Source organism: Callorhinchus milii, unplaced genomic scaffold (assembly GCF_018977255.1).
Source record: "Callorhinchus milii isolate IMCB2004 unplaced genomic scaffold, IMCB_Cmil_1.0 Scaffold2, whole genome shotgun sequence".
NCBI classification, from domain to species: domain Eukaryota; kingdom Metazoa; phylum Chordata; class Chondrichthyes; order Chimaeriformes; family Callorhinchidae; genus Callorhinchus; species Callorhinchus milii.
Genome location: NW_024704743.1, coordinates 8,437,764 through 8,581,942, shown reverse-complemented (window position 1 = coordinate 8,581,942; position 144,179 = coordinate 8,437,764). Strand labels below are relative to the sequence as shown.

The 144,179-nt window shown below is 40.0% G+C and overlaps 1 protein-coding gene across 4 annotated transcripts; it reads left to right on the top strand.

Annotated features, from left to right (window-relative positions):
- The first annotated feature begins 29,816 nt into the window (after positions 1-29,816).
- Positions 29,817-123,755, top strand: epc1a (enhancer of polycomb homolog 1 (Drosophila) a). 4 transcript variants are annotated; one of them, XM_042346565.1, is made up of 14 exons: positions 29,817-29,919; positions 84,993-85,152; positions 91,991-92,136; positions 92,501-92,707; positions 94,754-94,902; positions 95,909-96,068; positions 97,756-97,932; positions 98,255-98,344; positions 99,702-99,850; positions 102,214-102,569; positions 113,345-113,463; positions 115,670-115,805; positions 116,703-117,078; positions 122,400-123,755. In XM_042346565.1, the coding sequence occupies exons 1-14, from the start codon at positions 29,893-29,895 to the stop codon at positions 122,470-122,472; spliced, it is 2,325 nt and encodes a 774-aa protein (XP_042202499.1). In that variant the 5' UTR covers positions 29,817-29,892; the 3' UTR covers positions 122,473-123,755. The 4 variants fall into 4 exon arrangements, with proteins under 4 accessions (XP_042202499.1, XP_042202498.1, XP_007907126.2 ...); XM_042346564.1 differs by lacking the exon at positions 29,817-29,919 and adding an exon at positions 43,851-44,469 and having other exon boundaries at positions 95,909-95,948; XM_007908935.2 differs by lacking the exon at positions 29,817-29,919 and adding an exon at positions 43,851-44,469.
- The last annotated feature ends 20,424 nt before the right edge of the window (positions 123,756-144,179 follow it).

Here is a 144,179-nt window from a genome sequence, read left to right as displayed (position 1 = left end):
AACCTGTCCCTCTCCTCTGGCTCTGTTCCCATTCCCTAAAAACTGCCACCATCACTCCCACTTTGAAAAAACCCTCCCTTGATGCGTCGCAGCTATCAAGCTACCGGCCCATCTCCAACCTCCCCTTCCTGTCCAAGGTCCTTGAAAGAGTTGTCGCCTCCCAGCTGCGCTCTTTCCTCTCCACCCATTCATTATTTGAACCCCTTCAGTCGGGTTTCCGTGCTGCCCATAGCACAGAAACTGCCCTGGTCAAGGTCACCAATGACATCTTGACCATCTGCGACCAGGGCTCCCTCTGCCTCCTCGTCCTCCTCGACCTATCGGCCGCATTCGATACGGTCGACCACGCTATCCTCCTCCACCGCTTGTCCTCCCACCTCAACCTTCAAGGCCCTGTCCTTGAGTGGTTTAGGTCGTACCTCTCCCACCGTCTTCATTTTGTTTCCACAAACGGCTTTTCCTCCACCCCCGCACTGTCTCGTGTGGTGTCCCTCAGGGCTCTGTCCTCGGTCCCCTCCTCTTCACCCTCTATATGCTCCCCCTGGTGACATCATCCGCAGACATGGGGTTAACTTCCACATGTATGCGGATGACACCCAACTCTACCTTTCCTCTTCTACCCTCAACTCCACGACCACCGATGTCCTGACAGCTGCCTGTCCGACATCGAGTCCTGGACGAGAGACAACTTTCTTCAGCTCAACGTGCACAAAACTGAGGCCCTCCTGATTGGCTCACGTCAGCGCCTCCGCACCTCAGGCGCTGACAGCATCAGCATCCAAGGCTGCACTCTCCACCTCTCACAGCCAGTCCGGAACCTCGGCGTTCGACCCTGAGCTGTCCTTTCTCCCTCATATCCGCGCCACAACTGGCGCCGCCTTCCATCACCTCTGAAACATCGCCAGACTACGGCACTACCTCACCCCTCACGCTGCTGAAACTCTGGTCCACGCCTTTATCACCTCAAGGCTGGACTATGGGAACTCTCTCCTCGCCGGCCTTCCCGGCACCTCCCTCCACAATCTGCAGGTCATTCAGAACTCTGCAGCTCGTGTACTGTCCCGCACCAGGCTTCGCGACCACATCACTCCCACCCTCGCTCGCCTCCACTGGCTCCCCATCCCCCAGAGGATCGAATTCAAGATCCTCATCCTCACCTACAAGGCCATTCATGGCCTTGCTCCCTCCTACCTCTCCGACCTACTATCCCCCGACTTACCTGCCCGTACCCTCCGTTCCTCTGGCTCCGGTCTGCTCCACATCCCCCGCCCTACCATCGGTGGCCGGGCCTTCAGCCTCTCAGCCCCTAGGCTCTGAAACTCCATCCCCCAGTGCCTTCGCCTTGCTTCCTCTCCACCTTCACGGCTGATCTCAAGACCTTTCTCTTCGACCCCTCAACTCTCTACCCACTCCTCGCTCCCTCCCTTCCCTCACCCTGACCATTTCCCCCCTGCTCAGGTCCTGACCCAACTGTCCAGCGCCTTAGGACGTCCTCCCGACGTGAAAGGCGCTCTATAAATGAAATCTTGTTGTTGTTAAACTAACATGAAAGACCCCATGGCACTATTCAAAAAGATACAGGAGTTTCTCCCAGTGTCCTCACCAACAATCCCCAAATAAAATTGGTCACTCCCTTTGTGGTGTTTTCTAGGACAATGCTGCATGTAAATTGGCTGCCCCATGGACCTACAAAATACAGTCGTTAAAATCCAAAGTAAAAATCCTATGAAGCACTTTCAGACATTTTGAGTATAATATCCAGAAGATATTCTTGAATTGAAACTTTAATGGATTCTGTACAGTGAACTAATACAGTGCAGGTTTACATTGGATGATACCAGGTGAGAGGTGATGGTTTTGAGAGAGGCTTGGAAAAATTGGGTCTCTTCTCTCCAGTTTAGAGAAGGTTAAGGGATTGAATCTGATGGAGGTCTTCAAAAACTCTGAAAGGTTCTGAGAGGATAATTGGAAAAAGATTGCCATTGGTTGGTTAACATCATTGTCAAAGGAAGAGTTAAAGGAGAGGTGAGAAGAAACGTCTTTCACTGAGAGGGTTATTAGAACCTTGAATGCTTTGCTGTAAGTGTCTGTTAAGGTTGAAATGATAATATTAAGAGGGAACTGGATAAGCGTTTGAAGAAGAAAATAACTATGGTATGAGGAAAGATGGGATTCGAGTAGGCAGTTAGGTCCAGTGGATGAGCAAGCACCATTTTAGGCTCAATGCACCAAATGGCCTCCTCCTACAGTATTATTTACATGGTTCTATCACAGAACATCGAGTGGCACTGTAAGGAAATCTAGATATGAAAATGAAACAGCCAGTCCAGTACTGCTGGGTGCTGCTCTTTATAGAAAGTTGTGCATTTCCTTTTCATATAGGCCACCTACAAAATATATTTGAATTACTGCTGCAATGTTTCTTCTGTCTTAGTAAAGACTGATGGAGAGTCTTTAGTTTCTGGCTGCTATAATAAACCTTTCAGTCATCTGCTGCAGTGCGGTTTCTGAATGGGTTAGGAATTCATGATAATCATCATTGTAAGAGCTTGTGAAAAAGCTTGTGAATTTTTTTATTATTGTTAATCCTTACATTTGGCAAAGCACCTTTCACTTTGGGAGGACATACCAAAGGGCTACTTACAGGATATACTGTGAATTGCAGTGATGGTGGTTTGTTGGTGTTTTACCCAGGTAGAATAGTGTAATGGTGCCAGATTGATTTCTGCGGAATCGTATGTGCACACCTTCCGTCAAGTCCCTGGTGGCAGTATCTACAATCGTGATCCCACTGGAGCAGCTAATGGTTTCAAACAATTAATTTCAAAAATTTCAAACAATTTTCGGCCTCACAAAACCATTCTGCTTACCGTATTGTCATGTTGCATGATACCTGGATTAAGTTTTTGCACAACTGAATCCCCCTCCCCACCAAAGAACCCCCATCATAATCCTGCACGCTTCCCATATCAAATGCTTTGTGCGGTAAGTGAAGAGATCCACATATTGCTCTTTACCCGTCTCTTGAATCTGCCAACCAGCAAATATGTCGACTGTGCTTTTCTGTGAATAGAAACCACCCCCGAGTCTTGGAGAGGAGCTGATCAGTGGTATTGGTTTGAAAGCGATTTGGATATTGTGACAATTTCTACATTCACTCTGAGCACACAAACTTCTCTTGTTGTATTTCACAACATGTTACTAGCCTTACCTGGAAACAGGACAGTCAGCCCAAATGAACTTGTTCCACCATTTTATTGAATCATGGCAGATCTTTTAATCTTAGTTCCCTGCCTTTCCTCCATATCCTCAGTACCCTTACTTCGCCCACAAAATATAGGATCAATTCACTTTACAGTATATTCTGAGAAGCACTTTTAAGATGTTCAACGATGTGATAAGACGCTACATCAAATACAAGCATTGTTATTCTTATTACCTTCCAAGTTTCTGTTGCTCCCTTTTATATCACCCTTTACTATCTTCCTAGGGAGGGGGGAATTTAAGAGGGTTCTCCTTGAGCTGATTCCAGGGTGACGTGCTTAGCAATGGAATTTTGGATTTAATTGAGTTTTTTGTGACGGTGGTCCAGGAGGATATTTCAAAGTACTTCACCCAATATGCTATAAAATGTAGTGCTACTGTATTTTGTAGGTGAATGTAGCAGCCAATTTGTGTACGTCAGTGTCCTACAGAATCTATACAGTAAATGGTCCATTTTATGTAGGAGGGATAGTTGGGCATGACCCTTGGGCAAAACTCCCTTCTCTTTTCAAGATTGTTGACATCCATCTAAACAAACAGTCGTCAGTTTAACATCTCATCTGAAGGAAGGCACCTTCAACAAGGCACTGCAATGAATTATCAATGTGGTGTTTGAACCCTGCAGCATTCTGACTCACAGAGGTGAGTGTGCTTTCTGCTGAGCCAGACTGATACCTACTTTTCTAGCAGAAAGTTGTAGCTCCACCATTAATTGAGAAATCATGTGAATTGTTATTTCTATAACATGATCTTCGCTAAGATGTTTGATTTGTATTGCTATTTGTGTGGCTCCAAGAGGCTCTGCTCACCTTAATTGTAAATGGGATGAACCATTCATTGACAGTTGAATTCTTCATTTCAATCCAGGAAAAAGTAGTTAATGGACTTAGGAATTCAATCATTTCCTGTATTTTGTAATGGAAAGAAATGCTGTTCTATAGCTTATGTGAAGGCTAATGGTTTGTAGTTTGTTTGTTAATGGATAAAACAGAAACTAGTCCAGTACTTGATTAACATGTATAAATACCATCAAATCTGCAATGTAGTCCTTGCTATATGAGGTACGTATTTGTGACTGTTTAGTGGGATGAAGCTTTATGTTTGTGCTGAGTGCAGTAAGGGGCCTTGCTATGTATAATTGAACAGCACATTCGGTGCTTGAATTAGGAGCTTCACTGTTCTTCACTCTGACCTGAAATTGAAAAACAAAACACTCTTCACAAAATGAAAGGGGGAGTTTTCAGAGTAGCACCAAATTCTGATCAATTGCCATTAAATGGTTAATTTTCAATCCCCAGAGCTCCACATTCAGTTCTAGAACATGAAATCCTAATGGGTTGGGGAGGATTTATTGATTATTCCGTGAATGTTTTTTTATTCTAGAACAAGGACAATTGTTCTTGTATGAAGCAGCATTGTGTTAGGAACAAATGTTGAGAGAGCAAGAGAGAGGGATGTCTTTTCTTCCCGATTCCCTCCTTAAAGCCAGCAAGAACTATTGAGTTCTTCCTAAGTGAATAAAGCTACCGATTTTCCTTTTAACAAAAATATTGGACAAATAGAAGTGGTGTCTTAAAGCTCTTCATAGCATTTTTACCTTGATGTGTGGTGAATGTGAATTTTTATAAACAAATAATAATAATAAACCTTGCATTTGATCTAACGCCTTATCACGTTGTTGAGCCATCTCAAAGCGCTTGTTTACTAGCAGTAAGTAGGAACCTGATTGTTAGTTGATGGCAGATCGCTTTCCTGGGTAATAATCCCTCAAAAAATCCCCAATTCTTTGAGGGACATCGCTATGCACAATTGGCTGCTATGTTTCGCCCACAAAATACAGTCAATCCACTTTACAATATATTTTGTGAAGTGCTCTTATCACAATCTACAAGTATTATTATATAATGCTTAATGTCAATGGGCTGAATCTCAGAAGTGTTGAACGAATAGCTAAGATTGAATTGTTTTACATGTTGAATATGTGGAATAGACTTGCCAGGGAGACAGCAGAGGTACATTTTTTTGTATCGGCAATTTGAAGAGCTATTTAACAATAAGCTGAAGGAGTGAGAGATCTGAGTAGTGCAGGATTTTTAAAAAAAAAATATTTTGAGACAGGCCAGATGGACTTATTCCAGTACATTCTGATGTAAATTATTCTTCTGTAAAACCGTTAGAGGAGATACTTTGTGCAGAATAGGCAACATTGTATTTAGGCCGGCTTTGTTCAGTATTCCAACATTGCTGAGACTTCAATAACAACAGCAGCAGCAAATCACATTTGTATAGCGCCTTTTACGTCAGGAAGACATCCCAAGGTGCTGGACAGTCAAGAATTTGGACCTGAGCTGGTGGTTGGGATCAGGAGGGGTAAGAGGGTGACCAAAGGCGCAGTCGAAGAGCAGGGTCTTGAGACAGGCCTTGAAGGAGGCAAGGGTAGGGACAAGGCGAAGGGACTGTGGGAGGGAGATCCAAAGGGTGGGGACTGTCGGGCTGAAGGTGCACCTGTCATCCAGGACTTGATGTCTGACAGACAATCAGTCTGAAGGTTATGAGGTTCCTCTGTTCGGCTGCTGTGAGGAAGCAGTGTGCGCCTGGTGTTGGAAGGCCAATTCAGGCTCTCGATCACTTATTTCAATAATCATCTGCTGGATACATTAGTGAGTTGTATAGGTGATCAGTAATAAAATATAGCAAGAGTGGCTCAGATGAAGAAGGTCTATTTGCCCATTTGATCTTATCTTTCCAGATACTTCCCCACAGTCTGCCCTTGATAGTATCAAGCTGTTTCATTAAATGATTTTAGTGTTCTGGCTTCAGGCACCCATCCTGTTAGCCCATCCCAGCTGTTGTTTACACTTGCATTCTTTCTCCTGCATCTAACCTCACAGGTCTTATCGCCTCCACCCGGAACAATTCCCCATTGCTGCAAAGATAGAATGTGGAGAGCTCCTGGGTACAGCTCTTGGATGGCCAACAATACATGGGAAACTGTAGCTCAGTAGAGACACCCCCATTTGATTTATTTTCTCTTCCACTGACCCCTATCCCTGACCCCCATCCCTAACGCCATCCCTGGGGGATGCTTGGTCTTTCTTCTAAAAGGGAAACGATTGCAAGGCAAGTCACCAATGGCAAGCATTGCGGTTTTAGCTGGTTAGACTCCAACAATAACCCAACGCACACTCTGGGGTCCTCAAGCCTTAGCTCTTGCCAACCTGTGCCTAATACTTTCTGGAATTAGGTAAGCAGGATGCATCCTTCCAGGGAGAGAGGTGCACATTACATTCCAGTAATTTATCTCTGGGATTTCCATGTGTGGGTGGGATGCATAGAATTCTCAGTTTGGTTTGGATACTCTTAAACATGGTGATGGGTTTCTGCATATGTCAGACACCTGGCTGAGCAAAACAAAAATGGTGTCTCTTTGCCCAACTAAATTCGGAGGCTTAGTGTCCCTCCACTCTCCGGCTCTAGAAACTGTAGCTTTCACATCCTGTGGCATTGTCGTGCTCAACTAATGTGTTTTTTACATTGTTGACGTTGTAATTAAGCTGCTTTATGAATGTCATGCGGACGCCACTGTGACATCAGAAACGTTATTGTGACCCAAGATCCTGTGGGGCATGAAATATCTGCCTATTTACTCATGCAGAATTGGATCTCAAGTGGTGCTTTTTCTCTCTGAGATTCATTGCTGAAAACAGCAGTCAAGATCAATATTTACAGGAAGAGAGGCAAATGTAATGATCTCAGCTATAACCATCCGCTTTCATGCATGCGGTGCAAAAATGTGAGTTCTTTTTTTCCTTCCTCTCCTCCAGATTTTTCTGGCTTAAAGAAATCAGTGGAAGATCACCGTTGTGTTTCAGCATCTTAGGATGTCTTCCCAACAACAACAACTTGCATTTATATAGCGCCCCTCACTCAGGGTAGTGTGCCAGAGCGCTTTAACGTGAAAGACGCTATACAAATGTAATTTGTTGTTGTTTCTCTGAAAGCAATGTTGAACAAAATTCCTCTACTTGAAATCTTTTACATTTTAATTGGCTCAGGGACAGGGGTGAGTTAGAATCTCACAAGAGCGCGAGTTTGCTTATTACACAGGTCTCCTGTGGAAGCAGTTACTAGAGGTGCAGTACACTTTGGAATCGACTGGTTTCCCGTGCAAGTATGCAGGCAGCCAGCCAGGCTATAATAATAATTAATAATAAAATAGTAATAATAATTCTTACATTTGGTATTGTGCCTTTCATGTTGGGAGTACACCCAAAGCACGCCACAAGAATTACCATTTAGTGGAGTGACTGTGTATTTGTAGGCAAACGCTATCCAGCAGTGATGTTTGTGAAAGTGGGGCTGTTTTTTTTTATATATGCATCTGTTACAACTGGGTCTCCCTCANTTTTTAGATAGGAAGTAAAAGAAGAGACTAAATAGTACGAAGATGAGGCCAATTTAGCAGGAACTGCATTATCTTAAGAATGGTAAACAGGACCTTGTAATAACCACCCTTGCTACAGAATGGCTCCTGAACACATAACAAATTGTTATTGAGAGCTAATTTGACCCTATGTAATACGCATGTAATCTGTTATGTAATATGTAATCTGTTAGGCTGTTACATTGCAAGTCTCATTCTATTCCATCCTCTCTTGATTGACTTTACCTAAAACAGTATTCCAATGTACTTACCATTTCCACTCTTGCATAATTTTGTTTTTTCTGTTGCTTTACTTCCCTCATGCAAAATACCATTCCCTTGCTGACCAAATCAGGCAAGTGTCCTGCTTCCAGGTTCTTAAACCAGTTCGTAGGAGATGTGCACTGGCAACTCAGCATCATTCTCTTTCTTTTTCTTCTCTCCACCCTGACCCTTCCCTCCAGCTTCCAACATCAAGTCTAGAAATTACTAGTTTTGGGATTTGGGGAAATGCAAGGATTAGGTTATTATTTGGCCTCAAATGTTATAACTCTGCAACATGCTGTATGTGTCAGAACATCAACATGTGCTACCCTTTGCATTGCACTGCAGTTTCAACAAAAGCTGAAGTTCAAGTGTAACTTGTGCCTAGTTCAACAAATTTTGCATTGAGTGCTAGTTAGATTTTTCCATTAAAAAATCTCATGCATTGAACTTTGCTATCTTATACATGGCTGAAAGGTTACCCTGAGGCCAGTCGGTTGATTATAAATTCAGTGTTCCTTAGAGTTTCAGGGAAAGTGAGGCATCTGGTTGTGTGATCCGTTTTAGAAAAATAGTTACATTACATTTCAAGTTATAAACTTAACTTTACATTATACAATCAGCCATGATCTGATAGAACGGTGGAATAGGCTTGAGGGGCCGAATGGGCTATGCCTGTTCCTATGTGATCTTTTACTGATTTTTAATTTTTAATTTTAAATTTTCAACACGAAACATCGCTGGGCAGCCTATTCTAAATACAGTATTTTGCGCCCTCTGAGTAAAGTAATTAAATCTAAATTGTTCACCTTCTCCCTTTTGAATTTTAAGACCAGGTGTTACAGATTTCTTGACGAGAACCCAAGAACTGTATAATTGGAAAAAGGCCCTCTGCCCAATTCCAAAATCCTCCTTCAAGTGATTGGCTCAGAGATCACTCCTCGGCTCAGTGATTACTATGCTCACCTCTGGGTCAAAATGTCCGAAAGTTGTAGGCTCAAGCTCCACATGGGGACTTTTTGCTGGAAGTGTTAGCTGACTCCTGCTGACACTCAAGTGCAGTGCTGGGAAGTCTGCCCTTGTTAGAGGTGCCATCCTTCAATGTCCTCTGAGATTTTCCAGTGTTCTAGGCACAAATCAAACTGCAAGGTGTTATTATTATTTGATAATATTTTCCCCTACAAAAGGTTAAGTTAATTCACTTTTCAGTATATTCTGTGAAGCGCTTTGAGATGTCTTGAAGACGTGATAAGGCACTATGTCAAATGCAAGCATTATTATTAACACCCTATCAACACTACTGACTTCCTATTGCAGAATGGGAGCTTTCTCTTTTCAAAGTTGAAATCTCCTAGTTTTATCTAGTCGTTTCTCAAAGCTCCTCCATGTTAAAGATCAGCCTTGTTGCTCTCGTCTGCACTTCCTCTGTGGCTGGAATGACCCATTTACCTTGTGATGAATAGAACTGCATTCAGAACCCCAGTAGGGCAGCCTGATCAGAGCAATGTATAGCTTCAGTGCGGAGTTTTAAGCACCCAACAGATCCAATAGCTCACCATCCTATTTGCTTTGAATGTTGGTGATTCATACTGTTTGGACATGGTGAGGGAAGTGTCAATGGCCACTGAGAATTCTTCCCCTTTGGTAACTTTTGTCTAATCAGGGGAGTACAAATAATTTCAATTTGTACTTCAAATTATACAGTATCTTGCATTTGTCTGTAATGAACTTCATTTGTCAGTGATTCACCTCAGCTGAATACGAGTTGAGCTCTCTTTGAAAGATCAAGTCTCCTCTGATTTCAGTTTCCGCAGACCACGTAGCTTGGTGTCACCTGAAAATTAAATTATCTTGCATGGAGACTGCACAAATTATAGGCATCCCGTGTATCGACGTCTTCTTTCCTGCGTGTATGAACTCCCTAACCTCCCTGAGCACTCCCCCAGGCTCTCCCTCACCAAACCGTGTGCAATCTAGGCTTCAGTTTCGATCCATAGCGTTCCTTTCTCCCCCACATCTGTTCTCTGACTAGGACCGCTTTATTCCACCTCCACCACATTGCCCACCTCCATCCATATCTCACACTCACAGCAGCCGAAACCCTCGGACACACCTTTGTCATTTCCCAGCTAGACTTTTCAAGTGCCCTCCTCGCTGGTCTCCTCAGTTCCACCATATATAAAATACAATTAATTCAGAATTGCACAAAACTCTGAATCACACCAGTCCTTGCCAGGCTGCACTTGCTCCCAAGAGAGAGAACCTTGAAGTCTAACAGATCGACTTCAAGGTCTCGCTCTCTCGTTTTCAAATCACTTCATTCCCTCGCACCTCCCTACCTTTCCGACTTACTCACCCACCTCTCATTCCTACACCCGCTGCCTCCCCTCAGCTGGCTCCGGCCTTCTATTCGTCCCTTGCCCCCTCCGTGCATTCAATCACTATGCCACAAGCTCTGGAACTCTCTACCCCCAATCCCTCTACCTTGCCCTCTCCTTCCCCACTTTCAGATCCCACCTAAAGATTTCTTTTTGATCATACTTATAGTCACCTCCCCGCTCCCTCTCCCCCTGGCTCGGGGTCAGACTCTGTCACTGTTAAAAGCTCTGGAACGCTAGTCGGGGTGAAGGGCACTATATAAATTCAAGTTGTTGTTGTATTGGTTCCTTTAGCTTGTACAGAGGAACCTCATTATAGTGTCCTCCTCTGGATGCCATTACTGACATGGGACCATATTCCTTTCTACCCTTCTGGTTGTTCCTGGCTGTAGATTTATGCTGCTCTGTATCTAATAGGTCGGAGGTCACATTATAAATGAAGTGAAGCGTGTCAAAATGGTCAACTTCCAAGTCGTCAGGTCGCTGCTGATTCACTTCTCGTGCAAAGTTGTGTCAGCGGCGCTTCTTGGGCATAGTGCACTTGTGCAGTGCCCAGGACTTGAAAGGAGCTCTATAAATGTAATTTTGTTATTGTTGTTATGTGAGTGGTAATCTGATGATCTGGAAGTCAAAACAGGTTTTGGCATGGACAGTCAGCTGCATAAAGCTGCGTGTACTATGCTCCCAATTATCGTGGGGCTACAGAAAAACCTGCACTACAAGCAAAACTGGGAGGGGGGAGAGAGAGGTACCGTAATGGAGGTCTCCTGTATATCAAACACTTGGCTGCTTTGGGATACTCTGTTGTTATGTGCTTTTAGATGTCCCCTCAATGTGAAAGATGCTATATAAATTGTTATATTGTTACGTGTATTCTGACTGAAAATATGTAAACATACTTCCTGCCACAAATTTATTGGCCTTGGGAAGTAAGTGGACAGCAATACTCCAGTATTTTTGCTAGACCAAATATGATGCAAAAAGTTCTATTGTAGATAAGACATTTTGTGAATTAGTTTGTTAACCTGGCTTAGTGTTAGCACTCTTGCCTCTGAGTCAGAAGGTTGTGGGTTCAAGCCTCGTATTGGGACTTGGAATCGCATCGTCTTAAGCTGACACTCCAATACAGTGCTGGGTGGGTGGGGTAGGGGGTGTTGCTTTGTCAGAGGTGCCGCATTTTGGATGAAATGTTAAACCGAGGTCCTGTCTACCTGTCCAAGTGGATGTTAAAGATCCCATGGCACTATTCAAAAAGTGAAGGAAGTTTCTCCTGGTGTCCTGGCCAATAATTCCTCAAATAAAATTGGTCACGCACTCCATGGCTGTTTGTGGGACATTGCTGTGCACAAGTGGCTACTGCTTTTTACCCATAAAATACAGTCAATCCAGTATATCCTCTGAAGCCCTTTGAGATATCTCAACAATGTGATAAGGCGCTGTATCAAATGCAAAGATTATTATTACTTGGAACTATTAGACAAATTAGTATCTGGCTTGTCAACTGGGTATTCCCACTAAAATGCTTCTACTGTAAGTATGATTGAGCAGTAGAATTTCAGTTTTTTACTAGGTGGTAGCATCACTATTTCATCGATCATAACATATGGTCAATTCCACTTAGTACAGTGGTTTCTTGTTTTATTGTAGCAGCTGTTTCTTCTGAACATACTGGGAAGTGTTGACTTATTAGGATTAACTATTATTGTGAGTGGCAAATACAGTACTTGCACTTGATTTCACGTTGGGTGGACATCTCAATGTGATTCACTGGGTTTACTGTAAAGTCAGGAAGTGAGTGAGCAATTTTATTTGGGGAATTGTTGAGCAAGACAGCCGGAAAAACTTCTCTTTTCACATAGTGCCATTGGTTTTTTAACATCGATCTGAACCGAGCTTGGGAAAGCCAAGTTGTTAGTGTGCGCTGACCATACTCTGCATTGGGAAATCTGCCTATTCTGCTGGTAGAATTGGATTTGCGGATAACAGTTGCTTCAATTATTCCATTATTACTTAGTTTGAATCGTGGGGAGAACGTACTCCGTCCGTCTCCCTGAATTCCCCCAACTTGCACCCTACCTCAGTGCTTTCTAAAAAAAATCCACCTCTTTGACCACACCATCAGTAAGTTTCCTTTCTTCACCCATCCCATCTTCCACACTGCTCAAGGCCCCTACTCCATTTCTGAAGCCTTTTGAGCAGAGTTCCTATGTTGAAGGGAACTAAAGTACAAGGTGGGATGAATGGGAGAGTCTGTTAGTCATAAAGAATGTTGTTCCCAAGATGGATGTTTAATAATGTTGTGTTATTCAATTGCAATGCATTACTCATTATCCTAGACTGTCAATCTGAGGGAGGATTATTCCAGTTATAAGCTTTATGTACCCACTTTAATATCTCCCAAAGGCTAAGGCGATCTGACCAAACTATCTAGCACTTGGACCACACCATCAGTAAAATTTCTTCTTTCTCACCCCATCTTCCACTCTACCATTTTGGAGTGAAATCAGGAAGCATTTTTTCACACAAAACGTAGTGGAAATCTAGAACTCTCCCCCCCCCCCAAAAGGCTGTGGATGCTCAATCAATTAAAATTTCCAAAACTGAGGTGGATAGATTTTTGATGGTAAGCATATCAAGGGATACGGAGCAAAGGGTAAATGGAGTTGAGGTATAGATCAGCCATTATCTAATAGAATGGCGGAACAGGCTCAAGGGGCTGAATGGCCTCCTCCTGTTCCTGTACTATGGATCTCCTTATCTGCTAAGAATGAGGTAATGTAACAACTGGAAGTGGCTGCTGGTGGCTGGGACAATGGAGCAAATGCCATGACTGACATGGCACCGTAACCCGTTTATCCCTTTTCAGTTGGCTGAAAGTTGTTCACATTCCCAAATGCTTTATGTTCTTATTTGTTGCCTGATAATGTTACTGCCACGTCAAGCTCCTTAGAAAGTTCACTTGATAATCCAGCATTTAGGGATGTCCTCCCGATGTGAAAGGTGCTATACAAATGTAAGTTGGTATTGTTTGTTGATGTTAGAAAGGTATTAAACCGAAATGGCCATCAATCCATGAATACTCAAGTACAATTCATATCAAGGAAGAAATCCAAACTGCATTGGAATAGCTTCAAATTCAAGTGATGGATTCAGAGATGAATGTTTGTTTTATTACACACTTTCTTTTTAACTTAATTCCTGTAAGTCAGGAAATAGGATTGTATTCTCTGTTTTGCCATCCTCAAAAATTTGGTTATTTTTCTCATTAAAACTAAAGCTATTCCTCAAAAAACGCTTGATAGAATATAGATTATACAAAATGGTCCTGCACACTACACCTTCAAAAAGATTCAACTGTGCAACCCTAGTTCTCCACACAAGGCTATTCACACCCATAACATCAAATGAGATGTTGATCCCGTCTTCTTGTTCAGGTGGACGTTAAAGATTCCGTGACACTACTCAAAGGGAAGGGAGTTTATCCTGGTGCCCTGGCCAACAGCCCACCCACCCCGCACTTTTTTTGTATTTTTAAAAAAAGGTCATTCACTTGTGGGGCATTCACTTGTATGGCAAATTGGCTGTCATATTTGCCTATAAATACAGTCACTACATTTTACAGGAGGCCTATGAAATACTTTGAGAGGTTTTGATGCGATAAGCTGCTATATTAAATGCTAGGATTCTTATATTTATATATTATTAAGCATATCACTAACTTTTGTGGTTGTCCTCATGATGATCTTGTGGTCCCTAATAGCCCAGAACCCAGGCAGTGTTTCTGATGGCTTTTGAAAGGTCTCCTAGGATTATTAGTTCTCCTTTTTTTAAAAAAATGTACTGATACCCAGCATCACATGATTATAGAGTCACACTAAGCGAAGTCTCCAGATGAGGACAGGAAGTTTGGACAGTGAGACCTTTTTTAAACCTCCTGCCTCTGTTTTACTTGGTTAACATCATGGCAGTAAGAGGTTCCAAGCACAAAGAAAAGAATTACATTCAGAGAGAGAATATTTTGAAAACACATCCATTATGGCTGAGCATTAGCCTTAAAGAGAAGACCACAAACATTAAAAATGCATGCAGATTGCTTTTGGCACTGCAGTAATTGTTAAAGAAGACCTTTTCTTCAATAAATCACTAATGCGGCCTGAAATTTACTTTGGTTCAGGTGGTTCATTTGCAAACCAGAAAGCCTGACATTAAAATCCTAGGGAGTTTCCAGAAGAGCTGCTGAAAAGAGAACCATGAGTGAGATATTTAAATCCCTGCACTATTTGAGTCAGTCTTTCTGCTTTCTGAGCAATGTTGTTGGTTTGTCATGTAAAACTCCCTGAAACCAGGCCATTCTGGTGGCTCAGATAGAGGCAAGCACATGGAAGCAAGTGGCTTATGTTTTGTGCAACTTCTTTATTTTCCGCACAATGGGCAGAAAGAATGGTCTGACCCGCGCCGTCAGAATAGGTCAGAGAAGACTGCGTTGGACAAACAATGGTTTTGTGTAACATCAATTTTAATGCCCTTGCTTTTCCTGCATCTTATTAGACATAATGTAGGTTTAGACAAATTGGACCACGACACCCTTAATTGGTTGCACTTCAAAATGTTGCGCAACAATCTTATAGTAAAACATTAGGGTACTGAATGCATAGCAGTTCATATGAAAACCCCTGCAGGCATTTGGAAATAAATTGGCCACGCCAAGTACTGTACTACAACTGATTGCATGCTCATCATCCAAGAGTTTATTGGTACGTGACCCGTAACTTTGGATTAATCACATGGAAACAGTAATCGCTGCCCATAATTTAAATGATTATTTCGAAGTGTTTGTTGCTGCCAGACATTAGCCCCCAAATCCCAATGAAATTTTTTTAAACTAAGTGAACTGAGCAAAAACATTATTAAAAAATCATTTGCAGTTGATTTCTGTATTTAGATATTAAAAAGAATGCACTTTACTCAAATCACCTCAATGTACACTTTGGCGCCCATAATCCTAGCTACCTTATTTTATCTTTTGTAGTGTTTGGTGCAGGCAGCCTTGGGCTATCGACAGGTTCAGGCATTTCCACTTCCCTGGGGACAACTATTTGGTTGTACATTTTCATCTCACACAGTGTGGAGTTGAAACAAACACAGCATAGTGATAAAGGTATTCATATGTTAGGAACAGTTTTATTGCTGTAATAAAGTGCTTTGCCCCTCAGAAATGCCCTCCGTTAACCATTTGTCTCATCCCCTCTCTAACTTTAAATCTTGCCTAAAACATACCTTTTTGGTCACGGTTGTGTACTCTCTTGTTCTGGCTCAGTGGTAGCACTCTCGCCTCTGAGTCAGAAGGCTGTGGGTTCAAGCCCCACATCAGGACTTGGATTCACATAGTCTAAGTTGACACTCCAATGCAGTGCTTGGGTGGATGATGCATTGACAGAGGTGTCATTGTTCAGATGAGACGTTAAAACCGAGGTCTGTCTGCCTGTTCAGGTGGAAGTTGAAGATCTCACGATAATTTTTGAAAAGAGAAGAGAGATTCCACTGGTGTCCTGGCCACTCACAAAATACACAATCAATCCACTTTACAGTAAATCCTGTGAAGTGCTTTGAGATGTCTCGATGACATGAAAGGCACTAGATCAAATGTAACTATTATTATTTTGTTTGACTTTATCTTTTCGAAGAACTCTGAGACAATATCCTACGTGAAGGGCACTTATATAAATGCAAGTTGTTGTTTTTGTGATGACCCTAGAGAAAATTGTAAATGAAATCTTTTAAATGTGTTTGCTTCGCCTTCCCTTCTCTCCAATTCTGTTTTGGGTACAATTCACTTTTTTCTGTTCATGATTTTTCTGGCACAAATATTTGTGCAGTTTATAACCGTTCAGTGCAGGCTCGATTGGTTAAAATATCATTAGTGAGCTGGGCAGGCGTGGATTTTCCAGATAATAGCTGGATAATAAGCCTTGCATTGATATAGCTCCTTATCATGTCTTCGAGACGTCTCAAAGTGCTTCACAGAATATACTGTAAAGTGAATGGACTGTATATTTTATGGGTAAAATGTGGCAGCCAATTGCGCATGGTAGTGTCCCAGAAACAATCATGGGTTGAAGTGATCAATTTATTATCATTTTTTTAAAAAAAGGAATTAATACCCCAGGAATTATTACCCCAAAAGCAATCCGCTAATCGACTAACAACTGCTAGGTGGGTGGGAATGAGTAGTAAACAAACAACCTTTTCATTAAAAGCAGTTTCTCATGCGAATGTCCTTGGCTAAGGTATTGATTAGGCCCAGAGAATGTACCCCCCAGTATCAAACATGTTAAAGAAAAAAACTCATACTGGCAATCAGCATGCCATCTCACTCAGATCCTGGGCATTGTGTCCTTAGGAGAAAACATATTAGTGAGTTAAACTCCAGCAGTACCCTGACTCTGGGGTCCCCTTAGCTCTTCTCCCGATCTGTGCCTAACAATCTCCAGAATTAGGTAAGCAGGATGCGCTCTCTGGCGCCATCAGCATGCCATCATGCCTCCTGTCCATGATGTGTTTTTACCATGTTCAAGAAAACATATTTGCAGTCAAGCTGCCTCTGACTAGCAATTCTGTATAGTCTCTAAATGAGCAGCATTTAAGGGTAGGAGGCAATTTATTGGAATGTACTTCCCTTTACATTGCCTGTTTTCCTATTTACACAAAAACCGTACTACATTTAGTGGAATAAAGACCAACACTTATTTTACCCAGATTACAAATTTCATTGTGCTTTAATTGTATCATATTTTAATTGCATAATGATTTACTGCTGCTGTATAATAGTTCTTCTTAAACAGGAACATTATTGCAGAGAGTAAGTACTGTACCTCCATGGAAAGTCTGTCCCAGAATGTTGGGCCTCTAAATCAGATAGATCTGCCTGTTTTGTGCAATATCGCTTTCTGAAACTACTTTGAGGAGATTATGAATCAACAACAACTTGCATTTATATAGCGCCCTTCACGCAGTGTAAGGTCTCAAAGTGATGGTTAAGGCTCAGTTACCATTAGCGGCACAGAGAGTGTTAGCCAAGTGGTAGGGGCTAGCAGAGGAATGGGATTGGATAAGGTCAGAGATGGGCAGGACCAAGGGCATGAGGGGCTTTATAGATGAGGATGTGGAATTCAAAGTATTCATTGCAGTTTAAAGTAGAGCACAGTTTGTGACAAATTTAAAGAACTGTCCAATTTAATCCTGAAGAAAACGACTAAACTTGGCAATGTGATCAAATTCAAGAGGAAATTAGATTGTTATGTGCCGAAGAAATCTATTGAGGATTATGAGAAAAGGAACAGTGTGTTAACTTTTTTAACTTTGGAACTGGTCAGAAGGATCCTGATAGATAGCCTTTTGCAGTCCTGAACATTAAATAATGTTGCTCCCCCCATAATAATTTTTGCATTTGATACTTTGATACTTGCATTTGATTATGTAATTGAGATGTCTTCAAGAACTTCACAAGGTTTTTTTAACAATGAACTGCAATGGTGATTCAAGAATCCAAGTGAACCTGGCAGCCAATTTGCCTGCAGCAATGTCCCGTAAACATGAAGTGAATGAACATTTTTGTATCTGGTGGGCCAGGGCACGCGGAAAAACTGCCTTCTCTTTTTGAATAGTACTGTGGGATCTTTAACGCCCATCTGAACAGGCAGGCAGGATCTTGGTTCAATGTCTCATTTGAAAGATAGCAATGTTGCTTCCACCCCCCAGAACTGAATTGAAGTGCCAACATAGACCGTGAATTCAAAGTCCCAATGTGGGACTTGAACCCAAACCTTGTGACTCAGAGGCAAGAGTGCTACTGACTGATCCAGACTGACTGACTCTCCCACCTTTCTGTGCAAAGTAGAAAAACTTTCCTCATGAATATCATTTGTGACTACATTCTTTCGTATTCCACTTTGCTCAGTAAAATTATGTCTGCTTGTTTCCTTGCCACCCTTTACTGCACTGCATAAAAAGTAAGAATTTTATTTGTTCAGTCGCATTTGAAATGCCATTTGCCTTTTAGTATTTTGAATGGTAGAGGCTAGTCGTCAATCCTAATAGCCGAGTTTGATGCTCTTCTATGAAAGGTATAATGCTTTTGTAGAACTCCTTATACTACGAATGATGCATTTCCAAGCACTGACTTGACCTATGCAGGAATTTCATGACTGCTCACAGAACTGAAAAACTGTGCTTGGGAAGCCACATCATGTCTTCTGCTCTACCGTGAGCTGGTACAAAGCATATTGATAAAATGTATATTATAGTTATGTTTGTGTATGTGTACCGACATGTATAGATAGGCTGAATATTGATAGGCTGTTTCTACTTGTTCGTGAGTCCAAAACAAGGGGGCATAAATACAAGTTGGTCAGTATCAGATTTAATAAGGCGAGTAGAAGGAACTTCTTCACAAAAAGGGTATTGGTGAGTATGTGGAACTCACTCCTGGTTTGAAGCAAGAACATCAAATCATTAAACTCTTGATGTGTACATGAGGGAGAAAGGAATAGGAAGGGTTGAGGCTTCTATAGAGTATAAACATCGATTATGGGTGAGTCCTGTAGCATATTGGTTAGAGCACTTGCCTGGCAAGCGAGAGGACCTGGGTTCGATGCCTGGACAGGACAAAACGTTGGGCATGTTTCCTCACTCCACATGTCTCTGTTTACCTGCAGTAAGTAGGAATCCGGTTGTTAGTCGATTGGCAGATTGCTTTCTGGGGGTAATAATCCCTTCAATAAATAAATAATAGTTTGGTCACTCAGTCCAAGACTATCTGTGGGATGCCTCAAGTGGATGCTGCGTTATTATTATTATGGACTACTTGGGCTGAAAGACCCGTTTCCATGCACTATATTTTCTATGTGAAACAAACCTGCTGATGCTTTACCCTGCAGATTTGCTGATGTGTTATCTTCTGCTCCATGAGTGCTTTGATGCCTTGGTAGAAGGGCAGCTTCAGATTTATAACTCTGGGCAAGAGATACTTCACCCAGCATCAATTCATTTATTATTCAATGAAGTTTGTGACTCGTACTCATTAACAATGGATTTATTTCAGAAGCAGGCTGCTATCAAAGCCCACCCTTCTTGTAAAATTTGCAATTCTTCAATCCCTTCCCTCCCTCAACTTGTTTTATTTCTCTTTTGTAAACAGTTCTTTGGGATTGGGTACTATATATTTGACATTAATGTCCAGTATCCCAATTTTTTTGTTCTACCTCATAATTAAATGCAGTTGGCCACCCCACATCATAGTTTACTTTAAGATCTCAAGAGTAAGGAACAAACATTCTGTCCAGCACATTATCAGTTGTGATTGTTCAGATCAGCACTACTTGCTAAGCCCTTCATTGGAAGGGTATTCGGGGATATGGTTTCTGCCAGTGCGGTCAGCAAGTGGTCTGGTCTTCTCGGATACTCTTCAACACCAGGTCACGCTGCTTGCCTAAGAGTGTGGTTGCTGTGCAGGCAGCAGCTTCTACACTGTACACAAATTCACACATTCAGATGTTCACATTGTTTGAACGGCCATCTTCAGATATGAAAGGCAACCATTATTATTTCAGGGATATGAAGAAAAATTGGGAAAATAGGATTAAAAGTTGTGGCAAGTGCACAAATTTTGTGAAGTATATGGGATGTTTCAAATGCAAATATATTATGATTTATTTTCTTGGTACCACACGCAAATAAGATGTACTGTAATTTGATGTCTTTCTGCTATAGTCTAAGAAATATAGCATAAAGGGAATGCTTTGGCCCATTAAGGTTATACTTGTTCTGGCTTCTCAAATGGAGTTCTCTGCACTAATTCCAATTTCCTCCTTGTTCTCCATACCTTTTTGGATTGTTCCTCTTCAAATCCTTATCCAATTCCCTTTAGAACGGTCTTGCGGATTCAGGTTTAACAGCCGCTTGTTGCAAAGCATTTCACGTTCTAATAACCTTCAGCGTGTGCAATTTTTTAAAAAAAAATCTTGTAACCTCCCCCTAAATTCTTCTTCTAATAATAATAATCCTTGCATTTGATATAGCGCCTTATCACGTCTTTGAGACGTCTCAAAGCACTTCACAGAATATATTGTAAAGTCAATTGACTATATTTTGTGGGTGAAATGCAGCAGCCAATTGCACACAGCAGTGTCCCACAAACAGTCGTGGATTGAAGTGACCAATTTAATATATTTTTTTAAGGAATTATTACCCCCGGAAGAGTAATTAGCCAATCGACTAACAAACAAGTTCTTACTTACTGCTAGGTACTGCAGAGGTGTTTGGAGTAAGGAAACTTGCTCAGAGTTTTGCCCTGCCAGGAATTAGACCCAGGTCTCTCGCTTGCGAAGCGAGCGCTCTAACCGCTGAGCTACAGGACTGCACAAGTAATCTGAGGTTATGCCCCCTTGTTACTCATTTACCAATCAGCGGGACTAGTCTTTCACTTTTTAGCCTCTCAAAGCTTTTCAGAATTTTGAAAGCCTCAAATAAGATCCCGTCTTAACCTTCTATGTCCCAGTGAAAATACTGATGCATTGAGTGAGGAACCTGTCACTCAGATGTTCACTGAAGTGAATCAGGCAAACTATCACTTGTTCTAACTCAACAGCCACAGTGTGCTAATGTTTCCAAGTTTCTCTTTCAACTTATGAACTAACGTCTCAGTAGGTGAGTAAGTTTCCACTTATATGCAAAAGTAGCCAATGACTACTTTTGAATGTAAGTTGAAGCCTTTGGTCAATAATACTAATTCTTGCATTTGATTTCACATTAGAAGACGTCTCAAAGAGCTTCACAGGATTTACTGTTAATTATATTATTATTTTGTATGTGAAATGCAGCCGCCAGTATGTGCACAACAGTGTCCTACAGAGCACCCTGAATGACTGATTTTATCTGGGGTCTTGTTGGGCAGGACACTGGGAGAAACTTCCTTCTCTTTTCAAATAGTGCCACAGGATCTTTAACATCCACTTGAAAGAGAGATGGGGCCTTGGTTTCTCATCTAATCCGAAGGACGGGACCTCTAACTAACAATGCCACTGTCAGCCTAGACAATGTGCATTCAAGACCTGATATGGGACTGGAACCCACAATCTTCTGGCTTAGAGGTGAGAGTGCTACCAACTGAGCCAGGGTGACACCTGTTGTTGAAGAGGAAGAATATAAAAGGGAACAACCACAATTTGCATTTTTATCGCAGCCTTCATGTGAGGCAGTATTTCGGAGTCCAGGAAAAGAGCAGGAAGTTGATTCTGTGCATTTCACTCAAAGCAGTTCAGATTACATAATGAAGTCCAAGAGTGAGTTGGAACTCCATAATCTCCTGGAAATGTAGTTGTTTGTTTTGCATGAATGTCACGCCCCCACCAACAAAAAAGGGAGAATAGCCATAAAATCAGAATTAAAATCAGACTGAGAACTGAGGTCCAGAAGCATTTCTTGACACACAAAAGATGTGGAATGCTCTGCCCAGGAAAGCTGTAGAGGCGGAATCAATTTGTATGTTTAAAGAAGAAAATAGACAGAGGCTTGCATAGTAGAGATACTGCGGGTTATGGCAAAATGGCAGGACATTGAGATTAATAGATTTGCCAAGATCTATTAAACCAGTGGAACCAGTGTCAGCCTGACTCAGGTGGAAAGGCATCACACCAGGAATTTGAACTCTTGTTGACACTCCCAATATAGTATTGGTGGAGTGCTACATTATCGGGAGGTGCCATCGTTTGGAAGACTTGTTGAACCGAGCTCCCCACATAAAATTAGTCATCAGTTCATGATGTTTGTCCATGTTTGATGTGTAAAGGACCTCCAACCAGACTGAAGGCAGATGTCTGCCAAATAGCTGATGAGGTAACTTTAAGGCTTAGGTTGACAGGTGCTGGAAGGCGTTACCTGGAGTCTGAGTTGGTGAACACAAGTTTGTACATCCAGGGCTTGGAATCCAACTTGATTGGTATGCAGAGAGGTAAGCAGCTGCTGCTTTAAGCTTCACATTTCCAACTGATGGAACCATCGCTCAATGGGAAGGGACATATGACTGAGCTGTGAGTAGGAAGATAGTGGCAATGTTCTCACGCTTTTCATGCTGAGCTGTGTAGTCAACCAGGAAGCTCGCACGGAGTTCCTGGTACCTGCCATGCACCTGGTGAGGTCTCAAATCCCTGTTTGTCAGATTCTAAAGGACCAACTAATAACGATTCTTCTTGGGTGGAGGGAAGTCAGCTCCTTGGAGCTGAACAGTTCCAAGGTGACATATTTGGTAACGGAATGTCAGAATCGAGGCCACCATCTGTGGCGGTCTTGGTTATCCAGTTCATGAGCCAGGTGGGTACTCCAGGGCAGTGCTGATGACAGCACACCTAGCCTGGCTCATCAGCAGGATTTAGAAGAGCAGACCAGTCACTGGAGGCAGAGAGTCTTCCTACTCAGCAACCCTGCAAGCCAAAGCCATTAGGGTAAGGTGGTTCCAGTTGGAAAAGCAGCAGGATAGCTTGCTGCTATGTAGTTTTAGCTGGTGAGATATCCTAAGAACATATGAATTTGTTAGGCAAAAGAAGACCATCCAGTTTGCCTTCCACTATCCTGGGTCCAGCAGTGCCCCAATGCACACTCCAGAGGCCCTAAGCCTTGGCTCATGCCAACCTGTGCCTAATACTTTCCGGAATTCGGTAAGCAGGATGCATTCCTCCAGGGAGAGAATACGCATCCCATTCCAACAATCTATCTCTGGAATCTCCATGTGTAGATGGGATGCATGGAACTCTGTTTGGTTTGGATGCTCTTAAGCACGGTGATCAGTCAGACACCCAGCTGACCAAAAAAATTTGGAAGGCAGTCCAGACTGGATATCTCGGCCCTGTTATAAGGTGGGTTGAGATTTTATGGACTCTCAATACCATCATATAATGGAGCGCCACTGTATTTCATTTCCTTTTGTTGGCTGTTGATGTTTTTTTAATGAATTTTCATTGCAATCAAAAAAATCAAAATTCAAATCAAATTTTAAAAAGGTGACCAGAAATCCTCCATCTTGATTTCATCAAATTATGCAGAAATGTGGTCCATTTTGTTTTATTTCTGTGCAATCAGGTGATGGAATAAGACAGAACACAGGGAATCTGTGGAGAATTGTGGCTAACTGCAGAGGATTTGGGATGAAAGTGCAGTGTATACCTAATGTAGTATGGAACAATATTCCACAACTGATAACCCATTCTCATCCATAAATCAATGTACCGTAAGGGGTTGCCAGCATAAGAGAAGCACTGAAGTGTTCGGCTTTAATTTTAACTAAGTGGTGCTTATCAATCATTTAGGCAATAGAAAGGTGTTTGTGAACCACTTATTGACAAATGGTAAACAAATACTGTACCTGAATACGTAATAGCGGTGCATGTGCATGGAGAGACAGCTGCTTCTTACCATGTTTTTAAAAGATTTTTTATAACTGTTTCCTTCCCTTGAACGCAATGACTCACATTAAGGTAAATTATTTATATATATATATATATATATATATAAAGCCCATTTTCACCCACAAAAATACACAGTCAAATCACTTTACAGTATATCCTTTGAAGAGGTTGGTGAGATGTCTCAACAAAGTGAGAAGGCACTATATCAATTGCAAGGATTATTATTAATAATAGCTGAGACTGCCAACATATTTGAGGGAAAGAAAAGCTATCAGTACTAAGCCCAACCCTGACCTCACTTTGAATCCATACTTAAATCCACGACTGTTTGTGGGACAATGCTGTGAGCAATTGGCTGCTGCGTTTTGCCCAAACAATACAGTCAATTCACTTTACAGTATATTCTGTGAAGCTCTTTGAGACGTCTAGAAGACGTGAAAAACCGCTATACCAAATGCAAGGATTATTATTATTAGATTATTATTAGATTATTATTTATTGTCATTAAAGCTGGGGTCAATGGTTATCACGAGCAGGAACTTTGGCTGTTGTTTATTGTTTTCTTCCTCCACTTTCGTCTTTAGCTTGTAACTCGCTCTTGCTGCTTAGGGTTTTTGTGAATAAACCAGGAATTCAAAGAGAAGGCCTACGAGAAATATCTGTCCAAATCCAGGTAGTCGCTTATTTAAACTGATGTTTAAAGTGATTATCCACCACGAAATCAAACTATGTCCACCTTATAGCCCATACTGTAACGGGAAATCTTATGGAGTGCAGTGGATTCATTATTTGAATCCCTGGTTGGGAAAACTACAATACTAGTTTAAAGCAACTGAATGGAAAAACCAAGTGGTGCCTTATGCAGGAAAAGCATCTCAGGACTCATAATGTGTTTTGTGCAGGGAATCCGATGTATGCCAGCCACGCTGACCTGGAACAACTTGTCTAACCCAAGTGCTGGAAAAGCTCCGTAGTGCATAAAGTGCTCACTCCAATGCAGTACATTTTCAGGCCTGTTTTTAACACCCACTGACAGTCCATTAGCTCTCTTGCCCTTAGGCATCAGTCCTCTCTGGCTCTTATACCTGTCACGCTGCTTTCTCCAATGCAGTGAGCAGTGTGAAACTGACCTTATCCCCAGATATCAGATGGGGAAGTTGTCTTCTGCCCATTGTTGCATGTTTCCTTTCAAGAGGATGGGCTGCAGAGTCCGCAGAGTCTTGCCTCACGTCCAGTTTCCTGGCCACGAGCAACTGTGGTTTATGTCCTCCCTAGCAATGGAGAGAGGGGATTGGTGTGGGCGTGTGTGTGTGAGGCAGGGTGGGGGTGCTGTATGTTCGAGGAAGGCAGTACTCGAGACTGAATTCTCCAGTCTCCAATGCTCCTTGCTAGGATCAAGCACTGAAAGTGGTTAGGAAGGTGATGCAGCTGCTGGAAAGCCTGCAGTGGCAAGTTTTATGTTGGTGTTTTCTTTTTGTCAGCACATATGGTACTGTTAAAAATAAGCCTGCGGAGGTACTTTATGGTGAATGTGTGTAGGCAGTTGTGGACCTTTTAGCCAAAGATTTGTGATCAGCCCTGGGTTAGAGGTTAGGAGCCTGGGAGCAGACATTTTGTATGGAGCTCCTCTGATAAGCCATCCTGAAAGAAAATGGTGAGCTGTAGGCAACTGTCCCTACTGCTGGTGTCACTGGAGAGTTGCATAGTGCTGCGTCATGAGTTCTGCCCCAAATCTCTAGCCACAGACTGTTTGCCACACGCTGACAGTTTTCAAAGGAAGAAACAACAGTAAAAGGCATACTAAACAATTGTCATACATTGCTATGATTTAGTTCCCTTTTAAAAACTCACCAGTTTGCAAGGAGTGGAAGAAACAATGTTAAATTGGGAACACTAAGTTCATTTTATTGCATTATGTGATGTGTTAATCTGTATTTTTCTGCTTTTCTTTGGCCACGAGGGATTTATTCCATTTGAATTGCTGCTGTTTTATATTGGGTTATTTAAAGATTTCAGCCACCCCACCCCCCCCCCCCCCCCCACCTCCACCATTCTTTTTGTTGTTAAAGAAATCTGTTGCTCAGTTCCAAGCTTCAATCTATATAATAATAATCCTTGCATTTGATATAGTGCTTTTCACGTCTTCTAGACATCTCAAAATGCTTCACAGAGTATACTGTAAAGTGAATTGACTGTATATTTGTGGGCGAAATGCCGCAGCCAATTGCTCATAGCAGTGTCCCACAAACAGTCGTGGATTGAAGTGACCAATTTATTATTAGTTTTTTTTTCTTGAGGGATTATTATCAGGCGTGTGGAGTAGGGAAACTTGCCCATGGTTTCACTCTGTCGGGAATCAAACCCAGGTCTCTCGCTTGCAAAGCGAGTGCTCTAACCACTGAGCTATAGGACTCCGCAAATTATATATCCAACAAACTAATGCTGCTTGCAGGCTGTGTCTCAATTGTATTGCTCTTGTCTGTGAGCAGATCACAACGCTGAGAAGAATCTCTGGCCGTTAGAAAAACAAATCCTATAAAATACAAGGACATTCTTGGTACTGTTTGAGACTGTAGCTTATATTCAGATGTGCTATCAAGCTCCCCCTGGCTGCCACATACAGAGCAGTCCTAATATGCTGTATCTGTATTTCATTGTAATACGTTACATGATGCCATGCTACCAAAAAAGACTTACTCCAGTGAAGGATGACATAACAATAAATTACATTTGTATAGCGCCTTTCACGTCGGTAGGACGTCCCAAGGCGCTGAATGGTTAGTAAGCTAAATAAAATTATTTTCAAGGAGAGAAAAGAGATTTGTGTTGTAATGGACTTGTGAACAGTTAATTTATCAATCATTTGGATTTTCCGTAAAATGGAATATATAACAGAAATTGTGTGTCCTGATTACTCACTTACCAACTTGGAACTGCTTTTGGATGTACACAAACTTGAATTTAAATTTTAAGAAACCTTAAGTTTTAAAATGGAGTTTTAAAATATACACATTTTCTGCTGTCTGTCTAATTCAAAGTATAATTCAGAATTTATCTTGGGACAAATGTATGTTTATTATCAGGAAGATAGCAGACTACCTGGATACAGTCCATTCACTTCACATATATTCTGTGAAACACTTTGAGACGTTCTAGTAGATGTGATAAGGTGCTATGTTAAATGCAAGGATTATTATTTATTTATATTACCTTTAACAGAGTGTACTTCCGAATAAGTTTTTTTGATCATTATATTGATAATATCATAATATTGCCAATGATCAGACTCTTAAACCAAGTGTATTATAATCAGTTTCCTCCTGTTGAGCTTGGTTTATTATTCATATAGTCTAGGATGACACTCAAGTGCAGTACTGGGGAAGCACTGAATTGTTGGAGGTGCTGCCCTTCCTATGAGATGTTAAACTGAGATCAACATGTCAATCTGCCTGTTAAGTGGACATTAAAGATCCCATGCCACTACTCAAAAAGAGAAAGGAGTTTCCCGGTGTCCTGGTCTACAATCCACTAAATAAAATCTTTACTTCACGGCTGTTTGTTGGACATTGCTGTATGCAAATTGGCTGCCACTTCTCACCTATGAGATAGTCACGCCCATGAAACAGTTTACTGCACATTCTGTGGTGCTCTTTGAGACATCTTCCAACTTGAAAGATGCTGCACCCAATGCAGGGATTATATTTTACTGTTAATTTTGTTCCATTGTATACTATATACACTTTATGAAATTGTGTGTGTGAACTCGCACACACTCGCAAGCTATTCTCAAGCTGTCTCACCTTGGTTCAGCTGGTCAGAAGTTGGAAACTGAGCTCACAGTTTAGTCTGACAATCCAATCAATGCAGTACTATCCTCCCTGCCTCTGTGATCTGTTAACTCCATATAGACCTGTCCACTCCCTCCGCTCAGCGGGCTTTGGCCTGCTCCACATTCCTGCCCGACCCACCCCACCATCGGCAGTCGGGCCTTAATCTCTCTCCCTGGTACCACCCTTTGGCACTCCACCCCACAGTCCCTTCGCCTCGCCCCTCTCCCTTGCTTCCTTCAAGGTCCATTTCAAGACCCTACTCTTCGACATCACCTTTGGTTCACCCTCTTAGCCCAAGCCCCTGCTCAGGTCCAAATCCCTGACTTTGGGACTGAAAGGCGCTGTATGTATGTGATTTGTTGTTGTTTTCTGGTTTCACCCTTGATTATTGCATCGTTTTCACTTCATCTTATTCTCCCATCCTGCACAGTGACATGCAGTTTTTCCCAGGCTCCACAATTGCCTACACACCCCATTCTCCATCAAAAGACTCCTACTTGATGACCACCACGTGTCATGTGTCAGCCCGGCTCAGTTGGTAGTGTTCTTGACTCTGAGTCAGAAGTTTGTGGGTTCAAGCCCCACGTCGAGTTTGAACTCGTATATTCTAAGATAACACTCTTAATTGTTCCAGCGCCTTGGGACGTCCTCCCGACGTGAAAGGCGATCTACAAATGTAATTTTGTATTGTAATGCATTGCTAGGGGTGTGCGGCATTGTTCGAGGTGCCGTACTTCAGAAGAGACATTAAACCGAGGTCCCATGTGCCTGTTCAGGTGGACGTTAAAGATCCCTTGGAACTATTAGAAAAGAGAAGGGATTTTCTCCAGGTCTCCTGGCCAACAATCCCCCATCCACTTCATGTGTGAATGTAGCAGACACTTCATGGGTGAATGTAGTAATCTACAATTTGCACACAGCATTGTCTTTGTGGGAAATTGCTGTTTGCAAATTGACCGCTACATTCACCCACAAAAGATGTGAGATGTGAAGCAGTCTGGGGTGCTACCATGCGTGAAGGGCGCTTTTTTAAATGGAAGTTGTTGTTGTCTTAAAAAATTTAAGTTAGCGCAGAGTTATGGAAGATTTAGTCAGAATTTGGAAGCCTTGTTCATTTTAAGAACTGAGGGAAACCGGCTTCCATATTAAGGTGAAATGTTAAAAATTTGTCGATGCAGAGTAAATTTAAATGTTAGGACTAAAATTGGACCTATTAGGGTGAGGAGGAATTTTAAGTCTCTAGTATTTGGGTCTTTCATGGTGGAGTACATGTATATGCTTTGATATTGTTGCTCCTTCTGGTATTTTAAGTTGCTTGTGGTTACTAGTTTGACAGTTAGATACTGAGCGAAGACTTGACACTTTCCTCAGCATTTCAGGGAGTACACATTTTAAATTCAGTCGTAATTTTTAAGCTGTTTTTCATAGATTTACATAGACTGTATAGCATGGAAACAGGCAATTCGGTCCAACTAATCAATGTGGTGTTTTAAAGTCCATGGGTCTCCACTCACTACGTACTCTGACCAATACCCAACATTGTGTGGAGTCCTGAAGGGTATTGGTTAGAACACTCGCCTCGCAAGCGAGAGGACCTGGGTTCAATTCCCAGGAGGGAGAAACCTTAGGCAACTTTCCTTTCTCCACACGACTCTGTTTACCTAGCAGTAAGTGGGAACCCGGTTGTTAGTTTATTGTCTGATTACTTTCTGGGGGTAATAATCCCTCAAAAAATAAAAATAATTTTGTCACCCAATCCACGACTGTTTGTGGGACACTGCTGTGAGCAATTGGCTGCCGAGTTTCTACCACAAAATATACAGTCAATTCACATTACAGTATATTCTGTGAAGTGCTTTGAGATGTCTCAGCCACTAGTTTGGGCAGCAAATTCCACAATCTTGCTGCCCTCTGTGTCTGTGTGAAGTAGTTCCTACTAAATTCTCTTGTAAATCCTAGTTTTTGTATGGTTTTCTATAGTCCTTAATTTAACAAACACAAAAATCTACAAAAAACTTATTTGAAAGCTAGAACTGAATTCAAGAATTGAACAGAATTTGCAAATGTTTAAAAATGCTGTGAATTTCTCTAAACCTGCTGAAATTAGCATTTCTTTCACTGGCTAATCTGATATGACGCTGAAATGTAGCTTCTGATTTTTACAGGTCTTCCCTTTCACATGAACCCACAATCTCCGATCGGGAAGGAAACTATAGCAATTTCTTCTTTTGTAAACATGAATTGGATATTGGATATCAGTTTTAACCAAAGCTTCAATGGCCTCACGGAACGATATTTACTTGGTAAGTCTTGGCAAATGTTTTATGCAAGCTGATGGGCAATGTGAAAATAAGTTAATGGATGGAGCTCCAATCTGATGAGTCCTCTACCTTTTATGGAACTCATGAATACTACAGTGGCCCATTCTTGAAGTTGTAATGATTTTAAAAATATATCTAAATCTTAGAAAAGTGAATATTTATTGTGTACGAACTTTGGCTTCTATTCTTTGTGTGTCTGTTGATCACACTTCTAATGCTTTCTGGAGACCCATTCTAATACTCTGATTTCAACTAAATTTATTGAATACAATGGACAGGCCACTGCAGCATGAGTAAGAATGCTGTTATTTTCGGTCTTAGATATAGCTTGACAGCTACTCCAGGATTTTGGTGATGATTTAAGTACTCTCTCTCTGCTTTGTGAGTGAAATTAAAATTCCTTAAATGCGCTCTTTAATCTTGAAGAAGGGGCATTTATACTCACACATTCTATATGAAGCATTTTTTTTGTGAACAAAACATGAGACTAGTTACAGTGTCATTTTTTTTTGGTACCTGTAAAATGATATCATTTGTGCTGGAGGCAGTCACCTTTAAATGTGGGATCGGTTGATCAAAACTGAAATGAGAAGTACAATCGCAAAACTCTAAACAAAAGGCAAAATACTGCAGACCCTGGAAATCTGAGATAAAAATAGAAGTTGCTGGGAACACTCAGCAGGTCAGGCAGCATCTATGGAGAGAGGAAAGTGGGTTAACGTTTCAGGTTGATGACCTTTTGTCAGAACTGGGGGATGGAGAAAGCGAGCAACATCCACCGGTTCTAACGATAGGTCGACCTGAAACGCTAACCCACTTTCCTCTCTCCATAGTTGGCGCCTGACTTGCTGAGTGTTCCCAGTGACTTCTGATTTTATTTCACAAAACTGTAACTCCCGAATACTGACAGCAGCTTGGGTTTCTTAGTGGACGGCGCAAGTTATAGAATGTAACCTGAAAAAGTGAATTAAGAGAGAAACTCTCTGTGGGTTGATTGTATTGTGGCCGAGCACAATATAAGGAGAGAAATAGCACACGTCAAGAGAAGGTGCAGACAATATTTCTGATTTGTGTTTACACTGGAACTGAGCGTCTTAACGTATACCAAGGACAAATTATGAATTTTAAAAGATGTTATGTTAAGTTTACCTTTTGGGGAGGGGAAATGTTGCTGTTTGCAAACGCCTGCTTTCTTTTAAGAGTTTCTCTCTTAATTCACTTTTGAGTCAAAGATATTTGCTCCACGCACACAAAGGTGTGACTCATGGGATGTATTGTGGTTTCTTCCCAGTGCAGTGGATTATGTGGTTCTTGCTCATTGTGATCTTTGACAATCACTTCTGAATACCAAATGCAATTTGAAATTCCATTATGCGCTGCGGAATTTTGAAGTAGGGGCACTTATTTTTATTTTAAGCTCAGTTGGTATCACTCTCACCTCTAAGTCTAAAGGTTGTGGGTTCAAGTCCCATGTCTCCCACACAAAACACAGTCACTACACTTTACAATATATCCCATGAAGTCCTTTGAGATGTCCTCCTGGTGTGAATGGCACTATACCAAATGTAAGGATTATTATGATGATGTCAGGACTTTGAACCAGGCTGACACTCCAAAGCAGTGCTGATGAGGTGTTAAACTGAAGTCCTGTTTGCCTGTTCAGGTGGACATTAATGATCCCATGACACCATTCAAAAATAGAAGGGAATTTCTCTGTGGCTATCAATCCCCTGAAATAAAATTGATTCATTCGCTTCATGATTGTTTGTAGGACATTGCTGTGTGCAAATAAGCTGCTGTATTTGCCTACAAAAATCAGTCTCCAGGTACTGCACTCACAGTTAAGCGCTTTGAGACAGACTTTCCCAAAGTGAAAGGTGTATCAATTGCAAGGATTATTTTTTCATATTGCTTTTAACATTTTCTTCATGGCATGAAAGATTACTCTGAGCATAATTGAGATCATTTGTTAAATGTAAAATCAAACAAAATGATTAATAATCCATGTTTTTTGACATTGGAATACAGTGCATCTCTGCTTTAACTTGCTTTCCTCCAGGTGAATTTGCTTATTATGTGGTTGCACTGTGAAGCCCATAAATTGTGCATGCGTGCAGCTGAATACATGTCACCGATGTACTTTACAAAGTGGACTAGAGACCTCTACATTTCGTGAAGGTGTATTGCATCCTCTAGATTCAAATATGCCAGTAGCCATCCCTGCAACTTCATTTTAATGATATTATAATTATATCAAAGTTTTATTACCCTCAAGCATTGATTATCTGATAACTTATTTTTGATCAATTTAATCTGGGAAATTGTGGTTAAATGTTCTCCCTAACCCCTGCTCCTCCACACTTAAGAGTCTTTGACACTAACTGGCTGTGATTATCACTGGCCATTTGTGGGACATTGCTGCTCCAAATTGGTTGCTGCAATCGCCTACAAAATATAGTAATTACACTTCACAGCATATCCTGTGGATAACTCTTTTTAAATGGATATGCAGTGAAGTGTCGCCCTGACGTGACAACAGGAGATGTCATTCTGACGTGAATGACACTATATTAAAATGCAATGATTATTTGAGGATTATGGTGGAGATGACTGTGGTGCTTTGGGATTCAAGGAATGATTAGGGTCAATTGGATTATGAAATCACCTACCTAATCTATTGTGAATCGGCTATTAAAAATCCTTTACTTGTTTTTTATTCTCTGGTGAATCAAGTCATTTCCATAACTTGATTTATTTAACATAACCACTGCATTTCGTATCAAAACACCTGGATCTGCGGTTAACGAGTTTGTTTATTAAGTAATTTATTATGTTTGCATAAATTTAATCTAGTTTTATTTGATTATATATTTTTGTTTGGGGTATTCGGTGTCACTATTGGATCAATTTCATAGGTGGGTTCAGTGTATATTATAGACTGGATGGAGTTTAACACTTCCTCTACTTGGTTTCAATGTTTCCAAAGCTGCCAACATTGGGCAAACTTCAGGTGTGAGATTTTCACAGCCAGTTAATATGGTGCAGCCTCTTCAGATCTCCCAATAATCTAATCTTATAATTTTGCTATCTTGAGGCTTGAAATTTCAAAGTCTTATTCTGTAAGGCCAATTTTGTCTTTAACATTTTAAGAACATACAGAATTCTAGGAAGCTCATAAATTCAGTCTTGGTTTGGAAGCCAGCTTTCAGCAGGTCCTAAAAAGTGTCCAAATTAAGATTGAATTTAAGAATTGTGAATAATTTAGCAAATTTTTAATTTCTCCTAACAAAGTGTCCAATCCCAGTGCTGTAAGTATAGTTTTGCAGACTAGGTTGAATGACTGGAATATTAGATGCTCATGCCTTCTCACACTGAGTCTAGGTCTTCTTAAACTCTTGAGAAAAAGTTTATAAGTTTAAAAAGTTTCTTCCTGACTGGGCTCGGCAGAGTGGAACCTGTGGGGTGGGGGGGGGAGGGGAGGGGGCAGGCATGAAATATTGGTCTTGACTGCCTGGAAATAGAAAGTCAAGTAAAGTTAATCCAATTAAGGCTACCACGAGCTGGAATTTCAAGCCTTGAAGTCCCATTCCAATACGTACCTGCAATGATATCCTACCTGGAGACAGTACAGGTAGTTGCTTCACTTAGTGCAAATCTACATTGAAAACTGACATCTTCAATATAATTGGCTTCACACTGGGGCACAATGCATACAGCACATAAGACTTCCTGTACTCAGCAAAACATGCACAGACATTACTGAATGTTTTCATTGAATAGTGCAGCAGGCACGTGTGGGAAAGTTGAGAAGCTTTTAAAGATAGATAACAGTACAGGCACTTGGTAACCTCCACATTCCCAGGCAACTGCCAGGTCTCAAGCTTCATAATCTCAATTAGAACAAAGAAGAAAGTCGAGCTGCAAAGGTGGCAGACGACTGAGGTGGCAGATGAGTGAGAAGCTGCTGGAGTTCAGTTGCTAGAACTGTTCTACTTATTTGTATAAGCATTTACCTGCTATAGTAACATGCACAGAACATTTCCAGCAACTTGTGTTTCCTTATCTGCTTCTGACCACTCAAAGCAGTTTGGACAGGAATTCAGATTTCCATGTTTCAACAGCAAATGATTTTTAGAAATACTGGACTGGAATCTCCATGCATCTCAATCATTATCCGGAAAGTGACTGTTCTGGATATGGTTTTGTTTCACCCACAGAATATCTGGACAATACACTTTATGGTAAATTCTGTGAAGCTCTTTGAGATCTCAATGACGTGATAAGGCACTATATCAAATCAAGGATTACTATTACTAATATTATCGATCTCTCCCTCCATCTCTCTTGTCTCCTTGTTGCTCTTGCTCACACTCTAGAATGCTGCTGACATTTGGGTGCCAGTATTTATGTTCTTTGTATCTTCTTTGGATCCTGTGTTAACCTTTAAGCTGTCTGGACGTCCCTCCCTCCCAAGATTTGCAGCTGTGCCAGTATCAACTTTTGGGTGCGAGCCACCTGACCGACAACCAGCCTATTGCGGCACAACACGAGAAATGCTGACATCTGCATCGTGGTAGAATGACATTGCCGAATGTGCAGCCCAGGTTGTAAAGGAATTATCTGTACTATAGGAAATCGGCCCATTCATTGCTGTGTGCAGGCAGGAAAGTGGGAGATTGTTATGCAGAATACTAGCCAGACTGTCATCACTGAGAGTGGATTAAGCTAAGAAGCACCTTCTACTGCAACAATGTGAATGGCTTAGTTTCATGCTCCAATCATCCTTGTAGCGTAAGGCAGATTGGCCATTTGTGCCAAATAATGGATGGTTTATGATGAGAGCTAGTTTCAAAGTGATTCATTTTCTTTAAGACTTTAGCTGCAAGTGAGAGAGATTTTTAACCCTATCAATTTGAGAAAGATTCAAAACAGCTCCAAGAGAGAGACTGTGCCAAGCATTTGAAAAAGAACAGGAGATATTCTGCTGAGAAGAAATACAACTAATGTGTCACACATAATAGCATAAAGCTTAAATAGATTCAAGTTCTGTTGTGTGGCTTGCTAGTACTGATGTGTTTTGCAGTCAGACGGTGAAAATGTTCATTATATAATCTTGCGTGGTGGGATCCAGTTCTATTCATATCTCATTTGATTAGAAATGACAACTAAATTTATATGATTAGCTGCTGAATATACAACAATGGAGTACTGCATTCTCCTCCTAATCCGTTCATTCCATGTATAAATTTGTTTTCACAGTAAAGTACAGGTACATTTGTCATTGAAAGTGGCATTATAAGTAGCAAAGACTATAAAGAAAGCTAATAGAATGCTCGGTTTTATACACAGGAGCATAGAGTACAAAAGTAAAGCTATAATGCTAAGTTTATACAAACTATTGATCAGACTGCAACTGGAGTACTGCAGGCAGATTTGGGCACCTCACTTCAGAAAAGATGATAAGGCCTTAAGAAGGGGTAAAAAGGAGTTTTATGAGAATGATTCCAGCCATGAAGGGCTGCAGTTAGGAGAAGAACTTGGAGAAGTTGGGTCATTTTTTTTATTGGAGCAGAGAAGGTTGAGGGGGGACCTGATAGTGGTGCACAAAATTATAAGGGGCTTTGACAGCGTAAATAGGGAGAAGTTACTTCCATTGATAAGGGAGTCGGTGACTTGGGGACAAAGTTATGAGTCACAATAATAATAATAATCCTTGCATTTGATGTAGCGCTTTTCATGTCTTCTAGACCTCTCAAAGCGCTTCACAGAATATGCTGTAAAGTTAATTGTCCGTATATTTGTGGGCGAAACGCAGCAGCCAATTGCACACAGCAGTGTCCCACAAACAGTTGTGGATTGAAAATGACCAATTTATTATTGTTTTTGGAGGGATTATTATTAGTTGTGTGGAGTAAGGAAACTTGCCCAAGGTTTTGTCTGCCGGAATCGAACCCAGGTATCTCGCTTGCAAGGCGAGCAAAAGGAGAATTTAGGAGGAATTATTTCACTAGAGTTGTGGGGATGTGGAATGTCCTGCCAAGTAGGGTGGTTGAGACAGTCCATTGTAGCTTTCAAGAGATAAATAGACAGGCATGTGAAAGACTGGATGCTTGAAGGGGTATCAGGATACGGTGAGGCAGGGGATTGAATTCTTTCTAAGAAAGTGCGGGCCAAATGGTCTCCTTCTGTGCTGTAGATTTCTGTGTTTCTTTGTTGCCTATAAAATTCATCAGGGATCAGCAAGAAATTAAACCTTGATTGGGTTAATGTGTGTTTTATGATAATCCCGTAATCCTTACGCTTAGCACCTTTAACTTGAAAATGTATTAAAGCGTTTCCCAGCTTTACTGTAAAGTGTAATGTCTATTTTGTAAGCAAATACAGCCACTTTACAGACAGCAGTGTTGCATAAACAGCAATGAAATGAATGACCAATTTTATTTGAAATATTGTTGGCCAACACACTGGGAGAAACTTCCTCCTCTTTTTGAATTAGTGCTATTGTAACAGGCAGGTGGGACCTCGGTTTCACATTTAATCCAAAGGATGGCATCTCCGACAATGAAACACTCCCCCAGTAATGTATTGTGCATCAGTCTTACTGTGAATTCAAAGACTGGATGTGGGTCTTGAGCATACAATCTTCCGACTCAGAGACAAGAGTGCTATTAACTGAGCCAGGCTGACAAAATAAACTGTTACTGAGCATCTATCCTATACATTTGCATCTCTGTGCTGAAAATAAATATCTACTGATAGCTTAATAAGGTGAGAAATGTGAGAACATGTTTTAAAAATTCACTGCAAGCATTTTAAAGATATACAACTTCAAAACTGCCAGCAGCAATGAGTCTAGCCAACGATTAAATGCAATCCGCCTACTTCCTTTCTGTCGCCCTACACAAAAAGTTCTTGATTGCTTCATAGTATTTGAGTTAAGCATCAAAGATTTGAGTCCTTTATAATTGCATGCAAAAAATAAAATTATTCATTGCAAAACTTCACCAGATTAAAAGATCTTCCATGATCTAATAAACTGGCAGCCCAAGCTCGATGGCCTCTTGGCCTTCTCCAATTCCAATTGGAATTCCACATTGATCGAATGGAAAATCCGTTCGTTTGAAGTGGTATTCTGGGCAACAGTGTCAGTTTGGCAACACTCTTGTCTCTAGATCAGGTGGCTCACGTTTGAGGCCAAACCTGGACTTGAGCTTATCATCCAGTCTGATACCTAGTGTGATAATAATAATAATCCTTGCATTTGATATAGTGCCTTATCACTTTGTTGAGATGTCTCAAAGTGCTTCACAGGATATACTGTAAAGTGGGTTTACTGTATTTTGTGGGAGAGACGCGGTGGCCAATTGCGCATGGCAATGTCGCACAAACAGCTATGGAATGAATGAACAATTTTATTATATCTGCTGAGAGGATGTGCATTATTGAAGATGCTTTCCTACAGAAGAGCCATAACCTTGATTCTAAGAAAATATAAGCACTCCATTCGAATTACCCTGTTGTTGACTGCTTGGTTATTGACCAAGAAAAGTTAGTTTATCCTGGTATCTCTCAGCAAGTGGTTTAGATTGACTTATTTATTAATGAAACCAACCATCCATGGTCCTTGCACTAATAATTTTGATAGTTTTGAGTATACTGTAGTTTTACCAGCATGTGCACAACAAATCCTGCCCATGATCTTAACGTTTCTTGCCCTCAGCTACTTTATTTTAATAGAAGCCAAGCTGCTTACACAGATATCAGTCGAGTAGTGGATGAGGAAAGTCTGAAGCTTGTGACGACAGTTGCTGAAAGGCATTACGTGGAGTCAGGTTTGTGAGCACATGCTCAAATGTCTAGAGCTTAGCAATTTACCTTAATTGGTATAAAGATGAGCAGCTTCTGCTGAAGCTCTGCATTTCCAATTGGTGGAACTGTCACTCAGTAGGTAGGGTTGTGTGTTCCAGCTTGTGGGCAGGACTCTTGCACATTTCATGCTGAGTTGTGTTGCTCATCAAGAAGTTCACCAGGAATGTGTGATATCTGCTATCCACCTAGCGAGTGCTTAAATCTGTACTTGTCGGATGTCAAATGACTAATTAGTGACTATCCTCCCAGGAGCAGGAAGGAAATAACAAGGTCTTCTTGGGGTTGAGTTAACTTGAAGATCAAGTGCTTGGCAATATCTGAATTGTGTTGACCCTCTGTTGTTGTCTTGGGAGTCTGGTTCCAGAGCCAGGCTGGTTTGCAATACTCCAAAGGACTGCTGCTGACCAACCAACCAGTCTATCTCATTGGCAGAATTTGGAGGGGCAGACCAGTCACTGGGTACAAAGATTCTTTCCACTCAGCTCCTGTTCACTCTGCAAGCCAAAACCCTATTGGGTAGCTATGCGATTTTAGCTGGTTAAACCCTTGCAGTATTCCAACATACATCTGAGTTTCCCAATCTTAACTCTTGCCAACTTGCACCTACATTTCTGGAATTAGGTAACCAGATATATCCTCCAGGGAGAAAGTACACACTCCATTCCAGGTGCAAGAAACTTTCCATGGTGACATGCAATTGAATTCTAATAAAGTGGGATACTCCCGAGTATAGTGTAGAGTATAGTATAGACAATTGAGAGATCTGAAAAAATTAGAAACTGCAAATTTAGTGTTGTTCTCAGTTAATTGCAGAAATTCTAACAGTAAAGTATCTGTGTCTGTTCCATGAACTAACTTTGGCATTGTGTCTTGGGATTTGCAAGCTGTCACATAATGTAATGCTCGAATAACCCTTCACACTACTATTTAGGAATGTTCAATAAACATTTATGTACTTAGTTGAAGTAAAATCCAGTTTAGAAATCCAGTTTACTTGGCTTCAGTAGCCACATCCTCATAAACTTTGTATACAAATAAAATTCTAACCTCTAGCCTCTCACAGCACCAACAACAAATGACATTTGTATAGTGCCTTTCATGTCGGGAGGTCCCAAAGTGCTGAAGTAATACAGTTTTTTAAAAAAAATGCTTAGGTTCTCTCCTCTTCTTGCCAATTCACCAACCAGCAATTTAATTTTGAAAACTTCTATTAGATCTCCTCTTCTTATGCTTCAGTGAAAATATTCTTAAGTTTTTTTTTAAAAGACTCGGCATAACAATATTCGCCCAACCCTTGTATTTCCCTAAAAGATCTACCCATAACTAACCATAAGAGCTCAAATTTGGGTTGATGTACTGGGATGTGTGATCAGAATTAGAAAAGTAATTCCCACTCATAGTAATAGTGGTAGATTGGCAATCGACCAGTCGGATTGTTTCATGTCTAACATACTGAGATTATCTCTCTTCTTTGGGACATGTTTTTGCTTTAATAGTAAAAAAAATTTTTTAAATTTGATTTAGCAACTTTCATGTTGGGAGGATTGATTTACTGTAAAGTGTAGTGACTACTTTGTAGGTGAACGTGAGAGACAGTTTACCTACACCACTTCACTTGTGGAGTTATGCACTTCTGTACTGTGACTTGAATCGAGCATATCATGCTGTATTGCAGGCAGTTTGTATTTCCAACTTGGCCTAGCCAATTGAAATTATTGTAGCTTGTTAACCTTCAGTGAACATAGTATGATTTACCTAATTTTAACAGCATTGAGGAATGCAGATTCCTAATAATAGTTTGCTTTGCGGAGTACAGTAAAACGATGATCAAACTCTTGTGGTTTTATTTATTTTTTTAAGCATTACACTTGGGGCTTTAGTCAAAAATAATCAGTATCTTCATCATTGTGCTTTCTAAATGTAATAATTATAAACAAACAACACTTTGCACGGATATAGTGCCTTTTACAGAGAAAAGTCTGAAAGCCTCTAGAGAGTACATGTCCCAGAGAAGAGAGTAATCCCAAAGTGGGAGGAAGATAGGAAAGGTGGAAGGGATGGTTGAAGGTGTAGGCAAGGGTCTTAAACTGGCTTTGGAAATGGAGAAATGGGGCTGAGGTGCAGGGATTTTTAGAAGAGTTCCAAAGGACAGGGGCAAAGTGAAAGCTCCCCCATCAAGGGTTCAAGGGTGAGTTGGAGTAAGTGGGTGGGAGCAGAAGAGAGAGGGTATGAAGCAGGCTCCAGATAGTGGAGTAGAGAGAGTACCTGGGGAGTATGATTTCAGGAGATCACCCACAAAATATACAGTCAAGTAACTTTACAGTATATTCTGTGAAGCGCTTTGAGACGTCTCCCAAGACGTGAAAGGCGCTATATCAAATGTAATGTTGTTGTGATAAGGTGCTATATCAAATGCAAGGATTATTATTGAGGATTATTATTTGTAGGATGGGCCAAGGAGGCAATTTGAGGGTTAAGTATAAGTACGGTATAGTTAAACCACTATAGGGAGCCAGGCAAGGATAGGGTAGATGGGTTTGCGGAGTGATGTGCGGGGTAATAACAAAGATGGGCTTATGGGACCAAGTGCGGGAACTCTAAACTATAAGTCATCATTTCTGTAAAATTTACCTAACATACTTAAATTTTAAACTACAAATAAATGTTAGCATTTCTAGATAAAACTAAATAATCTAATTGAATCAAGATATCAAAAGACTGAAATCTACCTTGAAACACTGGTTGTCATTCTTTGGCAATATGCAATTATAATAGGATAAATCAAATTTAACAGATAACATTGAAAAAACAATATAGTGTAACGCCAACTGGAATTTCAGCCCACTGTTCATTATTGTATAACTAGAATGTTGGGATTTTTTCTTTATTACAGTTAAATTTAGAGATTTAGAAGATTTGCTGACATCCTTAAACACATGTTTAATATGGAACATGATAACATTGACCATTTCAAGTCACCTTTACTTTGTTTAGCAACTCACATATTTTGTCTAACTCAAAATTAGTTTTAATTTTGTCTCAAATTAGTTTTAACTAACTAGTTTTAACTCAAAATTAGTTTTAATTTTAATCTGTTGTGGCTTTTATTAATAAAGAATCTGAACCTTGGGTTTGTTGATTTGTAATTACTGCTTTCATGCTGAGTTCATATTGCTGTATTAACCAGCTTAATGCTATGGGTTTTCCTCTTAACATTGATAAATTGTTGCCCCAAAATACAATGCTGAATAGATTATGAAAAATGCTATTGATGTCATTGACTCTCATTGAAACCTTGCACTAAAATATGATATAGACTTGACTGGTGAGAGAAGAGGAAGTTGACAGGGTTTCTATTCCAAAATCTATATCAGCTGGCTTTAATCGAGATGGTGGTAATATTTATTAAGGTAAAGTATTTATTAAAGTAAATTGCCCTTTTATGTAAAATCAATGCTGCATCACAGAAGCTTGCAACGGAATGAAAATGTACCCTTTTAAAAAGGTCTGTACTCCAGGTCAATCTGAAGTTTTTCCCAACATTAGACTGAACATCAAAGCATTAGAATAATAGTATTGAATATATCTTCATATTGATGCAACAAAACTAATCCATTTACCATATATTCTTTGAGTACTGGCAAAATACTCTAGTGACGTTTAAACATATTTGCGTGTTAAAATTCTTATACAAGAGCCCAATTTTATAAGCCAGTGTTTGTAACATTTACAATAAATAATAATACTTACATTTGATGTAGCCACTTATCACATCATCAAAATGCCTCAAATTGCTTCACAGGATTTACTGTAAAGTGTATTGATTGTATTTGAAGGCAAACATGGCAGAAGGACAATTTGTAAACAGTCATAAAATTGATGAACAATTTTTATGTGAGATATTGTTGGCCAGTACATCAGGAGAAATTCTTCTCTTTTAGAATGGTGCCATGGGATCTTTAACGTCCACATGGCACTTCAAAACAGGTGGTTATAATGCCAACCTTTGACCAGTATATAAACGCAAATTTGTGAATATTGTAAATTAGACTTAGTCAGCCTGGATCAATTGAAAGCACTCTCACTTCTGTGTCAGATGGTTGTGAGTTTAAGGATTTTGAGCTAATATAGTAGTCTAAGCTATAATAATAATAATAATAATCCTTTGATATAGCACCTTATCATGTCGTTGAGACGTCTCAAAGCGCTTCACAGAATATACTGTAAAGTGGATTGACTATATTTTGTGGGCTGACTGTCCAATGTAGTGCTGAGGGAGTGCTCATTGCCGAAGGTGCCAATCTTTGGATAAGATGTTAAACCGAGGACCACAGAATTGCAAGAAAATAAATAGGTTCCACAAAAGCGAATGAGCTTCCTGCACATAGTAGTGTTAAAAGTCAAAAAGGAGAAGTGCATTATCAACAAGTGGACATAATGGCAAATTCCTTAAATAATAATCTATTCATCTACAAATTGGTGATGCATGATAATAATAATAATAATCCTTGCGTTTGATATAGCGCCTTATCATTTCTCAAAGCGCTTCACAGAATATAAAATATCTGTAAAGATATTGTACAATGTAAAGAAATTAAATATCCAACAGTGATATTTTTCTGTTTTAAAGTTGTGTATGAATGTATCAATAATAATAATAATAATGCTTGCATTTGACATAGCGCCTTATTACGTCTTTGAGACATCTCAAAGCTCTTCACTGGGTATACTGTAGTGTCATGACTATGCGTTGTGCGTGAAACTCGGCAGCTAATTGTGCACAGCAGTGTCCCACGAACAGTCCCAACAAACATTATTCCCATAAACAATATCCACAAACCAGATGCAATAAATTGGTAGAATTAATTGCATGATAATTTACAGCCCCAAATTATTTTCTTCTTCCAAAAGCGTAGCTGTCTGTATTCGAGTTAACTTAAATGCGGCCAAATAGGCGCAGGTTGTTGAAACTATTATTTACGACCCTTATTTACTTTGGCGCAAAAGTTTGGTGTGGCAACTTATTTTCAGCCATCGGAAGAACCAAACTCATTTACAGGAAGTCCAGCAGTTGTACTCTTGCAAGTTGCGCAAAGTCTGTCAAGACATTACAACCTGCCCAGAGTATTGCAGACAGTTGTCCAGGACATGTGACATTTCCTCCCTTCCCCACAGACCTCTCTGTCTCTGTCTATCGTCCCCCTACACAGGGCTGTATGCGTATCAGTATAAAAATAAAAGCACTTCACCGCTTCTAGAGGGCGCCGTTTGCAAACCGCTTGTGTGCAATGCAAAGTTGCTGTGACTGAGGCATCCATGTTGTGGCGTAGTTGAATTGGGAAGAAAAAGACGAGGAAAAGGGGGGGAAGGAAGCTATTAATGTGGGGGGAGGGGGTAGTGTGGCTTGAGGAGGGGGTGGGAGAGAGAAGGGGCAATAGTAAACCCCTCCTGCTACGTCTGTGTTTGGCATTTTAAACAGTAAGAGCTGCAGAACCCAAACAAAGCAAAACCCAACCCGAGAGGGAGGGAGAGAGTGGAGGATAAGAGGAGAGGAAGTGAGGAGAGTTGTGCGCATCTCAATGGTGGAGCCGCGCGTTTATATTGAATTATATGTAACAAAAATGAAAATCAAACCGAGCCGGAGAGGGAAAAATATCTTCGGGGGGGGGGGGGAGAGGGCAAAAAATAAATAAAGTTGCAAACGGTGAGAGGCAGGTCGGTTGATGCTACTGCTGAGGGGAGACAGAGATAACTATATAATCGAATATAGTCACAACTTGCAATTATATAACACCCCTCACGCAGGGGCGAGCGTCCCACAGCGCTCTGTGTTTTTTTTATTGTAATAAAATGTCTTGTTCTATGTATAAGAAAGAGCACTGTGTGTGTGTGGGGGGGGGGGGGGGGTTGCAGATACAGCGAGAGGTGGCGGCCGCTGTGAGGTGATGGTGGTAATGGCGGCGGCAGTGGAGGAGGAGGAGGCGGCGGCGGGCGGGAGGGTGGGGGCTGCGCGCGCAGCCGTGTGGAGCGGAGCGGCGCCTGGCCCGGCCTCTGTGCATTGTGGGATGGCTGGACTTTAATGACCGCCATGTTGGCCATGGCGTACTGAAGCCGACAAAAGGGAAATCCAACGGAACCGAGAGCCGAGTGAGAAAGGGGGGGGAGGGAGGGAGGGGGGCCGAGAGAGAGAAAAAAAGAGGAAAAATAACCGCATTCTCCTCGCTTCCCACCTCTTTTACCGCCGCGGAATGGAATTAGGATCTCCCACCTTTCATTCATGATCGCTTTGGGGCGGCTCCGCGGCACGTTGGACCGGGTTTAAAAGGCGTCAACATTTCATCGACTTGTCGAAAGAGAAAGAGAGAGAGAGAGGGGGAGCGCGCGAGCGTGTGTGTTTTTTCCGAGGGGAGGGCAGGGGGCATTGTTTTGGGGTGTAAATTAAACGGCACCGAGAGACCCGAGTGGGAAAGGGACGGCAACGACAGCAACCACGGGATTACGGCGAGAATAATGAGCAAACTGTCGTTTCGGGCAAGGGCGCTCGATGCATCGAAACCCCTTCCCGTGTACCGCTGCGAGGACTTGCCGGACCTGCACGAATATGCCTCTATTAACCGAGCGGTTCCCCAGATGCCCACGGGGATGGAGAAGGAGGAGGAATCGGTAGGTTTTTTTTTGTTTTGCGCGCGTGGTAGGATTTTTTTTTCTTCCTTCTCCTTCCCCCTCGTTTTAATACACACATGGAGAGAGCGGTGTCAAAATGTATTTGTTTTTTTAAAAAATATATATATATCTCTGTCTCGCCGTGCGGTGGTGGAGAGGGAGGAAGCCCGCGGCCGCTGCGTTTGGTTGGCGCTGCCGTGTTTAATATGTGTGTGTGTGTCTCCCTCTCACGGCCGCCATTACGCGACTCTCGCTTCCTTCCAAACATGGGGCCGCGGAAACGCAACCTCGGAGACCGGGGCCCGGAACCACCCGCGCTCTCTCTCTCTCTCACTCACTCACTCACTCACTCCCCCTTCTCCTCCTATCTTTGCCCCTCAAGAGCTGGAGGTGAGAGTGGAAAGGAGAGGGGGGTATTTTCCCTTTTGTGAAAGGTCAAGGGCGGGAGGAGTTAGTTTTTCCTCTCTTAATTGTTTTATTGCCTGCTATCCTCGCTCTCTCTCACGTACGCACACATCGCACTCGCAGTGGCAGAGCACAAAGGATCATGTGATCGAGCGAGGCCGGCTGGGCCGCCATTTTGTTATGTTTCTCCCTGTTCATGGGCTGGGCCCGAGCACAGGCAGAGAGCCATACCGCCCGTCACCAGCAGCGGTGATGGCGCCAGAGAGCACAAACATGAGGAAAGTGAAGAGAGAGAGAGGGGGGGGGGGGGTACAGAGGCTAACGGGGGACGCTGAACTGGTGCAGGAGCAGTATGTCAACAACGTGTAGGGCTGGGAACAAGAGCTGCGTCTTGTTCGGTGTCTCAGTGTTGCTAATGCAGTTGGACAACTTGGGTGACTTTGTTTTTAATATCCTTCCTTCCTCCTGAGGCAGATTTTCTTGTCCCAGAAGTTTGCTGAAATAGCTGTCACAGGAGTGTAACGATTTCTCCTTTCGTTTGACTGTAAGCTAGGTGCCTGGGAGGTTGGCTTTGCATTTAATTACGAGTTCAAATAATATTTTAAAGCAATGCCATTGAAGGCTTTAAGAAGTCATTCCTTGTGCAATCAGGTTGGGATTTTTTGAGTGCGTTCATTTATGTATTAGATTGAGTTTATTGTTTAGAAAGTCTTTTGCAAGTTAGAAAGGGTATCCGAGTCCTTCCAACGTTTTGGTGGGAGGGTTAGCATGCACATTATTTTAGGGGTAAAGGTTGAAAGACTAGTATTATTGGGTTACGATGATGCTAGAGATAGGTTGATACTGTTTTATTGCTCCTGGTTCTTTTGTCCCTCAGTTTGGGTGTCATGTACACTAGTTATGAGAAGTGCATGGCATACTGTGCAGTTGCATGTATAGTGTGAACCCCATTAGTGGTTTAGTGGAAGTTGCTTAATATGGTTGATACAGTGTGGCTTGTTTTTGAAAAGTATATTTTATTACGCTTCTATTTTATCTTAAATCTGTAGTGCTCAAATTCAAAGTAGTATGAAGACGAAACAACTATAAATTTAATTTAGTATTTCATTCCAAAAATGTGCTATTCCTCCATACTGAATGTTTTGCAGATTGTATTTTTCTGTAACTTTCAGACTTTACCACATTCGTATGACTGGTCCATCATTCTTTGATGCAGTAAGCCTACCAGTTTTGAAACCAGTTATCGATACAGTAATCAAGAGTAATCTTGATAGTTCAGATGTAATGACTGTCTGTTTCAACAAAGGTGACAAGTAAATTCCCTGTTGAAGTTCCTAATAAAATTGTTCTCTTTGCCTCAATCGTATGTGCAACAAGACGCCAGTGATACCATTAGCACTAAAGATTGAATCTACAATTATTGGAATTTCGGTTGACTGGATTGAATGTCGTATCAACTAAACATAGAAGTTATAATAATAATCCTTGCATTTGATCGAGCGCTTTTTACATCTTCTAGACATCTCAAAGCATTTCACAGAATATATTGTAAAGTGAATTGACTGTATTTTATGACCAATGTGCATAAATGTACTGTATACAAATTGGAGTATGTTTCTGAAGCTTTTTTTAATTCCTGCATTTTTGTTTTGTTCTGTGCAATATTAGCTGGCCTGATTTTGTTCAGCTTGTGAAATGAGTTGTACTTGTGTTTGCATCTCCCAATTGTGTAATACAGTAAAAATGCTTAACACTTAACAAAATGCTTTGCTGTGTCATGTGGACACATTTTTTGATTTACATTGACAAGTTTAGGGATTATGTGCACCTGAATCTCGCAGTTTTATTTATAATAGGAAAACATTGAACTATATTACAGTGGGTATTTTAGAGCAAACTTTTTTCTTCTATTACTCAACAATCGACATTTGTGAATTGAATTTAACATACATTCTTTAACATAACGATGATCTTTTTGAATGATTGTAACACTATTTCCTTATGTCTTTGTGTGTGGGAGTGACGCTTAGCTAATACATTAAACTTAAGCATGAATGATGTCTTGAGTTATAATTAAACCTAAGGATAAACTCTCTAAGCAAGTTCCAAATGATATTATATGTTCACTGGCATCTGCCAAATTTGCTTTTCCTCTTCCCCAATTTTCTTACCTCTGACCTGAAGAAGTTGACTTGTTTATGGTTCCATTGGTGCCATATACTGTATGGTTCAAAACAAAGTGCTTTGCAATGTCTTCACAAAGTGAAAGGCGCTGTATAATTGTAAAATTATTGTCCCAGCACCCCTACAAGCTTGTCAAAATGACTTCATTTTTTGAGCCTAAATCAGGAGTGTCATCAGAGGTTACTGTAGCATTATATAGGTGAGCCCTAAATCCTATTCTCACCTGACATCCACGTGTAGATTTAGTAGCTTAGATTTTATGGGTGGGGGGAGACCTTTAGAGTTTCTTTATAATTGTGATCTCTCTTGAAATGCATTTTTCAAATCGTTTTTTTAACCTGTCAATAGATTTTCGGCAAAGTTTTATAAAACAGTCTTCTGAACTTCTGAAAATTTTGGGTTTGTGTTATGAATTTTCTGGAGTTCAAACAAAAGAAACAAATTTCTTGCTTGTTTTTCCAATGCATATTACAGACAGTAGTTTGGGAAATGGTGAATCTGTGTTCCCTTAGGAACCTTTTTAAAGGTACTTTCAATAAGACATAATTCTGCTTCTTGTCCTATTGTATTAAGCAAGTNAAAAAAAATCAATATGCTTAACCCTATAGGACCAAGAAAGACCTTGCAAATTTTATAGAACCGCTGAAATCCAGCGCCTTTGGACGTCTTCCTGATGTGAAAGGCGCAAAACAAACATAATATTGTATTAACCTTTTGATTTAAAAAAAGTTTTTGATAGAACTTTCTCCACCGTCTATTTTATCGTGACAAAAATACTTCTTGATGATAACAAAAGTATAATCTAAAAAAGATACAATATTTTGCCCAACTCTTTATTTCTCATCCACACACTGCATAAAATGTTTGTTTTTTTAATTTGCAGAGGGCAAATGCATCTGCCAGTTTTTGTGGAAGCTCAGAAGAGAAAGTTCAGTGTACTGTATTTGACCCATTGACACTGTTAGATTTATGCATAACCTTTATGTTTATTAAGCCCTGTAAGTGAATGGTAGCCTCAAGATACAGTGTTTTACATCCTGTTAGTTTTGATATTAGCTGTGGTTTGTGTTTGACCACTACAGCATCCACTGACAACCAATTGAAGTTTGAGTGTGTAGTCATTGCTTGCCATCAACGTTTTTTTAAAAAATGGATAATACTTTAATACGTTAAGGCTTGTTGATGTGATGGAATTTGGAATTGCAGTTATAAAGGGTATTCAGAACATCACTATTAAAAACCTTTCCAGTAACAGATTGGGGATTTCTTTTAATAGCTCATAAGGCTGTGTTGATTAGTTAGGAGTTGCATTTTAATTGAGTGGATTCTTCAGTGTATTTACAAATGTGCCCCACACTTGCAGTGCTGCTTGTATTGATTGCATGTGAATGATTTGGGAGATGTAGGTCAGTCACAATTTAGCAGAAATTATGTTGTATTGCATAAATTGACGTTGGGAAATTCAAGCTTTTCTGGATTACGATTTTAACTTGCCAGTTTGTAAATGTTACCATTAAACCGGACAATATTTATGGCAGTTTTTTGGCAGTATTCTCTTTCCCCCCCTGCCTTTTCTATTTTATAAACTTTGTGTAAAAATATGAAACCAGCATTCAGTGAGTGCTTTTTTAAAAAAAGAACTTGAGTCCATGCATAAAATACTTAAAACAGTAGTTTTATTTTAAAATTCATGGAGCTCTCAAATTCATTGCAAGCAAATTTGATTTGGTCACTTGTACTCTGCAGGAGACTGGTATTTCAACAAAGAAAACCTGAAGATGTATTTTTTGGTTTGGAAGGTTGAATGTGATGTGAATGGTTAGAAGGTATTGTGATATTGGTAGAAAAATCTGTCACGTGGAGATCTGGTATCAGAAGAAGAGTTTTAGGGTTACTGTACACAGTGTCAGGTGAAGAGTTGCATTGACCAAGGAGTATGAAGGAGCAGGTTGCTTGTCTTCCAGTCTGGTGTAAGCTGGGGATGGGGAGAGACTTTTGGGAGAAGTACAGGGATATATAGTACGTGAAAAGCGCTATATCAAATGCAAGGATTATTATTATTATATTATTATATATACAATGCTCTCAAAGAAAATGTAAATTTATAAGCCTGTGTTCACAAAAAGCCGATTTAGGGGAAATTGTATCAACAAATTGGTGTTAAAATATATATTTGCCCAACTGTCAGTCCAAGTTTATTTTATATACTTTGGTGGACTTCATCTGGTCCAGAGCAAATTATTTTTAAATGGCATTTACTTACTTTATTCTTAGCTTAACCCCCCCCATACTGCTAGAAGAGCAGCTTTTGCATTTTTATAAGCAAACTTCGTTTAGGGTAGCATCTCAGAGAACTCTGTTGAGTATTGTAGCAACTTGATGATTTGCATTCTGTTTCTTTTATTAAAATCTATAATTTAGTGCTGGATTATCAGTTCAGTATCTGGTATTGCTCATGCGCTATATTCGAATATGAGTTTTGATTTGATGTTGTCGGAGAATTTTATTATTTTTTATACCATAGAATTGATCCATTTAGATTTAACGAAAACGGGAATTTATTAAAATTCCTGTAGACAGTCCGGTACAAAGCAATATAGACCAGAAGGCCAGGTGAGTACTACTGAGATAGCATATCTCAGTCCAACTGGCAGCCCAGGGGGATAATTTCATCTGGCTTATGTTATCCAACGAAGCCTAGTCATACTATTTACACACTATTTGGTTTGTGCTCATAGTCTAGGTCAGGGTGGTCCAACATTTTGGGTGTTGAGGGATGGATGCCACATTTGAGAAAAGTTTGTGGGCTGAATAAGCATTATTTTTGTTTTTCCCTTCCAGAAACATGAAAGAATCGTCCAGAAATGCTATGTTTTAAATTGTGTGACTATTACTTAATAATGATCAGCTCAAATGGAAATGTATACAACAATATTTTTAATGCATTAAAGTCAAAAGGTATCAAGTCATCATGTGGACGCTCCTACAGAGAATGCTCAACAAAAGCAAAACAGATTAATCCACAATTGCAAAATTAATTCTGCATTCCTTCAACACAGATATGACTTACAAGCAAACAAGGCACTGAGATTTTCCATTACTTTCAATGAACAAGTAATCCACTTCCCACCGAAATTCTCCTATTTTCCACATCTACCTCGCGTTTCCTACTGACTCAATAGTTCTGTAGTTTTAGAATTGTAAAATGATTCATTATTCTAATGATCTGCTCAGACTCTCCAGCCCTCTCCTTAAACTCCTACAAACCATTTAGAACTGTCAGCCTTATCCTCCTGCACCAAGCCTGTGATTCCCCACCCTCACTCGGCTCCGTATTTACAGCGTATCAATGTAGTAATAATAATAATCATTGCATTTGATATAGCGCCTTATCACATCTTCTAGACATCTCAAAAGCGCTTCACAGAATATACTATAAAGTGAATTGACTATTTTTTAAGCGAAATGTGGCAGCCAATTACGCACAACAGTGTCCCACAAACAGTTGTGGATTGAGTGACCAAATTTTTTTTTGAAGGGATTATGATCCCTGGAAAAGTGATCCGCCAATCGACTAATAACCAGGTTCCTACTTACTGCTAGGTAAACAGAGGCATGTGAAGTATGGAAATATGCCCAACGTTTAGCCCTACTGGGAATCAAACCCAGGTCTCTCCCTTGTGAGGCAAGTGCTAACCACTGAGCTACAGGACTCCACTTTAGTAAATCTACCATTAGAACTTGTTCCTATTACTGAAAACAGTTCCAAGAATAGAGGACCAAATTGATTCCTCAAAGGGATAAGGTCCTAATCCATGTATTTCAGGAAGAATTTCATATTTCAAGGGTTGTCGATAAACAGTGCCCTCCTTTAGATTCAGGCCCGCCTATCTCTTTGCTGTAGTAACACATCTCAGTCATGGTGATTTAAAAACTCGGCCACATCTGGTTTTGAGGGTAAACTTGATTATATCGGTCTATCAATGTCTCCACATAAATTCTTGGATCTATATATAGTTTTGTACAAGTTAATGTATTCCATTCGAATCTAAGGCTTCTGCCAAACAAAAAGTCGGCAGAAGGATCTTTAGTTTCAGCTCACAAAGTTTGTGAATTACAAGTTGTCTGTTAATATTCCACATTGTTTCTGAATTGGCAAGAGGTTTCATATTGTTGGACTTTATAACACAAGGCTGTTAACAGTGCTTTGGATCTCTTCCAAAATACTGTTATAATGGATCAGCTAAAAACAGTTCGCCAGTTCTACTTCCGATGTTGGGTCCTTTCACATGTGTTCTGCGCTTCAGCAATCGTGAGTCTACAGAAGACCCGCATTAAAATCGATCTCTCATCTGACATACACTTAATGACGGGGTTTTTCTGAACAATATTAACTCTTCAAGTCTCGGAGAAAGTCCTGTAGTAGNTTTTTTAATAGCCTGAGGGCATTGGGTAATGTCTCATAAATTAAGTTGCCTGATGGTCACGATGTAATCTACCAGATTGAATCCCACTTGGCTTGGTTGAGGAGATATCGGGGGCATTTCAATAGGACCTTGGTTCTTTCAATTGATGAGCACCCTGCTCCAAGCAGCCTAAATTGCTGTTGCCTCAACGCCTGAGTAAACTAATAAATATTTGGTTAAAATTAATTGTAACAGTGGAAGGGACTGCATCGTCCTGCAAGCTATGTATGGCTCAGTTTATGTGACTGTTATGAGTATTAAACCTTGGGAGGCTTTTCTTAACTGGAAGGTATCCCTTTCGAAATGCATTCCAGATCCAATTGGACATAATCGATGCGTGGAGAATGTTCATGTGCCCACAACATATTAGTCTATTCACTTTAATATATTCTGTGATACACTTTAAGACATCTCAACAAAGTGATATATCGAATGCAAGGATTCTTTTTATTTTTAATGAATATAAATTTTTCTGAAAGGCAATCTTAACATTTTTTTCAAATGTTCTGACGACGATAATTTTTGATGCTCAGGAAAGAGTCAGCATTATGCACTTGTTTTCAGTTGCTCACTACATTATGTGATATTTTCAATTTGAAAACTAACCACGTATTGATATTTCAATGAAGACATTTTTACTTTGGGCTGTTTGTCCATAATCCCCAATGTGTTGGTGTGCAGATTTTATAATATAGGTTATTTATGCCACTCATGTTCCAGCTTTATGTGAAAAGGACCATGTGCCTGTTAGTACTTCTATATTGCAGAAGCTGGAGCAGCCAGTATATCTTTATGACCTGGGTTCTAACTACCAACAACAACAACAAGATTCCATTTATAGAGCGCCTTTCACGTCGGGAGGACGTCCCACTGTACCAGTGCACAGTGCATTGATATAAGGAGTCAAATGTACAAGGGATTTATAATGATGTGTGCCATGATGTATATTGGATTAGTTAACTTCCAGGCCCCCCATTGATACAGTCGAGGTTTAGTATTTGGCTTTGTGCCTTTTTTCTAACTACATTTTGTGAAGAAGGTGCAAACAATTACTGAATATCACTGGTTAGACCTCAGCTGGAGTATTGTGTCCAATTCTAGGAAGGATATCAAGGCCTTGAAGAGGGTGCAGAGGAGGACATTTATCAGAATGGTACCAGGGACGAGGGACTTTAGTTATGTAGAAAGACTAGAGAAACTGGCATTGTTCTCCTTAAGGCAGAGAAGATTAAGGGGAGATTTAATAGAGGAGTTCAAAATTATGAGGGGTTTTGAAAGACTGGATAGGACAGATAGATCGGTAACCAGGGGACATATATCCAAGATGTGGGTGTGGGGAAAGATCGGAGGAGTGGGACTGATTGGATGGCTTTTTCAAAGAGCCGGCATAGGCACAATGGACCGAATAGCCTCCTCTGTGCTGTAATATTCTATGATTCTATGTAATATACTGTGAGAGTATAGATATGATTTCACCCATATTTCCCTTGAAAGAAAATATTTGAGGCAGTTATTTTGAACTGCCGTAGCGCATCTTGTTCGATTTGATATTAGCAAAGTTTTAAACAGATTGTCTGTTATCCTCTACTGGGATTGTGCTTGAGGATGGATGGGGAAAGGGAAGGAAATTGATGTCTTTAATGTGAGTTATACTAATTTATAATTTATTTGGCTCGCCTTATTTTGTTTTATTGCATCCCAGTAGATCAACTTCAAATTCCTTGTAAGGTCCTAACCCTAACTGTATGCTAAAGTTTTCTGAGTTATGCACTTCCAGCCTGTTTTTATTGTTTGTTGTGAGTGTGCAGTTAATAATAATCATTACATTTGGTATAGCACCTTTCATATCAGTTCATCAAATTCTGTCTGCTGGACATCCCCTCCTCCCACTATCTTTCACCGAGTTTTTAACCACCAAGTCTTTATCTTTCCAGAACCCCCTCTATCCAACTCCCTCTATTTATCTTCAGAAGCCACCAAAAACCTAGTACTTTGTGCTACATTAACTTCTTTTTCTCCCTTTCCCCCCAATCAACGTTTTAGGTTCTGTATAAAATGCAAAGATTATTAAAACTGCTTGCCTTTGAAATATAGCAGCTACTCAGATTAGAATGGCATCTGGGGCCAATGAAAATTACCTCTTCGATTCTTGATGTCTGCATTGCCACAGCTGCAGAAGTCATGGCTAGAAAATACATTGAAACTGCAGTTTTATTTGTATGGCTTATCTGTTTGGATGCTTTCTTTGCTGCAGAAATAAACTTTCCAGTCTCTTAAGTTAACTGAGAACAACCACGTTTGAGCACTTAATCAAAATAATCAAAAGTATCTGATTAAACATCTAATAAAATTCATTGCCTTCCTCTCCTCAAAAAAGGAAGTTTTTGATGTTTAGTAAAAGATGGTTTTTTTTATTATGCGATTCCAGCCTGTTGTTGTAAAATTGTTTTGAGTGTGCAGATAATAATAATGATTAAGATGCTCCTGAACGGTCAGACCAAGCCTTGGCTTAATTTAAGGTCTCATCCGAAGAACGGCATCTTCAGTAATGAGAAGCACACCCGGCACTGCATTGGAGTGTCGGCTTGTACTGTGAGTTCCAAGTCTGACATGAAGCTTGAACGCACAACCTTCTGACTTAGAGATGAGAGTGCTACCGACTGAGCCAGCCTGACGCACACCAGCGCAGCAGTTAACATATTTGCCTCAGTATATCTACACTGTAAATACCAGATTTAATCTGCTGCAAACCTGGAAGTCAACATAATGCAGCTTTATTTTTTTAAAATGCATTATTTATATAGAAATTACTTCCTTTAGATTTATTGTTAGCGTAGTTCTTGCATTGGATTTCACATTGACGAGAAACTTACAGTTCCAAGGAATGTGGATTTTTACGAGTCATAGTTTCACTGTTTGCATACACAAGTAGTGTTGGCTTTGGTTCAGTGCCTTTTGACTTTTCAGTCATCTGATATAAGATGTTCCACATTGAATATGTTTTTCTTACGTATTTTCTTATGTATTTCTTGCCTGTCTGCCACATATTGCTGATGACCTCCATTTATGTATCCATCCTTATCACCTATTATCTTTCCCCAAAGTCTTTTTGTGGAGTTCTGTAGCTCAGTGGTTAGAGTATTTGCCTTGCAAGAGCGAGAGACCTGGGTTCGATTCCCAGCAGGACGAAACCTTGGACAAGTTTCCTTACTCCACAAGCCTGAAAATAATCCCTTCAAAAAAACAATTGAGAAATTAGTCCTTCAATCCATGAATGTTTGCTATGTGCAATTGACTGCCACGTTTTGCCCACAGATGCAGTCAATTCACTTTATAGTATATTCTGTGAAGTGCTTTGAGACGTTTAGAAGACGTGAAAAGTGCTATATTCAGTGCAAGTTTTGTAAACTTTCTTGAGCTACTATCGACATGACAATTGTGCCCCACTGCTTGGTTTCTGTCAGTGCCTTTTCATCTTGGGCATTGACTACTTCATGGAGCCAACTTTGGGTTTTGTTCTTCTCCCCCCACCCACATGTTTTATATCTAGGCTCTCACTTGTTCAGCTTTTTTCCTCCTTGCCTCTGTCTTCCCTCCCCCCTTCCTCCCTGCTCAGGACCCCAATCCACTCCTCCACATTCAAACGATTATTGCAACATAATACTCGTTCACTCCTCTGCATGAGGTGTAGGCCATCCAGAATTACATTTATATGTGGAGTCCTGTTAGCTCAGTGGTTAGAGCACTCGCTTGGCAAGCGAGAGACCTGGGTTCAATTCCAGGCAGGTCAGGGCGAAACCGTGGGCAAGTTTCCTTACTCCACACTCCTAATAATAATCCCTCCAAAAAAAAACAATAATAAATTGGTCATTTTCAATCCACGACTGTTTGTGGGACATTGCTGTGCGCAATTGGCTGCCGCTTTTCGCCCACAAGTATACAGTCAATTCACTTTACAGCATATTCTGTGAAGCGCTTTGAGATGTCGAACACGTGAAAAGTGCTATTCAAATGCAAAGATTATTATTATTATAGCGTCTTTCTGGTTGGGAAGACATCCCAAGGTGCTTAACAATAATGGTATGAACCCAAGCTGGAAGCCTGGGGGTGTGGAGAGGGGAAAGATGACCAAAAGCCTGATCAAAGAAGGTCTTGAGATGTACCTTGAATGAGTTGAGGGAGTGAGCGAATTGGAAGGATTCTGGGGTGGTTTCCAGAGAGTGGGGGCAAATGGGCGGAAACCCTGCCAACTGAAGGTGGTTGCAGGGGACAGGAAGCCTCCGAGTGAAGGATTCCCATTCATGCCTTAATCCTTTCACAGTACCTACATACTCAGCGACTGCCCGCAGCCTTGCTTTCCTATCCACCAGTGAGCCAGCTCTCAGCCATTCTGTCTTGCTCTCTGGAACTCTATCTTAGGGTCTCTGACTTGTCTTTCCTTCCCCATCTTCAAAGAGTGCCTTAAGACCTATCTTTTCGACCATGCTTTCTGTTTGTCTCGTCTCTTTCCTCCATCCCCCAAAGCTTGGTTTCCCAGTCAGCTGAGCATAAAGCGCTTTGAGACAGACGTGAAAGGCACTATATGAATCGAAATTGTTTCTATCCAGACCATGTAGTTGGTAATTGTTTTGATCATTTGAAATTAAAATTTCATTGCGTGAACCTTGTGATTCAGTTAACCTGTATGAAGATAGTTAATCTGAGCAGTTATAAATTTGAGAGAGAAAAACCTTTAAGATTAATTTCAGTTGATTTATTCACAAATCATTTTGAATATATAACAATTTGTGCTTTAGCATTTTAAAGATGTTGAATTTGTATCCTAATTTTGAAATATTTGATTCCTATTAATTTGGGTTTTAAAAAAAGAATTTGGAGTCTGCGCTGCGCCACAGAGTGTTCAATATTTTTCAGGTTCTTCCGCATCTCCCATTTAATGTGGGCTCTTACTGTGAGCACCTTCTTAAAAACAAATTGGCTGCTGGTTGGGGGTAGAGATGATGCATCTGCCTATCAGTTGCACAAAGTGAGTTAATTTGTAAATGCTATCCCAGGATCACAAGTTTGGAATTGATGAAGGTTGTTTAAGGCGTTTTAGGAAGTCCCACGTGAATGGAACTATAAAAATCTATGCCATATTGTATTAAAACAGAAGTCGCTGGGAATACACAGCAGGTCAGGCAGCATCTATGAGATAGATGCTGCCTGACATGCTGCGTGTTCCCAGCGACTTTTGTTTTTATTTCAGATTTCCAGCATCTGCAGTATTTTGTCTTTTGCCATATTGTTTGGCTCATTTGATCGCCTCCTGGAACATCCAATCTTAAGTTTTTTTCCATTTCAGAATCGAGCTGTTTCTTAAATGAGTTAGTTACTTGCTCTTGTCACCATTCCAGTTGCACCTGCTGTGGAAAGAAAATATCTGGTGTTTTGTCAAAAATTTACCCTTCAGAACCCTGAGCTCATACCCTCTTGTTCCGCAGCTTTGGCACATTTGAAAATGGTGTTCTGGTTTGCTTTACTTAAATCCATTTAGCATCTTATTAAAGTCCCCTGAGACATTTCTTAAGGCTGAAGAGTCCTGACATGTTTAATGTGGTTGGTTCCCAATACAATGGCAGGAATCTGAAATGCATTTAATGAGGGGGAGGCAGAAGAGAGTGAGGGGAGCTGGCACTGGCCTGATATAAAATCCAAATGGAACTGTTGATTAGCAATAGTTTATTGTTTTTTGTAATCCACAATTTCTGTTTTTAGGCTTTAGGGGAAAAAAAAGCTAGTTCCATTCTTCATCCCCCCCCACACACGCACATACACACATGTTTGAGGCAAGGGAGCTATTCCAGGCCTGCAGCACTGATTGCCTGTTGCAGTGCACTGGGCTAGAATGAGCAGATTTTCTTATTTTTGGGTAAGTCTTGATGTTTGGCTGAACTCAGGAACTGATTGGAAGCACCCAGAAATGCAGCGTCCCACTTTTCTGAGATGTCACGTTGACGGCCTAGAATTCTGAGCTGCTAAATTGAATCTGTTCAAAAGTTTTTTTTTAAACCATTTGTTAAGTGGGTAACTACCCAATGCTGCCATGTAATTTACAGTAGCTGATCAAACATTTAAAATACTTGTAATCTAGATTGGATTGTGGTTTTGTTGCCAGTTTCTGTTATAATGCTACTGACAACACATTTTTCATATTATTGTGGATTTAAAATTGGCAAGATTTGTTGGGTTTTTGAACTTCATCCAAAGCAGTTACAGTACTGCTTGTGAAAGGCAGATTACCTGATTTTTTTAAATGGGAACCTCTTTTTAAAAAGTTATGTTTCTCCAATGTCTCAGCTAATCTTTAATGCAGGGCAACCGTGTTACAATGGGTTCACAGAACAAAATAGTCCCCAGTCCTGTTTCCAGATCATCAAGTTTCCATTGACATCCTTTCCTGCACACTATGAAACTGAGTTGATGTCATTTCCTTCTTGAACTGCTATGAATACTGCACTTAGCATATATGTGCATGATATGTGGGAAGTGCTGCCAGCAGCGACCTGACAACCTTAAGAACAGGTCCACAGTAGACCTGCAATCAACTGGGACATATTCTAAAATATGTTCTTATTCTCTATCATCTGGATTGATAAGTGTTTGCACCCTGATCTTGCAGATTCTTGAGCTAGAACTTTGGTCTCGGGTAAACTTGACATTTGACGACTGTGTACTATATTAATTTGACATTTCAACGAATCCATGACATTTTTGCCACCAAAATGCCTTGAAAATCTACTTAGTCATGATATTTACGTCTTTGCTCTCAATATTAAGTAGATGTGCCCGATCGTGTCTTGGATGCTGAAAAGGTGAAACAAAAATTGTACTGCTTTATAGCACCATTAAAATCCAATACAACTAATAATAATAATCCTTGCATTTGAATATAGCGCTTTTCACTTCTTCTAGACATCTCAAAGCACTTCACAGAATATACTGTAAAGTGAATTGACTGTACATTTGTGGGCAAAACGAGGCAGCCAATTGCGCACAGCAGTGTCCAACAAGCAGTTGTGGATTGAAGTGATTAATTTTATTATTTATTTTTTCTTGATGGTTTATCAGGCATGTGGAGCATGTGAAACGTAGCCAAGGTTTTGCCCTGCCAGGAATCAAACCCAGGTATCTCACTTGTGAGGCGAGTACTCTTAACAACTAGCTACAGGACTCCTACACTATAAAATGTGGTGACTGTATTTTGTGGGTGAAATAAAACCACATTGGTTAGAGATCGCCTCATCTTGTGCAGGAACAGCAAGCCTTGAGTAGCAGATTTCTAAATTTATCTTGTCTGTTGTCATAATATAATAATAATCCTTGCATTTGATATAGCGCTTTTCACGTCTTCTTGACGTCTCAAAATGCTTCACAGAATAGACTGTCAAGTGAATTGACTGTATATTTGTGGGCGAATATTGCACACAGCAGTGTCCCACAAACAGTTGTGGATTGAAAATGCCCAATTTATTATTGTTTTGTTTTGGAGGGATTGTTATTAGGTGTGTGGAGTAAGGAAACTTGCCCAAGATTTTGCCCTGCATGGAATTGAACCCAGGTGTCATTTGAAATGTTAGCAGTTAGTAATATTATGAAAAATCTGATTTAGTCAAATCTTTTCAAAATGTTTGTAGTTTTTTCACTTTATATTAACAACCCAACATAAAACGTGTTCATTTCTTTTCAGCACTCCCAAATTACCCAAAATTGATGATGTTTTTGTAGTGGTTTGCTGCTTATTGCTGTTTTGTTGCTCTCATTTGTGTAAGATTATTGGCAGATTTAAAGATACTTGTCTGAAGAAACATTTTTAACTACTTTGAAAGGTGATATTGGAAGTAGTGAATTAGAAGTTACAAGTGTATCTTTTCCTAAAGTTCATTGGTGAGGAGGCTTAATAATAAATTTTGCATTTGATATTGTGCTTTTCACATCGGGCAGACATCTGTAAAAGCTTTTCATGCAATTTTACTGTAAAGTGTATTTCGTAAATGAATGCACCAGCCAATTTGCACCCAGCAAATTTTACTTTTGCAAAAATACAGTTGGATCCTGTTACAATGTGGTGGTTTGGCTCAATAAATTGGGTCCCTGTTATAATGGTCACTGCTATATTGTGACCACAGGAAGCTAGTAACTTTTTTCACAGATTTTACCAGCAGTTGCCGAGTTACTTGTGCACTGGAAGTATACCGTACTTTTCAGTGTGAATGTACAAATAATTCTAGTATATCCACAAAACACGCAGTCACTATTTAAATTATATCCCATGGAATGCCTTCGGACAAACTTCTGACTTGAAATGCACTACACCAAATGTAAGGATTATTATTTTTATCCCATAGATCGGACTGTCGAACAGTCTTTGTGAAACCGAAATAGATTATCTATTAAGAAATTGCTTTCCACTGATGCAGTTCACTTATTAAGGATTCTGTGGCAGTGTTGTCTGTGTTTTTTGTATGCCTCTATTGTGTAAGTGTGAATTTCCATTCTATTAGTCTTGGTAATGCTCATTGTCTGCACTTTGCTGCCTCTGGTGTGTGTCCCTTTTTGGGTATATTCTTTGTAATTTAGGACTTGTTAGCCAATCTGTTCTTCTCATTTTCCAGAAATTCCCCAAGTACTTTCTGGGACCTTTCATGTGTGTTTGATTATTCTCTTCTGACTTGTACATTCCTGCTTGAGAGGGATGAGAGTTCAATACAACTTGCTTCAACCTGTGATCTAATTATTGTGGTTAGGTTATTTTTGTCGTAGGCAAAAAAGATCTGGTATACTCAAAAGTTCTGTGACTAAACTGAAATAGTGAAAATAGTTGAACATAATGGTGGTGGTGTAAGAAGCCATCTTTCTTTTTTTTTCCCCCTCTCTTCTCTCTTCCCCCACTCTTGCCAAATGAAATGCTTGTAATATAATGAAAATAATTTATTGTTGTGAAGCTTATAGCTTCCGTTAATGAATACAGCAATTATTGGTCCTCTGGATACCATCTCAGGCCTTTTGAGGCCTTGAAGTACACATTTAGGATGTATTGCTTTTCCTACTGAGAGTAATAGTGGCAGTTGAGATTAGAGGGTAGAAATGCAGGAATAATGTGTTTGAGCATGTGATTGGTTATTTTTAGATGCCCTTGCTATTTGCTGACTAGAGATGTATGGACGATGCCTTTGATATTTACTTGTTTTGAGATGTGGGCGATCTGGTTTACTTGCTTTGTAGATGCTGAATGCTGAATACATTAAGAATCCTGCTTACTTTGTAGGAACTGGGATTTTTTAATTCTGTTTTAGTGAAACTTTGAAGAAATACAGTTTGAAATATATGTTGGCAATCATGTAAATTTTTTGCAAAGATTTTTTTCTGCCCCTTGATCATTTTACAATACAAATTTACGTTTTTTTTTAGATAGTGCCTTTGGTGTCTGTAGGACGTCCCAAGGTGCTTAACGATACTGGTTTGGCACCCGAGGTAAAGGTGGGGAGGGGATGGCTGAGAGTGCAGTTAAAGAAGTGGGTTTTGAGATGGAACTTGAGAGAGGTGAGGGAGGCAGCGAGTTTGAGGGACCCCCAGATGGAATCCCAGAGAGTGGGGCAGATAGGCTAAAAGCCAGTATGCCTGTTAAGTGAAGGGTTATTTCCTAAAATAGGAAGGTGGAAGGCAAACTAGATGGACCTTGGTCTTTTTTTCGTCTAGAATTTCTTATGTTGTGTTCTTAAGGGAGCAGCTAGATTGGTAGAGTTTGAGTGAAGGAAAGAGATGGATCGGCACAATTTGAATTTTGTTACCCCTCACTCAATCAATTGCATCAGTCCCCACATCCATGCCAATACCCGCTCGGCGTTGCCCCAGCTCCGCAACATCGCCCTGCTCCACCACTGTCTCACACCGCAGGCTGCCGAAACCCTCATACGCACATTCATAACATCGAGAAACAAAACGCAAAATACTGCAGGTGCTGGAAATCTGAAACAAGAACCGAAGTCGCTGGGAACACTCAGCAAGTCAGGCAGCATCTATGGAGAAAGGAAAGTGAGTCAGGGTTTTGGGTCCAGTTCTGACGAAGGGTCGTGGATCTGAAACGTTGACTCACTTTACCCATAGTTGCTGCCTGACCTGCTGAGTGTCCCCAGCAACTTCTGTTTTTGTTTCATAACATTGAGGCTTGACTATGCAAACTTCTTACTTGTCGGTCTCTCCAACTCCTCCCTCCACCCTCCTTCACACTCCACCTTACTAAGCCAGTCCAGAACCTTGAGGTCTTGTTTGCCCCTTAACTGTTCTTTCTATCCCACATCCGTGCCATGACCCGCTCTGCCTTCCCCCACCTCTGCAATATCCCCTGGCTCAGCCACTGTCTCACAGCACAGGCCGCGAAACCCTCATACATGCATTCATAACTTTCAGGCTTGACAATGCAAACTTCTTGCTTATCGGCCTCCCCAACTCCTCCCTCCATAGGCTGCAGATCATCCAGAACTCTGCAACCTATGTCCTCTCCCGCACCAGGCTCCGTGACCCTATCACCCCCATCCTCTGCCAACTCCACTGGTTTCCCATCACACAGAGGATGCAGTTCAAGATCCTGGTCCTCACCTTCAAAGCCCTCCAAGGCCTTGCTCTCCCCTACCTTTGCGACCTCCTAAACCCACCTACCATCCTGCCTGCTCCCTCTGCTCAGCGGACTCACACCTGCTTCATGTCCCCTGCCTCGCTCGCCCCACCATTGGCGGGCGAGCATTCTGCCTCCACCCTCTGAAACTCCATCCCACAGTCCCTCTGCCTCACCTCCTCCCTTGCCTCCTTCAGGATCTATCACAAGACTGTGCTTTCGATCACCCTGCTCTCCCCACCTGCCCTCCAACTCCCCGATTCCAACCCTGAACTCAGGTCCAAAACACAGACTGTCCAGCGCCTTGGGTTGTCCTTCTGACATGAAAGGCGCTTTACAACTAATATTATTGTTGTCGCCTGTCTGGCTCAATTGGCAGAACCTTCCCCTTTTAACTTCAAGCACCAAGTCAGGACTTGGTGACAGTGTCTTAAGTTGACACGCCATTGTTGGAGACGCAGTTCTTCGGACGAGGTGTTATACAGGTTCCATCGGCTGTTACCCCCATCCTAGCGCAGTTCCACTGGCTCCCCTTCCCCCAGGGTATTGAGTTCAATAAGAATAATCCTGATAAACCTTGCATCTGATAAAGATCTTTATCATGTCTTTGAGACGTCTCAAAGCGCTTCACAGAATGTACTATGAAGTGAATAGACTATATTTTTGTGGATGAAATGTAGCAGCCAATTGCGTACCGCAGTGTCCCACAAACTGTAAATTGAGTGACCTAGTTATTTTTTTATAAATTTGTTTTTAAGGGATTACTATCTCCAGAAAAGCGATCTGCTAATTGACTAACAACTGAGGTCCTTCTTAACTGCTAGACAAACAGAACCGTGTGGAATAAGGAAACTTGCCTAACATTTAGTCCTGTAATCAAACTCGAGTTCTCTCGCTTGTGAGGCGAGTGATCTAACCAATATGTTGCAGGATCCACAAGATCCTCAACCTCACTCGGCCCAACCCTCCCAAATCCAACCACCAGCTTAGGTACAAACCCTTGACTGTCCAGTGCCTTGGGGATGTTCTCCCGATGGGAAATGCACTGTATAAATGTAATTTGTTGTTGCTTACCTGTTCAGGTGGGAAGTTAACGATTCCTTCTCGAAAAGAGGAGGGTTTCTTCCGATGTTCTGGCTAATATCCCCAAAATAAAATTGGACATTTGGCTGTTACATTCACCCACAACAAGTAGTCACTTCATTTTACAGTGTATCCTGTGAAGAGCTTTGAGAAGTGCTCCCAATGTAACCAGTATTATACCAAATGTAAGGATGATTATTATATTCTCCTTTTCCCTCATATTATCCTGCTTTTTGACCACTAGATATCAACAAATCATTGACCTTTTTGTAAATCTTAAGAACTAAATTAACTTTCCCCGTACAATTTTAATGTTGGAACTCTCTTTCCACTTGAAAATTCTGTAATATTGTACTGTTGCTTTGCCTTTTCATCATGCTGCATGTTTTGGCATTGGTGCCTGCAAGTACAGTTGAGTATGGACATATTTGATTGGCATTTATTTTCATTTTCAACATTCTCTATAGATCATAGGATTGGCTCTCCATTTGATCTGGACTGTAGAAGCTATCAAATGCAAGAACTTTAGGGTACTTTAAGGGCAGCCAAATACAATTGCTCAAAACTCCTACTAACCACTTCAGATTCAGTTGGATAGTGTGCATTTCCCTCAACCAAGTAATGACTCAAGAACTCAAATACAACCCAATTGTTATTATTGTAATGTATAGCTATTGATAGACCATTTACTGCCAGCTGCTCATAAAGATTCAGCTGAAATTAGATTTTTTTATTCATGCTGTTTCACGATCATCTTGGCAGTTACCTCACACTGGATCTTGGGATGAAGCTATGGGAAGCTTGTGCCTGTCTTTCTTGTGGAGACGAATGTCTTTGTACATGACAGAAATTGAGAGCATATCACGTGAAAATGATTTGACTTGCACACAGTGGTTTTCAGGCATCTTGACGATGTGCGTCACTTGTTGAGTTTTTCTGCCTGAATAACCTGATCTCCGATCACAATTTTTTTTCAGTTGCCTGCATGGTGCAGATTATTCAGGCTTTCAATCGAAAACCTTATGTTGGCTGGTGAGAGCACCCAACTGCGAGATAAGGAATCCAACATTTAATAGTTTAATGGCAACTTCTAATACTACTTCTATTGAATTATTAGAATTTAAAATGAAAATTGAATTTATTGGTGTTCTGACGGGCCCCAAACCCTAAAGAGCTTTTATAATGATCTTGGTATTTGATATGTTGTTGGAGTCTCCCAAGTGCTTCACAAAATGTAAGGTGATGTGCCAGAATGTTGGTTTATAGAATGATAGAAATTTACAGAGCAGAAGTAAACCCATCAATTTTGTGCCCACTCTCAGAACAAGCTGTTCATTAAATCTCAATCGCTGCTATCATTCTCGTAAATCTTTTGTGCTCCTCCTCCAAGGCATTAATTCCTTCTTCAGTTAAGGTGCCCCAAACTGAACATAATACTCCAGTTGCGGCCTAACCAATGATTTGTACAAGCATTATTGCTTCACTAGTCCCTATGTTCAATACTAAGGATACCATTCATTTTTCACAATCCTTTCCACTTGTGCTGCCACTTCCAAGGACTTGAGCACATATATTTCCCAAATTTTTGCTCATCTGCTCCCTGCAAGATACGGTCATTAAATCTTCCCTCGTTTTTGGCCAAACTGAATCCCCTCACATTTAACTCATTAAATTTCAACCGCCACTCAACATCAAATTGAATTTATGTAGCGCCCTCCATGCCAGACGGCGTCTCAGAGCGCTTTACAGTAACAGATCCCGGGACCGAGCCCGTGCGGGGGGGGGGGGGGGGTGACCAAAGGCGCGGTCGAAAAGATAGGTCTTCAAAGAAAGGTGTCCAGGAGGGCAAGGAGGCAGAGGGAGCCCTGGTCACAGATAGAGAGGATGTCGTTCGTCACTTTCACAAACACAGTCTCTGTACTGTGGGCAGGGCGGAAACCGGACAGGAGGGGTTCGAAGACGGAGTGGGAGGAGAGGTGTGCGCGAAATTGGTTGGCAACAACGCGTTCTAGAACGTTTGAGAGGCAGAGCAGGTTAGAAATAGGGCGGTAGTGGGGTTAGAGGGATCTAGCGAGGGTTTTTTCAGGAGGGGGTGATGACAGCAGTTTTGAGGAAGGCTGGGCCTGATCCGGAGGAGAGGGGCTAGCACTCATGTGATAATCTATTAAAAACACTGCTTCGTAGGCAAACTCAGCAGCTGTTTTGCCACATTATCTGGGATACTGGGAAAAAAACTCCCTTCCCTTTTCAAAAAATGCAGTAGAATATTTAACATGCACCTAACTCACAGGTTTCTGACTCAGAGGTGACAGTGCTACCAACTGAGCCAAACATCAGAGCATAATGATTTATTGGTTGGTTCATTAATGCAAGTGTAGTATCATGGTAGGTAAATGCTACACTTTGTACAGTTCAAAATTACTATCTACAGTTTATAGTCTATAGTTCAACCAAATCATATAATGTAGCTTTGAAATTATCCAGTAAGGGGGTTAATCACACATCTACATTGTAGGTATGTTTCTAGTTCTATCTTGTTAATTTATAATAGTTGCATTTGAGATAGTGCCTTATCACGTCTTCGACACATCTCAAATCGCTTCACACAATATACTGTAGTGACTATATTTTGTGGGTGAAACGCGGCAGCAGTGTCCCACAAAGCATCGTGGATTGAGTGACCAAATTATTATTACTTTTGTTTAAATGAAGCTGCCCAATTACAAAGGGGAAGGCTTTCATTGAACACTCTTAATTTTTTCCAGAAGAGAAAGTAAACTGTTTTGCATTTTGCAATGGCTAGAACCATTGAAAATAATGGTACGGAACAACTCTGTTATGATGTGCCTTGCTGTTATGCAGGCTTGTTTATAACATAAATGGGCTGTGACCCTAACATTTTCTTATCTGAAAAATGATACTGTGCCATTCGTATCCTATCATTCATAAAATGATGGCCGACATCTAAGTTGACAAGTTGCTTACTGTGTCTGCCAACTATGTGCAGGAAGCAACAAGCATAGTGTACACAAGCGATTATGTGCCACTGTTTCTTTGTGAGGGAAGTAGTTTGCAGCACTTGCAATAGCATGTTTGCAACGCATAGAAAATTGTGACAGTTGTAACTCATAAATTGGCTATTTTATCATGTCTCTTTATAATGCAGGGCCTGAAATATTGGACCCAGGCGATCACTTTGTAAAGGGGTTCTCCTGTAATTACAGAGATTGTTTCATTGAGTATTACTGCATTTCATGAAGTGTCCCAAGTTTAAGATTCTGTTCAGTAGTTTCTTAGTATTTTACAGGACTTGTAAATTTGGCTGATATATTTGAGCACTATCTGATGCTCTACCCTGCTTGAAAGTGAATATATAAAGGTTGTTGATCTCATCAAAATTGTGTTGGATAATTTGGTTAATCTGCAGACTCTAGACTAGGAGGATGATATCGGTGATTTTGAAAAGTAAAAGATTATAAGCTCAAGGTTCAATATTCAGAAAGTTAAACTATACTTGGCTGTATAATTAAACCTCAACTTATTTTTAATTAGTATCATTGTAATTGTAAAATATAACATTGTAATTCGAATGGTCTCTGAAGTTGGTTTCCAGTTATACATGGACTAAACGCTGAGATGCCTCTTCCTATTTTCTCTATCATCTCATGACAGCTTATGCCAAGGTATGGGTTCATGCATTCTCTCTCAAAACAGAAAATGGGGGGAGAGGAGAGATATATGATTTTAATAGCCCCACAGTTCCCTTCAGTACAGTGGTGGCCAACAATAAATTTTCTTGATTTATAGCATGAATCAAGAAATGTTTAATCAAAGAACTGGGAACACACTATTGATTGAAAACAGACTTACCTAGACTAGTGCGAATGTTTGGGGCACCACGGCTTGGCCACCACTGTTCTAGTACCTCTTGCAAGGTATTAATTATCTGTGAGACTCGGTAGCATATGTTGGCAGGCTAGTTGACCATGAAAGGAAATCATAGCAAAGCAGGTCCTGACTGAGCACAACATCCACATGTGCCTGTTGCAACACTGTTCTCTGATGTAGTTAGCCCTAGTTATTTTTATCCGTTTTGGTTCCCTTCTTTCAGCTTTTGTAGATGAATGAATAATCTACTGCATAATATAAAAGGTATAGCTCTTTCTGAACTGTTTGTATTTTTTGCATTTTTCGGGAGAATATTGAAAACTCTTGGATTAACAAACTGGTCATGTGCACCAGATCAGTAATTTTAAAGATGTGTTAGTGGTGCTCTTTGTCAGATGCATACTTTATTTGGAAATCTTAAAAAATCCAAAGTTTAAAAAGATTTATTAAGAGGGGACGGGGTGGTTAACAGATTATTATAGCCGAGTTTAACACCAGACTGTCATTTAAATAGATGATACACTTTTGTTATTTATACCCTTGAAGGCTACAATGCAGAATCAATCAAGGGGTTCAGCAAGAAGATTGATGCCTGTCCTTTGGGTGAGACGTTAAACTGAAAGTCCTGTTCAGATGGACATTACAAATTCCAGGGTGATATTTGAAACATGCTTTTTCTCCCCTTGTTCTAGCCAACATCCCCTGAATAGAACTGGTCATTTATTTCAAGTTTAAGGAAAAAAAATTGTGTGCAAATTAGCAGTTGCATTGCCCACAGTCACTATACTTTACAGCGTGGCTTGGTAGGCATTTTGAGCTGTTCTCCCAACATGATGAGATGTTGTATTGCAAGATTATTATATGTAGTTTCTGAGTTTCACTGTAACTGGGAAATAAGTGTAGTAATTGTATTTTGTAGGCAAGCACAGCAGCAGTCCATGCACAGCAATGTCCTACAAGCAGCCAGAGTTAATGACCAATTTTATTTGGGATTGTGGTTCGTGACACCAGGAGAATCTGCCCTCTCTTCGAAAAAGGGCTTGGAATCTTTAACATCCACCGGAACAGGCAGGTGGGACCTTGGTTTAACATCTGATGGACGGCAAACCCCGGCACAGTATTGGGAGTGTCAGCCAAGCATATATGAGATTACAATCCTATTACAGGCTATGTGGTCCTGTATGACTTCTTGCCAATGTTAGTTCACAGCAGCACTTTACCTTTTTAATACCATTTCCTTCCCTTTCTATATATCACTTGTACTCTTCTTTGCTTTTTTTCTCTCTTACCGCCCCCCCCCCCCATATTAGTCTCCTTGATAAATACTTTTGATTCCGCATTATGGCTTTCAGGGGCATTGCGTTCTACACTGCTGCAGCCCTTGCTTGAAGTAGTTAAAGTCAATTGGCAATTAAATGCTTCATTAACAGTGCCTGATGTTCACTTGCGTTAATGACAGTTTAATAGCAGTAAGTTCAAATACAGCGAGCGAGCAGATGATGCTCTATTAAAAAGTTTGCTTGACTTGCATTACGTTGCCTGATGAGCTCTTGCAGGCTCTATTTAGAAAAAAGTTCAGGATGCTTATTGAACATTGCTTTTTTGTTGAAGGTTATTTTTTTCTAAAGTTTTGAAGATGCTTTTGATCATTTTGTAACAATGAGTTGAAAGTTGGAAGTTTTGTCTGCCGATTAAGATTAGGAGATCATTGAATGTTGGGCCGTGGGATGGTATCCTGCACCCTCCAATTCTGTGTGGGCTATATTGGGGTTTTTTTGCAGAGAAAATAAATGAGGCATTGACATTAAATAATTGAGTTGTGTTCCTGAGATCAATTACAAAACTGATGATTCTTCAAAAACCTTAATACTGTGTGGTAGTGCTCTGCCTTTAATATTGTAATGAATTGCCTGCCTTTTCTGAACCTAACATTATTCATCTAAATTGCTGTATCACTATTGCTCAGAGTAGCAATAAAGCTTTTTAATTATTTCTTAAAGATGTGCTTTCAGCTGCACATCTCATTTTTATATTGCTATTCTTTGCTGCAGTATTGGTAACTAGGCTGGTTATAAAGGTGTCTATTCATGGATGATGGATTGTTGATGATGGTGAAGTGCGATTGTCAAAGGGAAATTTGAGCAGTCAGTTTAAATTTAAAATTACAGATCTAAAAACTAGCCCAGTTATGCAATGCAAGAATCCCATAAAACAGTGTGCGAAAAGGTGGCAGGCAATCAAACACTTAAAGAGAAGTATGGCAGTGTTGGACAAATATGTTTACTGATATAAATAATTAAACAAGGTTCACAGCTTTCCTGATGACTCTAATTTGGCAAAGGCGCTTTTCAGAGTGAAACCAAATTGGATTATCAGCAGGTTCTAGGTTCAGATTATATAACTGGGGCACAAGCAGAGCAATTACAATTGGTTTGAATCTCTGGGTTGGAGAGAATTGACTGAGTCTCCTGCTCCTGATTGTATTCTGTTTGTGATTCTTTTAATGAAGCATTGATCAGCTAATGCACATCCATTCATGAATAATGACAATTGTTTCAAGGTGACTAGGAATTGTCCAGCACCCATGAACTAGTGATGCGTCGCTGTTGTGCGGAGGAAAAAAATTGAATGCAACAGAAAAGATGCATGCTTAATGATGGCAAATATTCCATCTGCTGAAAGAGCATAAATTTAAACACTGAAAGGCTGGCGTCAATGGCTCTGTTTGTGCTTGTGCATTATCGAGGACTTTTATGTATGTAAGCAATAATCTTGCTTCACATTGTTAGAAATTAACTTCTGCTTTAGTGTCACGTTTTGTACAGCATTGTAGGATGATACATTAAACTGCCTGTTCGGGTGGATGTTATGATAGATCCTATGACAATACAGCCTCTTGGGACGTGCTCCCAAAGTGAAAACGCTATACAAATATAAAATTTGAAAAGAGAAGCGAGTTTCTCCTGGTGTGCTGGCCAACAATCCTCCAGATAAAATTGATCATTCACTTCTTGGCTACTTGTGGGACATTGAAGTGTACAAATTGGTTGCCAACTTCAGCTTTATACATTCACTCCACTTCACAGTTGATCCTGTGACGAGCTTTGAAACAGCCACAGTGCCAAATGTAAGTATTCTTATGCATTATACATAATTTACTATGGGCCGTGCCTATGTATGGGTGCCTTTAGGTGGAAAGATGATGGGCCATAAATATCAGTGAAGTCAGGGTACTGGGCACATTATAGCTATATCTTTGTTTGGACAACATTTAAGAATCTCTTATCAAGGAGCCTGCTCGTGAACAGGAACTGCATAGTCTTTCGACCCTTGGTTCTGATGCATAACTAATCCCATAATCAAATCAGGTTATTGAGGATTCCTTACCAAGGAATATTATGCCCATTATCCATTTGATAAATATGGAATAATTGTTGCATTTGTTGATCCACTACAAACTTAATATAGTGGAGCCTCATCGTCATGAAATCATAAAATCACAGCCTGTTTTATAATAAGCCACAATCGCTGGTTTCACTACGTGTGCTCATTCACATTGTAAATGGATCAGTGCTTTAATGAAGCACCTTCAAAAAAAAAAGCTGCTGGTACTTGATCGATCTTTTCAAAATCTGTTCTAAACTGTTGCTTTGATGCTCTATGAACAATCAAATCAAATTGCTGCCATTGTTCTTTGTTACTTCCACTCTTATAGGTCTAATGGGGAGTTTTGGAGGAACTTCTTCACATAGTGGTAATGTGAAACTCGCATTCTGTGCTGGAAGCTGTGGTTGAAGCAAGAGACAGCAATGTATTTAATGGAACGTGATACATTCATGGGGGAGAAAGGAATAAAGGGGTGTACGTATCTATGGCCATCTACCACTACCTTGCTTGGTATTCAAACTTGTCCCTGTGACATGCTCTGAGATGTTACCCTACATGAAGGGTGCTATGTAAATCAAAGTTGTTTAAGAAAGGAGAATAAGAAGGATGGGGCTTGTGTGGAGAACAAACACCAGCATGGACTAAATTGACTGAATAGACAGTTTTTGTGCCATATGAAAATCAAACATGAATTTAAAAATGTGCCATCCAAAGCATGTGGCTTGTTGCTAACTATAACCTTAAAGCAAAATATTCACTTTTGTAAACAATTCCCTATTGCAGATTCTGCCCCAGCTGTCTATTTTCACTTATCATGAGTTTATTATACGAGCAATATTGTATTTCTAACTTCAGCTTGCAGAGCTGTGGAAGTTTCCCACTTTATATGATGGATGATTCCACAACATGTGGGCCAATATGTGGAGGCTGCTACATTCCTCAACCATTGGAGATGGTGCTTTACAGGCGAGCAGAAGTGAAACTTCTGCCTGCACAGAATGAGCGTGACTGCTTTTGAATGCCAGTTTTTTTTTGGGTGGGGGAAGCTGTCTACAGAAGCAACTGCTATTGTTGCTGTGAAAGTAGTGCTTCAGAGGTACTGGTCAGTGCTGCAGCTGTCCACATTAGAGCTGCCTGATTTATTTCAACATTATCTTTGGAACACTCAGCAAAATAACAGAGGATGCACAATAATATCAAATAAAGCTGCCATCAAATTTACTGCCATATGAACTTAAGGAATAGAAATAGAGGGGGGGGTCACTGGATCCATCAAGCTTGTTTCACCTTGGATGTCTGTTTTAAACATCCAGACTGACATTTTTTAACTGCATACCTATTTGCAGGCAGTGCAATATGTGTAAGGTTCTTAAAAAGTAAGATTATAATCCTTGGATTTGATGTAGCTTCTTATCATGTCATCGTCTCAAAGTGCTTTACAGGATTTACTGTATAGTGTGAGTGTTTTTGCAGCCAATTTGTGCACAGCAATGTCCCATAAACAACCAAGAAGTGAACGAACAATGTTATCTACTGGAGTGTTGGCCAGAACACTGGGAGGACTTTTTCTGAAATGTGGCTGGGGATCTTTAATATTCATCTGAAAAGGCAGATGGGCCTCATTTTCTTGTCTTGTCTGTAGGATGGCACCTCTAATAATGCAGAATACCCCAGCATTGCTTTGGAGTGCCAGCCTGGACTGCGTTCATAGTCCCTACGTAGGGTTTAAACTCTCAATTTTCTGACTTGGATGTGAGTGCTATCCACTGATCCAGGCTGACACAACCTGGATTGTTAGAGGCGCCACCCAGGTGAGATATTCTACTGAGCTAGCCCGTCTAGCTGTTCCGATAGACTTTAGAAAATGATCTGAAACATTTTTTTCAAATGGTTCTTTGACAACAATCCACCAGAGGAAAAAAATAATGGTCATTCATTTTATGGCTGTGTTGAATAATTGCAATAGATGTGCTTTACCAAAGCCCTTTGAGACATTTCACTACGATAAGGTGCGAGCTGTATATTGAAAAGCAATGAGTCAGCCAACCCAAACTCTACTGTGTCTAGATATTAAAATATACGTTTCAAGATTTGTGTATGAGCTGCTATCAAATGTGATCTGTCCACTAACCTTGTTTGGTTAGCAGTCACAAGCAAAGGCTGTGAGCAAAACTGTTCTCGGGTGTTTCCTGGCTTTCACTACCTTTATTTGTGAAGTGAAAATAACACAACAAGCTAATGGTGGTTTGTCCATGTGTTTGTTAATGATATTTTAATTATTTTTGAGATATGTGTAGGATGCAATTTGTTAGCATTTTCAATCATCTGTCGGAGTTTTAAAAAAAACACGTTAAGCCAGAAAATGCAATGTTATGCAATATGCCTCTTCACTTCTGTAACAATCGTTAACTTGAGCTCAAACTAATTTTTTTAAATTATAAGTTATATTACAATTGCCGGATGTTGTTCCACATTTAAAGTAGACATAGGAAATTTCACTAGCTCACCTTGACACTACAGAAATCCTAGGGACAATTGAAATGCTGAACTATCGAACACTCAGCAGCAACTACAGTCACAAGTTTAAATGTAGTTGGGTAATTGGGTGATATTTTAAAACTAATTCAATAATAAGCAGAAATTTTATTGATGGCCCTGATATACATTTTAATGAAATCCTTCATTGGAGACTTTGAGTGTAGGTCTAGGCTGATTCCAGTAGGTGGTTAGTGCTATTTTATGAGTGCTGCTGTTCTTCAGATGAAACATTAAATCAAGATAATGTTTGCCTTGGCAGGTGAACATTAAAGGATCCAACATGATATTATTTGAAAAGGGAAGGGAGTTTTCCGGCAACCCAGCAAAACATCCTCCAGCTAAATCGGCTATTCACCTCCTTGCCGTTTGTGGGACAGTGCTATTCACAAATTGTCTGCTGTTACAAATACAATCTGAAATACTTTTTTCAAATGGTGTAGTGGTTCTTTGACAACAATCTTCCAGAGGAAAAAAAGTAATGGTCATTCATTTTATGGCTGTGTTGAATAATTGCAGCAGATGTGCTTTTACAAAAGCCCTTTGAGACATTTCATTACGCTAAGGTGCTAGTTATATAGTGAAAAGCAATGGTGTTTGAGTCGACCAACCAGAGCTCTTTTGTGTTTAGATGTTAAAGTATACGTTTCATACTAACATTAACAGTAATTACTTTGAAATGCTTTGAGAGATTTCAGCTTTAAGGCACTATAATTGAATTCCATGCTAATTTATCAGAACAGTACTAAAATTGTACTGTAATGCAATTGTTTGGTTTTGAGCAAACCTGAACCATACTGATGCTGATTTTGGCATTTTTTTTATATAAAACATTAAGTTGAAACATTTTTAGCTGGACCATCATTTTTCTAAAACATGTAATTTAACGAGCAGGATAAATTACACTCCCAGCTCTTAAATAACTGAATATAATTGTTATTGAATACTGAGAATTGGTCTTCCTATGAGTTCACTTAGCTCCGCCTCTACATCGAACAGTATAATCCAGTATAGCTATTCTATTGGTGAACCTTTTCCAATCACTTTTTTAATATAAAAGGGACATGATATTAATCCAAAATTGCAATTGCTTCAATAATCAAACTTAAAAATCTGCAGGTTGTTATTAAAAAGAGTTCATAAGTTGAGGACGACTGAGTGCAATTCGTTCATCTTTGGATTGTTTTCCTTATGCTGCTTGCTGAACCATAACTGTTTGTAATGCAGATGTGGATCCTGTAGTATCTGATGAATTGCTGTTTGAGGTTTTCAGTGTATAAATGATATTTGTAATATAGCCATGGAATTGTTGTTGAATAGAGAACACATTTCATGGTAACTTATTGTTAAATCAGTGCATGATGTAATTATTTACACAGGGAATTCAGTCAATTCAGGTGTTTGTATAAGTTATAAGATTCTCCAATTGCCTTATATACTGTGTCACACTTGGAAGTAGCATGAAAACTTGGTAACCTCAATGTGAAACTTTTGTTAGAAAATTACTGTACCTTAGTTTCTCCATGTTCTGAGATATGTTCTTCAGAACTTTGAAACACTCCTCAAAATTAGGTTTTAAAATTGTTTTGACTTATTTTACTCTTGAGGCTTAAAATGGATCTAGTTTGTTTGTGGGCAATTAGACTTCTGAGTACAGAACTTAATTTTAGATCATATAAATACATTTGAAAATGTGCAATTGATTTTAACTCAGAAGAAAAATACGATTAAACTTTGATCCGGGGTGTGTTAACTGTAAACTGGTGTATGAACTGAATTTTTTTTCATTAAACTTTGAGACCGACTTCAAAGCCATTTATGATGATTTGCTCCATACGTTTTTTAGCCTCGTTGTTTTGAATGCTTATTTGAATGTTGGCCTGTTGACATACTGAATCTACACTGTACCAATCCCAGACTTAATTATTATAATAATCCTTGCATTGATATAGTGCCTTATCACGTCTTCAAGACCTCTCAAAGCGCTTCACGGGATATAGTCCAAATTGACTGAGTGTTTTGTAGGCAAAACACAGCAGCCAATTGCACACAGTAGTGTCCCACAACCAGTCATGAATTTATTGACCTTATTACTATTTATTTGAAGATATTATTATCCCCAGAAAGCAATCCACCTTTCGACAACAAACAGGTTCCCACTTGCTACTAGGTAAACAGGCATGTGGAGTAAGGGAACGTGCCCAGGAATCGAACCCAGGTGCTCTCATTTGCGAGGCGAGTTCTCCAACCACTACGCTACGGGACTCCACATTCCTTTAATACGGTGCTTAAAAGAGCACATAATATTGCAGCTGCACTTTAGCCAGGAATAGTACAATACTAATTTCGCCCCAAGGGTGCTAGACAGTCCTGGGTTCCCCCCCATGCTGGTGCGGGGGTATCGCTGTATCATGTACTTATAGAATTCTTCAGTTATCTAAAGTTCTAACTAATCTCTGCTGAACAGCTCCCTATCCCAGTTTACAAATTCATTTTTAGCAAGAATGTATCATTAAATGCTCTCTTTGTGACTTGGATACATTTACATGTTTGATTACATGTATTGGCCATTAAAATTGCTGTAAGTCACTGTTGAGAACCTACTTAAGCGTGCAGCCAGATGTTTGTGCTATTGTTCTGATTTGAGGGAAGAATCAAAGGTTGAGTGGTAATGTTTCGTCATTTCATTCTGAGACACCTGTAGGTTGAGGATTCCCATGGCTGCCAACTTTTGATATGGGTGCAAAACTAGTTGGAATGTTTCAATAAATAACCATTTGATCTTGATTAGTTGTAACATCAGATAATTAACAAATTGAATATCCATTAGAGAGATGTTAAATCCTAAACCATTGATAAAAATGTGGAATCACACCATGCAAAACAAACCCAAATACTTCACCAAACCAGCACTAAAGTCAAGTTTATATTACAGTCCTAGCCACTTCTAGAACCCGTTTATGTCAACACCCAGCTTATATCAACAAAAATGTGAATTCCCAGTCCCTTCTCTGCACATTAATACTAAAACGTATCATCTATGTCAACTTCGCCATAAACTCTTGGCACACTTATGCCAATAAAGTGTTTGAGCCCCAAACAGCATTAAAGGCATTGTTTTATTAGCCACGCTTGCCGACTTTTTTTTTACTTAGATGACTAATTTTGTAAATAAGATAATACTTTTTTGTAAATAAGATGGCAAAAATACAGATAAATAAGTGGTTTGGGAATTTTAATTAATGTATGACTTGTAAATAATGAATTTTCAATGAAATACATGAAATAATATGAAATAATAATCCTTGCATTTCATATAGCGCTTTTCACGTCGAGGGGATTTCCCAAAGCGCTTCACAGAAGACACTGTAAAGTGAATTGACTGTATTTGTGGGAGAATGCGGCAGCCAATTGCGCACAGCAATGTCCCACAAACAGTCGTAGATTGAAAATGACCAATTTATGATTGTTTTTTTTTGGGAGGGATTATTGTTAGGTATGTGGAGTAAGGAAACTTGCCCAAGGTTTCGCCCTGCCTGGAATTGAACTCAGGTCTCTCGCTTGCAAAGCGAGTGCTCTAACCACTGAGCTACAGGACTCCACACTATGGTATAGAGATTTTAATCATAGAATATCTACTGTCCACTTGTGACTGCCTATGTCTACAAAACTTGAATCGTCCCCGGCATGTTGACGTGACTGGGTAGGTAGGACTGTCTATACATTGTGACTACAAAAATTCAAGGTTTTTGGTAGCATTGCTAGGATCTGATGTGCAATTCGCACACTAAATCTTTGTATACCTGTGTATTATCAGCATGATTGTCTTTAAATGAGCAATGTTACCCACATAAAAGAACTGAGAGATTTTTTTTCTTGAGTCAATGTAGAGATGCTTAATTGACTTTTTAGTCAAGTGCCAAGTCTTTGATAAAATGTATATTGCATTAGTGGTGCCATTTAAAACTCAAGTCGTGAACAGTAATGTCCTTACTTAAATTGGTACTTTTATAAACTCGAGTATTGATTGTCTCAAATTATGGAGTAACTGAAGGTGACCATATGAGGGAGCCAGAGCAATGTATTTTCAGTACATTTTAAGATTTGGATTATTGACAAATGATTTTCTCACATTGTCACTCAGTAATGCTTCTAACACCATAATATCTTAAAGTCTTTGCTGAGCACAGAAATATAACACAAATGTACTAGGAGAGGTAATTTGTTTAGGAGATAAAGGTTAGGTGGATGTCTTGGAATTGTGCTCAGTTTAACTCGGGATTGGAGCAGAACCTTCTCTTGGGAGGTGAATGGAGTAGAACCTACACTGATTTGGAATAGTGTCTACTGTAGAGCGGGAGATTATGCATTGTTTGTGGAAATTTGAATATAGCCATACTGAAGCATTAGCAGTATTGACTGTCCTGGGTTTGCATACACCTGGGGTAGGGGCATAGAAGGGCCTCCCTCCCAGTGTCTGTAGCATCATAGTAATCAATGGAAATGTTTGGGAGAGCAGTTACTGCTAACTGACCAACTTTCTGTATGCTTGAAGTCAGCAACAATGTCATCTGTGGCCAACAGTCAGCACTTCCACCTTAATGCGGTTATAACACATGGTATCACTTTATGGATCTGAACCACTATTATCACAGAATCTGACTACTATTAGCAATTAGTGTAAAATACTTGAAGTATTTGATAGTGTGCTGTAAAAATCCCCAAACTTTCTTTCTCTGAGAAGATTGAGAATAATCTTCCAAAATGTGTAGTTCATACTCTGTTCCAGATGTCATTTTAGAGGTTTAGTGAGATGTCAGTTTAACGAAGGTATACAACTGGTGAGAGGTACATGTGAGTCAATGCTCTGAATGACTACATTCTGTACAAAACCGTAGGATTGTATAGAAGCATAGAAATTTATAGCACAGAAGGAGGCCATTTGACAGATTGTGCCTGTGCTGGCTTCTTCAAGAGCATGGAGTGTCAAACTCATCTGGCCACAAGGACAATTTAAATCAACACTGTACACTTAGTGGGCCGCACCACAAAAAAATATATATACGATGTACTGTTCTGATAATGTCTCTAGTGATTGTGTGTATATTTACTCAAATATACCAATTTACATGAAACATTATCCCACTGCACAATTCCTTTTCATTTAAAAACAAGTATGTGGGCAATTGCTAAGTCTCAATATTTAACAACAACAACAACAACAACAAGATTCCATTTATAGAGCGCCTTTCACGTCAGGAGGACGTCCCAAGGCGCTGCACAGTTGGGTCATGACCCGAGCAGGGGGGAAATGGTCAGGGTGAGGGGAGGGAAGGGAGGGAGAGAGGAGGGGGAAATGGTCAGGGTGAGGGGAGGGAAGGGAGGGAGCGAGGAGGAGGAAGAGAGTCGAGAGGGGAGCTGAAGGCTCGGTCAAAGAGAAAGGTTTTGAGACCGGCCTTGAAGGAGGAAAGGGAGGAAGCAAGGCGAAGGCACTGGGGGATGGAGTTCCAGAGCCTCGGGGCTGAGAGGCTGAAGGCCCGACCACCGATAGTAGGGCGGTTGGGGCGGGGGACGTGGAGCAGACCGGAGCCAGAGGAACGGAGGGTACGGGCAGGTAGGTAGGGGGATAGTAGGTTGGAGAGGTAGGAGGGAGCAAGGCCGTGAATGGCCTTGTAGGTGAGGATGAGGATCTTGAAATCAATCCTCTGGGGGATGGGGAGCCAGTGGAGGCGAGCGAGGGTAGGAGTGATGTGGTCCCGAAGCCTGGTGCGGGACAGTACACGAGCTGCAGAGTTCTGAATGACCTGCAGCTTGTGGAGGGAGGTGGCGGGAAGGCCGGCGAGGAGAGAGTTCCCATAGTCCAGCCTTGAGGTGACAAAGGCGTGAACCAGGGTTTCAGCAGCGTGAGGGGTGAGGTAGTGCCGTAATCTGGCGATATTCCGGAGGTGATGGAAGGCGGTGCCAGTTGTGGTGCGGATGTGAGGGAGAAAGGACAGCTCAGGGTCAAACAAAACGCCGAGGTTCCTGACTGGCTTTGAGAGGTGGAGAGTGCAGCCTTGGATGCTGATGGTGTCAGCGCCTGAGGTGCGGAGGCGCTGACGTGAGCCAATCAGGAGGGCCTCGGTTTTTCGCACGTTGAGCTGAAGAAAGTTGTCTCTCGTCCAGGACTCGATGTCGGACAGGCAGGCTGTCAGGACATCGGTGGTCGTGGAGTTGAGAGTAGAGGAGGAAAGGTAGAGTTGGGTGTCATCCGCATACATGTGGAAGTTAACCCCATGTTAACATGTTAACTTAAAAGTATAGCATTTTTGACATCACTGAAACAAAAACTACTGACTGGCTGTGCAAATACCATTTAGTTCCGCAATGAAATTTACCTTTGCTAAATGCGATTTATGCCTTCACATATGTATTGAGCAAATGCATTCTGATTGACTTTTTACTAACTCTGAGCTTCATTGGCTTCATGGGAATGTTCTTTATGCGATTCAGAATGCACAGATTTGAATACGTCTTGAAAAGAGGAGGGTTGGTTTTTAAGAAGAATTCCAATATACTATATCAATGTGATTTTAGAAACTAATGGGAGTGTCGACAAATATTACCCTATTATTACAGTGGCCTACCGTGTGTTTGACCCCTCTGCTTGAGAGCAATTGTTTCAGTCCCACTTATCTGCCCTTTCTCCATACCCCTGTTGCTAACTTTAGGATATCTATCTTGTCTCCTTGTTAACTATCAAAACCACTCATATTTTAAAGGTCTCTATCAGGTCACCCTCAACATTTTGTTCCTGTGCAAAAAGTCTTGAGTTCCTCCAGTTTCCACTCAAAGGCCAAAGCGCTGTTCCCCAGTATCGTTCAGTGAATCTCCTCTGAACCTCCCTCATGCCTTGACACCTTTCATAAAGTGGGTGACAAATACTGGATACAATATTCTAACTGTGGTCTAACTAACTATCTTTATAAGTTTAGAATGATCTCTTTATAAACGTCTAACATATCTAAAGTAGCAATTAGATAGGAAAAAAACAATTTATGTTGTTTGGAACATAATTTAGTTTAGTGATTCTACAATATAGGACAGGCATTGACAAAATTACAGCTTGATTCAACTTAATTGCTGCTAACTGTAGCAATCAAGGCTGAATGAAACCAGGCTGACATCTTAATGTTTTAACTGTTTGAAGAATAAAATGTTTGCTGAGCAATATAAAACAGTATTTTACATATTTACTTCTACACAGGAAATGGTTTGGATTTGGTGTATAGATTTGGTGAAACTGTGTGCACAGTTTATGGAAGCAGAAAAGATTGCCAACAAGATCCTGAAAGTCTGTACCTAAAGGAATAAGCGCATGTCACAGGATGTGATGGAATTTGTATAGTGCACTAATTAGGTCCAATTTGAACTACTGTATACAGTTAGTGTATTACAATTGGAAAATCTTTCCATTCGAGACTCTTAAAAAAAACAATGGAAGCTAGGAATTATGCATCTAAGTTACAAATAAGGCTAAAGTAGAGAATGTTCTCAGAAATTTATTTCAAGACCTAAAGGTATAGAAAAATATGTTCATAGTTATAAAAGGCATGAATTCCCAGCTTTGTGGAGTCCTGTAGCTCAGTGGTTAGAGCACTCGCCTTGCAAGTGAGAGACCTGGGTTTGATTCCCGGCAGGGTGAAACCTTGGGAAAGTTTCCCTACTCCACACACCTGATAATAATCCCTCAACAAAAAAAAATAATTTGGTCACTTCACTTGAGTCCATAACAGTGCGCAATTGGCTGTCGCGTTTCGCCCCACAAGTATGCAATTAATTCATTTTACAATATATTCTGAAGCGCTTTGAGATGTATAGAAGACGTGAAAAGCGCTATATCAAATGCAAGTATTATATAGAGGAAGATGATAGGTAAACGGACAGATTTGATTCATCTCGTACAGTGGTGAATATGCGGAAAGAGACTGTTTGTGAAAGGAGATGATTTTAGCAGTTCAAGGGGAACTTATATATGCACAAAAAACTATTGAAAGATTTTGTTATTTAGGAACTTTTTTTTCTTTACATTGCTCTGTACTTTCTCTGTTCTCATCGTTCGCATGCATGCATACTTGAGTGCTTAAAATACTAGTAAAATGTAATCGACTTGGTTAATGACCACTGTCTTTGAATAGCTAAGCATTACACAAATCATTATTATCCTCCACCTGCCTTTTGAAATAGCATATTTAAAATTATAATCACTGCAATGCAAGCCAGTTGTTTTGTAATTGTAACACCTGATTGTAGAAAATAGGGTCCCAAGGAGCTTGGCTTCAATCTGTGAGACCTTAGAAATCGGCTTGAAACCGAGACTTAAAAAAACTGTGGTAAGATAAGTAACTGCAATAACCATTCAGAAAATTAAAAAATTGAGTTAATTAGCTAGAATTTGTTGATTTTATAAAACACCACCAGCTGTACTTTGATCAATACAAATAGCAAAAGCTGAAGTTTTTATTTAAATTTTTTTTATCATTCGGGATTTTTAATTTTTTTTGATGTGGAGAAACTCATTGTGTGTGTGGCATGGTAACATTATACCATCTGTGCCTCTGTCTTGCCTTTTGAATAGTTTTCCCAGTTGACCACAACCTACGTAACCGGTGGAGGCTGCCAATTGTATTTGAATGTTAGGCTACTTTTCTCCTGGGCTCTCCCTCCCCCCAGTTCTGCTACTTTATTGTTCAGGAAAAAAAATCTGTCCCAATTCTTTTCTGGTTTTGCTACAATCTATGGAGATTTGTTCCAGTCGATATGAAGCTGTTATCAACAAGCTAATCAATACTAAATTGATCTCAACAGATTGAAGTTTAAAATTAGACCTGATATTTATAGTTAAACATTTTCCCCAACCATTGTGCAATTGATATAGGCCAACAATTGGAGTAGGAATTCTTCCCACATGAATTCTGTTAACCCTGCGAACCTCCATTTGAGACGCGATATACCTGAATTGTGGTACACTTCTAGTGCTGACTTTACAGCTTCCCACACAAACTATAACCTATACTCCTTGGCTGAAGATTAAACTTTTTATTCTATATTTGAGGAATGATGTATTTCTTATAATGTATGAATGAATAGTTGTTTGGTCAACATTTAATTCTTTCTCTAGTGTGCAAGATTTATTACTGGATTAACAACATGTAGGTTTATACCACAGATATTTTGGAGTGTTGGTATTTATTGAATATGTTTTATTTACAAACTGGTTAGTTTTTATTTTTATATCTGGTGTTATATTTTCAGTGTTTTTATGTTTGCTATTTGTTTATTGCAAAGCAGAAGGGCATGTTTGGGTGCAATTATGCTATCTTGCATATCTCCAGTGTTGTTTTAAACGTTCGCTATTTATTTTCCCATCCATCTGTGCCTATCTAGTTTTCTAACTTTCTATGAATTTTATTTGCAGTTGATAGTTCAATACTCCATTGAGCTCTTTTACGGCCCAAGTATCACGTTTCAGAACTGTAGCTTATTAAATGAATGGGTTCACTTATAATGTGGCCCTACACTATACACATTTGGTACATACAGCTTTCAGTCCTGATGTCAGATATTCCAGGAGGCTGCTGAAGTGATTTGCTGCATGCTATGTGCAGAATATACAACTGCCAACTGTCAAAGCACTTCTCAGGGTTTACTTTAAAGTATAATACTGTATATTTGTTAACACCATAGCTAGTTTCTGTCCAGCAATGACCCACAAACAGTTATGAAATGAATGAATATTTTTTCCCTGGGACATTGTTGACCATAAACTGGGAGAAACTCCCTTTTCTTTTCAAATAGTGCCGTTGGGATCTTTTAACATTCAGCTGAACAGGCAGATAAAATCCCAGTTTAACATCTCATCTGAATGCAGGACACCTCCAGTAATGTTTTATATGCCATATCATACAATGTATATCTATTGATACAGCCTCAATAGGAACTTGAAATAACAAATTCCACACCCCCAACAACTCTGAGAAACTACCCTTTAACCTCTCCCCTAATTCTAATGGTGGTAAACCTCTTTGCCTTGTCACTAATTGCTCAACAAAAGGAAATGGGAGTTTTCCTATTTAACTTGACATGCCCCTTAAGACTTCAACTATAATCTTCTCTGCTCCAGTGGAAAAACCCCAATTTTAAGACAGAACCTTCACATGTATATTGTTTGTCTAAATTAGAGGTTCTCAAAATGGGGAGCCAGTTGCACTAACCTCGAGAGAGGCCGCGCATGCTTGCACCTGCCCCAGCGGCTTCCTGGCTCCCATTGAATTGGAGCAGGGCAGCGGCTGGGCTGTGTGCACGCACTAGGACTTGAATTTAAATAGTTCTCGCCAGACAGGAGAATGCACGAACATAGCCTAGCTGCTTCCTGTGCTCAAAGGTAAGCATTTTCAGTTCTTTGTCTGGGGAGGGGTGAGCAAGATTGACTGGAGCAAAAGCAGGCTGACATTGAACAGCTGTTATGGGGGAATGAATAGATAGGTATTCTGCAGTTTTGGTTGAATACCTTTGCAGATTAGGAAGTATTCACATAATTTTTTTCCTGAGAGATTAGATGAAGGTGAAATCTAAGGTGCAACACAGTCTGTGGAAGGAGTGAACAATATGGGCAGAATGGTGTTTTTCTTCCATGCTTTTTCTTCCATATGGGGAGGTGCAATTGTATTTTTCTTAGACGAGGGACACTCACAGTCTGAGGACCTCTTGTCTAAGTGAATCTGTTCTGCACCCTCAATCGTTTTGACACCTTTCCTGTAATGTGATGCCCAAATCTACACAATGTTCTAGCAGTGCTCTAAACAATATTCTTTTCAATTCTAATGCATGTTCCCCACTTTACAATAATTATTGAATTAGAAATTAGTCTGCATTTTATTAGAGACTGCGTATGTTAATGATAAGTATTATAAATTGCAAGTTATGCAGTGGTTTATGTAATGAAATACCCAGACAGCTGGATTTTTGTTGTGTCGTTTTCATTTCTGACTGTTGCTGTGCTTATGTTGTGTCTGTGTATCTTCCATGTTATGTAAGGTTTGTTTAAGTTGCTTGTTTTTTGAGGTCTTCCGGTATTGCTTGTGGTTTGTGTTTAAATATTTGCTTTAGGTCTTGCGGAGTTCAGACAACTGAACTTTAGGGAAAGTACTTTCTGTATCAAAAGTACTGTCTTTATCTCCATCTGAAATAGCAGAACTATGGAGAGAACTTTAGGACAAAGTACTTTCTCCCTTTTAGGTACTTGGCACTGAACAATATTCATTTTAGTGAGGTTTATTGTATGAATTTCTGTTGATTCACTGCGCAACTTATTTACTCTTTAGGGAAATGTATTATCTATTAAGTCTGTGGTTTTAAAGAAAGTAAACTACTGAACTAACTTATCATCTTTGGTTACCCTTCTTACTTTTTGAAATGTTAGCAGTACTATTGTCTGGGATATTTGGAAATATTGAACACTGTTACATCTAAACCTTTTTCTCAATTATTCAGGTGATAATCATGATGCAGTGATACTTAAGGGCATTGTCTATCCATGATCTAGGATAGTTTAAAATAGTCATTTCTAAATTAACTTAGTATTGTATCTCCTTGGTATTGTGCTTCATTTGCTGGTACTTTCAAACTTTTAGCAGTACCTACCTTGGTAAATTCAAGCTTTTAACAACTTCAAACACTGAGTTGTGTTCGCAATTTTGAAATGGTCTCCAATAATGTTTGATTTGTTAAATGAATACTTTGTTTTGGCCATTAAATTTTTACCACGTAATTAATTTAATGTTGATGAAAGCTATTGTGTTTTTTAAGTTGCTAAGAATTATGCAAGTACTGTTTTCTAACTGCACATGAATGCATTTTAATAAAGTCTTTAACTTCTTCAGGAACACCATCTTCAGAGGGCAATTTCAGCACAGCAGGTTTATGGAGAGAAGCGGGATAATATGGTTATTCCTGTCCCAGAGGCGGAGAGTAACATTGCCTACTATGAATCAGTCTATAGTGGAGAGTTCAAGATGCCAAAGCAGCTTATTCACATCCAGCGTAAGTACCAAACTGAACCGTAAATCTTGAGACGTCATTCCGACATAACGCTCTATACCAAATGCAAGGATTATTATTATGAAGTGCACGTATACAGGACTTCTAAGTTAAGGTAAATAGAAAGCTCATATCTGGCAAACTGAATGCTTTCCATTGTTCTCCCTTTATCCTTTCCTTGTGTCATTGATGTCCACTAAAATTCTAAATACTGGTTGCAGTTACAGAGCGCGGTTAATCAAGTTAATGGTTTCATAGCAATTGATATCCTCCTGACTTGAAATGTGCTATGTAAATTTGTATTATATATTAAGTACCATTAATAGTGAAAATTCATTGGAAAGATGATGTGAGTGTTTAGATTTCAGCGACTCAACATGGGCATGCCATATTGACTTTGGAGAATGTGCAGGGTGAATTTACAAGGCTAGAAGGGTGAGGCAGCAGGCTAAATTAAAGTGAAAAGCTGGGGTGGCGTTGGATGTACTTTCTGTGCCTCAAGAAGTTTAAGAGAATTAGTTAGTGTTTAAGATTATGAAAGGAATCTAAGTGAGGGGTTCCCAAACTTTTTGCTGCACTTCTCCACCCCCCCCCACCCCCCCTCACCCATAAAACATGAAGCAACATAAATAGCACAGTACCACTAAATAAACTTAGTGTATTTCAAGATGCTCATTACTTTTAAATCTCTTCATGCCATGGCACCTCCCTACCTATCCGATTTGCTCCAATTTTACTCTACCTTTACTTATGTGGCATGGGTCTATTGCATGTCCCTCGTCCTCTCCGCTCTACAATTGGCGGCTGTGCATCAAGCCAAGGCACTGTTAAATGCTCTGTGATGCCACCTGCATGAAGGATGCTATATAAATGGAAGATATGTTGTTGTTGCTTGACAAAAAAAAGATGAAAGACAGTATCCATTCCAATGCTGTAATCTGTTAAGTCAAATATGAGCTTTGGCCCCAACCATTGAGCAACCACTAAATAAAGATAACTACAGAGTAGCATTTCACTTGTATAATAATGTTTAACACTAGGGCTAATTAAAGCTCGATGGTGTAACTTTGGCTTGTTTGAATATGTGGTGAAAAGAGAGGAAAGTGAGATTAGGAGAGGTAATAGTAGGTAGTAACAGTATAGAATGTTCTGTGCTGGAGTTGGTTTGATAAGCACAATTAGCTTTTTGTTCCTAAATTCTCATTGGTTTGTCGAAGCAACAATTCTCCACATACAAACATTTAGTATTGGTCTATTTGACCAAAGGAGGAGAAATGCGAGACCTCCTGTGAATTGCTTTGAAACATCCTCCTGAGGTTAACGGTACTGCATCAAATGCAAGGATTATCCAAGATCAGGAGACATGCACTTTCTAACATCGATCACTGACTAGCATCATGAAATGAGAAACCTTCCTGTCTCCCTCTTTATTTTTCTCCACCCTCAAAAAAAATCTCTGGGACACAGAGGTTAACTGTAGCATTCTGCAGTTTGCTCTGGCTGCGATGAGCACTGAACATACTCTTAACTGTTCTGGATGATTCAGCACCAACATACTTTTGTGTATATACTCATGATGAATCCTAAACACTATTTTGGGGATTTGGTTTTAATAAAACCATTTAGCTGCTGAACTAAATCTATTTTTACTCTTAAACACAGAGCAAGTTTTGCTAAATTATTCTACAGCTTCTTAACTGCAAATTCAGTGGTGATTCAAATTCTGGCAAGTCCAGTAAGAATACTGTCCTGACATGAATGCTCCTCTCCTTGAGGGAGTTATCCAATAATCATAACATTGGTACAAAGACATTATAGATGGGTATCAAGTGCACATTTTAGCCATGTTGGCACATGCTAAAGACAATTGTATAAGATCTGCACAAAATCGGCTGATTAGGAGCCAATTGCAAATGTTTGCTTGCATGTTACATGTTGGTCATTTTGCTATTGAGAGTTCCGTTTGGTGCAAGAAGTCTCATTGATATATTTTGAGAACCCCTACCTATTAACTGTTCCCATTGCCTGTTGAAATTTATCTTCATTCATCCGACATTGACATATTTCACATTACTGACTCTTATCAGCCCCATCATCAAATGTGGAGTCCTGTAGCTCAGTGGTTAGAGCACTCGCTTTGCAAGTGAGAGACCTGAGTTCAATTCCAGGCAGAGGGCGAAACCTTGGGCAAGTTTCCTTACTCCACACGCCTAATAATAATCCCTCCAAAACCAAAAACAATAATAAAAAAAAAAAAAAAATTGGTCATTTTCAATCTACGACTGTTTGTGGGACATTGCTGTGCGCAATTGGCTGCCGCGTTCGCCCACAAATATACAGTCAATTCACTTTACAGTGTGTTCTGTGAAGCGCTTTGGGACGTCCTCCCGACGTGAAAAGCGCTATATCAAATGCAAGGATTATTATTATTATTATTATTATTATCATTCGGCAGACAGGCATTCAACTACATGGTGCCTGCTCCCTGGAACTCCATTCCCAGGTCTATGCAACTTTCTCCCTCTCTCCCCTCTTTCAAGGTACGTCTCAAAATATACCTCCGTTGAGCAAGTTTTCAGTCATCTTTCCCTTCTTCATATCCCTCAGCTCCAGTGCCCAGCCAGAATTCTCGAGCACTTTGGGATGTCTTCCTGGCATGAAAGGAGTGCAATATAATTATAAATAGTGTTGTATACTGAAAACTTATTTGCATGTGTGACAATTAACAATATCTTAGTCATTGGCGATTTGATAATGAATGATACTGACTCTTACAGTTTATGACACCACTGAGAATGAAACAAAGAAAAGCTTGGCAGCTAGTTTATACTCTTGAGTGTCAAGGAATGGGGTGTGGTCTTGTGGCCTAATGATTGTGTATTGGTTTCCAATTCTTTTGAGGAATGGGTTGAAATCCAATCACTGTCAGTTACTGTGGTGACTCATATAAGCATTTTGCAGCTGTCAGATTGGAAAGTAGCAGGGAGAAGAGATAATGTCTGAAGACTGGGAAGCCAAGGGGAACTATGATTCAAATTGAATTGGGATACAGTTTGATATCTGCAATCCCAAGTTATTTCCTGTACAGATTTCTTGGTTGAGGGCCTTATTAGGTATTTTAACAGCAGATGTTTTTTCATAAACTGTATATTGCCACACAGCATGTTTCACATTTGACTAATGACTTCACTATTTTACCCAGGAGTTCTCTTCCAAAAAGGGGTGCTCCAAAGCACATAGTATATTTTGCCAAGCACAAATCTGTGATTGCTGTCAGTGCCAAGTTTTTTTTAATAAACAAATTGTTGAAGTGGGTAAAGCAGGGTTCTCCCTATGCCTCTTTGGCATAAGGAGAACCTTGCTTTCCTAGAAAGCGGAGCAAGAGCTGGAACAAAGATGGCCAGATTATTTGAATTGCATTTCACATATGCTCAAAGATTGTTCTTATTTTAAATAGACTAGTTTGTTACTTTGTACATATTTGATTTTAAGAAGTCCACCCTCAATACAGTGATGTACAGCAGTTATAACCCACTATCTGCTGCCTCGAACCCCCTCCCCACTCACGTGGAGTCCTGTAGCTCAGTGGTTACAGCACTCACTTTGCAAGCGAGAGACCTGGGTTCGGTTCCTGGCAGGATGAAACCTTGGGCAAGTTTTCTTACTCCACACGCCTAATAATAATCCCTCAAGAGAAAAAAATAATAAATTGGTCACTTCAATCCATGACTGTTTGTGGGACACTGCTGTATGCAATTGGCTGCTGTATTTCGCCCACAATTATGCAGTCAATTCACTTTACAGTCTATTCTGTGAAGCGCTTTGAGATGTCTAGAAGACGTGAAAAAGGCTATATCAAATGCAAGGATTATTATTATTATCTGCTCAACTTCCCTTCCTTTACCCACTTTGGCAGATACCATAAATCAGTTCTTTTCCTCAGACTTCCATTCAGAACAGCTGTCATTACTCCCTTCCTTTAAAAGAAACTACTCTTGAACCCTTCAACCTCACACACCGCTGTCCCATTTCAAACCTGCCCTACTTTGCCAAAGCCCTGGAACGCATTGTTGCAAACCAACTTTGCTCACACTTCACCCTCCACTCCCTACTTGAACCCCTCCAGTCCAGTTTATGCCCAGACCACAGCACAGAGACAGCGCTTGTCAAAATAACAAATGATGTAATCTCTCTCTCTCTCTGACCAGGGCTCCCTCTGCCTCTTCGTCCTCCTGGACCTCTTCGCTGCGTTCGAGACAGTCAACCATACCATCCTCTTCTACCGCCTCTCCCTCATCCACCTTAGTGGGACCGCACTCACATGGTTCAAGTCCTACTTAACCAACCACCAACTTTTCATCTCGGCCAATGGGCTTTCCTCTCACCTCCGCCTGGTCATCTGCCGTGTTCCCCAGGGCTCCATCCTTGGCCTCTTTCTTTTCCTCATCTATATGCCCCAGGTGTCATCTGTAGACATTGGTCAACTTAGACATGTATGCGGATGACACACAAATGTACTTTGCGGTTCTGAACTTCTCAACCTTTCCCTCAGACTCTCTGAACCCTTGCGCAACTTAGGCATCCGGTTCGGTCCCCAGCTTTCCTTTCTACCACACATCCGTTCCCTGACCAGGACCACTTTTTTTCCCACGCCTGACACATTGCACACCTCCATCCGTACCTCACAACTGATGCAGCTGTAAGCTGTTTGAGCTGTCCATGTCCCTGTCACTTTCCAGCTGGACTATTCCAATGCCCTTCTTGCTGGTCTCCCCAGTTCCACCATACACAAAATCCAATTAATTCAAAACTCAGATACCCAGATAATACTCACCCAGATAATACTCACCTACACGAAACTCCATACTCCCATCACACCAGTCCTTGCCAGCTTCCACTGGCTCTCTGTCACTGAATGGATTGATTTCAAGACGCTCTCACTCGTTTTCAAATCACTTAATTCCCTCGCACCTCCCTACCTATCCGACCTACTTAACCCCCACTCTACTACCCGCTGCCTCCGCTCAGCCTGGCTCCGACCTCCTATTTGTCTCTCGTGTCCCCGGTTCCACCGTCGGTGGCCATAGCTTCAGCTACTACGCTCTGGAACTCTCTCCCTCAATCCCTCCACCTTGCCCCCTCCCTGCCCACCTTCAAATTCCGCCTAAAGGCCTTTTTGATCCTGCTTGTGGTCACCTTTCTCTCCCCCAGACTCTGCCACTGTGAAGCGCTCCGGGACGCTACCCCACTTGAAGGTCACTATATAAGTGCAAGTTGCTTTTAGGGAATGAACTATATTGGATAATTAAGTGCAAATTGTTCTCATTGTTAGTGGTGGCATCAAATCTCTCCCAACAATGTTCACATTACAACAGATGTGTTGTGCGGGTATGACCGGCCATATCTTCTTTCTTCCCTCTACCTTTTCTTCTCCCTGCCCCATCAAAAAAATAACTCCTTGATCCATACTGCTGCATGAGCACTGCCATTGTAGCACTGATAGTAATTACCCTTTGGTTTTTTGGGGTTAGAAATTCTATATTTAGAAGCAAACATTATATAAGTACATTTCTGCAATGAGAGTTATACTTTCATTCTGACAGCATGTGCTTACATTTCTGTTTTGGTTTAATTTCTTAGTTTTATTGTCATTAGATAAATTCACTTCCTTGGCATCCATAAAATCTTGCTCAAGTTATATAGTTGAGTATAGATCTTTCAACTGCACGTGTTGAAGGCTGTGCGAAGACTAATGTTGACCTGCTTTAACGTTAACAGCATTAATCATGTCACTCCACTGATTTGTAAAATTGAATTGTACCCTGCGATTTGGTAAAAATAAAAGGATAGGAACAAACAGTCCCCGAGTGGAAAACAGCCTTTGAATAATTTGGCAATGAGCGAGTTCTTGTGGTTTTGATTATGTGCGAATATGATAAAATTCAAAATCATTTTATTAGTTTTTTTGCTTAAGAGTGAAGAAAGCTTACATAATACAATTACAGTTGTGTTGCAGTTATTTCTCGTTTTTAAAAAAATCAGCTACACAGTATTAATACAGAAATGGTACTTCCTGAGATTGCTTTCCTCAACCCTTTATATGAGCTCCAAGCGCACACACAGCTGCTGTGTTATATTTATTGAAATTGGTCCACATGTAAAATTGACCACATAGCCATAAACAACATTAAAAAGATGTGCTTAGCTCTGGTTATGAAATCTCACTTATAAATGGAGTTGTTTTGACGACTTGATGAGGCGCTATATCAAATGCAACAATGATTAATGTTTCTGGGTTAAGTTGTCTGAAATTTAAAGTGTATTAATAATAAACATTATGCAAAGACTCAGAAAATTTAATAAGTAAACAGTGTTATCACTAAATTTCAGTAAAGTGTAATGATGTGAAACTTTACGATGTATCTACATAATGAGTGAAAAAGAAACTAGATGTATGCATTTAGTTTTTATTAATCCTTCAAAACTGTATGTGGGAAGGCATTTTGAGCTATTAAACAATACGATGATTACAAATCTGTTAGTTGGTAATCAGATAAGTAAATGTAGATTGGGTAGAGTTTTTTCCTATATTGAGCACCAATTACACTTCGCGAGAACACGCTTAATATTATTTTAGGTTAGTGCTTAATAAATTTCACAGCACCAATGAAACTGTTGGATTTTGATCTGAATTGATTTTTTTTCTTACTTTCTGGACTTCTTTTGAGGTAAACATTATGAGGAACCATCAGAATTTTCTCCCATATTAGCAATATGCACTGACTTGTATTGATTTCCCAGGATAAGTGCCTGTTTCTCACCATCTGTCTTTTTCTCCCAGCTTTTAGTTTAGACGCTGAGCAGCCAGACTATGATATGGACTCAGATGATGAAGTGTTTGTGAATAAACTAAGAAAGAAGATGGACATCACACCTCTACAATTTGAGGAGATGATTGACCGTCTAGAAAAGGGCAGTGGCCAACAGGTATGAACAGTGATATTTTTCTGACCAAGAACAGTTCTGTCAATTTTTTTAAAAAAATGTACCATGCAAGAATCAAGTTAAAACTAAGCAAATAATTATATTTTTCTGGGCATAGAGAAGTTACTACAGCTATCAATCTTTGGTTTTACTGGATTATAGTACTGATTGTAGTTGTGCCGTGCTGTCTGCCTTATTTAGAGAGCAATATATGGTGACAAACATTCTGCAACGAAAACCGAGCTAATGGTATTATGTATATGGAGTGGGTTGGGGTGTGTTGGCATGCTTTAGAATACATCTTGAGCAAAAAATTGAGATTTAAGTTTGGTTTACATTTTAACAGGAATTTTAATTGTGTTGATAGCTAGTAACTCTTCAGGAGGCAAAACTGCTGTTGAAAGAGGATGATGATCTGATTCGGGAAGTCTACGAGTATTGGATTCGGAAAAGGAAAAACTGCAGAGGCTGTTCCCTTATTCCAACTGTAAAACAGGAAAAGCGGGATGGCTCCAGTACCAACGATCCTTATGTTGCCTTCCGGAGACGAACAGAGAAGATGCAGACGAGAAAGGTTTGTGCAATTCCAAATTTGAATGCTAAATATAATCTTCAGCTTGCTTTCAATAAAAAAATTCCAACATTTTTTGTCAATAGATGTTCATGCATAGTTAATCTGATAATGTTACCTACATATAGTCTTGTGGAATATAACCATTTTATAACAACAACAAGATTACATTTGTATAGCGCCATTCACGTCGGAAGGACGTCCAAAGGCGCTGGACATTGTACAGCATTTCAGACCCGAGCTGGAGTCGGGAGGGGAAGGGGGGTGGCCGATGGCATGGTCAAAGAGGAAGGTCTTGAGGTGAGACTTGAAGGAGGCTAAGGAGGGGTTAATCGCTTCAACTAGGTCCTATGATGCTATTCCAAAAGGGAAGGGAGTTTCCTCTGGTGTCCTGACTAAAAAATACTCCAGATAAATTGGTCATTCACATTTTCACTGTTTGTGGTGTCTTGCTAAATGCAGATTAGCTATCGCATTTGCCTATAAACAGTCACTACACTTGATTTCCTTTTTAAGCACTTTGACATTTCAAGGAGCCAGAGGAACGGAGGGTATGGGCAAGTAGGTAGGGGGATAGTAGGTCGGAGAGGTAGGAGGGAGCAAGGCCGTGAATGGCCTTGTAGGTGAGGATGAGAGACAGCCTAATAATAATCCCACCAAAAACAATAATAAATTGGTCATTTTCAATCTACGACTGTTTGTGGGACATTGCTGTGCGCAATTGGCTGCCGCGTTCGCCCACAAATATACAGTCAATTCACTTTACAGTGTGTTCTGTGAAGCGCTTTGGGACGTCCTCCCGACGTGAAAAGCGCTATATCAAATGCAAGAATTATTATTATTATTATTATTAAGGTTGTAGAAACTGTATTAAATGCAAGGATTAATAAACAAAAGGCAAAGTACTGTAGATGCTGGGAATCTGGTATAAACACAGAAGTCGCTGGGAACACACAGCAGGTCAGGCAGCACCCATGGAGAGAGGAAAATGAGTTAACGTTTCAGATCTATGACCTGTTAGAACATGGATTAATACGTTGACTGTTTTAAGCTGTGTAAGCAGTTATTTGAAAGCTTTTCAATCCAGTTTCACCTGCATAAAGATATCAAAGAAACCAGCAGAAGTGGAATCTGCTGCTTGATGTAGTGGACGAAGGTGTATTCACTTTAACAGGTGTTTATTTTAGATACGTAAGTTACTTGACATCCAACCTGTAATACAAGTACAGTTTTGAACAGTAGTTGAATGGGCTTTATTCAATTTCTTGGCGTGGAGAAAGAACATTTTTAAAATATTTTCTGTTTGATGGCTCCCTTTTCATTAATCCTTGCATCTTGGTAAAGTGCCTTTCACATCAGGAGGATCTTCCGAAGCAGTTCACAGGATTCACTGAAGTGGAGTGACTGTATTTATAGGCAAATGTAGCAGCCCATTGTGCAAAGCAATGTCCCACAAACTTCCATGAAACGAATGACCAATTTTACTTGGAAAATTGTTGGCCAGAATACCAGGAGAAACTTCCATCGCTTTCCAAGTAGTGCCATGGGATCTTTAATGTCCACCTAAACAGGCAGACAGGACCTCTGTTTTAATGTTATCAGAAGGAGGAGAGGGGTTCAAATGAATCTCACCGAGAAATGAACCGCACCATTCTTGCCAACTAAGATAATTGAACCTCAAAATGATTTAATCCACTCCCAAACTATTTTAATGAAATGCACAATGGATTATTGAACAGCTTGTATATTTCCTTCGGTTCTGCATATTAATATCAGCTTTCTGCAGCTTAACCATAAATAAATGTATGTTTGACTGAATAGCAATATTTAAATGTTAAGCATAGTGTTTATAGAATTAACTTATAGTAAATTAATTATAGTGAATCATTTGTATTCTTTTACCCTAATGATTGCATAATGTAAGACAGTTATTCATTCCCATTTGTTTAGGTTGTCAAATTGATGGTGATGATGAGAAGGTTTTTTTCACTGTTATATGAAACATTTGGGAGAAGGGATATTGAGCTTTTCTTTACTTTATCGCTCCAGAATCGTAAAAACGATGAGGCCTCGTATGAAAAGATGCTGAAATTGAGACGGGATCTGAGTCGAGCTGTTACTATCTTAGAAATGATCAAAAGAAGAGAGAAGAGCAAACGGGAGTTACTACATCTTACACTGGAGATTGTAGAGAAAAGGTAATAATGTGGAAACGTATTCTATAGGGAATTGTTCTTGTTTTAAAAAACTTCAAATTAAGAACATAAGAATTAGGAGTAGGCCATTCGGCCCCTCGAGCCTGCCCCGCCATTCACTAAGATCATGGCTGATCTATTCTAACTCTACCTACTCGCCTTATCCCCATATCCCTTAATCCTTTTTGGAAACTAATAATCATAGTTAAACCATTTTGAGGAAATCTTTTAAACGTTAGATGGACAGCAAGACATAATTGCATGCAAATACATGCTCTTCTTAAGGCTTTCTCTCTTGCTGGAGTCAGGTGCTGTGCAAGTACTTCTGAACTTTTAAAAGAAAAAAAAATGTCCAGTTCAGGGTCATTGAGGCCTATTTTAACACATCTGTTGCTGTTCCAACTGAGATTGTCTGCTTCACTTTAAGAAATGGTTTTACTAACTACCATAGAGAGGGGATAAACGTTGGGGGAAAACTTAGAGGGAATGCCGTACGTTTTGTCTACAAGTTGAGGGGTATCGGGTGTGTAATGGTACTCTATGTGACTATTATTTCTTTGTGTTGAAATTATTTGTGATGCACTAATTGCTTACACCATAGTAACTATTAACAACATTTTAAGCTGTCAGCAATTGTCCTACAGATGTGAAAGGCAATATATAAATGTAACTTTGCGGTGTCATTTAACCACAATTTTCCAAGCAAGTATAAAATACGTACCCGAGAGTGAAGTGAGGGCTTGAACCCGTTGACCGTGTTGAGCTTGCTGCATCTCTTATTTGTTTGTGGATCATTTTAAAGTTTATGCAAAATATCACCAATGTTATGAGAAAATTAGTTTTCTAACTTCTTTTACAAATCAGATTAAAATACACCACCCACTAAATCAGTATTATTGTTCATAGCAAATGTACAACTTAATCGAGCCCCAGACCGTAATATGCGTTTGGTCATCAGAATCTCTGTTGCAGTTATTTCACCCTGAAATTTAATCTTTTACTTTCTTAGGCACAGTCTGGGTGACTTCAATGGCGAAATCTTGTCTGAGGTAATGGCACAGCGGCAGCACGTAAAGCCAACTTACTCTGTGCCAATCATTCCAATATCAAATAGCAATCAATTTAAACATCAAGAGTTTATGGAGTTTAAAGAATTTAAAGCTAATAAGGTAAGAATCAGGTCAGGTAATATTGAAGCATTCGCAATGTTCAGTTACACAGGCTAATACTCATACAAGCCAAGTTTTGGCTATTTCAGATCTGTAATTGAAGATATTTCACATTGTGGTATTGCATCGAAATCTAGCATTATTTATTTAATTACTGAAATGTAAATTATTTTAACATATCCCATAGTTGTGGAATTCCATTTGATTTTCTGTCTACCCTACCTTTAAATAAAAAGGGTAAAAACTAAACATACCAAAGTACTTGAATTCTGTCTGCATATTTGGGGATGCAATTGTAATTTTTGATGTTGCAATTGAGATCTGTGGGAACGTTGCAGTTCTTGCACAATTTTTGTTTAATAAAATCTATATTCTCAACATCCTCCCAAGACATTGGATTAGGTCCAAAGCTTGCCCTTTAAGAAATTCCATTTGACATTATGAGACACTCCCAGCTATGTTTATCTATCTATACACGTATATGGAATTGGTTTGTGTGATTGTTTTGGAGAGGTTGGGTCTACACAGAAAGCTGTTCGAAAACGCATTTAATTTAATGAAGGCTTCACAATACTGAACAAAGATAATCACTGACTCAGTTGCCTTAAGGCATGAAAGCATAGTGGCACAAATTGCTTGATTTTTGTTTTTGCACTTTACGCCTCCCTGGACAGGCTTACAGCAGAGAGCCTTATTCAGAGAATCTGTGAAAGATCTCACCATCGACATTGATATCCTTGCACTTACTGAAATCTGGCTCACTCCTGGCAACACCTTCCCCTCACCAAGGCCAGCCCATCTGCCTACACCTCTCATCACACTATACCCCAACTGTCATGGTGATGACATGGCTCTCATCTTGAGAGCTCCACTCAGCCTATCTGCTTACTCCTCCAGTACTTCCCCCGTTTAGGAAAAAAATCCATTGCCTTGGGGTGTCCTCCCAACTTGAAAGGCACTGTATAAATGTAAATTTGTATTCATCACAGTTGCATAGTCCTCTTAATACAAAGAGTGTATTGATCCATCCAATATCACTTGAGACAAACCTATGTTGTGTAGTCTTGCTTTGCTAAATAGTTCGCAATCTGGAAAGTCGTCATGTATTTTATCAAGTATTGCAACATGAAATAATTTGGTGTCAACGTTGGTGTTTGTTGTACATCAGTTCTGACCACTAGAATTTAGCTTTTATGATCCTCGCCATTGTAGATCTTGCAGCACAACTTTAGTAGTTCCTTCAGTGTCTAAAACAATTAAGAATGAAGAAAGTAGGTTATATATGAGTAGGATTATTTTCACTCATTGAATCGTGTTTCGCCCACAAAAACAGTCACTACATTGTACAGTACATCCTGTGAAGACATCTCGAAGACACGATAAGGCGCCATATAAAATGCAAGGATTATTATCTGCCACACCTTGCATCCCTTTACCTTCCTCTTGAGCCTTCTTTGTACTGTAAATAAAAATGATATTCCATATTGTTCAAAATAATCTGAGTATCCAAGCATACTCATGGGATTCTTTCTAAGGATTCCTTTAGAAGTATACAACAATCTAGATCTTGGGTGGATTTAAATTTGTGGCAAGTGGAAGATGTTATGTTTTTGATTTTAAATAACTGGTGCTGATCTTTTATTTTCTGCTGCATAGTTGAATTTTGTTTATGATAATTGTGTTGCAGCAAGAGAATGTGGAAATTATACGGCCCAAGAGGAAATATGAGAAGAAAAAACATAAAGTCTTACAACCAACTGCTGCTGCACCTCAGCAGACGAGCCCTGCTGCACTGCCGGTCTTCAATGCGAAGGACATGAACCAGTATGACTTTCCAAGCTCTGATGAAGAACCTTTCTCACAGGTTTGTATCAAAGTACTGGATTACATTTTATTTTTTGCAATTAAAGAAAGATTTCTCCTTTTTGAAATGGATCAATAATAGTTGGATCAGACCTATGTTACGCAGATAATTGTATTTATAATGAATAATAATCCTTGCATTTAATGTAACACCTTATCATGTCAATGAGACGTCTCAAAACGCTTCACGAAAAGTGAATTTACTGTATTTTGTGGACAAAATTAATAGATTTAAATTTAAACTAGTAATTGTGATCACCTGATGTCATACGTATTTGAAAAATTATTGTAACGGTAGCTTACAACCTGTTTTTTCATTAAAGGTCCATTCTGCATCATCAGAGGCGGAAGAAGAAAATGACCCTGACGGCTCTTTTGCTTTCCGAAGGAAAGCAGGATGTCAATATTATTCTGTAAGTAACTAAATGATAGCTTCAGTACTAACTATTTTACAGATAATTTATTTTCTAAATTCACTCAGGACCATGAGTATAAACACTGTGGACAGACAGTTGAAGTTTGTCAGAAATTGTAGCATGTTTGAATTTCTTGGGTTTTTAAATTTGATGTATTTCTTCATTTTTTTAAAAATAAATGTGCCTAATTCTAGAATGTAATTTTAATTGACTTTGTAATGTTCGTATCATTTGCTGGTCTTAAATTGTATGCTAAATCATGTATTTTAAGATCAACTTAATCTCCCTATAGAATACAGTGTGATCTTACATTAAAATACTACTGCTCAAATTAACGCCATCCAAGCCTAATATGAAAAGAACACAACAGCCCACTTAAAATGGAAAAACACAAAATGAGCATAACAAATATGAACAATAATAAACTTATTATTAATAAAGGCTTTTCAATGTAGAAATAAAACTTGGAGTAGTCTTTAATAGAGGTTTTAAAATGGTGTCTATAGATAAAGTATATGCATATGTAAAGAAAAGAAATACCTAAGAATATTCTCCAGATCCCATTACCTGAAGCGTAACTACCACCAATTTTACAAGTTCAGGCTTCAACTGACTTCCATCTTATGTAAACCTACTGATTAAAATGACCCATTGCATCCAACTAATGTTGCTTTTATATTGCAGTTTCATTGACTTAATTTAGCAAAGTACCAAGTTTGAGGTGCTACTACATTTTAAGCATCTGCTGTTTTTATGTTGTCTCTGCAGTTCGGGAGGGTGTTTGCGGCTAACTAGCTAGTCATGCTTGTGCGACGTCTGATGCTGTTGTATAAGTAATGTGGTGACGTAAGCCGTGTATTCACATGTACAGAAAGTAATTGAGTGCCACTATGCCGCTGACCCTATATTTTCACGATTGATCGTACCTTTCTAAATATGCTCGGCAGAGCAGCCATTTTTTATTGCATTTTTCCCCTTGAGATCAGCTCAATCATCAAAAATCCTCTTTATATAAACTTTAGTCTAAACGTTCATAAACCATCACACCAACTTTATACTCTTAACAACTTGGCTCCAATTGCACCATCTAAAAATACTTGATTTTATTTTGCACAAAATTGTCCCTCATGCTCAATTTAATAAAAAAAGGCAAAAGGTCCCTATTAAAGCTAAACTCGTGGTGTAGACTACTAGTTGTGAGGGTGATCATTGTAGCCATTTTTAAATGCAATAAAAGCAATTTTTCTATCCTGTATAGCTGGACATCATTAGGCTAATAGAATCATCTTGAGGAAATTAAGTACAACTGTATTGATTTTGCTCAGTTGAGCAATTTACTCTCTTTGTGTTATAGCCTCGCTTGGACCAAATGGGCAATTGGCCTTGGTGTAGTCCAGAAGATGGAGGATTAGGAGATGTTCGCTACAGATACTGCCTCACGACGTTGACTGTACCCAGGAGATGTATTGGTTTTGCACGAAGGCGTGTTGGACGAGGTGGAAGGTGGGTAATGAATGGGTTTTTAAACCACTTATAGGAAAAAGAATTAAAAAGTTTAGTTTACAAACTTAATCACTTTTTTTAAGCTAATCTATCTAAAGATTTTATAGCGCATTTGCTCATTGAAATCCTAAATCCAGGATAGGTAAAATATATATATTTATACCTATACAGTGGATTCACATTGTATTGCATTGTTTGGGATCCAAAAAATCACAACCAGCCTTCCAGCCAGGAGCAGTTGACTGGTTTGACTGCATATATCCCCAGAAAGCTGTGATCTGTCCAATTCTGCACAAAAGGAAAAAAAATGTCCAATGTTTATGTCACTACCAGCTTCTTTGTTGTGGATGTGCAAAGCAGGAAATGCTGTTGGAATTGATTTAATGACCAGGCAAGGCAGTTGGCCATTTTAGGGTGAAACACCAGCCTGCACAGCAACGGAGGGAGTCAGTTGTACACATGAGCAGTGAATGGTGCAACTGCACTATAAGCAAATTCATGTTATAGTTAAGATCGTTATAGCAGGGCTGGGCTGTATATTGGAACTGTATTGCCCCTCTCACACCTGCACAGTGAGTACAGCTAGGGCTCAGTGCTCTTGTTTTCCTCATCTACATGCTCGCATTTCTGACTAGAATTTTCAATTCTAATAAAGAAACGGTAGTTTTGTACGAGCAAAGAGATTCCTCAAATTGTAGCCCTTTATAATATGCTTCAGGAAATTAACTTACAACACAGTTGCACTGTGGACACCATTCACTGCAGACTGTGCATATGCACTAAAGTGTTAGACTAGGTCATTACATCAACATTGCTGCTTTACTATGCAAATTGGCATAGCACAGTGGTGATTTATTTACCCACGCACCAGCTATTTTAGCGTTAAAGCCAGCCAACCTCCAGGTCATTCAGTCATTGCTGATGTCACTTAGTACTTTGCACATGTGCAGCAAACAGGAAATGATGTTAGTTAAGCTTATAACAGGATTGCACTGTGTGGTTCTCACTACTGCATTTTGATGCACTGGATTATAAAGTAGACAAGTGACCTCTAGTGGTGATAGAATGGGCGTGACATAAATTTGTTCACTGCTGACGGAAGGGGGAATCTTGGCACCTGCATGATTATGTTCGTTGTTGGAATGTAGAATGCTTTGGCACACATAGTAGTTGAAGCTGAGTCTATACAGCATTGAAATACTTGAGGATATGGGAAATGAATGAGAATGGGCGTGCTAGTGCTAGCACAGACTTGATGGCCCAAATGGCCTCCTATAAACTTTATATGATTTATAATATTTAGTGCAGTGGAAGTGTTAATTAATAAAGGCTTGAATGTGTAGCTATCAAAATAATATTCCTTGGATTTGCCTTATGTTAAGTTGACATCTCAAAGCGCTTTAAAGCATTTATTGTAAAATGCAGTGAATGTATATATTTTTGGGTGAATGCTGGTGCAGCCAATTTATGCAGATCAATGTCCCACAAACAGCCATGATGTGAGTGACAAATTTTGTCTAAAGGATTCTTGGCCAAAGCATTGTGATGTTCCACAAAAAGGAAATTTGTGTTTTCTGGAGTATCCAAGTGATTTGACTGATTGCCTTTGTACTACTGATTGCCGTTGTACTGCCCTGGTACTTATCTTCTAGTTGTTTTCTTCAAATGGCACGACTGACATTAATAATACACTCAAAGCATACAACTTCATTCTAATTGATTCGAACATGGGGATGTTCAGGGCCAGAACTCTGCAGCCTGTGTCCTTTCCCACAATAGGCTCTGTGAGTCTTATCACCCCTATCCTTGCCTGGCTTCATTGGCTTCCCAAATCTCCGTGGATAAGAGTTCAAGATTCTTGTTCTCGCCTTTTAAATCACTCCACAGTCACACCTCACCCTACCTCTGCGCCTCAACCCCTACCAACCTCGCCACTTTTTTTGCTCAACTGGCACTATCCTGCTTCATGTCCCTGCCTCCTCCCCACCATCAGCCATTCTGGCCCCACTCTCAAACTCAAACTGGGATTCCCTCTGACTCACTCCCTCCCCAACTTCGTTCAAGGTCCTCTTTTAACCATACTTTCAGTCCCACTCCCAATTCAGGTGCCAAGTCAATATTTTTAAGAACCCTGGACCGTCCTCCCAATGTGAAAGGAGCTATGTAAATGTTATTGTTTTGAGTTGCATTGCTGCACGTAGCTGATTTCTTTGGCGTTCATACACGATGCAGCAGTTTAAAAGGGAATAATACTGTCAAATTATTTTAAATAGTAATGCTGATTTCTGGTAGAATCCATGCCCTGAATTTTGAATTCCTTGGTTGTATAGTTTGAATTTTATTTCATTTCTCTTTCCTTGTAGGATTTTATTGGACCGAACGCACACAGAAAACGACCGTATTCTTCATCAGTTGGATCCTGAGATGCTTTCTTCCCCACCCCACTCTCCATTTAATGAATTTGCCAATACCTCACAAACAAATACCTCGGATTGTCCCTCCAGAGACCTCACTCAGATTCTAGAAAACATTAAAGCATGTCGGTGGCGGCATTTCAGACCCCGGTCACCACCCCTTCAGGACAATGATCGCGATGAACTGTCTTCTCGAAAACTGTATCGGGGTATAAATCGAATCGTAACAGCACAACCTGGGACCCAGCCATGTAGTACCTCTGTCTCCAGCAAAAGCAGTGGCACTGGTTCAACACAGATTAGTGGTATGTGCTGTGATAACTCCAACAATAATTTGTCTAATAAAAATGTGATTGAAGTGCAATTCAGGCACCCGATATCGCTTTGTATTTTGAAGGTAAAGACAGGCTTAACAATTTTAGCCTGCAAGGTTTGCTTTTTAGCATACTTCGAGATGGAAATAGAAGTTGAAGGTTAATACTTGGAAAGTTATGAAAAGATGCTTTGCAATAACTTCTTTTAGAAAGATTTATACATAAGAATTTAGTGTCTTTAAACATGGCTTGCGATTGAAGGGAGTGGGGGTTGTAATTTCTTTGGTACATTTATATGATGCAACAAGACACGGTCTGCGATTGAAGGGTTGTAAATTCAAAACAAATCTGCGGAAACACTACTTTAGTGACCGAGTAGTATGGAACAGGCTCCATGAGGAGCAGAAAGTGTTGATTCTTTCAAAAGCAAATTAGATTTCTTTTTGGAAATAATATCTTGGGTTGCAGTATATAGTGTGGAACATGACGACTGCCAGGTTGGTGGTGTAAATTGGACGGACCTTGGTCTTCTTTTGTCTAGCAATTCTTATGTTCCTTTTGTTCTTGTGTGTCTTGAAGCTCCACATTTCTAACTATTTCAAAGTTTTAATAATCCTTTTTATTTTGCAAAAATGTTAATGGAAATTAATATTGGATTAATTGTGTTTCCCTCTTGAGAGAAAGCGGATTGTTTCCTATATTTTGTAAAAACAGGGAGGCTAGATCACCATTGGGTTGGTGACTTGCTATGGTGTTCTTTACGGTTCTAAAGTAGTTTGGGAATAAGCAATGTTTTTTTTCAGTTATAAATGGACTGTAGGTTCAAAGTCAGGGTTACTACAATAGACCCACACCACCCAGATTAGCAAGAGAAATATCTCAGGATTTCAACTTTTTATCGCTATCCAGAGACTTCCTGTTAAAAAGTGCACTTGTGTGGGTTCAGTGAGGACATGATTGGCTCATTATGATGAACTAGAGTAATTTAAAAAGCAGCTTGATGCAACAGCAACAAAATTACGTTTGTATAGCGCCTTTCATGTCGGAAGGACGTTCCAATGAGCTGGACAGTGTTTTGGACTTGAGCTGGGGGTCGGGATTGTGAGGGTGGAGGGTGGAGAAGAGGGTGATCAAAACCACAGTCAAAAAGGAGGATCTTGAGATGGGTCTTGGAGGAGGCAAGGGAGGGGGTGAGACGGAGGGACTGCGGGGTGGAATTCCTGAGGGTGGGTGCAGAGTGGCAGAAGGCTCGCCTGCCAATGGTGAGGGAGGTGAGGGATGTGAAGCAGGGAGGGAGCAGGCAAGATCATAGAGGGTTAGGAGATTGCAGAGGTTGGGGAGAGCAAGGTCATGGAGGGCTTTGAAGGTGAGGACCAGGATCTTGAACTGTATCCTCTGTGTGATGGGAAACCAGTGGAGTTGGCAGAGGATGGGGGTGATAGGGTCACGGAGCCTGGTGCGGGAGAGGACATAGGTTGCAGAGTTCTGGATGATCTGCAGCCTATGGAGGGAGGAGTTGGGGAGGCCGATAAGCAAGAAGTTTGCATTGTCAAGCCTGAAAGTTATGAATGCATGTATGAGGGTTTCGCGGCCTGTGCTGTGAGACAGTGGCTGAGCCAGGGGATATTGCAGAGGTGGGGGAAGGCAGAGCGGGTCATGGCACGGATGTGGGATAGAAAGAACAGTTAAGGGGCAAACAAGACCTCAAGGTTCTGGACTGGCTTAGTAAGGTGGAGTGTGAATCCGTGGATGGTGATGCTGTTAACGCCTGAGGTGTGAGGGCGCTGACGGGAGCCAATCAGGAGGGCCTCGGTCTCGTTGACGTTCAACTGAAGAAAGTTAGCTCTCTTGCAGAGATGCAATCTGATAACATTGCCAAAGCTCAATGTCAAGGCTCACAGGTACACAATGACCACCTGAAGGTGCCCAGCATCTTTGGACTGTACCCCTGTAGAAGGCAGAAAAGTGTTGTAAACAACTTCAGAAAAAGAATAATGGGGAGAAAATTAGAAGAGAAAACTTTGATTTTTAGGATGGAAGGAGTTCTCACCAAAGTGAATTGAGTCCTAATTTTGGTTCCAATCAGATCAAGCTACTCTCAGCATGAGTTTGCACTCCATGCAGTCAATTAAATTCCAGTGCTAGGTTTAAATAGCAGGAGCTCAGACTGCTCTCATAGTTTCTTTATTCATCTGCTCAAAAGCAGTGTTTTGGACTACCCTGCATAATCTGTGTTCCAATTCTATGGAAGGCAAATCCTCCTGCAATATCGTGTGTGAACATTTTCTGCATGCATTTCCTTTTGATTTTCAGCAGACTTTGCTGTGACCATCTTGAGGAATAATCCATTTTTGTGCATTTTTGAAGTGTGATGCAGTAAAATAGCTGTTAGCAGCAGTCTTACCAAGTGGGCCCTTTCTTACGTTGTCTGTTGTCTTTGTACAGTATGTGTATTTCTATGTAGGCTTCAAGCCAGCCAACCTATAAGTAATTCCAATTTATTGGTTGCTGTTGAGGGCAGTTTAATACATAGTAACAATTGATAAAATGTTAATTTACTTTCTCCAGTGAAATTTGCATTTTCTGGACAGTGTTGATTCTTAAACTGTTGGCAGTTGCTTTTATTCCTCAAAATGATTGGCTTAGTGCCACATAGTCAATGTACTATTGCACATCCCTAACATAAATCTGGTGACTTCTTAGAGTAACAATATTTCCAAGCTACAATTATAGACCCAATGAATGCTTGCCAGAAAGCATCCTTGCACAACGGCTGGTTGGTCCCAGGAATTCTTGTTTTAACATAATTCTAATTTACAATTGTGGAGAAAAAAATACTTTCAGTAATCATAACCCTTGTATTTGGTACAGCGCTTTTCATATTGGGAGGGCACCCCAAAGCTGTTTACAGGATTTACTGTGTGGGCAAATGCCGTAACCGAATGTCTTATTTCAAATGGTGTTGCCAGATTTCAGAAATGACCTTTATTCTTTCCATCTTTCACTTAATTAATTCTATGTCTAGTTTTTCTTGTGAAATAGGATGGTGCTGTAAGAGTGCTTCAATGCACAATTTAAAATACTTTGAAATACATTCAATCATCTGCACTTGTTATAAGAGCTGTATCAAAGCTGTTTTATGACTAACTATCAGTATATTACTATAAATGCAGGTAATGAAATTTGCATTTTAAACACTTGTATCAGGGCAGTTATTGAACCCATGACACTGATTATTTTATTTGGTCATTCTAGAATTCTTTAAAAGGGGAATCTGATGGACATCCACCATAGCAGTTGAATGGTTCATCATGCCTAACTGCTATTCAAAGCAACAATTGCTTGGATTGTTAGTCGAGTACATTTTCTGCAGCAATAAGTTAGGCATAATTGCACTAAGAGGAAAGCAAATTTTATTCATGCACTTTTGTTTTCTAATGTGACTCTACACAAGTAAGCCATAGGTTTGTCCGTCTCCAATGGAGGAATTGTTGGACTTGGTCAGGGATGGCTAACTTGCAAACCATATGTGGCCCATGTAATTATTTTATACATGCTGCAGGTTGGCCGTCCTTGACCTAGGTAATGACTATTTGGAGACATGAACCTGGAGATAGCTGAAACCGCCTCCTCTCCATCGGTCTTATGCCTGAGAAAATTAAGGCCATTTTATTAGTCAAAAAGACCATAATATGAAGAAACAACTTTGCACAGTCAAAATCAAAAGCTCTGATATTTCAGAAATTTGATACTCGTGATTACCGGGGCACATAAATGCTTGAAGAAATTGTACTAGGTTACCAGAGTGCACACATTTTCAGATTACCTAATTCATACTGTAGAAACCCAGATTGAGCAAAATGTACGAGATTGTTATTCAAAGTCAATTGTCTTACTCATTATTTAGTTTAGAAAATATGTATATTGAAGATATTGTGCCTCTGCACTGCAAATATGAAAACCCGTTAATCATGTGATTTTAATGGATTTGAAAGGTCTTTTCTTTAGTAAATTTAACCTTGTAATCACCACCAGTGTTGCCACAATCGGAAATGTGTAAAATGCAAAAAAGAAGTATTTGGGTCTGACTGAAAAGCAAGTTGTTCCCATTTTTAATGAGGATATAGGATCTATTCTTGGATTATTTTTAGTTACTTGATTTAACTCATTAAGATATTAGTAGAGTATGCAAAAGTTTTCAATGTCCCCATCTCATGTCTTTAACTAAGGGTTAATCCTTTTTTAAAAGTTGCAGTATGTACAAAATTCTGTTTTGTTAGGTCTTTCCAAAATAAGTGTCCTCACTAGAGGTAACAGTGTCCTCCATAATTTCAGTGTCTTGTATTTGCCGAGCTCAGCCAGTGATGCTCTTTTTTCTCTTCACTTCCTTTCAAAAATAAGGTTGCAAGAATGTGCATTCAGCTTGTATGTAAAGTTTCTGTATTTCACCTCTAATTTGATAATGTCAATTATGGTAAGGAATTCCATTCTTGATTTGATTCGTTTCTGCTTTTCTGATGAGCATGAATAGACATTACTGTTGATGCAGTTTACATTCGATTTGACCAAGGCACTAAATTTAAATCATGATAAAATGATTTAGAATAAACGTGTTTTTCTTTATTTTAACTTTCATTTATTCCAGCCTTTTCCATCTTGGTTACCTTGCACTCTGCAGCCATTTGAAAATGTCATGCAAGACCAGAACTATCTTTATTAAGAATTTTATTTCCAAAAATTATTTTGGATCCTTTTATATTGCAAGAGTAATTAAAATGATGCATTGTTCTTGTCTGATAAGCATGCATTCTGTTGACTCAACACTGAATGAATGAGAAGCAGTGGAATAATGTAAATTAGAGTGTAAATAGCACACTTATGTTAACACAACGTAGCATATAATTTGTAATTTAAAAGCTAGGTTGATATATAATGAAGCATGCATACAATTAAGGAGTTCAAAGAAATTTACTCTTGCAGATTTTTAGCTGCTCCCTAGCAGATGTTGCATTCTGAAGCCATATATGTGATTCAAGTCAGCTGATTTTGTATCTTCTGTTCCAGCATGAGATGGCTAGAAGAGAACACAAGAGATGCTCACATAAATAATGCCCATTGGGTTCTTCCTTCCTGAATACCAACTCTGGCTTTTCGATTACAGCATCTAGCTGTTTCTTAGAGTGCAATGTTCCAACTTCATCCATCCTTTCTTTGTAATACTGTCCAGTTGTTGTAGATTACTCTGTATGTAAAGAAATACTTCTAGTGTTTGCCATAACCTGTCCTTCCCAACATCAAACCTATGGATTCTTGCCCTGCCACTTTGGTGTGTGTTCAATATTCTTATTGGTTTGCTTTATTTATCCCACTAAGTGTCATAAACTTGATCTAAGATCTTCTGACACTATTTTTTAAAGGTTTGATGAGTTCAAAGCTCATCTAATTATTTCTGATGGTTCAAGCTTTTTAACACTGAAAATTAGCTTCATTGCTCTCACCACTTCAAGCAATTAGTTGGTCTTGGTTCATGCTTTTAGATACAGTCACATTCAGATATACTAAAGAACTGAAGCTTCAGTACTTCCTTGGGATCCATATTCAACCAAATTGGGCGTGTATCACTGCACCATATTTGCTTTAATTGCATTTTCACACTGTTGGGACATTGTAACTTATGAGTCAACTGACATCCCTAGTTCTTTCAACTTCCACTTTGGCAGGTTTTATACCATCCAATGAAGTGCATGTGGCTTCATTGTTACCTTGCACCATGCTTTTGTCCACAATGAACTTAAGGCCAGCTATCAAACCAGTTAGCATATCTTAGTAAGATCTATGTGGATATGGATTCTATTATATGGGTATCTGTGATGCTTTTTGGTGTTGTGAAAAGACATGGTCTGAGACGTTGCCCCACGTACACAAAGCATTTGTCGTATTTGGAGTTTGGCTTGTGAACTGTAATGTTGGAGAAGATACAATAATTAATTTGCATATCTAGAGTTATAAGTGCAGACTACAGAACAAGGAATGTCTTATTCCACTGTGTTTGTATTGAAATCTTCTGGATTCTGAAGACATGCAAATCCTAAATAATATGCTCAATATAGCAGTTTTAACAGATGATTTATTCTTGCTCTGGTATATTCCTAGTTCAGTGGTGGTGGTCAAGTAACCAAATCTCAGCAAGTGCAAGCAACAGAAAAAGTGCTCACAGCAGCAACATTAGAAAGTTCCAGGCCAAACTTCAGCTGTGTGATGTGTGAGCTAGCATTTGAATTTTAATATAAAATGGTCTGTTACAGCCTGAGACTAGGTGGATTTTTGGGCCATAGGTCGTATACTCCCAGCCCCAATATTTGGGTTTCATTTTGGGAAGTTCACTCGCTAGAGGGATATTGGTAGTGGAAGTTTGTGTTGATTTGTCCTTTAAACAAGATAAGAAGGAATTGTCAGATTGGTTTGGTTGAAGACATTGTCTGTAGAAAGTAGTCGGTGAAAATTGTAGTTGCGCACGTTAAATATTTCACCGTGACATGTTGTCTAATAGATTAAATTATTTTCAAAAGAACATTTTTTTTCCTTTTTATTAAACTTGGAAGACTTAGCGAGAGTTGTTTTGAAGTTGCACAAATACTATTTATATCGAAAATGAAAGATAGACGCACAGTATATATATATATATATATACATATGAACTGAAATGTGACTGCATGGTCGAAGTAGGTTTTTTTTCAGATTAGAGGGAGATAAAACGAGGTGTCATCCAGTGGTGAGACCGTTGATTTTCTCCAGTTATACAAATGATCTGGACTCTGTTATAAGGGGCACAATATCAAAATTTGCAGATGACACACAAATAAAGAGTGTGGCTAACTGAAATGCTTGAGGGAGGGGTAAAGATAACAGATCTTATCCACAACCACTCCCAAAAAAATTATGAGGTACAGTAATAAATTCTATTTTTGTAGTTGAGATTGCTGCCCTTCCCTGGAGGGAGCAGCATTTTCAAGACTCAAGTGCTGAGTTGACATTAAGGTGCAGTCTACATTAGGAAATTGAATTGATACCCTTTTTTGTTCCTAAGTGTTGATCAGTAGGCGTGCGATCGAAGAAAATTCAATGCTACGTACAGCGCATTGATAAACTGTCTTGGTACCAAATGTTGCTGGTTCAGATCCTTGTGATCAGCTGCTATGATGTTTCTTTTGATAAGTGTCCTTCCATTATATGCTGTCCAAACTGATGGAATAACAATACAGTTCATTTGAGTCATCGTTGTCAAGACTGAGTTGTATATAAATAGTCCCTTGGACATAAGCTACAAAGGTAACCTAATTGTTTTGGGTTACTTTCATCCAAACCCTGGTATTAGATTGCAACCTTGAACTCATTTGGGGCTACCATTTTATATGTTGTACTGCATTTAGCTTAATGCTTCTTTTGTGCTTGTAGAGAGAGGTTTAAATTACAACATTTATATTGTTACCTAGGTAACTGATAAACACATCCAGGTTTTAACTGAACTATATAAATATTCTCCTAGATACTGAAAATTGGATTTTCTGTTTGTTTGACGGCCATGTTCCTGGTAGTCAGCGCTTATAATGGAGAATATCCCAGTGCAACTGAATCACTATGGTCAGAAAATACAGTGAACCCCTCTGCACTAATTTGTAGGATCCTTTTTTGCACCTCTACATCATATTGGGCTTTTGCAGTAACGTATTTATTCTTTTGATTTGTTTAGAATAATGGGCACTATAATTTTACTTGATTGCCACCTGTATTAATGTTGTGTTTGTGTTCAATAATGTGTGGAGTAATGGAAAACGAAAATGATTTGCAATGCTGTGTGGGGGATGGGGTTTGATTCAGGTAATTGTTGAATCATGAAAACTTGTGTTCTGAATAATTTACTCAGTCACTTTTATTTGCTAATAGGTACTGTATGATTATTTATAGTACTCGTAATACTCTAGTAATACTCAAATACACCCAACAAGAACAAGGTCCTCCTGATTGGCTCCTGTCAGCGCCTCCACACCTCAGGCGTTGGCAGCATCACCACCCATGGATGCACTCTATACCTCACTGAAAAGGTCCGGAACCTTCGCATCTTGTTTGACCCTCAACTGTCCTTTCTACTCCAAATCTGTGTCATGTCCCGCTCTGCCTTCTCCCACCTCCGCAACATCGCCCAGCTCCCCCTATTGCCTCTCCCCTCAGGTCGCTGAGATCCTCGTCCATGCATTTATTATATCTAGGCTTGACTACACCAACTCCCTGTCTGCCTCCCCGACACTTCCCTCCACACGCTGCAGATCATTCAGGACTCTACAGCTCGTGTCCTCTCCCGCACCAGGCTCCGTGACCCTATCACGCCCACCCTTGCCTGGCTTCACTGGTCCGCCATCCCCCCAGAGGAAAGTGTTCAAAATCCTCATCGTCGCCTTCAAAGCCCTCCACAGCCTTGCTCCTTCCTAACCGCATATCAACCTGTCTGCTCCCCCCGCTCAGCGGGCCCTGGCCTGCTCCTCGTCCCCACTCGGCCTGCCTCACCATCGGTGGTCGGACCTTCAGCCGCTCTGCCCCACCCTTTGGAACTCCATCCCACAATCTCTTTGCATTGCTCCCTCCTTTGCCTCCTTCAAGGCATATCTCAAGACTCTTCCCCTTTGACCGCCTTCCTACACCTGCCCTCCACTCCTCCTGTTCCCAACCCCCAGCTCAGGTCCAAATCCCTGACTGTTTAGTGCCTTTGGACAGCTGAGATGTAGATTTTAAGCAATATATCTGAATCCATATTGGCATGATTTTATTATGCTTGTATCCACTGGGAATTAAGTTGGTGGTTAGGTCACTGTGTCAGCAGAATTCCTACTTACATATTGAAACGTCTTGGTATCCAGGTATCTCAAATGCATTCAATTCATTACGATAACTTGCTCAGTTGCCATTCTTACCAATTAATATGTGAAAAACAATCTAAACTGGAAAAATTACCCAAACCTCAACTGTTGTGCCATTTCAGCAAATATCATCTCATACTTTTACCAAACTTAGTGTGATTAAGAGGAAAACGAAAGCAAACTCACTCATTTTCTGAGTTCTCGTTTCGGGGTTCTTTTGCTAGATGTTTTTGGGTTCTGGTAGGAAATTGGGATTTTTTTTGTGTTCAGAATATTGCTTAATACAATTTTCTGTATTTTTTTATTTAGCTGCCAAAACCAGCTTACACAAGTCGTGTGACAACTGAAGTTAAATTGTTGTTTTGGTTACATGTCTACATACAAACAACATGGGTTTTCAATTTTATTTCAAAAATTCTCAATCAGGTACGCACTGGGAGTTTAAAAAAAATCACAATTAGTCATCACTTCAGGGTTGGATTTTGGTCATGCTACTGTAACAAGGGGAGTACAATAAAAAACTTGAACTCCTGCGTGTCTTTCAAGTTTTCTTCTGAAGCTATAGTAAAATTCAGAATACTTTATTAAGACAATCCAGTTTCAGCTCATTGTATTATCTTCCTTAAAATGGGCTATTTGATCATGAGACTTGTATCCCTGATTTTTGTGGTCTAATTTATTAGCTACAATATTTTCATAATATGGATTTATTGATCTGTTAGTAGTTGAACTTGATTACATTTATGTGCTTTGTTTAAAAAGTGCATTACAGCTAATGAGCAATATATGTGTACTTTTTCTTTTAGTTCCTGAATGTTTGTTTGATGGTATTCTACAAGAAATTGTGCCTAGTCCCCCACTTGTCTTTTATTTGAAATCTATTTTCCAGTTCATAAATCCTCACCAGGATGTGTTTTTTCTGGACACAGACTTCTGTGTCGTTACGAGGAGCTTCCCCGCAGTTTCCAGAAGGAAGCTCAAGCAGCTGTCAAAGAGACTTGACTTGCATTTACTTTCCCTTACATTATAGTGGAAAATAATATTCTGACATGATTAAAATTTGAAGATGTTTTTGGATTATACAGGTAGATGATTTAGATGATTTAGTCACAAAGGAAAGCTCTTGTCATCCCAATATCGGTTTAGAGGCCACATTGAGGTTCCCAGCTGAGACGAAGCTTTCCAAAAGAGCAAAGGCTTGCTTGCTAGCTTGCGGCGAAAACTTTGTGCTGCTAGACTTAAGTTTAGTTGCATTTTTGAAGTCCCAAGTATGTTTCTAGTCACAATTGCGCTACTGCTAAAAGAAACTTTGTTGGAGATTATTTTAGCATTTGTTTGCTTGTTCTACAGATTATATAAAATCTGTTGTCAGGACATTGTATAATGTGTTATCAAGACTTGTGTAAATGTTTTTTGGTAGTTCAAGCATCTTTTTGTTAGAACATTGTCAAATCAATATCCCCCTTCTCTTCCCAATCACTCACTGTTATCATCTTCGGTGCCCAGGCTTGTCTTGTTAATGTGAAACAAAATGCCTCTCCCCCTTGATAGGTACCTTGAGTTTGTTCAATTTGTGTGAATGGGTGACTTGGTAACTCATTTGTTCCCTTATTCAAATTTTTTTTGCCAATACCTGTCAGTTAAATTGCAATTTTGTGTCAGTGTGTGGTACTTCAGTAATTGTCATTTTCCTAGCAAACATTAGGTGAGGGCAGGATTAATTTAGTGCTGTTACAATATTATAGCTATTTTATAGACAAGTCTGCAAATTTTTGTGTAAGACTAGAAAAGTGGCTCTTGTGTTCAATGCTCGTGAGTTGGAATCATATTTAACTTAAATTAATTTGTGTTCAGCATTTACAGCGGAACAATACCAGCAACATCAGCAGCAGCTAGTACTGATGCAGAAACAACAGCTTGCACAGATTCAGCAGCAGCTAGCACATAGTAATTCAGGCTCCAATACTTCACAGGTAAGAGTGGGCAGAACGTGTCTAGTTAGTTAGTTTTTTTTTCACTCTTGCTGCTAAAGTAGAATTGTAATTCATATAAAATTTCTCAGTTAGCAGCAAATTTGAGTAGGTAATTAAATAACCCTTAAAATAGGATTTATCATTATAAATGGACTCATTTGTAGCCTGTTTGCAACTTGAACTGTTATAGCTAATTAATAGTTTCCATCGTTCTTTTTTGGAATATTTAAGTGGAGTTGATTTTGAAACCCTCACCCCCAAGCACTTCCCTGTCTCTGATCTCCTCCTACACTGATCTTCTGATATGCTGACTACTTGTGCGTCACCCATGCTCCATCGGTGGCCGAACTTTCCAATGCTTACGCACAAGAATTCCCTCCTTCCCCCCTCAGACTTGTTTTCAAGAGCTGCCTTAAAACCTACTTCATCAGCCATGCTCAGAGTCGCCTCCTCTTCCCCCTCTCCCCCACCTCAGGCTCAGCTTCTGTCCCACCATTATAAAGTACTCAGATGTTACTTTGTGTGAAGGGTTCTATATAAATGCCAGTTGTCAGGGATTTAGGGATGTAAATGGTCATTAGTAAAGTCTTTCTTTTTCGTCTTTCTCTTCTTTCCCCGATCCCCACCCCACTGTGAATAATGTTAAATGTCATGGAAGGAAAGAGGTGGTGTTGTGAAACGTTAGATGTAATTTTTACTTTAACTTGATCTACATAATGTATAATCTCTCGCTGCAAAATGAAAATCATAAAATGCTGTATTTTACACAAACTAAAATAATTGAAGAGCAAATATTTTGGAAATATGATGTTCCTGCTGCGTATTAGATTTGAATAAGTTTCCAGAATAAATTTTAAAATCCCATCTTCTCAAAAAGCTTTTTTTATGGCTTCTCTTTTCTCCTCTTCCTGTCTCCCCCTTCCAGTAATTGTCAATGACTCTCCAGGTGAGAGTAGGTGAGACTACCTCTTATTGAAGTACAGTTCCACGGGTGCTGACCATTCACTGGTTATCTTACCCAAATGGTCTTTCTTTATATGTAAATGTAGGCAACAGGTATACACATTCCTTTTGGTCGATTGATATCACAGGAAAGCCCAATACTGCCCTCACCTAATATCAAGACAGGCACTTAGCATATTGAATTGCGAACAGGGGTGTGGAAAACTGGCTTTTATTTTGCTATTCTTCTCCTTAGTGCAGGATACTGCAGTCAATCCAACATTCCAGTTGACATTAGTTAACTGAGCACATACGATCAAAGCTGGAACTTTCATGATCTCTCTGGCTCAATTTCACACTAGGCAGTAGTTTTACCAATTGAAATGTGGAGAGAACATAAATTACCTATTTAAGGAATAATGGAACCAACGGTTGAAAATGTAGACTTGGATTATTCTGAAGACGACTAGAATCAAATATTTTGTATTACAATAAGCTACATGCTCCAGTTGCTATGTGTAATGGGTACTATAGTGTGTCCAAAAAAAGTAAAAGAACTCATTTGTACAATGCCTTGTATCTCAAAAGTGCTTTGCAGTAATTACTGCTGAGTGTAGTGACTGTTTTTGCGCTGAGACGAGCATGCATTTTTTTCTATATTCATAGATGAGAGGGATGTTGAAGGATTGGGTTAAAAAGTTTCTCTTTGCTGCCGAGTGACCAAGAAAATATACTTATGATGGGGAAAATCCCAGTATAAGCTTATGTTGAGGTTACCTATTGTGGAAAGAGGAATTTCACTCCCAGCATTCTTTGCCTAACAGGTAGAGGATTTCTAAAGGATTTAATCATAAATAGAAAAATTGTAGTTTTTTATTTAAAAATGCACATCTTCAACTTTCTTCACCCGAGGGATCCTCCCTTCAGAGGTTCTTTCCAATACCTGGTGTACACATTTCAGGCTTCTGCCAGTGTCATGCTTGGCTGGCAACTAAATGTACAAGAAAGGCTCAACGGAGATACCAATTGTCCCCATCCACTTGGTAGATGTTGCCCTCGTTGTGTCTCCTCACTCAGTATGTCTTAAATGTGCCCAATAGAATGTGAGGAGCTGCTTGTCAGGTGGTCTTGACCCATTTATCATTTTTGTTAAGCATTTTAGCCCTAGTTTTGTCATTTTTGTTAAAGCTCTTATGGTTTAGGTTGTTTACAAAACTGTTTGAAAGTTTCAATGATTTGATACACATGGGGTTTTGTTTGGTAGGGTTCGGTTTCAAAAACATTGGATTCTGTTAGTGCACAGTTCGCTGCCTCAGCTTTGGTGACATCGGAACAGTTGATGGCATACAAGGCAAAGGAGGAAGTAGTGCTTGGAATCAACGGTGTCCTTCAGGCCTCAGGTGAGTCCAGCTTTTTACTGTTGTGCTGACATTCAAGTTGAACATAATTTTAGAATTTTTAAAAAAACAAGAACTTTTGAGTAGATTGGAAGAATTAATAACTGAAATGAGAATCAGGGCAATTAATATTGCGAAGAATTTGCTGTCATATGCATTTTGTATCAGTACAGCATAAATATAGGGTGGTAGTGCTTGTGTTGCAGTTTTGAAAACAATAATTTAAACTTCACTTTTTTTAGAATTGGGTAGAAGTATTGACGATGAAATTGAATGAATCCTGCTCTGCTTGCCCATGTTTTCAATGTCTTTTTAAACGAGCTCTCTCGTTGTAATGCAAAGTAGGCAAGAATACTAGTGGCATTAAATTTGGGACCAGAAGGTTCTGTGGTTGATCCTGGTTGCTATACTCAGCTCCTCGTCCTTTTGAGATCAACTAAAGGAAATGCCATGTCTAAACCCTTTTATCTCTAGCTGGCTACAGGAAACCAAAGTCCTTACTGATAGTGGTCCTATTTGGTACAAAGTACCTCACTCTGTAATTACCATTATTTACAAGGCAAACTGGCCTTCAGAAGTGAACATTCTTTCATTAAAGATAGTATGAATAATGTAAAGTAATTCTTACACGACCAGAAACTAAAATTACATTAATAAATTTAGCTTTGGGGGTGGGGGAGACTGGGAATTGGTAATATCATTCATCTGACATGTGCAGTACTGCATAATGCTTGAGTCAAAATAATCAGAATTAAGATTCAGGATTATTTTCTTAAATATAAATGTATCCAGTGAAAGCTATTTTATTTTTCTGCATCTTCCTCCCCAGCCCTCTTCTTTCCCCCCTCCCCCCAAAATGTATTTGATTATTGTTCCTTAATTCTGTTTGCTTTCTTTTAGGATCATACAAGGGCTTACACCTCACTAGTACCACGACTACTGCACTTGTACAAACCAGTCAATCATGTTCATCATCATCAGTGGGTTCAGCCTTGCTGTCACCCTGCAGCAACATACTGACAGCAAGTTCACACGGTGCTCTGAGTCACCACGGAAGTGCTACAAACTCCTCCACTCCTCAGCTCTTGCTTGGGAATAACCTTCGTCTAGGTGTACCTGGCTCAGTAGCTACTGTTAATTCTGTCACCAGTCTGAATGCACGTCATATACCTAGGACTTTAAACACAGTTCCGCAATCCGCCTTAAAGCTGGCTACAGCAGCAAATTGTCAGGTGCCCAAGGTCCCAGGGTCCTCCTCCATGGATGGAGTACCACGGTAAGACTCTTTTCTAAATTCCTTTTTGTACAGACTGTATTTCAGCTGGGTTACTACGGTGGTACCCTGATCAGGTCACCGTATTTACTTGACCTTGAGAAATTTGACAATCGAGTTGATTACAGGGTTCATATTACATTTACATAATCTGCCTGCTTTCATAGGGAATGCTGCTATTTATCCATTCAGGATGGGTGACTTTTGGCTGCTTGTACTCCCTTCCAAATTGTATTAAAGTTGTAGTTTATTGCACACCATTTTAAAATTCATTCAGTTTCTTAGTGTAACTGAGTAAACTGTTAGACAAGTAGGTCTGTGGAGGGTGTAAAATGCCAGCAGTCCTCACTTTAATACAATCTTTCTACTCTTGTGATCTGTCCCCAACTGATGGTTAAATTTGCAGTAATTTCAGCCTATTGCCCACCTCTGGCAGTAAATTTTCAAAACATCCAGTGTTGTCACATTTTTGAGATATCTGGGAAATAGCTGGTCTTCAATGGGCATTTACGGTTTTAATCCTTTTTTGTGTGATCATCAGTTTCAAATTTCTGCTGTCAGTGAGCTTTGCGTACTGAGAGGATATTTGGCTTTTGGTAGGGAGCATAGTCTGGTTGACGATTAAAATTTCATCAGAATTTTGTTTCAGGAAGTACAGGTAACAAAATTTGAAATGTCATCTTTCTGGAGACTGTTTTACCTGTTGAAGTTATAGAGGCTTGGTGTTCTCTATAGATAAATAGATAAACTATTTTGTTTAACAACATTAGGCTAACCACTTTATAATGAACATTGGTATAGCTAGGTGGTAGTTTGGTATGTGCTCCATACTGGGCTTTAAAATGAGATGATGGAGTTTTTCACTTTTTCTTTGTACTGTTTGATATTTGTGTACAAGTTGAAAAATGAGGAAGAATATCCAATTAGTTTTGCCAAGGTCTTCATCATTCTTAATTTAACCTTTAAAAGCTACCTCAGCTTTCTGATATTTCTAGGTTTCTTGCCTTGTTATAACATTACTGTGTCTTTGCTGCTGCTTGCCTCAAAAGAACTGATCTGATACCAGTCAAAGGGTTTTTTGCACAGCAGACACTTAAGAAAGTCTATACGCGTAAGGGCTCTTAAATGATGCTGATGGGACAGTCACATTTGTTTCCTTTTTGCCGTTTTCAATCCTCCCCCCCCCCCTTCCCTTGCCATCCTTCTTTCCACCCCCCCCCCCCCCACCCTTTCCCACGTAGCCTGTATCTTTTGTGTGGTAGTTGATTATTCAGAGAACAAGGAACATCTCAGAAGGTAGGTAACCTAGCATTTCTCTCAATCAGTACCCTTTTTTGCAGCAGTAAGTGTTGGTGACTATTAGGGCGTCTGTCTTGAAGGAGATTTTGAGCCCAATGATGTGTCATCGGCAGCTACTGTTTAAACAAAATTACTTTTTTTAACAAAATCGGACAAAAATATCAAAAGTTTGTCAATTCTTTTTAATGGTTTGAATTATTTCATAAAGGGGTACTGATGGTGATGCTCACTCTTTAAACATCACACCTGCAGGAAGTGTTTCTCCACATACACGACACTGGCCCTGCAATTCATAGCGCCATAGAGGTGTGGTGTGATGTTGCTGCCCAGATGGTGAAATAGGAATCATAAAAGGAGACTTTGCTACAGAACTTCGGGAAGCTTTAAGGGTAGGAGCAGGAGGTTGGGAGGCAAGTAAATGCTCTTTGTTTCTTTTTTAATATATAAACCAGCAAGTAGTGGACAGTTGCCCTTTTTTAAAAACAAAAACTTTTTTTATTAACAATTTCTTGGTGGTTAACACAGCTTCCTGTTTAGGGATATATTTTATATCAAAGCTAGATTATTTATGTGCAGGTTACAACAAGCATCCATTTCATAGAGCAAGGGCTTCAATGTATGTTGCAAATTTTCCTTGATAGTTTTAAAACAACACTATGTATTGGACAATGAAGGAAATGTCTTACTGTATGGGGAAAATACCCTTTTCTGCTTTTAATTTACATAGATTTAAACATGCAGTATTACTTGACTCTTGGTGGAGGGTTATACAACTACAATTAGAGAAGAAGTCTTTGACAATGTAATTTTTTAAAAAAAGCAAGTCATTATGTACATTATTCTATTAGCAAATCATTTTTTTGAAGGAAGCAACTGTCCCTGCGCATTGATGGAACACAAACATTAGCGATTTCCCTAGGGTGACCCAAGCCTACCATGGGGGTATTTTTTGCTGACAACCATAGCTGATTTTAACAATGAACAGAAAACATTTGTGGTGTTTGCAATAATAGTTCAGCTTATGCAAAAATATACGCACTGAATTAGGCATAAATTCAGGAATTTTGAATCCTGGCAAGTCAACTTACAAGCTTAGTACTGATACTTGGTTTCAGATGTTAGGTTTGCTGGCTGCAGCCCAGAATGTCTTACAAGTGAATAGGCCATTGATCGGCATAGAATAGGCATAGAATACATCAATCCTTACATTATCTAAGCAAACCCAGTGAACTTCACTCAGCCTTTACATGTAGGGTTCCTGGTTTTCAATTTTTAGATTTTAGTTTTCGACAAATAACATTGGCATTTGTTTTAATTTTCAGCAATTTTTTGACCACTAGCCAACTTCCAGTGATATTGTAGGTTCTATCTGCAAATATGTGCCCATGCAGAAAGTGGTGTCTGTGGTGACCTTACCTCCCAAAGACACATTTTTGTAGGTAAAAACGATGACAAAACTGTGGAACCAAATGAACAGATTATTTACAAATAACAGAATCCAGCAAGCCTTGTACGTTAAGTCTTGTTCGAGAATTACACCATTTTATTTTGCTCCTTTGGTAATTTTTTATATTAAAAATGATGTTTATTGGTCAATTTGCAATTTTACCCCAGTAATTTGTATTTTATAAGTTACTTAGATTTATTTATTTACATTTTTTAATGTTCTCCTTTGGTTGTGATTAACATCATATAACCCTAATTATTCTAATTTAATAAAGCCCCAATCCAACAATTTTGATCATTTGATGCACTTCCTGCGACCTCAACCTATACCCTTCAGTAATGGTTGTCAAAATTGTCTACACATTGCATAAGTCTTCAAAATGTCGTATCTGCTCTGAACTTTGATTTCTCAACATCAACCTTCAAAATCCTAAACTATAATCCTGGAAAAATGGATGGCTTTGCTGGATTTTTAACCAGTAAGACCTCTTAGACTTGTTTGGTTTCAGAATGCATAGAACAAATGAATATGATTGTTCATTGTCTTTGGACCACAATAGCCCATAAATCACCCGCCCAATATTGTATCTACATAAACTCTGGAAGAAAGTCCATTGTGGCTCACACAGATCCTTCCAGTTCTAACTCATATCCATTAAGGCATTTAAATGTTTTTAGCACCACCTTGAAAGAAGATATTGACTGTATCCATGAAGCATCTTCTGTGTATGTCCCAAAACTTTGAAACTCTTTCGCTCAATCCCTCTGGCTTGCCGCCTCCTTCCCCATTTTCAAATCAAGCCTAAAGACCTTCCTCTTCGACCGTGCTTAAGGTCACCTCCCCCTTGCTTGGCGTCAGGCTCTGCCACTTAGCTCTCCGAGACACTGCCCCGCTTGAAGGGTGCTATATAAATTCAAGTTAATGTTGTATATTGACATTACAAATGCAAACTGTAGCATTCGTTTCACCTAGTAACGTTATTTCTTAATATAAGAGCCATTTATACAAATCAGGAACCACACACATCTAATTCAACACCAGTCATACGATAAGAGAAAGCCATTTGTCCCATTGAGCCTAAAATGAAACTAATGCTGTTATCCAACAGCATTAATTTTTCCAATTCTAAATCCCTGCTCTTTCCCCATTCCATGTTATATTCTTTTTCAATTGTTTATCCAATTCCAATTGGTTGATGCATTTGCCTTCAAATTACATTCCCTACACTTAAAGTAGATCCTGATGTGAAAGGCACTATAAAAATTGCAAACATTATTCTAATACCTGTATGAAAACCTTTCTAAGCTCTCCTTCTCAATGACTGCTCCGAGTTTGTGCCTTCTTGTTACCTTTTTACCAAACTGAAGGAATAATCTCACTATCTAACCTCACAAAACCTTTAGAATTTTATCACATTCCCCCTCTTAACTTTCTCTGTTCCAATTTTTTCAACCTATATTCATAATCTATATCCTATCATCAAACGAACACCCTTTCCATAACTCTGATTTCCTCTCTAATGAGGTGGACAGACTGCATACAGTACTCCATTTACTGCCTAACCAATGTCTTGTATACATTTACACCACTTCCTTGCTTTAATTTTACCACAGTTTCATGCTTCTTCTATGGCATTAAGTATTTGTAGAGCTTTGTTGTCTTATATAGATGGAACCAAAATAGATTACTCTTATACAGGGGTTTTACAGTCCATTAGTTCAGATAAAGGAATGCTAACCTATATTTCTCTTTCAGAAATTGATTTAGCCTGCTGTGATGTTTGTATTTGCTTTTTTAAATTTTCAGCATCTACACTTTCATTAACTCAAACAATTTGAAGCTCATTCTGAGCTCTTATTTCTTATTTATTTACCAAGCGTTTATGGATAATTGAGCAGCAGAACTGTTTTGTTTTTAGCTTGTGAGGGCAATGTCCACACGCAATGGTCATGTTATTGTGTGAATGGTATTTGCATAGACCATATGCATTTGTTCTTTAGTGGCTTTCTGGCGGGCACTTACAAACAGTAGATGGATGACTTCAACAAGTCATTGTTTGGATTTTGCTGCTCATAATACCCAACACTTCACGTGTGTTCAAAATGATCTCAAAATTAACTGTTACCCGCTTTCATTGTTCATACGTCAAAGGCAAAATCTGTATGTGAAAGACTTTTGGTGTAATTGCTCTTTGAATTGATCACATCTCCAAATACAGAGCAGTTGACTTGCTGCCCCTTTCTTTTATCAGAGGTTTTATCATAATTTTGTGGTTGTGTATGTCTTAATTCAATCTGTATGCCACCTTCTCAGTCATGTACAGTTCTTGAAAGATGTTTGTATGCATTTTAAATTGAGACACTGAGACTTGGCAAGGCTGCTGCAAAGATGTAAACTCTTTAAGAGAGCGGCTGCATGATACTCCAGTTTTTAAACTAACATTTCTCATAAAAGCTATTTAAATTTGAGATACTACAAAGAAGAATTCAATTCATGTATTTTTTGTTTCACATTTTACTATCAGTAAATTTGAAAATGTATGGCACAGTCAATAACCTATCTTTCTTTTCCTCCCCAGGGAAAACCATGACACAGAAAAGCCAGCACTAAACAGTATAGCAGACAAAACAGTGGCAATGGAAGTAACGTAGTGTCCGTAAAGACATCTGCAGCCTTGGGAACTCATTTTAGGTGCTATGCATCAATAGCGGTGTGAATGCAAGTGATGGCGGAATGCAGCACATTGCGTTTCCATGGTAGCTCTGGGGACTTGATGGCAATGCACATCTCTCATGCTTTTTTGTTACTGTTAATAGGAATTGACATCTGTAAATTATGATACAGCAATTATCTGTACAGTACTGCATATTTGTAATACTCTTGTATATACGTTACTTGAATACTGAACTGTTCATTTGTGATGCTTTGCACTTGGAAAAAAAAACAAAATTGCAACCAGTAAGAGTGTGAGATGTGAGAGATCTATAGAGATGAAATGTCATCACATCATGTGCATGGTGCGGAACCTGCTGTTTTATCTATTTATTGTGCTGTGTTTACAGTTTTGTACACTGTACCTTCATTGGTTCCTGTGCTGTAGTAAATGTGTTAGGTAGCTGTGGACTCCTCGGTATTTTGTATATGGTGAACATACTTGGTTCCCCTCTGGGTCCCTGAGTTTCTGTGTATCATGTAAAAATGGTGACATACATACAGATTTGAAAATTAAGGCATCAGTTTGTAAATGGGGATGGAACTACTTAATGGAGACATAGGGATCTTCCACTTATATTTGTTCTAACGCAAGTAACAAGCTGGAAATGAAGTCACTCTTTGTCAGAAGCAAGGTAGCTTCTGCAAAATTATTTTAGCACTAATTTTCTATGTTGCTGCTTAGAGATTTTTTTTCGCTCATTTGAGTTTAAACAAATTGGACCTCCTTCAACAAAAAAAATCTGAGCTGTATCAGATAGTTTCCCTAGTTTTTTTCATAGTTCATTCATCATTCAGTTCATGTTATTTTTGTATCTGTTCAAGTTGTAATTTTCTTGTTTTTTGTGCTCCTGTATACAAAGACTTCATTCTTTGTTACTTGTTCATGTGAAAAAGAGAAGAAACAACAAGGAGATAAGGGAGATGAATGCAGTAGTTGCTGTACGTGTATCATCATTCCAGTGTCTGAAACAGCCAGCTTTTACTTTCAGATTCTTGTGAAGTCTATAAGGCCAGAGCCACAATATCGGGTGCCTTCCTTTGGAAATAATAGACGTCTCTTCTGTGAAGAGATTGGTACTTAACAGACTACTACTAGTGCTTTGTCAGTACCTGAGTCTGAATGCCCAGTCCAATGGCATATTTATCCTCAAAAGTTTTTAATCCCACCTGGAATTGTGACAGAACTCTCACAAAATAAACCCAGGGCATTATATGTTGACCAACAGCTGTGTTTTTTAATTTTATATTGTGTGTTGCAGTTATTTTTCTTGCTACATTAGAAAGAAAAGTAATTTGTATTTACAGTACTTTGTATTTGAAGCATTATGAAATGTGAGCGCTCACCATTTTACCATGCTGGTAAGTTTTTTTTTAAAAAAAACTGGGGGAAATTATGTGGTTTACAACGCATTGAGGAGGTATATGACCTTGTAGGTAACTTATTGGACCACTTTGTAAATAAATTACAGCATATATCTTTTTCAAGACCTAAAGCTTATATTGAAAAAGTAAATTGGTCCTTGTTTGAATTTCAGTAATTCCATTGTTCTGCTTATTTTCATTTTAAAATTTCTTTTTCTAAATCAGATATAGGAATTGCATGATTGGAACATGATTGCCCGTTGCTCATGATTAGGATTGACCAGTGTGGTAAATCTTATTCCTCATTTGTTCAATCCTCATGCACAAATAGGATATTGCCAACATCAATGGCATTATCCCTTTAAGAAATTTAGTACTGTGGAGCCCCCTTTCTTGGTCTGGTAATCTACTGCACTCTAATAATACCTCTGTTTCCTCACATGAACCGCAATCTCAACATTGTCTCTAGTTCTTTATTCCTCTTCCATCAAAAATGAGCCTTCTGTTCTAGAATATTTGAGATTTTCACATTTTTTGTACCCAAATCTATGCCTTTCATAGCATTGCAATTGTGTACTTTACGTCTAATAGTACCATGAATTGATTAGTCATGTCATTACCTTCACTAGATATTGTCGCATCTCTACATTGTGGCTCACCATTGGCTTGGGTCTGGTTGAATTTTGCAGGATCTGGTCAATTTAAGATCCCATTTTAAAACTTATTGAATGTTCATGGTTGATGCCCATGGCAAGGCTCAGCCAAAAGATTTGACTTAACTCTCCACTGAGAGGGCTATTGTGGTAATATGAATGTCCAGCTTTCTTCCTCTGGCCACAGAGGGCTGTTCTTCTGATTGATCTATTCAACACAACTTGAGCTCAAAGTCAGATAGTCAATTGACTGTAAGAAATAAACAAGATTCATAAATTGTGCAAAGTTGCATACTATTTTGTCTGGCTCCAGCCTTCTGCGTGGCCCTTGGCCCTCTGCTCCATTATTGACATCCGTGCTTTCAGCCTGAAATTCTGGAACCCTCTGCCTTGTCTTCACATCAAATCTGAAGACTTTTGACCTCTTTCACCGGTCAACTCCCTACCTCTGTTAGTATTAAGCCCTCTTTGACGCTAAATGTGAAGGGTGCTATATAAATGCAAGTTGTGTCATTGGGCATCCTCCAAGCACTTGCATTACTTCCTGTAGCATTTTTTTATTATAGTTATTTATGCCACCTGCTACTGCTTGTTGCCTTTCACATTATCCAAAGCAATTGCATCTACTTAAAATTGGTTTTGATTTGGATCAATACTTATACCAAAAGCAACAGCAGAATGCACCTCTAATCACAGCATCTTCTACTGATGTCACTTAAAAGTGCAAGGCAGCTATTCGCGAGCCCCTTCTGAAATTTTGTGATAGATTCCTTCAGTGTGATTTATCCATACAATGGTTTTCTCAACCAGTGGTTAGCTTGTTATAATGGGTACTGTAAACATGTCCAGTTGAAGTATAGGGGCACCTTGAATTAAGGGCCTTTGTTCTTCCCATCCTTACTAGTGTCACCCTTCAGATGTTAAAAGCCTTTCTCTTCCTCCATCCACCATATAATAACAGACCCTATTAACAGTTGTTTATAGGTTTTACAACTATAGAAAGATGGCAATGAGCCATTCCTTTTACTGCTAATTTGCAGCACCAAAGAGCACTAAGTGCTGTCAGATAGTACTAGACAACAATCTTAAATGTTATTGAAAATATGCTGTAGTAATCTAGATTATGCAAACAGGGCATTTGGGAATCAATAATAATGCAAGCTAATATTACAAAAGTTCAGTGAAAAGGGAATTGCTACAAGTGTTTTAAGACAGCAGCTACTGATATTTGCCAACTGCACATGCAGTCAGTTAAAATAATCTGCATTTGATGTAGCTCCATTCATGTCTGGAGGAAATCTCAAAGTATTTCACACTAAATTGTAGGCAAACAAGACCCAACGAGAGCTAACCATTGTAACATTTAAATGATACAGAATGGGGGGGAGGTCTGTGACTAAGGTAACAAGAAAAAAATGATCAGTTGGTCAGAATGCTTTCAATGCCCCACACCCTCCCAAATAGACATTTGGTTCATGGGCAATGTGAGATACCATTTACTCTCCTATTTTCTCAAATGTTAAATGTCTCAAACTGCTTTTTACAGAGGAGTGGGAGCATGAGAGAGTGGCAGATAGGTACAGTAGGAGGGAAAAGGCAAGGTGCAAAAACCAGGTAGGTTTAGAAAGGTTTTGAAAGTGGAGAGGTTGAGGTATTCAGGGAGTTATATAGGTTGAGGATAAGATGCATTTGGTATAGTGCCTTTCATGTTGGGAGGACAGGACATCTCAAAGTGCTTCACCGATTTACTGTGAAGTTGAGTGACTATTTGTAGGCGAACGCAGCAGCCTATTGCGCACAGCAATGTCCCATAAACAGCCATTAAGTGAATGACCAATTTATTTTGTGGGATTGTTGCTCCTTTCTCTTTTCGAGTCGTGCCATAGGATCTTAAACCTGAACAGACGGGCAGGGCTTCAGTTTAATGTCTCATATAAAGGATGGCACCTCTGATGATGCAACACAGCCCCAGTACCTGCATGTGAGTATCAAACTTAGACTATGTGAGCCACAAGTCTCAATGTGGCCTTGAACCTATAACTTTTTGATCACAGGCAAGATGCTACCACTGAGCTAGGCAATGGTGAAGAGGGGAATATGGAGCGAGTCAGAGTTGGCAGTACAGGGGAGTAGGAGTGCAGAGATTACAGCTGTCAAGTGGGTTAAGGAAATGGAGGCGTGGCATTAGAGCCCTCAATAGTATTTTGTTAATCTGTAAGTAGAGTCTTCAGTGCTTTTCTCTCGACCTTTTCAGCCAGGATTGCTTCACAAGTTCCAGGTAGAGATAGTGATAGTGAGATACATCCTCATGATCCCTTAAGAAGGTTTGCTTCTTGGATCTCCTGTTATTTGCTGTCACTTGGCTTTCATCAATCATGAAACTTTCACAATCATGTATAGATAGGACGCACTGACTCTAATGAATGGTCATGCATAGCATATTGACCCAATACACTTGACGGGCTGTTGTTTCAGAGCAACAGTGAAGCAAAGTTTACAATTAAAATAGCGCTGCTTGGAAAACTAATAATCCTTGCATTTGATTTAGCGATTTTCATGTCTTCTAGATGTCTCAAAGCGCTTCACAGAATATACTGTAAAGTGAATTCACTATATTTGTGGGCAAAACGTGGCAGCCAATTGCACACAGCAGTGTCCCACAAACAGTCATGGATTGAGAGCAATTTTTTTTAAGGATTATTATCTCGGGAAAAGCAATACGATTGACTATCGACTGGGTTCATATTTACTGCTAGGTAAACGGAAGCGTGTGGAGTAAGGAAACTTGCCCAACATTTCGTCCTGCTGGGAATTGAACCCAGGTCTCTCGCTTGCGAGGCGAGTGCTCTGATCACTGAGCTACAAGACTCCCTGCTTACAGGCATTATATGCCTATATTACTAAGTGAAATCTGTCCAGACAATTAGCACCAGGACCATAACAACCTATTAAAATAAAACTTGCTCAATTGTATGAGTCTAAATGTTACTGACCCCAGGATTTGATAGCTCAGTCGTTTGTCTGAATCTAAATGATACTGAACCAACATTTCTTTTTATCCCATGTTTTGTCACTATCTCTGATTATTGCTTGCTTCGTTGGGGGGTAAATGGGGTCTCCTTGGAGCCGAACTGGCTCTAAGGTGACATGGTTGGGAAAGGAATGTCAGAATTGACTAGCTCTCTGTGGCAGTCTGGTTCCTGAGCCAGGCTTGTCCACAATATTACAGCCACTGCTGTTGACAGCACAACCAGCCTGGCTCATCAGCAGGACCCTGAAGGGCAGGGAGTCACTGGGGGCAGGGACTCTTCCCACTCAGATCCCATTAACCCTCCAAGCCAAAGAGAGGCTGGTCCGTGCTGGACAAGCAGTCGGAAAGCCTGCCAGACAGTGATATCGATATCAAGCTACAGGTTGTTAGTTAATTAGACTCCAGCAGTTCCCCAAAGCACACTGAGGTCCCCAGGCCTTTACTATGCTAATACTTTCTGGAATTAGGTAAGCAGGATGTGCCCCTCCAGGAAGAGCGTGTACATCCCATACTAATAAACATCTCTGGAATGTTAGTGTAAAGGTGGGATGCGTGGAATTTTCAGTTTGGGTTTGGATACTCTTAAACATGGTGATGGGTTTCCACATGTGTCAAGACACCTGGTTGACCAAACAAAAAATGGCTTCAATGTTCTATATTGGCAAAGTTTTTTTTAACTAATCCAGAGGATTGATGCAAACTACTGTAAACAAAGTCTACACAAAGATTAGCAAATTGAGATGTAGCGTTTACTGTATATTCTTGTTATTCTCTTGTCAGAGGAAGAGCCACAAGTCAGTGGCGACATCTTGGGTCAACAACAGGTTCCTCTTGGAAGTTATCTGTAAGGTAACTAGCTAGAGAGATGTACATGCTTTCACTAAGCAGTGTGCCAAGCTGATCTGAACATAAAGGTCTCACCATACATTACTGCACTACTTCCTGTTTTTATGTGGAGGCTAAAAGAATGCCATCTTACCTATGTAAGATGTAGTCTTCCTTCTTCATTGAAAAAACATAGTCCCTGCATATAAAGTTCTTTACCCAGCTCTCCCTGAATCTCGTCACTAATCCAATGATACTTTGAAGTACTTTTGAAATGTTTTACTTTGCTCTTGAATTCTCAATGATTCCTCTGCTAAAGAACAAAACATACAACAACAACAGAATTACATTTGTATGGCACCTTTCACGTCAGGAGGATGTCCAATTAAGAATAAGTCCTTATGCACAAGAGTGGAGTAAGATCACCGAACCAGATTGGTTTGAATATCCACGGTGTGAATATCCTAAATGCCTCCATAGGATGAATAGCAATATCCTATCTACATGCTCAGGTTCAATAAGTTTGAAAGAATAAAGACCATCATTTAGAAAGATAGAGGCTTGAAGTGGTTGGAGATAAGGCAGAGCAGTGGGATTGAATGAACACCTTGCTCTGAGAGCTGATGGAGATCCAATGGGCCAAATGGTGCTGTAAATTTCTATGATTCTATATCTACAGTAAGTGACCTAGTATTTATTGGTGTAATATTCCAATTTGGGAAGATACTCAACAAAAGCACAAATTTATCAAGGTCCCAGATTAACCGGGACAACTAATTAGAATTGCCATTTTTTTATATTAAAAAAACCCTAAGTGTGATGAATTATTCATATGCAGATATGAGGGGAAGTAATTTTTCAGTGTTTAGGTTGTTATGCTCACAGACATTGGTGATGGGAAATTGAATAATTTTCAATTTTAGGGACTCGGGAGAAATTGGACCTGGTCTAGACTTCTTTCATGTAGCATTTAACCGTATCCACAATTCGGTAGATTGTTGAATTAATTCAGTTTTAACTTTGAAGTCAGCTTTCAGTTGATCTTAAAATAATTGAAAATTAAGACTGCATTTAAGAATTTGCCAAATTGTGGATGTTCTAAAATGCTGGATAAATAGAGGCAATCTGGATCCAGGTGGAATTTTGCCCACCAGTGTCAGTATCAGATATTGCCATTTCATGTGTGAATGAAGTTCTCCTAAACTCAGATCCAACAGCGGAGGCCAAATTGCAGCAATAGGGAATGGGATTCATTCATAACAATTCCAAGTGGCAAATAATTAATTAGAAGCATCTCGTGCTCATGGTAAGCTACTCTAATACAAAATAATTGTAATATAAATTTATATTTATATATTGTAAAATGCCTTTCATGTCGGGAGGATGTCTCAAAGTTGGCTGGCAAAATAGATAATTGCTGGATGATGTAATCTACTTCCAGAGTGGCATTCCCATGGATCAGTGTGCCACATGTTGGTTTACCAGAAGATTTGGGAATTGTCACAGTTTAGATCCAAGGTCTATTAATCTCAGTCAGATACAGCACCCACATGAATTTTCCCTCCACTTTCATTCTGGGGAGTAAGATAGCCAATTCGGTACTATTTTGTACCAACTAATTCTAGCCTTATTTGTGTTCTTCCCACCAGCAACTGGACTGAAGATGTCCAAACTCGTTTAAAGGGGAGCAGGTGAATGCTGCAGTCACTCATATGAGCCATATCCCCGAGACAAAAAAGTCAATGGGGTGGAGTTTTGTAATGTATTAATAATATAAGGAAGATGTTATGAAATGCCATGATTTTTACCCCAGTGTGCGAACTCTGACTAGTAACATGTGTTTGAATGTTTTTCAAACACATTTGAGATAAAATTGTGTCTCGTGGGCATTACTTTCAACACTTACTCTGTAAAGTGACTTTTACAAACGTACAGAGGTATTGACATTTGTAAGTGCTTGTGATGATCTGCGCACAATCCTATCCTCATATCTGAGGGATATATGAGGGAATTATACTCCTGTTAATGGATGGGATTTTTATAATGGTCTTTGCTTTATAGTGTTTCTTTCTGGACAAATAAGGGTGTGAATAACGCCTTCTGAAAACACTGCATTTCCTAGCAATAAAGATCTTATCTGCACACCTTTACTCCTGGGTGTACAGTTCTACAGTTTTTTTTGAAAGATTAAAACCTCTCACAACAAATCCAATTCAAGTAAATCAAACCTTTCCCCTTCAGAAACGATTGTTGGTTGATTGGACGATCGATTTCCAGGGCTAATAATACCTCCATAAAAGAAAAATAGTAATTTTGTCACTCAATCGACTATTTGTGGGTCACTATTTGTGGCTGCCGAGTTTCACCCACAAAATACAGTCAATTAACTTTACAATCTATTCTGTGAAGCGCTTGGAGACGTCTCAATGACGTGATAAAGCGCTATATGAAATGCAAGGATTATTATAAACGTGAGGAACTTTTGTTCTTTTTACAGGTGTAATCTTCGTAAAATCTTTAAAACCGTTCTCCTTACAGGGCAAATTTACTTTTCGCTTTTTGCAAGTGACAATTTAAATTTACCAATCTAATTCTCTTGAGTTTTTTTTAAATAGCTGATTCTAATGGAACCCATTTGTTTGGAAAGTATTTTCATTGCAGAAAATGCAGAGCCAACACAAAGCATGCACTAATGATGCGAAATGCCCACATCTACAACAGAACTTTTAATGAACAGTGGAAATGAATGAACTGGAGGAGTAATTATGGAGGCTTACAGCTAACGCGGTTCTTTTACTGCGAGAGATAACAAACAAATGCTGATAATGCCGTTACAATACAGATTACAGCTAACACAGATGATTAGCATCTCCCGCCTGCAGTGAGTGATTGCACTTTGGAACCAAATCAAAAGGTATTGTGTGAGTTTTCAGGCCTTCGATTAGCAAGTGTGTATCAGGGACCTGCCAGCAATCAGCCTGATCACCATTTGCTTTCAGAAGCGCTAGCAATTTTGTCCATTTATTTTGTTTCCTTTCACACATGGTAATTCAGATGCTGGTAATGTTGTAGCGTCAGATGTTGTTTTTGTGTAACGTTACCTCACTGATATAATGGTTTGTAATTGCAGTTATTAAATGCACCTGGTAACACCCGCCACATGCAGAAATAGCCAAATTTTTTAGACCAGATATTAACTCCGTAAAAGGCAAAAGAAATAATAAGAATTGCGCACAACAGTGCTCTGTAATTGAAGTAGGTAACTGCCAATTTATGCTTAGAGCATTTCCTACATGAAAACACACGTAAAGCAATTATCTCAAAAGATTCCATCTCACTATAATTATGCAATACATTGAAAGAGAAGTTGGATCCTACTGACAATTCAGAGTTAGAATGTAACTGCACCTCACCAGCTGTTTTTGTTTGCTTGCAGATGGCAGGTCAAAAATTAGCCTTTTGAATGCCAAACCCAGCCTTAATTTCTATTAAGGATTATCATTGTGTTATGTTGTTGGTGATATGGCATATTGTGTGCAGCTGTGGAGTGCAGGCTGGGATGTGTCAGCCTGGTTCAGTTTCACTTCTGAGTTAGAAGTATACAAAAATACAAGCCCCACGGCTGTATTTTGAGTTCAACAACAACAAGATTCCATTTATAGAGCGCCTTTCACGTGGGGAGGACGTCACAAGGCGCTGTACAGTTGGGTCAGGACCCGAGCAGGGGGGAAATGGTCAGGGTGAAGGGAGGGAGTGAGGAGGGGGTAGAGAGTCAAGAGGGGAGCCGAAGGCTCGGTCAAAGAGAAAGGTCTTGAGACCGGCCTTGAAGGAGGAAAGGGAGGAGGCGGCGAAGGCATTGGGGGATAGAGTTCCAGAGCCTCGGGGCTGAGAGGCTGAAGGCCCGGCCACCAATGGTAGGGCGGTTGGGGCGGGGGATGTGGAGCAGACCGGAGCCAGAGGAACGGAGGGTACGGGCAGGTAGGTAGGGGGATAGTAGGTCAGAGAGGTAGGAGGGAGCGAGGCCGTGAATGGCCTTGTAGGTGAGGATGAGGATCTTGAAATCGATCCTCTGGGGGATGGGGAGCCAGTGGAGGCGAGCGAGGGTGGGAGTGATGTGGTCCTGAAGCCTGGTGCGGGTTTCAGCAGCGTAAGGGGTGAGGTAGTGCCGTAGTCTGGCGATATTCCGGAGGTGATGGAAGGCGGTGCCAGTTATGGCGCGGATATGGGGGAGAAAGGACAGCTCAGAGTCGAACAGAACCCCGAGGTTCCTGACTGGCTTTGAGAGGTGGAGAGTGCAGCCTTGGATGCTGATGGTGTCAGCGCCTGAGGTGCGGAGGCGCTGACGTGAGCCAATCAGGAGGGCCTCGGTTTTTCGCACGTTGAGCTGAAGAAAGTTGTCTCTCATCCAGGACTCAATGTCAGACAGGCAGCTGTCAGGATATCGGGGGCCGTGGAGTTGAGGGTAGAGGAGGAAAGGTAGAGTTGGGTGTTATCCGTATACATGTGGAAGTTAACCCCATGTCTGCGGATGATGTCACCAAGGGGGAGCATATAGAGGGTGAAAAGGAGGGGATCGAGGACAGAGCCCTGAGGGACACCACACAAGACTTTTGGAGGAAAAGCCATTCGTGGAAACATAGTGAAGACGGTGGGAAAGGTACGACCTAAACCACTCAAGGACAGTGCCTTGAAGGTTGAGGTGGGAGGACAAGCGGTGGAGGAGGATAGCGTGGTCGACCGTATCGAATGCTGCCGATAGGTCGAGGAGGACGAAGAGGCAGAGGGAGCCCTGGTCACAGATGGTCAGGATGTCATTGGTGACCTTGACCAGGGCAGTTTCTGTGCTATGGGCAGCACGGAAACCTGACTGAAGGGGTTCGAATAGTGAATGGGTGGAGAAGAAAGAGCGCAGCTGGGAGGCGACAACTCATTCCAGGACCTTGGACAGAAAGGGGAGGTTGGAGATGGGCCGGTAGCTTGATAGCTGCGACGCATCAAGGGAAGGTTTTTTCAAGGTGGGAGTGATGGTGGCAGTTTTTAAGGGAATGGGAACAGAGCCAGAGGAGAGGGACAGGTTGACGATGTCTGTGATATGTGGGGCAAGGAGGTGGAGCTGGAAGATAAGGAGTGGAGTGGGGATGGGGTCAAGGGAGCAGGTGGTGGGTTTCAGGGATAGGATGAGTTTGGTGACAGAGGGTGGGGAAACGGGTACGAAAGTGTGTAGGGGAGGATGGGTAGGAGTTGGAGTGTGGGAGGGTGGGGGGTGGGTGGATTTTGGAGGGGAAGTGACTGCGGAGCGAATTCCCTTGATTTTGGATTCAAGGAAATCCAGCATCTCCTCGCAGTGAAGGTTGGAGGAGATGACCTGCGCGGGGTGGCGGGGGACACAGAGGAGTCGGGATGTGGTAGAAAACAGTAGCCTGGGGTTGTTCTTCGCCTCCAGGATTATCCTGGAGTAGAAGGACGACTTGGCCGAGGCTAGAGTGGAGCGGTAGATTTTGAGGAGGTCCAGCCAGATTTGTCTGTGGACCGTTAGGCCAGATTTGACGCAGGTGCGTTCAGCGGCCCGCACCTGACTCTTCAGTGAGCGGAGGTGGGTGGTGAACCAGGGGGAGGAGCGAGAGTAGGAGACAGTACGGGAGGTGATGGGGGCAAGAGTATCGAGTGTGGAGGAGAGGATGTTGTGGAGGAGGATGAGAGGAGAAGAGGGGTCAGTGAGGGTTGAAGGCCAGAGGGAGAGGAGTTCAGAGGACTCCAAGGCAGCAGTTAGGGATTGAGGGGGTAACTTCTTCCAGGGGCGGTAGAAGATGGTGGTGGGTCTGATGGAGGTGGGGAGGGGGGTGGAGGTGGTGAAGGAGATGAAATGGTGGTCGGAGACGGCCTTGTCGATGATAGTGACATCCGAGACACTGAGGCCCCGGGTGATCACCAAATCGAGTGGGTGGCCGTGACTGTGAGTGGGGGAGTTGATGTGGAGGGAGAGGTTGAGTGAGGAGAGCAGGGAAGAGAAGTCAGAGGAGATGGAGCAGGAGGGGGTGAAGTGCAGGTTAAAGTCGCCCAGGATGATGAGGCGATCAGAGCAGAGGCAGAGAGATGTAAGGAGTGTTGAAATATCGGAGTTCATAGTGTAGTCTGACACGGTGCAGTGCTGGGAACACTACATAGTCTTAGATGCTGTCCTTCAAAAGAGACATTAAACTTTGGTCCCATCTGTCTGTTTAAATTCAGTTGGAAGATGGTGGCAATTCCAGGCAGGGGGCGAAACCTTGGGCAAGTTTCCTTACTCCACACGCCTAATTATTATCCCTCCAAAACCAAAAACAGTAATAAATTGGTCATTTTCAATCTACGACTGTTTGTGGGACATTGCTGTGCGCAATTGGCTGCCGCGTTCGCCCACAAATATACAGTCAATTCACTTTACAGTGTCTTCTGTGAAGCGCTTTGGGACGTCCTCCCGACCTGAAAAGCGCTATATCAAATGCAAGGATTATTATTTACAGAAGACTGAAGTGTTTAGAGATGTTTCAGGATGATAAGGAAACAACAACTTGCATTTATACAGCATCCTTCGCATAGGGTAGCATGTTTGACTTCAAGCAAGGGAGAAGGGCTTGGGGATGGGGTAGGGAGATCGTAGGCATGGTCAAAGAGGAAAGTCTTCAGGTGCAATCTGAAGACAGTCAAGGAGATGGCAAGGTGAGGTATTGGAATGATAAGGAGTGGGGCGGAGTGGCTGAAAGCTCATGGTGGAGTGGAAGGGTTGAGAGAAGCACAGAATACCCCAGCTGGCTGAGCGAAGAGGGTGGGTAGAGGAGGTGTGAGAGGGTCTGAGTGGTGGGAGGTACGATGGCATGAAATGATTTGTAGTTGAGTGCGAGTATCTTGAAATCAATCTATTCTGCAACAGGAAGCAAATGGAGCCTGGCAAGAACTAGGGTGATGGTGAAATGGAGTTTGGTACAGGTGAGGACATGGGTGACAGAGTTTTGAATCAATCAGTGGAGCTGGAGAGACCAGCAACAAAATCGAGGTGGGAGGTGACCACAGTGTGGATGAAGATTTAGCTGCATTGGGTGTGAGGAATGGTCGGAGACGGGCAAGGTGGAGGATAGTGGAAGGAACAATTGGGGATTGAATTTGGCGTTCAGGTTAAACATAGTTTCAGTGAGTCTGAGGGATGGGCCGGGGAGGTTAAAGAAATCGGAGCCATAGGTGAGAAGATGTTGACGGGAGCTTCCAACTACATAAAGTTCTGTTCAGCTGCAGAAAGTTGGCACACATCCATGCCTTGATGTCTAATAAGCAAGAGAACACAGTGGATTTGAGATCTCGACTGGAGGAGGAAAAGTAGATTCAGGTGTTGTCCACATATATGTAGAAATTGACCCCATGTTTGCAGATGATATCACCGAGAGGGAGCGTGTAAATGAGAAAATGGGGGGGCGAACGAGAATAGAACCTTGGGATACGCCATGTAGGCACTATATCAAATGCAAGGATTATAGATCCCATGCTCTGCCTTCCCAGTTTCAGATGTTCTTTCAAGGAGAGGGATCAAGTGAAAGCTAAATGCTCTCCAGATAGAGAAACATTGGAAGGAGAATTACCTTGGACCTACTTTTGTGCCCTTGGCAGCTTGTTTTGCAACAACAACTTGCACTTATATAGCGCCCTTCACACAGGGCAGCATCTCAGAGCATTTGGAGCAAAGAAAGTATATGTTCAAACATCGAGTTTGATGGGTGAAGCGGTGTTTAAGGAAGTCATGTTAAATGAGAGATATACATGATAATTATTTTGGGAGGAGAAGTTTGCAGGGTTATGGGGAGAGAGCGGGGGAGTGGGATTGAGTAGGCACAGACACGATGGGCCGAGTGGCCTCCTTCTATGCTGTATAATTCTATGACACTATCAATGTTAATGATTTGACTCCCTGGCTCAGCATCAGGCTCTCCCCTGTTAAGCGTTCTGAGACATTACCTGCATGAATGCAAGTTGTTCTTGTTTTAATTCCATTAAACTGAAAACTGCATTCAGAACTGAATCCCTCTTATGTTTTGGGCGCCCAAAGTCAACATTGTTTTGGTTGAAGAGCTAGAGATGTTTTTAAAAGTCTCTATCTATTGTGTTCCTGTATCTCGCTCCAGGAAAATTCAGAAATACAAAGAAATTAATCGCAAAGACCATTTCTCATCAGATTGGTGAAGCAAACGTAATCCTTTAGATAAAATAAGTCACTTGGACAATTGATAATCTGTGAAGCGTTTGGGCAGAAATGTTTTAATTAAAATTAAATGCACGGTGGCAGGAACAGATCAGTAAAGTGTGATGGGGAGCTCAACTCTGCGAGATGTGTCTGCAGTGGTTATATGGTTATTTCAAAGGAATTGTTCACTCCAGTCCTAAATGCAATTGCTCTGGTTACTGCAGCTAGTTGCATAGATGTTATGCAGCCTATTTAACTTGACCTTGTGATGACACAAGAAGGAAAGTTGAACACAAAATTGTTAAGCCTCAAAAACTAAGCCAAAAGAACACCCCTTACCCACCCCCCCAACTCCATTCCAACTCCCACAGAGCAGCAGATAACACACAACAAAGTCTCGAGAAAAACAGTTCACCTGAGCTGGAAAGCTGTTTGGCTGAAAGCGATTGAAGTTTGAAAGGTTATGTATGGAAACAGATAATAAAACTCGGGGGTGGGGGGGGAATGTGAGTCCAAGAGCTGAAATCCTGTAAATGTCACTAGTGGAATAAGGTTGGTTCGAGTTGAATGTAATGCTCAGGTGACAACCTGGAATTGTAGCTCGATTAACTTCAAAAGCCAAAGAGGCATTTGAATTAAGTTTTCCAGGAAGCATAAAACCATAGAAATTTACAGCACAGAAGAAGGCTATTTGGCCCTTTGTGTCTTTGCTGGCACTTTTAAAAAGCAACCTTTCAATCCCATTTAACTGCACTTTCCCCCATACTCCTGTTGTTTACTCCTCTTTAAATGTCTGTCTAGTTTCCTTTTAAAAGCTAAGAAAGCTATATGATAAAAGTTTCTCCGCTAATTGAATAATTCTGAGCGTGTAAATTATCTGAGCTCCGTCACAAGGAGTGGGCAAGATTAGCCTTGAGAGACAATCTTCAGACGATCAGAGCTCAATTTGTGCAATGTTAGCCCTTTCCTCTAAAATGGACGTAAGCATTTATTTGGACAATTCATAGAATTCATAGATTCATAGAACGTTACGGCACAGAAGGAGGCCATTCGGCCCATCAAGTCTGTGTCGGCTCTTTGACAGAGCAAGTCACTTTCACTAACTGAGCATCTTTGAATTAGTTTGAGCGGAAATTTTTTAATTAAAATTAAATTGAAATGTTTTAATTAAAATTCAATGTGCTGTGGTGGGAACCGGTCATCTCATGTGTGGCCATAATCTAGAGGCCCTTAGGCAGGGAGAGAACAGGGATTTGCAGTATTGAACTTGAGGTAATTTGAGGAATGTTAGAATCTGTTAAAAAATGAAGTAAAATAAATTTTGAAATACAAGAGAGAACAGGGAAGAAATTAAAATAAGGCGAATAGTACCGTAAGAAGAAATAACTTGTTTAACTTTTCAAAAACTTAATAATGCTATTATATCTCTGGAATTTCCGTGTGTAGGTGGGATCTATAAAATTCTCAGTTTGGTTTGGATACTCAGACACTGGCTGACCAAATAAAAATTGCCATTTTGTTAAAATTGTTCATCAGTCGAATAAAACATCAAACCGAGATCCTGTCTGTCGGTTCAGGTTAAGAGAAGGGAGTTTGTCCTGGTCTGCTGGCCAACAATCCCCCAGATAAAAATTGGTCATTCACTTTGTGCCTGTTTTTGGGACATGGCTGTGCTGAAATTGGCTCCTGCGTTGCCTATGAATTCACAGTCACCACACTCCCCAGTGCTGTAAAGCAGCCTGTCCTAGACATGAAGCAAGAATCCAACCTTCTGACTTAGAGGTAAGTGTTCTATCAACTGAGCTCAGCAAATCCCTGATGGTGATATTACGCGCAGTGTAACTTGACAGTGGCTAAGCTATCACCCATTTCATGCTGAAATGTGTTGCCCACTGGGAAGCTTGCAGGGAATTCCTTTACCCACCATCCACCTAGTGAGGCTCAAACCCACACTTGTCAGATGTCAAACAACCAACGCATGACTGAGCCAGACTGGTCTGCTGTATTCCAGGGCAGAGATGATGATAATAATAATAATAATAATAATAATCCTTGCATTTGATATAGCGCTTTCCACATCGGGAGGATGTCCCAAAGCGCTTCACAGAACACATACAGTCAAGTGAATTGACTGTATATTTGTGGGCAAACGCGGCAGCCAATTGCGCACAGCAATGTCCCACAAACAGTCGTAGATTGAAAATGACCAATTTATAATTGTTTTTGGTTTGATGACAGCACAGCCAGCCTGGCTCATTGGCAAGACCTGGAAGGACAGACCAGTAATTAGGGGCAGGGAGTCATCCCACTCAGCTCCTGTTAACCCTACAAGCCAAAGCCCTAATGGTAGGGTGGTCCTAACTGGACAAGCAGCGGGAAAGCTGCCCAACAGTGATATCAACGGCAAGCTGTGCGGTTTTAGCTGGTTAGACTCCAGCCATACCCCAACCCACACTCTGCGGTCCCCAAGCCTTGGCTGTTGCCAACCTGCACCTAATACGTTCCAGAATTAGGTAAACAGGATGTGTCCCTCCAGGGGGAGAGTTCGCATTCCAACAATCTATCTCTGGGATTTCCATGTGTAGGTGGGATGCATGGAAATGTCAGCGTAGTTTAGATATTCTTAAGCATGGTAATGGGTTTCCACATGGGTCAGATACCTGGCTAACCCCCCCTCCCCTCATCCCCCCCCACAGCTAAACCAAAAAAGGAACCTGTGAATTTTTTGTGAAATAAAATATTTTATAATAATAATAATTATCCTTGCATTTTATATAGGCCTTTTTACATCTTCTCGATGTCTCAAAGCGCTTCACAGAATAGACTGTAAAGTGAATTGACTGTATATTTGTGGGCAAAACAGTTCACAAATTTATGGCCTTGGAGAGGGTGAAAATGAGATTTACAAGAATAGTGATAATAATAATCCTTGCATTTGATATAGCATCTTATCACATCTTCTAGGCGTCACAAAGCGCTTCACAGAATATACCTGTAAAGTGAATTGACTGTATTTGTGGGCGATTTGCGGCAGCCAAATGCATACAGCAATGTTCCACAAACAGTCGTGGATTGAGCGACCAGATTATTATTATTTTCTTTTTTTTTAAGTGATCCGCCAATCGACTAACATCCTGTACTAGGAATGAGGGACTTCAGTTATGTGGAGAAGCTCAAGAAGCTGGAATTGTTCTAGAGCAGAGAAGGTTGAGTGGAGATTTAACAGAGGTGTTCAAAGTTATGAGGGATTTTCATAGAGTAGATAGGGAGAAACTATTTCCTCTGGCGGGTGGATCGATAACCAGGTGACACAAATTTAAGATAATTAGCAAAAGAACTAGAGTGGAGATGAAGAGAATTTTTTTTAAGGCAGTAAGTTGTTACAAGCTGGAAGGCACTGCTTGAAAGGGTGATGGAAGCAGATTCAACAATAACTTTCAAAAGGGAATGGGATATATACTTGAAAAGGAAAAAAAGTTGCAAGGCAATGGGGAAAAAGTTGGAGAGTGGGACTAATTGGATAGCTCTTTCAAAGAGCTGGCACAAGCACGATAATAATAATAATCCTTGCATTTGACATCTTAGAGATGTCTCAAAGTGCTTCACAGAGTATACTGTAAAGTGAATTAACTGTATATTTTGTGGGCAAATGGGCTGAATGGCCTCCTGTGCTGTAAGATTCTATGATTCTATCATCAGTACTTTTACTTATTCCCCATAAGATTCAATCATCACTTCCTAAATTTGCTTCCTTCAGCTCATTAGGGAATTAATTCATAAGGTAATAAACATTATTAATTATAAGATGGAGCATAAACATGAGTCTAGAAAAGCAACTTGCCTCTGCCAAGAGGAGATGAAGAAAGAAAACACAAGTTGAACGTCTGAAATCTTTTTGCTTCCACAAGTCACGTATCTCCATGGGCAAGAAAAATCATTCTTTTGTGCCGGATTTAAGTGACGGGCTGTGTAATAGAAATCTACTGTTTTGTCACGTGGAAAACGGTTTGGGTAATTGAAGATAGATTTTTGCTAGATTTTACAGCAACTGTGCTGCCGAAAACAACCATAGTTCTTTTTTTATGTTTAAAAAAGGACCGGTGAATTTATAATAATATAATAATGATCTTTGCATTTGATATAACGCTTTTCACTAGACATCTCAAAGCGCTAGAGAGCACTAGACTGTGATCTCAAACTCCTATCGTGGGGTTTAAACCCACACCTCTCTGACCCACAGATGAGAGTGCTGCCAACCTAATCAAGATAAACTTATCTTACAGGAAGATGGACATTAAAATATTTTTGTTAATCCAATTAGATTCAAGTGAACGTAAGCTTCCAAGGGCAGAACTATCTAGACTAATCTTGAATAATTTTTTTAGCTGCAGAAATGTTAAATTCCAAACATCTGTTTGTCCCTGGTGTGCCATCATTTCTCTCACTTGTTCCCAGCAGCAGCTTGTGATAATGAGTAATTGCAGGGAACCTGAACAAACAGGTGTCTCTGTATCCCTCACTGAATGCCTGTTCTGTGTGATTATTGGTAGGCTCACAGAGTGATAAATACTGTGTCACCCATCAATGGATTTTCTAACTCAGTCTATGATTGCTTTCTTCTGTGCTTTTCAGGTAAGTGGAATATCATTATATATCAGTCATGGGCAAGAATCTTGCTTCCTGAATGTTGCTAACTATTAAGTAATAATAAATGCACGTGTCCATATCTAGGGGAAGGATTGTTGGAGTTTTTTTTGTCACACAAATATAGAGTGCTTGAAACAGAAACATTAGCTGTGTATATAAGCAATGGGAAACAATGTGGTTTCAGCTGGCTTTGAGACATCCAGTGCTCCACAGGATACACTGTAAAATGGTTTGGCTGTAGTTTTAGCTGGCAAAAACCACAGCTAAACCTGGGCTATTTCCCTCAACAAAAGCAAAACTACGGTAAATGCAGTGAAGCACTTTGAGACATCTCAATGATGTGATAAAGCACAATATCAAATGCAAGGATTTATTATAAACTCCAGCAGCACCCCTAATAAAAACTGTGGAGGTTCCTAAGCCTTGGCTCTTGCCGACCTGTGCATAATACTTTCCAGAATCCACCAGGATGTGTCCCTCCTGGGAAAGAGTACATTCATTCCAGACACAGTGAAATTTCCATGCGGAGGTGGCATTCATATGTCTGGAACTCCTAGTTTGGTTGGGATACGCTTAAACATGGTGAAGGGTTTCCACACACGTTAGAAACCTGGCCGACCAAAAAGATAATCGTGAGTAAAAAGTCCTTAGCAGCTCTAAAAGTGACCACTGGGAGGGGGGGCGAGAGTGACATTTGTGTGTCACGCCATAGGACCTGTCAGGCTGAATTCCAGAGATCAGTGTGCAGGGAAAGGGTGGGGCAGAACTGCTGAACTACCAGTTCAGAAAGCACCAGCTTTAAACCCAACCAACTGTACCATTGCCTGACTTTACCATACACACCGCTCAAAAGCAATTGACCGAAGAAGCAGACGGATTAGCTCGGATGAAACAGTTTCAAGGCAATTATACCACAGGAAGGTCAATGAACATGAGGGATAAGGAGAACGAAACACAAAAGTTTCTCTGCTTTGCATGTTCAATGTCTGACTTGTGCAAACGCACAGAGTGAAAAGCCATTCTTAAAAATGTAGCCAAATGTAATTTTTAATTGAGAATTTTTTTACGAATAATAATTTTTAATAATCCTTGCATTCCAATTAATTTAATACTTTTATACCTCAGCGCACCTCAGGGGTCTGTTCAGATTAATGTAGCTCTCAAATTAAGTCAATTTTGTTTGTAACATTTCCAAATAACTAGCAGCGTTAAGACACGGAAAAAGAGTAATCAGCTTCATGGAACTTCTATGAATAATATTTGCATTCAGAGTTGGTTTGTTTCCATCTATTCATACAGCTAGGTTCACTTAGCTGCTAACTATTGATACTCCAAATAGATTGAAGAAAATAATTGGAAGATTAACAGCGGATGATCACATTTTATCTGGCGGATTGTTGATCAGGACAATGGAAGAAACTCCTTTCTCTTTTCGAATAGTGCCTTGGGATCTTTAGCATTCCACCTGAACAGTCAGTTGAGACCTTAGTTTATCTGAAGGACATCACCTCTGACAATTCAGCCCTCCCCCAGAACTTCACTGGATCATCAGCCCTACCCTGAGCTCAAAGTCCGTAGGTTGGGCTTGAACCCACAAACTCATAAATCAGAGGTAAGAATGTTACTGACCGAGCCAGGTTGACACCTAATGAAAGGAAAGAGAAAGCACAGCAGACAAATTTGATGTAATGTAACATCAATGTCAACACCTGAGAGCACTGAGGAAATCTTTACACGTATTGGCTGACATTTATATCCCAAACGGTGTCAGAACTTCATCTTACCCTGAGGGATATAAGACAACAGTGGAAATGACAACAGCAGCAGCTTATTCACTGGGTTCAACTCAACTGGGAATGTGGAAGATGCAGGTGTTTGTCACCAACTAAATAAAAAAAAATTCAAAAGTCATTTCCTGGGAAAGGAGGACAGAAAGCATAAACTTAGTCATAAGCTTAATCAGCTTAGTCATGATGTTCTCTGTTTATGCTTGTGAAAAGGAAACTTAGCAGTTCATTTGTTTAAAAAGTGTTGTTCAGTGTGAAACGTATTTGGAATGAACAGTGCCCCCTTTGAATCACGAGTACAGAGAACTGTAATTGTGCCTTTAAATTGCATTCATTGTTTCGACTGCATCACTTAAAATACACAGGATCAGGAATTATTTTACGGTGAAGGAAATTGAAGCCCCATGACTCACTGTGCCATAATATAACGTTGTCAGCACAGAATACAGGCGAGATATCCGTCCACTTGTCAATGTAACAGTACAGTACAATTTACACTGATACATAACCCCTTTCACATTGGGAGGACATGGGGGTGGGGGGCGCTCACTGAGCATAAAGAGTGAAGAAACAGCCTTCGGTAGCCAGACCAGTATTTACTTGTATATTTTGCGAGTGTGAGGTACAAAATCCCTCTTTAACTGTGACTCATAGAGCAAAATATGCACGAAAATACCAGTCTGGCTACTGAAGGCTGTTTCTTCACTCTCCATGCTCAGTGAGTCCCCCACAAACCTCTGTCATAATTGATAAGCTCTTCGAAATGTTCATTCTATATGAATATCACTATATAATTGTTATATGTTTAAAATATAGATTTTACTTCAAGAGTGGCATTGGTGCCAGCTGTCGACTGGAATTATCTCTTGAAATAAATATAACAATATCATGGAACAAAGGCAGATTGTAATAAAATGCAGTGGTGCAAATGTGTGCAGTTAGTTTTACAGCAGCACAAACTCTATTAGGTGATCTCTTAGGCTGCAGTATGGTTCCACAGGGCCTGGATGTCCTCCCAGTATGTTGCTCAAGCAATTGTTCTTCATATGTGAACACACAGTATGAGAATGAAAATAAATCAGCTTTGCACCTTTATAATGGGGGGGGGGGGGAATCACCTTTTTTTAAA

Coding starts and splice junctions, on each gene's coding strand:
- epc1a (XM_007908935.2), top strand. CDS start 44,317: ATGAGCAAACTGTCGTTTCGGGCAAGGGCGCTCGATGCATCGAAACCC. Junction 44,470..84,992: donor TGGAGAAGGAGGAGGAATCG/GTAGGTTTTTTT, acceptor TAACTTCTTCAG/GAACACCATCTTCAGAGGGC. Junction 113,464..115,669: donor CAGGCTCCAATACTTCACAG/GTAAGAGTGGGC, acceptor TTTGTTTGGTAG/GGTTCGGTTTCAAAAACATT.